Source organism: Narcine bancroftii, chromosome 8, assembly GCF_036971445.1.
Source record: "Narcine bancroftii isolate sNarBan1 chromosome 8, sNarBan1.hap1, whole genome shotgun sequence".
NCBI classification, from domain to species: Eukaryota; Metazoa; Chordata; class Chondrichthyes; order Torpediniformes; family Narcinidae; genus Narcine; species Narcine bancroftii.
Genome location: NC_091476.1, coordinates 69,413,465 through 69,557,643, shown reverse-complemented (window position 1 = coordinate 69,557,643; position 144,179 = coordinate 69,413,465). Strand labels below are relative to the sequence as shown.

The 144,179-nt window shown below is 41.0% G+C and overlaps 2 protein-coding genes across 2 annotated transcripts; both read left to right on the top strand.

Moving 5' to 3' along the window:
• The first annotated feature begins 57,490 nt into the window (after window positions 1-57,490).
• On the top strand, window positions 57,491-108,892 carry LOC138741771 (type 2 DNA topoisomerase 6 subunit B-like). Its single transcript, XM_069896059.1, has 9 exons — window positions 57,491-57,599; window positions 76,670-76,817; window positions 76,915-76,968; window positions 77,994-78,103; window positions 80,293-80,376; window positions 94,668-94,723; window positions 100,368-100,436; window positions 101,815-102,005; window positions 108,696-108,892. The coding sequence occupies exons 1-9, from the start codon at window positions 57,579-57,581 to the stop codon at window positions 108,884-108,886; spliced, it is 924 nt and encodes a 307-aa protein (XP_069752160.1). The 5' UTR covers window positions 57,491-57,578; the 3' UTR covers window positions 108,887-108,892.
• Window positions 108,893-111,981: 3,089 nt separating this feature from the next.
• On the top strand, window positions 111,982-138,475 carry LOC138741770 (type 2 DNA topoisomerase 6 subunit B-like). The gene is made up of 7 exons (XM_069896057.1): window positions 111,982-112,172; window positions 114,232-114,353; window positions 122,955-123,065; window positions 129,722-129,820; window positions 132,383-132,500; window positions 135,811-136,169; window positions 137,098-138,475. The coding sequence occupies exons 1-7, from the start codon at window positions 112,007-112,009 to the stop codon at window positions 137,149-137,151; spliced, it is 1,029 nt and encodes a 342-aa protein (XP_069752158.1). The 5' UTR covers window positions 111,982-112,006; the 3' UTR covers window positions 137,152-138,475.
• Window positions 138,476-144,179: the final 5,704 nt, after the last annotated feature.

Below are 144,179 nucleotides of genomic sequence, written 5' to 3'. Positions count from 1 at the left end.
GTTTTAACTTCACTTTACACTATTTAACCAGCTGACTTTCTCCATCGACGTGTTTTAACTTCTCCTTACACTGTTTAACCAGCTGAGTTTCTCCATCGTCGTGTTTTAACTTCACCTTACACTGTTTAACCAGCTGAGTTTCTTCATCGTAGTGTTTTAACTTCACTTTACACTGTTTAACCAGTAGTTTCTCCATTTTTGTGTTTTAACTTCACCTTACACTGTTTAACCAGCTGAGTTTCTCCATCATTGAGTTTTAACTTCACTTTACACTGTTTAAGCATCTGAGTCTCTATCGTGGTGTTTTAACTTCACTTTACACTGTTTAACCAGATGAGTGTCTCCATCGTGGTGTTTTTACTTCTTCTTCCACTGCTTAACCAGCTGAGTTTCTCCATCATAGTGTTTTAAATTCACCTTACACTGTTTAACCAGCTGAGTTTCTCCATCGTTGAGTTTTAACTTCACTTTACACTGTTTAACCAGCAGAGTTTCCCCATCATTGTGTTTTAACTTTACTTTACACTGTTTAACCAGCTTAGTTTCTGCATCGTTGTGTTTTAAGTTCACCTTACGCTGTTTGACCAGCTGAGTTTCTCCATCGTTGCGTTTTAACTTCACTTTACACTGTTAAACTAGATGAGTTTCTCCATCGTTGTGTTTTAACTTCACTTTACACTGTTTACCCAGCTGACTTTCTCCATTGTTGTGCTTCAACTACACCTTACACTGTTTAACCAGCTGAGTTTCTCCATAGTTGTGTTTTAAGTTCACCTTACGCTGTTTAACCAGCTGAGTTCCTCCATCGTTGCTTTTTAACTAAATTTTACACTGTTGAACCAGATGAGTCCTCCATCATTGTGTTTTAACTTCAGCTTACACTCTTTAACCATATGAGTTTCTCCATCGTTGCGTTTTAACTGCACCTTACACTGTGTAACCAGGTGAGTTTCTCCATCGTTGCGTTTTAACTTCACCTTACACTGTTTAACCAGCTGAGTTTCTCCATCGTTGTGTTTTAACTTTATCTTCCAATGTTTAACCAGCTCAGTTTCTCCATCGTTGCGTTTTAACTTCACCTTACACTGTTTACCCAGCTGACTTTCTCCATCGTTGTTTTAACTTCTCCTTACACTGTTTAACCAGCTGAGTTTCTCCATTGTTGTGTTTTAAGTTCTCCTTACACTGCTTAACCAGGTGAGTTTCTCCATCGTCGTGTTTTAACTTCACCTTACACTGTTTAACCAGCTGAGTTTCTCCATAGTTGTGTTTTAAGTTCACCTTACGCTGTTTAACCAGCTGAGTTTCTCCATCCTTGTTTTTAAACTTCTCCTTACACTGTTTAACCAGCTCAGTTTCTCCATCGTTGTGTTTTAACTTCACCTTACACTGTTTACCCAGTTGACTTTCTCCATCATTGTTTTAACTTCTCCTTACACTGTTTAACCAGGTGAGTTTCTCCATTGTTGTGTTTTAAGTTCTCCTTACACTGCTTAACCAGGTGAGTTTCTCCATCGTCGTGTTTTAACTTCACCTTACACTGTTTAACCAGCTGAGTTTCTCCATCGTGGTGTTTTAACTTCACTGTTTGGAAGTGAGCCTGAATAAAGCGGAGGTCCTCCATCAGCCAGCTCCCCACCATGACTACCAGACCCCCACATCTCTATCAGACACACAAAACTCAAAACGGTCAACCAGTTTACCTATCTCGGCTGCACCATTTCATCAGATGCAAGCATCGACAATGACATATACAACAGACTCGCCAAATAGCGCCTTTGGAAGTCTACACAAAAGAGTCTGGAAAAACAACCAACTGACAAACCTCACAAAGATAAGCGTATACAGAGCCGTTGTCATACCCACACTACTGTTCGGCTCCGAATCATGGGTCCTCTACCAGCATCACCTACGGCTCCTAAAACGCTTCCACCAGCGTTGTCTCCGCTCCATCTTCAACATTCATTGGAGCGCCTTCATCCCTAACATCGAAGTACTCGAGATGGCAGAGGCCGACAGCATCGAGTCCACGCTGCTGAAGATCCAGCTGCGCTGGGTGGGTCACGTCTCCAGAATGAAGGACCATCGCCTTCACAAGATCGTGTTATATGGCGAGCTCTCCACTGGCCACCGTGACAGAGGTGCACCAAAGAAGAGGTACAAGGACTGCCTAAAGAAATCTCTTGGTGCCTGCCACATTGACCACCGCCTGTGGGCTGATATCGCCTCAAACCGTGCATCTTGGCGCCTCACTGTTCGGCGGGCAGCAACCTCCTTTGAAGAAGACCGCAGAGCCCACCTCACTGACAAAAGACAAAGGAGGAAAAACCTAACCCCAACCAACCAATTTTCCCCTGCAACCACGTCTGCCTGTCCCGCATCAGACTTGTCAGCCACAATCGAGCCTGCAGCTGACGTGGACATTTACCCCCTCCATAAATCTTCGTCCGCGAAGCCAAGCCAAAGAAAAAAGACACTGCTTAACCAGTACTTTCTCCATTCTTGTGTGTTAACTTCACCTTACACTGTTTAACCAGCTGGTTTCTCCATCGTTGTGTTTTAACTTCATCTTCCACTGTTTCACCAGCTGAGTTTCTCCATCATTGTGTTTTAACTTCACTTTACACTGTTTGACCAGCTGAGTTTCTCCATTGTTGTGTTTTAACATCATCTTACACTGTTTAACCAGCTGAGTTTCTCCATCGACGTGTTTTAACTTCACTTTACACTATTTAACCAGCTGAGTTTCTCCATCGACGTGTTTTAACTTCTCCTTACACTGTTTAACCAGCTGAGTTTCTCCATCGTCGTGTTTTAACTTCACTTTACACTATTTAACCAGCTGAGTTTCTCCATCGACGTGTTTTAACTTCTCCTTACACTGTTTAACCAGCTGAGTTTCTCCATCGTCGTGTTTTAACTTCACCTTACACTGTTTAACCAGCTGAGTTTCTTCATCGTAGTGTTTTAACTTCACTTTACACTGTTTAACCAGTAGTTTCTCCATTTTTGTGTTTTAACTTCACCTTACACTGTTTAACCAGCTGAGTTTCTCCATCATTGAGTTTTAACTTCACTTTACACTGTTTAACCATCTGAGTCTCTATCGTGGTGTTTTAACTTCACTTTACACTGTTTAACCAGATGAGTGTCTCCATCGTGGTGTTTTAACTTCTTCTTCCACTGCTTAACCAGCTGAGTTTCTCCATCACAGTGTTTTAAATTCACCTTACACTGTTTAACCAGCTGAGTTTCTCCATTGTTGAGTTTTAACTTCACTTTACACTGTTTAACCAGCTGAGTTTCTCCATCATGGTGTTTTAACTTCACTTTACACTGTTTAACCAGCTCAGTTTCTCCATCCTTGTGTTTTAACTTCACTTTACACTATTTAACCAGCAGTTTCCCCATCATTGTGTTTTAACTTTACTTTACACTGTTTAACCAGCTTAGTTTCTGCATCGTTGTGTTTTAAGTTCACCTTACGCTGTTTGACCAGCTGAGTTTCTCCATCGTTGCGTTTTAACTTCACTTTACACTGTTAAACTAGATGAGTTTCTCCATCGTTGTGTTTTAACTTCACTTTACACTGTTTGACCAGCTGAGTTTCTCCATTGTTGTGTTTTAACATCATCTTACACTGTTTAACCAGCTGAGTTTCTCCATCGACGTGTTTTAACTTCACTTTACACTATTTAACCAGCTGACTTTCTCCATCGACGTGTTTTAACTTCTCCTTACACTGTTTAACCAGCTGAGTTTCTCCATCGTCGTGTTTTAACTTCACCTTACACTGTTTAACCAGCTGAGTTTCTTCATCGTAGTGTTTTAACTTCACTTTACACTGTTTAACCAGTAGTTTCTCCATTTTTGTGTTTTAACTTCACCTTACACTGTTTAACCAGCTGAGTTTCTCCATCATTGAGTTTTAACTTCACTTTACACTGTTTAAGCATCTGAGTCTCTATCGTGGTGTTTTAACTTCACTTTACACTGTTTAACCAGATGAGTGTCTCCATCGTGGTGTTTTTACTTCTTCTTCCACTGCTTAACCAGCTGAGTTTCTCCATCATAGTGTTTTAAATTCACCTTACACTGTTTAACCAGCTGAGTTTCTCCATCGTTGAGTTTTAACTTTACTTTACACTGTTTAACCAGCAGAGTTTCCCCATCATTGTGTTTTAACTTTACTTTACACTGTTTAACCAGCTTAGTTTCTGCATCGTTGTGTTTTAAGTTCACCTTACGCTGTTTGACCAGCTGAGTTTCTCCATCGTTGCGTTTTAACTTCACTTTACACTGTTAAACTAGATGAGTTTCTCCATCGTTGTGTTTTAACTTCACTTTACACTGTTTACCCAGCTGACTTTCTCCATTGTTGTGCTTCAACTACACCTTACACTGTTTAACCAGCTGAGTTTCTCCATAGTTGTGTTTTAAGTTCACCTTACGCTGTTTAACCAGCTGAGTTCCTCCATCGTTGCTTTTTAACTAAATTTTACACTGTTGAACCAGATGAGTCCTCCATCATTGTGTTTTAACTTCAGCTTACACTCTTTAACCATATGAGTTTCTCCATCGTTGCGTTTTAACTGCACCTTACACTGTGTAACCAGGTGAGTTTCTCCATCGTTGCGTTTTAACTTCACCTTACACTGTTTAACCAGCTGAGTTTCTCCATCGTTGTGTTTTAACTTTATCTTCCAATGTTTAACCAGCTCAGTTTCTCCATCGTTGCGTTTTAACTTCACCTTACACTGTTTACCCAGCTGACTTTCTCCATCGTTGTTTTAACTTCTCCTTACACTGTTTAACCAGCTGAGTTTCTCCATTGTTGTGTTTTAAGTTCTCCTTACACTGCTTAACCAGGTGAGTTTCTCCATCGTCGTGTTTTAACTTCACCTTACACTGTTTAACCAGCTGAGTTTCTCCATAGTTGTGTTTTAAGTTCACCTTACGCTGTTTAACCAGCTGAGTTTCTCCATCCTTGTTTTTAAACTTCTCCTTACACTGTTTAACCAGCTCAGTTTCTCCATCGTTGTGTTTTAACTTCACCTTACACTGTTTACCCAGTTGACTTTCTCCATCATTGTTTTAACTTCTCCTTACACTGTTTAACCAGGTGAGTTTCTCCATTGTTGTGTTTTAAGTTCTCCTTACACTGCTTAACCAGGTGAGTTTCTCCATCGTCGTGTTTTAACTTCACCTTACACTGTTTAACCAGCTGAGTTTCTCCATCGTGGTGTTTTAACTTCACTGTTTGGAAGTGAGCCTGAATACAGCGGAGGTCCTCCATCAGCCAGCTCCCCACCATGACTACCAGACCCCCACATCTCCATCAGACACACAAAACTCAAAACGGTCAACCAGTTTACCTATCTCGGCTGCACCATTTCATCAGATGCAAGCATCGACAGTGACATATACAACAGACTCGCCAAATAGCGCCTTTGGAAGTCTACACAAAAGAGTCTGGAAAAACAACCAACTGACAAACCTCACAAAGATAAGCGTATACAGAGCCGTTGTCATACCCACACTACTGTTCGGCTCCGAATCATGGGTCCTCTACCAGCATCACCTACGGCTCCTAAAACGCTTCCACCAGCGTTGTCTCCGCTCCATCTTCAACATTCATTGGAGCGCCTTCATCCCTAACATCGAAGTACTCGAGATGGCAGAGGCCGACAGCATCGAGTCCACGCTGCTGAAGATCCAGCTGCGCTGGGTGGGTCACGTCTCCAGAATGAAGGACCATCGCCTTCACAAGATCGTGTTATATGGCGAGCTCTCCACTGGCCACCGTGACAGAGGTGCACCAAAGAAGAGGTACAAGGACTGCCTAAAGAAATCTCTTGGTGCCTGCCACATTGACCACCGCCTGTGGGCTGATATCGCCTCAAACCGTGCATCTTGGCGCCTCACTGTTCGGCGGGCAGCAACCTCCTTTGAAGAAGACCGCAGAGCCCACCTCACTGACAAAAGACAAAGGAGGAAAAACCTAACCCCAACCAACCAATTTTCCCCTGCAACCACGTCTGCCTGTCCCGCATCAGACTTGTCAGCCACAATCGAGCCTGCAGATGACGTGGACATTTACCCCCTCCATAAATCTTCGTCCGCGAAGCCAAGCCAAAGAAAAAAGACACTGCTTAACCAGTACTTTCTCCATTCTTGTGTGTTAACTTCACCTTACACTGTTTAACCAGCTGGTTTCTCCATCGTTGTGTTTTAACTTCATCTTCCACTGTTTCACCAGCTGAGTTTCTCCATCATTGTGTTTTAACTTCACTTTACACTGTTTGACCAGCTGAGTTTCTCCATTGTTGTGTTTTAACATCATCTTACACTGTTTAACCAGCTGAGTTTCTCCATCGACGTGTTTTAACTTCACTTTACACTATTTAACCAGCTGAGTTTCTCCATCGACGTGTTTTAACTTCTCCTTACACTGTTTAACCAGCTGAGTTTCTCCATCGTCGTGTTTTAACTTCACTTTACACTATTTAACCAGCTGACTTTCTCCATCGACGTGTTTTAACTTCTCCTTACACTGTTTAACCAGCTGAGTTTCTCCATCGTCGTGTTTTAACTTCACCTTACACTGTTTAACCAGCTGAGTTTCTTCATCGTAGTGTTTTAACTTCACTTTACACTGTTTAACCAGTAGTTTCTCCATTTTTGTGTTTTAACTTCACCTTACACTGTTTAACCAGCTGAGTTTCTCCATCATTGAGTTTTAACTTCACTTTACACTGTTTAACCATCTGAGTCTCTATCGTGGTGTTTTAACTTCACTTTACACTGTTTAACCAGATGAGTGTCTCCATCGTGGTGTTTTAACTTCTTCTTCCACTGCTTAACCAGCTGAGTTTCTCCATCACAGTGTTTTAAATTCACCTTACACTGTTTAACCAGCTGAGTTTCTCCATTGTTGAGTTTTGACTTCACTTTACACTGTTTAACCAGCTGAGTTTCTCCATCATGGTGTTTTAACTTCACTTTACACTGTTTAACCAGCTGAGTTTCTCCATCCTTGTGTTTTAACTTCACTTTACACTATTTAACCAGCAGTTTCCCCATCATTGTGTTTTAACTTTACTTTACACTGTTTAACCAGCTTAGTTTCTGCATCGTTGTGTTTTAAGTTCACCTTACGCTGTTTGACCAGCTGAGTTTCTCCATCGTTGCGTTTTAACTTCACTTTACACTGTTAAACTAGATGAGTTTCTCCATCGTTGTGTTTTAACTTCACTTTACACTGTTTAACCAGCTAAGTTTCTCCATCGTGGTGTTTTAACATCACCTTACACTGTTTAACCAGCAGTATCTCCATCGTAGCGTTTTAACTTCACTTTACAGTGTTTAACCAAATGAGTTCCTCCATCGTGGTGTTTTAACTTCACCTTACACTGTTTAACCAGCAGTATCTCCATCGTAGCGTTTTAACTTCACTTTACAGTGTTTAACCAGCTGAGTTTCACCATCGTGGTGATTTAACTTCACCTTACACTGTTCATCAAGTTAAGTTTCTTCATCATTGTGTTTTAACTTCACCTTACACTGTTTACCCAGCTGACTTTCTCCATCGTTGTTTTAACTTCTCCTTACACTGTTTAACCAGCTGAGTTTCTCCATTGTTGTGTTTTAAGTTCTCCTTACACTGCTTAACCAGGTGAGTTTCTCCATCGTCGTGTTTTAACTTCACTTTACACTGTTTAACCAGCTAAGTTTCTCCATCGTGGTGTTTTAACATCACCTTACACTGTTTAACCAGCAGTATCTCCATCGTAGCGTTTTAACTTCACTTTACAGTGTTTAACCAAATGAGTTCCTCCATCGTGGTGTTTTAACTTCACCTTACACTGTTTAACCAGCAGTATCTCCATCGTAGCGTTTTAACTTCACTTTACAGTGTTTAACCAGCTGAGTTTCACCATCGTGGTGATTTAACTTCACCTTACACTGTTCATCAAGTTAAGTTTCTTCATCATGGTGTTTCAACTTCACCTTACACTGTTTACCCAGCTGACTTTCTCCATCGTTGTTTTAACTTCTCCTTACACTGTTTAACCAGCTGAGTTTATCCATTGTTGTGTTTTAAGTTCTCCTTACACTGCTTAACCAGGTGAGTTTCTCCATTGTCGTGTTTTAACTTCACCTTACACTGTTTAATCAGCTGAGTTTCTCCATAGTTGTGTTTTAAGTTCACCTTACGCTGTTTAACCAGCTGAGTTTCTCCATCCTTGTTTTTTAACTTCTCCTTACACTGTTTAACCAGCTCAGTTTCTCCATCGTTGTGTTTTAACTTCACCTTACACTGTTTACCCAGCTGACTTTCTCCATCGTTGTTTTAACTTCTCCTTACACTGTTTAACCAGCTGAGTTTCTCCATTGTTGTGTTTTAAGTTCTCCTTACACTGCTTAACCAGGTGAGTTTCTCCATCGTCGTGTTTTAACTTCACCTTACACTGTTTAACCAGCTGAGTTTCTCCATCGTGGTGTTTTAACTTCACTGTTTGGAAGTGAGCCTGAATAAAGCGGAGGTCCTCCATCAGCCAGCTCCCCACCATGACTACCAGACCCCCACATCTCCATCAGACACAAAAAACTCAAAACGGTCAACCAGTTTACCTATCTCGGCTGCACCATTTCATCAGATGCAAGCATCGACAATGACATATACAACAGACTCGCCAAATAGCGCCTTTGGAAGTCTACACAAAAGAGTCTGGAAAAACAACCAACTGACAAACCTCACAAAGATAAGCGTATACAGAGCCGTTGTCATACCCACACTACTGTTCGGCTCCGAATCATGGGTCCTCTACCAGCATCACCTACGGCTCCTAAAACGCTTCCACCAGCGTTGTCTCCGCTCCATCTTCAACATTCATTGGAGCGCCTTCATCCCTAACATCGAAGTACTCGAGATGGCAGAGGCCGACAGCATCGAGTCCACGCTGCTGAAGATCCAGCTGCGCTGGGTGGGTCACGTCTCCAGAATGAAGGACCATCGCCTTCACAAGATCGTGTTATATGGCGAGCTCTCCACTGGCCACCGTGACAGAGGTGCACCAAAGAAGAGGTACAAGGACTGCCGAAAGAAATCTCTTGGTGCCTGCCACATTGACCACCGCCTGTGGGCTGATATCGCCTCAAACCGTGCATCTTGGCGCCTCACTGTTCGGCGGGCAGCAACCTCCTTTGAAGAAGACCGCAGAGCCCACCTCACTGACAAAAGACAAAGGAGGAAAAACCTAACCCCAACCAACCAATTTTCCCCTGCAACCACGTCTGCCTGTCCCGCATCGGACTTGTCAGCCACAATCGAGCCTGCAGCTGACGTGGACATTTACCCCCTCCATAAATCTTCGTCCGCGAAGCCAAGCCAAAGAAAAAAGACACTGTTTAACCAGTACTTTCTCCATTCTTGTGTGTTAACTTCACCTTACACTGTTTAACCAGCTGGTTTCTCCATCGTTGTGTTTTAACTTCATCTTCCACTGTTTAACCAGCTGAGTTTCTCCATCATTGTGTTTTAACTTCACTTTACACTGTTTGACCAGCTGAGTTTCTCCATTGTTGTGTTTTAACATCATCTTACACTGTTTAACCAGCTGAGTTTCTCCATCGACGTGTTTTAACTTCACTTTACACTATTTAACCAGCTGAGTTTCTCCATCGACGTGTTTTAACTTCTCCTTACACTGTTTAACCAGCTGAGTTTCTCCATCGTCGTGTTTTAACTTCACTTTACACTATTTAACCAGCTGAGTTTCTCCATCGACGTGTTTTAACTTCTCCTTACACTGTTTAACCAGCTGAGTTTCTCCATCGTCGTGTTTTAACTTCACCTTACACAGTTTAACCAGCTGAGTTTCTTCATCGTAGTGTTTTAACTTCACTTTACACTGTTTAACCAGTAGTTCCTCCATTTTTGTGTTTTAACTTCACCTTACACTGTTTAACCAGCTGAGTTTCTCCATCATTGAGTTTTAACTTCACTTTACACTGTTTAACCATCTGAGTCTCTATCGTGGTGTTTTAACTTCACTTTACACTGTTTAACCAGATGAGTGTCTCCATCGTGGTGTTTTAACTTCTACTTCCACTGCTTAACCAGCTGAGTTTCTCCATCACAGTGTTTTAAATTCACCTTACACTGTTTAACCAGCTGAGTTTCTCCATCGTTGAGTTTTAACTTCACTTTACACTGTTTACCCAGCTGAGTTTCTCCATCGTTGTTTTAACTTCTCCTTACACTGTTTAACCAGCTGAGTTTCTCCATTGTTGTGTTTTAAGTTCTCCTTACACTGCTTAACCAGGTGAGTTTCTCCATCGTCGTGTTTTAACTTCACCTTACACTGTTTAATCAGCTGAGTTTCTCCATAGTTGTGTTTTAAGTTCACGGTACGCTGTTTAACCAGCTGAGTTTCTCCATCCTTGTTTTTTAACTTCTCCTTACACTGTTTAACCAGCTCAGTTTCTCCATCGTTGTGTTTTAACTTCATCTTACACTGTTTACCCAGCTGACTTTCTCCATCGTTGTTTTAACTTCTCCTTACACTGTTTAACCAGCTGAGTTTCTCCATTGTTGTGTTTTAAGTTCTCCTTACACTGCTTAACCAGGTGAGTTTCTCCATCGTCGTGTTTTAACTTCACCTTACACTGTTTAACCATCTGAGTATCTCCATCGTGGTGTTTTAACTTCACTGTTTGGAAGTCAGCCTGAATAAAGCGGAGGTCCTACATCAGCCAGCTCCCCACCATGACTACCAGACCCCCACATCTCCATCAGACACACAAAACTCAAAACGGTCAACCAGTTTACCAATCTCGGCTGCACCATTTCATCAGATGCAAGCATCGACAATGACATATACAACAGATTCGCCAAATAGCGCCTTTGGAAGTCTACACAAAAGAGTCTGGAAAAACAACCAACTGACAAACCTCACAAAGATAAGCGTATACAGAGCCGTTGTCATACCCATACTCCTGTTCGGCTCCAAATCATGGGTCCTCTACCAGCATCACCTACGGCTCCTAAAACGCTTCCACCAGCGTTATCTCCGCTCCATCTTCAACATTCATTGGAGCACCTTCATCCCTAACATCGAAGTACTCGAGATGGCAGAGGCCGACAGCATCGAGTCCACGCTGCTGAAGATCCAGCTGCGCTGGGTGGGTCACGTCTCCAGAATGAAGGTCCATCGCCTTCACAAGATCGTGTTATATGGCGAGCTCTCCACTGGCCACCGTGACAGAGGTGCACCAAAGAAGAGGTACAAGGACTGCCCAAAGAAATCTCTTGGTGCCTGCCACATTGACCACCGCCTGTGGGCTGATATCGCCTCAAATCGTGCATCTTGGCGCCTCACTGTTCGGCGGGCAGCAACCTCCTTTGAAGAAGACCGCAGAGCCCACCTCACTGACAAAAGACAAAGGAGGAAAAACCTAACCCCAACCAACCAATTTTCCCCTGCAACCACGTCTGCCTGTCCCGCATCAGACTTGTCAGCCACAATCGAGCCTGCAGCTGACGTTGACATTTACCCCCTCCATAAATCTTCGTCCGCGAAGCCAAGCCAAAGAAAAAAGACACTGTTTAACCAGTACTTTCTCCATTCTTGTGTGTTAACTTCACCTTACACTGTTTAACCAGCTGGTTTCTCCATCGTTGTGTTTTAACTTCATCTTCCACTGTTCAACCAGCAAAGTTTCTCCATTGTTGTGTTTTAACATCATCTTACACTGTTTCACCAGCATAGTTTCTCCATCATTGTGTTTTAACTTCACTTTACACTGTTTGACCAGCTGAGTTTCTCCACTGTTGTGTTTTAACATCATCTTACACTGTTTAACCAGCTGAGTTTCTCCATCGACGTGTTTTAACTTCACTTTACACTATTTAACCAGCTAAGTTTCTCCATCGACGTGTTTTAACTTCTCCTTACACTGTTTAACCAGCTGAGTTTCTCCATCGTCGTGTTTTAACTTCACCTTACACTGTTTAACCAGCTGAGTTTCTTCATCGTAGTGTTTTAACTTCACTTTACACTGTTTAACCAGTAGTTTCTCCATTTTTGTGTTTTAACTTCACCTTACACTGTTTAACCAGCTGAGTTTCTCCATCATTGAGCTTTAACTTCACTTTACACTGTTTAACCATCTGAGTCTCTATCGTGGTGTTTTAACTTCACTTTACACTGTTTAACCAGATGAGTGTCTCCATCGTGGTGTTTTAACTTCTTCTTCCACTGCTTAACCAGCTGAGTTTCTCCATCATAGTGTTTTAAATTCACCTTACACTGTTTAACCAGCTGAGTTTCTCCATCGTTGAGTTTTAACTTCACTTTACACTGTTTAAGCAGCTGAGTTTCTACATCATGATGTTTTAACTTCACTTTACACTGTTTCACCAGCTAAGTTTCCCCATTCTTGTGTTTTAACTTCACTTTACACTATTTAACCAGCAGAGTTTCCCCATCATTGTGTTTTAACTTTACTTTACACTGTTTAACCAGCTTAGTTTCTGCATCGTTGTGTTTTAAGTTCACCTTACGCTGTTTCACCAGCTGAGTTTCTCCATCGTTGCGTTTTAACTTCACTTTACACTGTTAAACTAGATGAGTTTCTCCATCGTTGTGTTTTAACTTCACTTTACACTGTTTAACCAGCTGAGTTTCTCCATCGTGGTGTTTTAACTTCACCTTACACTGTTTAACCAGCAGTATCTCCATCGTAGCGTTTTAACTTCACTTTACAGTGTTTAAACAACTGAGTTTCTCTATCGTGGTGTTTTAACTTCACCTTACACTGTTTAACCAGCAGTATCTACATCGTAGCATTTTAACTTCACTTTACAGTGTTTAACCAGCTGAGTTTCTCCATCGTGGTGATTTAACTTCACCTTACACTGTTCATCAAGTTAAGTTTCTTCATCATTGTGTTTTAACTTCACCTTACACTGTTTAACCAGCTGAGTTTCTCCATCGTTGCATTTTAACTTCACTTTACACTGTTTATCCAGCAGAGTTTCTCCATCGTTGTGTTTTAACTTCACTTTACACTGTTTAACCAGCAGAGTTTCTCCATCGTAGTGGTTTAACTTTACCTTACACTGTTTCACCAGCTGAGTTTCTCCATCATTGTGTTTTAACTTCACTTTACGGTGTTTAACCAGCCTAATTTCTCCATCGTGGTGGTTTAATTTCACCTTACACTGTTTAACCAGCCTAATTTCTCCATCGTGGTGGTTTAATTTCACCTTACACTGTTTAACCAGCAGTATCTCCATCGTAGCATTTTAACTTCACTTTACACTGTTTAACCAGCTGAGTTTCTCCATTGTTGGTCTTTAACTTCACTTTCCACTGTTTAACCAGCTGAGTTTCTCCATCGTGGTGTTTTAACTTCACCTTACACTGTTTAACCAGCTGAGTTTCTCCATAGTTGTGTTTTAAGTTCACCTTACGCTGTTCAACCAGCTGAGTTTCTCCATCCTTGTTTTTTAAATTCTCCTTACACTGTTTAACCAGCTGAGTTTCTCCATCGTTGCGTTTTAACTTCACTTTACACAGTTTAACCAGCTGAGTTTCCCCATCATGGTGTTTTAACTTCACTTTACACTGTTTAAACAGCTGAGTTTCTCCATCCTTGTGTTTTAACTTTACTTTACACTGTTTAACCAGCTTAGATTCTGCATCGTTGTGTTTTAAGTTCACCTTACGCTGTTTGACCAGCTGAGTTTCTCCATCGTTTTGGTTTTAACTTCACTTTACACTGTTAAACTAGATGAGTTTCTCCATCGTTGTGTTTTAACTTCACTTTACACTGTTTAACCAGCTGAGTTTCTCCATCGTGGTGTTTTAACATCACCTTACACTGTTTAACCAGCAGTATCTTCCATCGTAGCGTTTTAACTTCACTTTACAGTGTTTAACCAACTGAGTTCCTCCATCGTGGTGTTTTAACTTCACCTTACACTGTTTAACCAGCAGTATCTCCATCGTAGCGTTTAAACTTCACTTTACAGTGTTTAACCAGCTGAGTTTCTCCATCGTGGTGATTTAACTTCACCTTCCACTGTTCATCAAGTTAAGCTTCTCCATCGTTGTGTTTTAACTTCACCTTACAATGTTTAACCAGCAGAGTTTCTCCACGTTGTGTTTTAACTTCACTTTACACTGTTTAACCTGCTGAGTTTCTCCATCGTAGTGGTTTAACTTTTCCTTACACTGTTTCACCAGCTGAGTTTCTCCATCATTGTGTTTTAACTTCACTTTACACTGTTTAACCAGATGAGTTTGTCCATCGTTGTGTTTTAACTTCAACTTACACTGTTTAACCAGCTGTTTATCCATCGTTGGGTTTTAAATCCCTTACACTGTTTACCCAGCTGACTTTCTCCATTGTTGTGCTTCAACTACACCTTACACTGTTTAACCAGCTGAGTTTCTCCATAGTTGTGTTTTAAGTTCACCTTACGCTGTTTAACCAGCTGAGTTCCTCCATCGTTGCTTTTTAACTAAACTTTACACTGTTGAACCAGATGAGTCCTCCATCATTGTGTTTTAACTTCAGCTTACACTCTTTAACCAAATGAGTTTCTCCATCGTTGCGTTTTAACTGCACCTTACACTGTGTAACCAGCTGAGTTTCTCCATCGTTGCGTTTTAACTTCACCTTACACTGTTTAACCAGCTGAGTTTCTCAATCGTTGTGTTTTAACTTCATCTTCCAATGTTTAACCAGCTCAGTTTCTCCATCGTTGTGTTTTAACTTCACCTTACACTGTTTACCCAGCTCACTTTCTCCATCGTTGTTTTAACTTCTCCTTACACTGTTTAACCAGCTGAGTTTCTCCATTGTTGTGTTTTAAGTTCTCCTTACACTGCTTAACCAGGTGAGTTTCTCCATCATTGTGTTTTAACTTCACTTTACAGTGTTTAACCAGCCTAATTTCTCCATCGTGGTGGTTTAATTTCACCTTACACTGTTTAACCAGCAGTATCTCCATCGTAGCATTTTAACTTCACTTTACACTGTTTAACCAGCTTAGTTTCTCCATCGTTGGGCTTTAACTTCACTTTCCACTGTTTAACCAGCTGAGTTTCTCCATCGTGGTGTTTTAACTTCACCTTACACTGTTTAACCAGCTGAGTTTCTCCATAGTTGTGTTTTAAGTTCACCTTACGCTGTTCAACCAGCTGAGTTTCTCCATCCTTGTTTTTTAAATTCTCCTTACACTGGTTAACCAGCTGAGTTTCTCCATCGTTGAGTTTTAACTTCACTTTACACTGTTTAACCAGCTGAGTTTCTCCATCATGGTGTTTTAACTTCACTTTACACTGTTTAACCAGCTGAGTTTCTCCATCCTTGTGTTTTAACTTCACTTTACACTATTTAACCAGCAGAGTTTCCCCATCATTGTGTTTTAACTTTACTTTACACTGTTTAACCAGCTTAGTTTCTGCATCGTTGTGTTTTAAGTTCACCTTACGCTGTTTGACCAGCTGAGTTTCTCCATCGTTGCGTTTTAACTTCACTTTACACTGTTAAACTAGATGAGTTTCTCCATCGTTGTGTTTTAACTTCACTTTACACTGTTTAACCAGCTTAGTTTCTCCATCGTGGTGTTTTAACATCACCTTACACTGTTTAACCAGCAGTATCTCCATCGTAGCGTTTTAACTTCACTTTACAGTGTTTAACCAACTGAGTTCCTCCATCGTGGTGTTTTAACTTCACCTTACACTGTTTAACCAGCAGTATCTCCATCGTAGCGTTTTAACTTCACTTTACAGTGTTTAACCAGGTGAGTTTCTCCATCGTGGTGATTTAACTTCACCTTACACTGTTCATCAAGTTAAGTTTCTTCATCATTGTGTTTTAACTTCACCTTACACTGTTTAACCAGCTGAGTTTCTCCATCGTTGCATTTTAACTTCACTTTACACTGTTCAACCAGCAGAGTTTCTCCATCGTTGTGTTTTAACTTCACCATACACTGTTTAACCAGCAGAGTTTCTCCATCGTTGTGTTTTAACTTCACTTTACACTGTTTAACCTGCTGAGTTTCTCCATCGTAGTGGTTTAACTTTTCCTTACACTGTTTCACCAGCTGAGTTTCTCCATCATTGTGTTTTAACTTCACTTTACACTGTTTAACCAGATGAGTTTCTCCATCGTTGTGTTTTAACTTCACCTTACACTGTTTAACCAGCTGTTTATCCATCGTTGTGTTTTAAATCCCTTACACTGTTTACCCAGCTGACTTTCTCCATTGTTGTGCTTCAACTACACCTTACACTGTTTAACCAGCTGAGTTTCTCCATAGTTGTGTTTTAAGTTCACCTTACGCTGTTTAACCAGCTGAGTTCCTCCATCGTTGCTTTTTAACTAAACTTTACACTGTTGAACCAGATGAGTCCTCCATCATTGTGTTTTAACTTCAGCTTACACTCTTTAACCAGATGAGTTTCTCCATCGTTGCGTTTTAACTGCACCTTACACTGTGTAACCAGCTGAGTTTCTCCATCGTTGCGTTTTAACTTCACCTTACACTGTTTAACCAGCTGAGTTTCTCAATCGTTGTGTTTTAACTTCATCTTCCAATGTTTAACCAGCTCAGTTTCTCCATCGTTGTGTTTTAACTTCACCTTACACTGTTTACCCAGCTGACTTTCTCCATCGTTGTTTTAACTTCTCCTTACACTGTTTAACTAGCTGAGTTTCTCCATTGTTGTGTTTTAAGTTCTCCTTACACTGCTTAACCAGGTGAGTTTCTCCATCATTGTGTTTTAACTTCACTTTACAGTGTTTAACCAGCCTAATTTCTCCATCGTGGTGGTTTAATTTCACCTTACACTGTTTAACCAGCAGTATCTCCATCGTAGCATTTTAACTTCACTTTACACTGTTTAACCAGCTGAGTTTCTCCATCGTTGGGCTTTAACTTCACTTTCCACTGTTTAACCAGCTGAGTTTCTCCATCGTGGTGTTTTAACTTCACCTTACACTGTTTAACCAGCTGAGTTTCTCCATCGTTTTGGTTTTAACTTCACTTTACACTGTTAAACTAGATGAGTTTCTCCATCGTTGTGTTTTAACTTCACTTTACACTGTTTAACCAGCTGAGTTTCTCCATCGTGGTGTTTTAACATCACCTTACACTGTTTAACCAGCAGTATCTTCCATCGTAGCGTTTTAACTTCACTTTACAGTGTTTAACCAACTGAGTTCCTCCATCGTGGTGTTTTAACTTCACCTTACACTGTTTAACCAGCAGTATCTCCATCGTAGCGTTTAAACTTCACTTTACAGTGTTTAACCAGCTGAGTTTCTCCATCGTGGTGATTTAACTTCACCTTCCACTGTTCATCAAGTTAAGCTTCTCCATCGTTGTGTTTTAACTTCACCTTACAATGTTTAACCAGCAGAGTTTCTCCATCGTTGTGTTTTAACTTCACTTTACACTGTTTAACCTGCTGAGTTTCTCCATCGTAGTGGTTTAACTTTTCCTTACACTGTTTCACCAGCTGAGTTTCTCCATCATTGTGTTTTAACTTCACTTTACACTGTTTAACCAGATGAGTTTCTCCATCGTTGTGTTTTAACTTCAACTTACACTGTTTAACCAGCTGTTTATCCATCGTTGGGTTTTAAATCCCTTACACTGTTTACCCAGCTGACTTTCTCCATTGTTGTGCTTCAACTACACCTTACACTGTTTAACCAGCTGAGTTTCTCCATAGTTGTGTTTTAAGTTCACCTTACGCTGTTTAACCAGCTGAGTTCCTCCATCGTTGCTTTTTAACTAAACTTTACACTGTTGAACCAGATGAGTCCTCCATCATTGTGTTTTAACTTCAGCTTACACTCTTTAACCAGATGAGTTTCTCCATCGTTGCGTTTTAACTGCACCTTACACTGTGTAACCAGCTGAGTTTCTCCATCGTTGCGTTTTAACTTCACCTTACACTGTTTATCCAGCTGAGTTTCTCAATCGTTGTGTTTTAACTTCATCTTCCAATGTTTAACCAGCTCAGTTTCTCCATCGTTGTGTTTTAACTTCACCTTACACTGTTTACCCAGCTCACTTTCTCCATCGTTGTTTTAACTTCTCCTTACACTGTTTAACCAGCTGAGTTTCTCCATTGTTGTGTTTTAAGTTCTCCTTACACTGCTTAACCAGGTGAGTTTCTCCATCATTGTGTTTTAACTTCACTTTACAGTGTTTAACCAGCCTAATTTCTCCATCGTGGTGGTTTAATTTCACCTTACACTGTTTAACCAGCAGTATCTCCATCGTAGCATTTTAACTTCACTTTACACTGTTTAACCAGCTTAGTTTCTCCATCGTTGGGCTTTAACTTCACTTTCCACTGTTTAACCAGCTGAGTTTCTCCATCGTGGTGTTTTAACTTCACCTTACACTGTTTAACCAGCTGAGTTTCTCCATAGTTGTGTTTTAAGTTCACCTTACGCTGTTCAACCAGCTGAGTTTCTCCATCCTTGTTTTTTAAATTCTCCTTACACTGGTTAACCAGCTGAGTTTCTCCATCGTTGAGTTTTAACTTCACTTTACACTGTTTAACCAGCTGAGTTTCTCCATCATGGTGTTTTAACTTCACTTTACACTGTTTAACCAGCTGAGTTTCTCCATCCTTGTGTTTTAACTTCACTTTACACTATTTAACCAGCAGAGTTTCCCCATCATTGTGTTTTAACTTTACTTTACACTGTTTAACCAGCTTAGTTTCTGCATCGTTGTGTTTTAAGTTCACCTTACGCTGTTTGACCAGCTGAGTTTCTCCATCGTTGCGTTTTAACTTCACTTTACACTGTTAAACTAGATGAGTTTCTCCATCGTTGTGTTTTAACTTCACTTTACACTGTTTAACCAGCTTAGTTTCTCCATCGTGGTGTTTTAACATCACCTTACACTGTTTAACCAGCAGTATCTCCATCGTAGCGTTTTAACTTCACTTTACAGTGTTTAACCAACTGAGTTCCTCCATCGTGGTGTTTTAACTTCACCTTACACTGTTTAACCAGCAGTATCTCCATCGTAGCGTTTTAACTTCACTTTACAGTGTTTAACCAGCTGAGTTTCTCCATCGTGGTGATTTAACTTCACCTTACACTGTTCATCAAGTTAAGTTTCTTCATCATTGTGTTTTAACTTCACCTTACACTGTTTAACCAGCTGAGTTTCTCCATCGTTGCATTTTAACTTCACTTTACACTGTTCAACCAGCAGAGTTTCTCCATCGTTGTGTTTTAACTTCACCATACACTGTTTAACCAGCAGAGTTTCTCCATCGTTGTGTTTTAACTTCACTTTACACTGTTTAACCTGCTGAGTTTCTCCATCGTAGTGGTTTAACTTTTCCTTACACTGTTTCACCAGCTGAGTTTCTCCATCATTGTGTTTTAACTTCACTTTACACTGTTTAACCAGATGAGTTTCTCCATCGTTGTGTTTTAACTTCACCTTACACTGTTTAACCAGCTGTTTATCCATCGTTGTGTTTTAAATCCCTTACACTGTTTACCCAGCTGACTTTCTCCATTGTTGTGCTTCAACTACACCTTACACTGTTTAACCAGCTGAGTTTCACCATAGTTGTGTTTTAAGTTCACCTTACGCTGTTTAACCAGCTGAGTTCCTCCATCGTTGCTTTTTAACTAAACTTTACACTGTTGAACCAGATGAGTCCTCCATCATTGTGTTTTAACTTCAGCTTACACTCTTTAACCAGATGAGTTTCTCCATCGTTGCGTTTTAACTGCACCTTACACTGTGTAACCAGCTGAGTTTCTCCATCGTTGCGTTTTAACTTCACCTTACACTGTTTAACCAGCTGAGTTTCTCAATCGTTGTGTTTTAACTTCATCTTCCAATGTTTAACCAGCTCAGTTTCTCCATCGTTGTGTTTTAACTTCACCTTACACTGTTTACCCAGCTGACTTTCTCCATCGTTGTTTTAACTTCTCCTTACACTGTTTAACTAGCTGAGTTTCTCCATTGTTGTGTTTTAAGTTCTCCTTACACTGCTTAACCAGGTGAGTTTCTCCATCATTGTGTTTTAACTTCACTTTACAGTGTTTAACCAGCCTAATTTCTCCATCGTGGTGGTTTAATTTCACCTTACACTGTTTAACCAGCAGTATCTCCATCGTAGCATTTTAACTTCACTTTACACTGTTTAACCAGCTGAGTTTCTCCATCGTTGGGCTTTAACTTCACTTTCCACTGTTTAACCAGCTGAGTTTCTCCATCGTGGTGTTTTAACTTCACCTTACACTGTTTAACCAGCTGAGTTTCTCCATAGTTGTGTTTTAAGTTCACCTTACGCTGTTCAACCAGCTGAGTTTCTCCATCCTTGTTTTTTAAATTCTCCTTACACTGGTTAACCAGCTGAGTTTCTCCATCGTTGAGTTTTAACTTCACTTTACACTGTTTAACCAGCTGAGTTTCTCCATCATGGTGTTTTAACTTCACTTTACACTGTTTAACCAGCTGAGTTTCTCCATCCTTGTGTTTTAACTTCACTTTACACTATTTAACCAGCAGAGTTTCCCCATCATTGTGTTTTAACTTTACTTTACACTGTTTAACCAGCTTAGTTTCTGCATCGTTGTGTTTTAAGTTCACCTTACGCTGTTTGACCAGCTGAGTTTCTCCATCATTGCGTTTTAACTTCACTTTACACTGTTAAACTAGATGAGTTTCTCCATCGTTGTGTTTTAACTTCACTTTACACTGTTTAACCAGCTGAGTTTCTCCATCGTGGTGTTTTAACATCACCTTACACTGTTTAACCAGCAGTATCTCCATCGTAGCGTTTTAACTTCACTTTACAGTGTTTAACCAACTGAGTTCCTCCATCGTGGTGTTTTAACTTCACCTTACACTGTTTAACCAGCAGTATCTCCATCGTAGCGTTTTAACTTCACTTTACAGTGTTTAACCAGCTGAGTTTCTCCATCGTGGTGATTTAACTTCACCTTACACTGTTCATCAAGTTAAGTTTCTTCATCATTGTGTTTTAACTTCACCTTACACTGTTTAACCAGCTGAGTTTCTCCATCGTTGCATTTTAACTTCACTTTACACTGTTCAACCAGCAGAGTTTCTCCATCGTTGTGTTTTAACTTCACCTTACACTGTTTAACCAGCAGAGTTTCTCCATCGTTGTGTTTTAACTTCACTTTACACTGTTTAACCTGCTGAGTTTCTCCATCGTAGTGGTTTAACTTTTCCTTACACTGTTTCACCAGCTGAATTTCTCCATCATTGTGTTTTACATCACTTTACACTGTTTAACCAGATGAGTTTCTACATCGTTGTGTTTTAACTTCACTTTCACTGTTTAACCAACTGTTTATCCATCGTGGTGATTTATCTTCACCTTACACTGTTCATCAAGTTAAGTTTCTTCATCATTGTGTTTTAACTTCACCTTACACGGTTTAACCAGCTGAGTTTCTCCATCGTTGCATTTTAACTTCACTTTACACTGTTTATCCAGCAGAGTTTCTCCATCGTTGTGTTTTAACTTCACTTTACACTGTTTAACCAGCAGAGTTTCTCCATCGTAGTGGTTTAACTTTACCTTGCACTGTTTCACCAGCTGAGTTTCTCCATCATTGTGCTTTAACTTCACTTTACAGTGTTTAACCAGCCTAATTTCTCCATCGTGGTGGTTTAATTTCACCTTACACTGTTTAACCAGCAGTATCTCCATCGTAGCATTTTAACTTCACTTTACACTGTTTAACCAGCTGAGTTTCTCCATCGTTGGTCTTTAACTTCACTTTCCACTGTTTAACCAGCTGAGTTTCTCCATCGTGGTGTTTTAACTTCACCTTACACTGTTTAACCAGCTGAGTTTCTCCATAGTTGTGTTTTAAGTTCACCTTACGCTGTTCAACCAGCTGAGTTTCTCCATCCTTGTTTTTTAAATTCTCCTTACACTGTTTAACCAGCTGAGTTTCTCCATCGTTGAGTTTTAACTTCACTTTACACTGTTTAACCAGCTGAGTTTCTCCATCATGGTGTTTTATCTTCACTTTACACTGTTTAACCAGCTGAGTTTCTCCATCCTTGTGTTTTAACTTTACTTTACACTGTTTAACCAGCTTAGTTTCTGCATCGTTGTGTTTTAAGTTCACCTTACGCTGTTTGACCAGCTGAGTTTCTCCATCGTTGCGTTTTAACTTCACTTTACACTGTTAAACTAGATGAGTTTCTCCATCGTTGTGTTTTAACTTCACTTTACACTGTTTAACCAGCTGAGTTTCTCCATCGTGGTGTTTTAACATCACCTTACACTGTTTAACCAGCAGTATCTCCATCGTAGCGTTTTAACTTCACTTTACAGTGTTTAACCAACTGAGTTCCTCCATCGTGGTGTTTTAACTTCACCTTACACTGTTTAACCAGCAGTATCTCCATCGTAGCGTTTTAACTTCACTTTACAGTGTTTAACCAGCTGAGTTTCTCCATCGTGGTGATTTAACTTCACCTTACACTGTTCATCAAGTTAAGTTTCTTCATCATTGTGTTTTAACTTCACCTTACACTGTTTAACCAGCTGAGTTTCTCCATCGTTGCATTTTAACTTCACTTTACACTGTTCAACCAGCAGAGTTTCTCCATCGTTGTGTTTTAACTTCACCTTACACTGTTTAACCAGCAGAGTTTCTCCATCGTTGTGTTTTAACTTCACTTTACACTGTTTAACCTGCTGAGTTTCTCCATCGTAGTGGTTTAACTTTTCCTTACACTGTTTCACCAGCTGAGTTTCTCCATCATTGTATTTTAACTTCACTTTACACTGTTTAACCAGATGAGTTTCTCCATCGTTGTGTTTTAACTTCACCTTACACTGTTTAACCAGCTGTTTATCCATCGTTGTGTTTTAAATCCCTTACACTGTTTACCCAGCTGACTTTCTCCATTGTTGTGCTTCAACTACACCTTACACTGTTTAACCAGCTGAGTTTCTCCATAGTTGTGTTTTAAGTTCACCTTACGCTGTTTAACCAGCTGGGTTCCTCCATCGTTGCTTTTTAACTAAACTTTACACTGTTGAACCAGATGAGTCCTCCATCATTGTGTTTTAACTTCAGCTTACACTCTTTAACCAGATGAGTTTCTCCATCGTTGCGTTTTAACTGCACCTTACACTGTGTAACCAGCTGAGTTTCTCCATCGTTGCGTTTTAACTTCACCTTACACTGTTTAACCAGCTGAGTTTCTCAATCGTTGTGTTTTAACTTCATCTTCCAATGTTTAACCAGCTCAGTTTCTCCATCGTTGTGTTTTAACTTCACCTTACACTGTTTACCCAGCTGACTTTCTCCATCGTTGTTTTAACTTCTCCTTACACTGTTTAACCAGCTGAGTTTCTCCATTGTTGTGTTTTAAGTTCTCCTTACACTGCTTAACCAGGTGAGTTTCTCCATCATTGTGTTTTAACTTCACTTTACATTGTTTAACCAGCCTAATTTCTCCATCGTGGTAGTTTAATTTCACCTTACACTGTTTAACCAGCAGTATCTCCATCGTAGCATTTTAACTTCACTTTACACTGTTTAACCAGCTTAGTTTCTCCATCGTTGGCCTTTAACTTCACTTTCCACTGTTTAACCAGCTGAGTTTCTCCATCGTGGTGTTTTAACTTCACCTTACACTGTTTAACCAGCTGAGTTTCTCCATAGTTGTGTTTTAAGTTCACCTTACGCTGTTCAACCAGCTGAGTTTCTCCATCCTTGTTTTTTAAATTCTCCTTACACTGGTTAACCAGCTGAGTTTCTCCATCGTTGAGTTTTAACTTCACTTTACACTGTTTAACCAGCTGAGTTTCTCCATCATGGTGTTTTAACTTCACTTTACACTGTTTAACCAGCTGAGTTTCTCCATCCTTGTGTTTTAACTTCACTTTACACTATTTAACCAGCAGAGTTTCCCCATCATTGTGTTTTAACTTTACTTTACACTGTTTAACCAGCTTAGTTTCTGCATCGTTGTGTTTTAAGTTCACCTTACGCTGTTTGACCAGCTGAGTTTCTCCATCGTTGCGTTTTAACTTCACTTTACACTGTTAAACTAGATGAGTTTCTCCATCGTTGTGTTTTAACTTCACTTTACACTGTTTAACCAGCTTAGTTTCTCCATCGTGGTGTTTTAACATCACCTTACACTGTTTAACCAGCAGTATCTCCATCGTAGCGTTTTAACTTCACTTTACAGTGTTTAACCAACTGAGTTCCTCCATCGTGGTGTTTTAACTTCACCTTACACTGTTTAACCAGCAGTATCTCCATCGTAGCGTTTTAACTTCACTTTACAGTGTTTAACCAGCTGAGTTTCTCCATCGTGGTGATTTAACTTCACCTTACACTGTTCATCAAGTTAAGTTTCTTCATCATTGTGTTTTAACTTCACCTTACACTGTTTAACCAGCTGAGTTTCTCCATCGTTGCATTTTAACTTCACTTTACACTGTTCAACCAGCAGAGTTTCTCCATCGTTGTGTTTTAACTTCACCATACACTGTTTAACCAGCAGAGTTTCTCCATCGTTGTGTTTTAACTTCACTTTACACTGTTTAACCTGCTGAGTTTCTCCATCGTAGTGGTTTAACTTTTCCTTACACTGTTTCACCAGCTGAGTTTCTCCATCATTGTGTTTTAACTTCACTTTACACTGTTTAACCAGATGAGTTTCTCCATCGTTGTGTTTTAACTTCACCTTACACTGTTTAACCAGCTGTTTATCCATCGTTGTGTTTTAAATCCCTTACACTGTTTACCCAGCTGACTTTCTCCATTGTTGTGCTTCAACTACACCTTACACTGTTTAACCAGCTGAGTTTCTCCATAGTTGTGTTTTAAGTTCACCTTACGCTGTTTAACCAGCTGAGTTCCTCCATCGTTGCTTTTTAACTAAACTTTACACTGTTGAACCAGATGAGTCCTCCATCATTGTGTTTTAACTTCAGCTTACACTCTTTAACCAGATGAGTTTCTCCATCGTTGCGTTTTAACTGCACCTTACACTGTGTAACCAGCTGAGTTTCTCCATCGTTGCGTTTTAACTTCACCTTACACTGTTTAACCAGCTGAGTTTCTCAATCGTTGTGTTTTAACTTCACCTTACACTGTTTACCCAGCTGACTTTCTCCATCGTTGTTTTAACTTCTCCTTACACTGTTTAACTAGCTGAGTTTCTCCATTGTTGTGTTTTAAGTTCTCCTTACACTGCTTAACCAGGTGAGTTTCTCCATCATTGTGTTTTAACTTCACTTTACAGTGTTTAACCAGCCTAATTTCTCCATCGTGGTGGTTTAATTTCACCTTACACTGTTTAACCAGCAGTATCTCCATCGTAGCATTTTAACTTCACTTTACACTGTTTAACCAGCTGAGTTTCTCCATCGTTGGGCTTTAACTTCACTTTCCACTGTTTAACCAGCTGAGTTTCTCCATCGTGGTGTTTTAACTTCACCTTACACTCTTTAACCAGCTGAGTTTCTCCATAGTTGTGTTTTAAGTTCACCTTACGCTGTTCAACCAGCTGAGTTTCTCCATCCTTGTTTTTTAAATTCAGCTTACACTGGTTAACCAGCTGAGTTTCTCCATCGTTGAGTTTTAACTTCACTTTACACTGTTTAACCAGCTGAGTTTCTCCATCATGGTGTTTTAACTTCACTTTACACTGTTTAACCAGCTGAGTTTCTCCATCCTTGTGTTTTAACTTCACTTTACACTATTTAACCAGCAGAGTTTCCCCATCATTGTGTTTTAACTTTACTTTACACTTTTTAACCAGCTTAGTTTCTGCATCGTTGTGTTTTAAGTTCACCTTACGCTGTTTGACCAGCTGAGTTTCTCCATCGTTGCGTTTTAACTTCACTTTACACTGTTAAACTAGATGAGTTTCTCCATCATTGTGTTTTAACTTCACTTTACACTGTTTAACCAGCAGAGTTTCTCCATCGTGGTGTTTTAGCATCACCTTACACTGTTTAACCAGCAGTATCTCCATCGTAGCGTTTTAACTTCACTTTACAGTGTTTAACCAACTGAGTTCCTCCATCGTGGTGTTTTAACTTCACCTTACACTGTTTAACCAGCAGTATCTCCATCGTAGCGTTTTAACTTCACTTTACAGTGTTTAACCAGCTGAGTTTCTCCATCGTGGTGATTTAACTTCACCTTACACTGTTCATCAAGTTAAGTTTCTTCATCATTGTGTTTTAACTTCACCTTACACTGTTTAACCAGCTGAGTTTCTCCATCGTTGCATTTTAACTTCACTTTACACTGTTCAACCAGCAGAGTTTCTCCATCGTTGTGTTTTAACTTCACCTTACACTGTTTAACCAGCAGAGTTTCTCCATCGTTGTGTTTTAACTTCACTTTACACTGTTTAACCTGCTGAGTTTCTCCATCGTAGTGGTTTAACTTTTCCTTACACTGTTTCACCAGCTGAGTTTCTCCATCATTGTGTTTTAACTTCACTTTACACTGTTTAACCAGATGAGTTTCTCCATCGTTGTGTTTTAACTTCACCTTACACTGTTTAACCAGCTGTTTATCCATCGTGGTGATTTAACTTCACCTTACACTGTTCATCAAGTTAAGTTTCTTCATCATTGTGTTTTAACTTCACCTTACACTGTTTAACCAGCTGAGTTTCTCCATCGTTGCATTTTAACTTCACTTTACACTGTTTATCCAGCAGAGTTTCTCCATCGTTGTGTTTTAACTTCACTTTACACTGTTTAACCAGCAGAGTTTCTCCATCGTAGTGGTTTAACTTTACCTTACACTGTTTCACCAGCTGAGTTTCTCCATCATTGTGTTTTAACTTCACTTTACAGTGTTTAACCAGCCTAATTTCTCCATCGTGGTGGTTTAATTTCACCTTACACTGTTTAACCAGCAGTATCTCCATCGTAGCATTTTAACTTCACTTTACACTGTTTAACCAGGTGAGTTTCTCCATCGTTGGTCTTTAACTTCACTTTCCACTGTTTAACCAGCTGAGTTTCTCCATCGTGGTGTTTTAACTTCACCTTACACTGTTTAACCAGCTGAGTTTCTCCATAGTTGTGTTTTAAGTTCACCTTACGCTGTTCAACCAGCTGAGTTTCTCCATCCTTGTTTTTTAAATTCTCCTTACACTGTTTAACCAGCTGAGTTTCTCCATCGTTGAGTTTTAACTTCACTTTACACTGTTTAACCAGCTGAGTTTCTCCATCATGGTGTTTTAACTTCACTTTACACTGTTTAACCAGCAGAGTTTCTCCATCCTTGTGTTTTAACTTTACTTTACACTGTTTAACCAGCTTAGTTTCTGCATCGTTGTGTTTTAAGTTCACCTTACGCTGTTTGACCAGCTGAGTTTCTCCATCGTTGCGTTTTAACTTCACTTTACACTGTTAAACTAGATGAGTTTCTCCATCGTTGTGTTTTAACTTCACTTTACACTGTTTAACCAGCTGAGTTTCTCCATCGTGGTGTTTTAACATCACCTTACACTGTTTAACCAGCAGTATCTCCATCGTAGCGTTTTAACTTCACTTTACAGTGTTTAACCAACTGAGTTCCTCCATCGTGGTGTTTTAACTTCACCTTACACTGTTTAACCAGCAGTATCTCCATCGTAGCGTTTTAACTTCACTTTACAGTGTTTAACCAGCTGAGTTTCTCCATCGTGGTGATTTAACTTCACCTTACACTGTTCATCAAGTTAAGTTTCTTCATCATTGTGTTTTAACTTCACCTTACACTGTTTAACCAGCTGAGTTTCTCCATCGTTGCATTTTAACTTCACTTTACACTGTTCAACCAGCAGAGTTTCTCCATCGTTGTGTTTTAACTTCACCTTACACTGTTTAACCAGCAGAGTTTCTCCATCGTTGTGTTTTAACTTCACTTTACACTGTTTAACCTGCTGAGTTTCTCCATCGTAGTGGTTTAACTTTTCCTTACACTGTTTCACCAGCTGAGTTTCTCCATCATTGTGTTTTAACTTCACTTTACACTGTTTAACCAGATGAGTTTCTCCATCGTTGTGTTTAACTTCACCTTACACTGTTTAACCAGCTGTTTATCCATCGTTGTGTTTTAAATCCCTTACACTGTTTACCCAGCTGACTTTCTCCATTGTTGTGCTTCAACTACACCTTACACTGTTTAACCAGCTGAGTTTCTCCATAGTTGTGTTTTAAGTTCACCTTACGCTGTCTAACCAGCTGAGTTCCTCCATCGTTGCTTTTTAACTAAACTTTACACTGTTGAACCAGATGAGTCCTCCATCATTGCGTTTTAACTTCAGCTTACACTCTTTAACCAGATGAGTTTCTCCATCGTTGCGTTTTAACTGCACCTTACACTGTGTAACCAGCTGAGTTTCTCCATCGTTGCGTTTTAACTTCACCTTACACTGTTTAACCAGCTGAGTTTCTCAATCGTTGTGTTTTAACTTCATCTTCCAATGTTTAACCAGCTCAGTTTCTCCATCGTTGTGTTTTAACTTCACCTTACACTGTTTACCCAGCTGACTTTCTCCATCGTTGTTTTAACTTCTCCTTACACTGTTTAACCAGCTGAGTTTCTCCATTGTTGTGTTTTAAGTTCTCCTTACACTGCTTAACCAGGTGAGTTTCTCCATCATTGTGTTTTAACTTCACTTTACAGTGTTTAACCAGCCTAATTTCTCCATCGTGGTGGTTTAATCTCACCTTACACTGTTTAACCAGCAGTATCTCCATCGTAGCATTTTAACTTCACTTTACACTGTTTAACCAGCTTAGTTTCTCCATCGTTGGGCTTTAACTTCACTTTCCACTGTTTAACCAGCTGAGTTTCTCCATAGTTGTGTTTTAAGTTCACCTTACGCTGTTCAACCAGCTGAGTATCTCCATCCTTGTTTTTTAAATTCACCTTACACTGTTTAACCAGCTGAGTTTCTCAATCGTTGTGTTTTAACTTCATCTTCCAATGTTTAACCAGCTCAGTTTCTCCATCGTTGTGTTTTAACTTCACCTTACACTGTTTACCCAGCTGACTTTCTCCATCGTTGTTTTAACTTCTCCTTACACTGTTTAACTAGCTGAGTTTCTCCATTGTTGTGTTTTAAGTTCTCCTTACACTGCTTAACCAGGTGAGTTTCTCCATCATTGTGTTTTAACTTCACTTTACAGTGTTTAACCAGCCTAATTTCTCCATCGTGGTGGTTTAATTTCACCTTACACTGTTTAACCAGCAGTATCTCCATCGTAGCATTTTAACTTCACTTTACACTCTTTAACCAGATGAGTTTCTCCATCGTTGCGTTTTAACTGCACCTTACACTGTGTAACCAGCTGAGTTTCTCCATCGTTGCGTTTTAACTTCACCTTACACTGTTTAACCAGCTGAGTTCCTCCATCGTTGCTTTTTAACTAAACTTTACACTGTTGAACCAGATGAGTCCTCCATCATTGTGTTTTAACTTCAGCTTACACTCTTTAACCAGATGAGTTTCTCCATCGTTGCGTTTTAACTGCACCTTACACTGTGTAACCAGCTGAGTTTCTCCATCGTTGCGTTTTAACTTCACCTTACACTGTTTAACCAGCTGAGTTTCTCAATCGTTGTGTTTTAACTTCATCTTCCAATGTTTAACCAGCTCAGTTTCTCCATCGTTGTGTTTTAACTTCACCTTACACTGTTTACCCAGCTGACTTTCTCCATCGTTGTTTTAACTTCTCCTTACACTGTTTAACCAGCTGAGTTTCTCCATTGTTGTGTTTTAAGTTCTCCTTACACTGCTTAACCAGGTGAGTTTCTCCATCATTGTGTTTTAACTTCACTTTACATTGTTTAACCAGCCTAATTTCTCCATCGTGGTAGTTTAATTTCACCTTACACTGTTTAACCAGCAGTATCTCCATCGTAGCATTTTAACTTCACTTTACACTGTTTAACCAGCTTAGTTTCTCCATCGTTGGCCTTTAACTTCACTTTCCACTGTTTAACCAGCTGAGTTTCTCCATCGTGGTGTTTTAACTTCACCTTACACTGTTTAACCAGCTGAGTTTCTCCATAGTTGTGTTTTAAGTTCACCTTACGCTGTTCAACCAGCTGAGTTTCTCCATCCTTGTTTTTTAAATTCTCCTTACACTGGTTAACCAGCTGAGTTTCTCCATCGTTGAGTTTTAACTTCACTTTACACTGTTTAACCAGCTGAGTTTCTCCATCATGGTGTTTTAACTTCACTTTACACTGTTTAACCAGCTGAGTTTCTCCATCCTTGTGTTTTAACTTCACTTTACACTATTTAACCAGCAGAGTTTCCCCATCATTGTGTTTTAACTTTACTTTACACTGTTTAACCAGCTTAGTTTCTGCATCGTTGTGTTTTAAGTTCACCTTACGCTGTTTGACCAGCTGAGTTTCTCCATCGTTGCGTTTTAACTTCACTTTACACTGTTAAACTAGATGAGTTTCTCCATCGTTGTGTTTTAACTTCACTTTACACTGTTTAACCAGCTTAGTTTCTCCATCGTGGTGTTTTAACATCACCTTACACTGTTTAACCAGCAGTATCTCCATCGTAGCGTTTTAACTTCACTTTACAGTGTTTAACCAACTGAGTTCCTCCATCGTGGTGTTTTAACTTCACCTTACACTGTTTAACCAGCAGTATCTCCATCGTAGCGTTTTAACTTCACTTTACAGTGTTTAACCAGCTGAGTTTCTCCATCGTGGTGATTTAACTTCACCTTACACTGTTCATCAAGTTAAGTTTCTTCATCATTGTGTTTTAACTTCACCTTACACTGTTTAACCAGCTGAGTTTCTCCATCGTTGCATTTTAACTTCACTTTACACTGTTCAACCAGCAGAGTTTCTCCATCGTTGTGTTTTAACTTCACCATACACTGTTTAACCAGCAGAGTTTCTCCATCGTTGTGTTTTAACTTCACTTTACACTGTTTAACCTGCTGAGTTTCTCCATCGTAGTGGTTTAACTTTTCCTTACACTGTTTCACCAGCTGAGTTTCTCCATCATTGTGTTTTAACTTCACTTTACACTGTTTAACCAGATGAGTTTCTCCATCGTTGTGTTTTAACTTCACCTTACACTGTTTAACCAGCTGTTTATCCATCGTTGTGTTTTAAATCCCTTACACTGTTTACCCAGCTGACTTTCTCCATTGTTGTGCTTCAACTACACCTTACACTGTTTAACCAGCTGAGTTTCTCCATAGTTGTGTTTTAAGTTCACCTTACGCTGTTTAACCAGCTGAGTTCCTCCATCGTTGCTTTTTAACTAAACTTTACACTGTTGAACCAGATGAGTCCTCCATCATTGTGTTTTAACTTCAGCTTACACTCTTTAACCAGATGAGTTTCTCCATCGTTGCGTTTTAACTGCACCTTACACTGTGTAACCAGCTGAGTTTCTCCATCGTTGCGTTTTAACTTCACCTTACACTGTTTAACCAGCTGAGTTTCTCAATCGTTGTGTTTTAACTTCACCTTACACTGTTTACCCAGCTGACTTTCTCCATCGTTGTTTTAACTTCTCCTTACACTGTTTAACTAGCTGAGTTTCTCCATTGTTGTGTTTTAAGTTCTCCTTACACTGCTTAACCAGGTGAGTTTCTCCATCATTGTGTTTTAACTTCACTTTACAGTGTTTAACCAGCCTAATTTCTCCATCGTGGTGGTTTAATTTCACCTTACACTGTTTAACCAGCAGTATCTCCATCGTAGCATTTTAACTTCACTTTACACTGTTTAACCAGCTGAGTTTCTCCATCGTTGGGCTTTAACTTCACTTTCCACTGTTTAACCAGCTGAGTTTCTCCATCGTGGTGTTTTAACTTCACCTTACACTCTTTAACCAGCTGAGTTTCTCCATAGTTGTGTTTTAAGTTCACCTTACGCTGTTCAACCAGCTGAGTTTCTCCATCCTTGTTTTTTAAATTCAGCTTACACTGGTTAACCAGCTGAGTTTCTCCATCGTTGAGTTTTAACTTCACTTTACACTGTTTCACCAGCTGAGTTTCTCCATCATGGTGTTTTAACTTCACTTTACACTGTTTAACCAGCTGAGTTTCTCCATCCTTGTGTTTTAACTTCACTTTACACTATTTAACCAGCAGAGTTTCCCCATCATTGTGTTTTAACTTTACTTTACACTTTTTAACCAGCTTAGTTTCTGCATCGTTGTGTTTTAAGTTCACCTTACGCTGTTTGACCAGCTGAGTTTCTCCATCGTTGCGTTTTAACTTCACTTTACACTGTTAAACTAGATGAGTTTCTCCATCATTGTGTTTTAACTTCACTTTACACTGTTTAACCAGCAGAGTTTCTCCATCGTGGTGTTTTAGCATCACCTTACACTGTTTAACCAGCAGTATCTCCATCGTAGCGTTTTAACTTCACTTTACAGTGTTTAACCAACTGAGTTCCTCCATCGTGGTGTTTTAACTTCACCTTACACTGTTTAACCAGCAGTATCTCCATCGTAGCGTTTTAACTTCACTTTACAGTGTTTAACCAGCTGAGTTTCTCCATCGTGGTGATTTAACTTCACCTTACACTGTTCATCAAGTTAAGTTTCTTCATCATTGTGTTTTAACTTCACCTTACACTGTTTAACCAGCTGAGTTTCTCCATCGTTGCATTTTAACTTCACTTTACACTGTTCAACCAGCAGAGTTTCTCCATCGTTGTGTTTTAACTTCACCTTACACTGTTTAACCAGCAGAGTTTCTCCATCGTTGTGTTTTAACTTCACTTTACACTGTTTAACCTGCTGAGTTTCTCCATCGTAGTGGTTTAACTTTTCCTTACACTGTTTCACCAGCTGAGTTTCTCCATCATTGTGTTTTAACTTCACTTTACACTGTTTAACCAGATGAGTTTCTCCATCGTTGTGTTTTAACTTCACCTTACACTGTTTAACCAGCTGTTTATCCATCGTGGTGATTTAACTTCACCTTACACTGTTCATCAAGTTAAGTTTCTTCATCATTGTGTTTTAACTTCACCTTACACTGTTTAACCAGCTGAGTTTCTCCATCGTTGCATTTTAACTTCACTTTACACTGTTTATCCAGCAGAGTTTCTCCATCGTTGTGTTTTAACTTCACTTTACACTGTTTAACCAGCAGAGTTTCTCCATCGTAGTGGTTTAACTTTACCTTACACTGTTTCACCAGCTGAGTTTCTCCATCATTGTGTTTTAACTTCACTTTACAGTGTTTAACCAGCCTAATTTCTCCATCGTGGTGGTTTAATTTCACCTTACACTGTTTAACCAGCAGTATCTCCATCGTAGCATTTTAACTTCACTTTACACTGTTTAACCAGGTGAGTTTCTCCATCGTTGGTCTTTAACTTCACTTTCCACTGTTTAACCAGCTGAGTTTCTCCATCGTGGTGTTTTAACTTCACCTTACACTGTTTAACCAGCTGAGTTTCTCCATAGTTGTGTTTTAAGTTCACCTTACGCTGTTCAACCAGCTGAGTTTCTCCATCCTTGTTTTTTAAATTCTCCTTACACTGTTTAACCAGCTGAGTTTCTCCATCGTTGAGTTTTAACTTCACTTTACACTGTTTAACCAGCTGAGTTTCTCCATCATGGTGTTTTAACTTCACTTTACACTGTTTAACCAGCAGAGTTTCTCCATCCTTGTGTTTTAACTTTACTTTACACTGTTTAACCAGCTTAGTTTCTGCATCGTTGTGTTTTAAGTTCACCTTACGCTGTTTGACCAGCTGAGTTTCTCCATCGTTGCGTTTTAACTTCACTTTACACTGTTAAACTAGATGAGTTTCTCCATCGTTGTGTTTTAACTTCACTTTACACTGTTTAACCAGCTGAGTTTCTCCATCGTGGTGTTTTAACATCACCTTACACTGTTTAACCAGCAGTATCTCCATCGTAGCGTTTTAACTTCACTTTACAGTGTTTAACCAACTGAGTTCCTCCATCGTGGTGTTTTAACTTCACCTTACACTGTTTAACCAGCAGTATCTCCATCGTAGCGTTTTAACTTCACTTTACAGTGTTTAACCAGCTGAGTTTCTCCATCGTGGTGATTTAACTTCACCTTACACTGTTCATCAAGTTAAGTTTCTTCATCATTGTGTTTTAACTTCACCTTACACTGTTTAACCAGCTGAGTTTCTCCATCGTTGCATTTTAACTTCACTTTACACTGTTCAACCAGCAGAGTTTCTCCATCGTTGTGTTTTAACTTCACCTTACACTGTTTAACCAGCAGAGTTTCTCCATCGTTGTGTTTTAACTTCACTTTACACTGTTTAACCTGCTGAGTTTCTCCATCGTAGTGGTTTAACTTTTCCTTACACTGTTTCACCAGCTGAGTTTCTCCATCATTGTGTTTTAACTTCACTTTACACTGTTTAACCAGATGAGTTTCTCCATCGTTGTGTTTAACTTCACCTTACACTGTTTAACCAGCTGTTTATCCATCGTTGTGTTTTAAATCCCTTACACTGTTTACCCAGCTGACTTTCTCCATTGTTGTGCTTCAACTACACCTTACACTGTTTAACCAGCTGAGTTTCTCCATAGTTGTGTTTTAAGTTCACCTTACGCTGTCTAACCAGCTGAGTTCCTCCATCGTTGCTTTTTAACTAAACTTTACACTGTTGAACCAGATGAGTCCTCCATCATTGCGTTTTAACTTCAGCTTACACTCTTTAACCAGATGAGTTTCTCCATCGTTGCGTTTTAACTGCACCTTACACTGTGTAACCAGCTGAGTTTCTCCATCGTTGCGTTTTAACTTCACCTTACACTGTTTAACCAGCTGAGTTTCTCAATCGTTGTGTTTTAACTTCATCTTCCAATGTTTAACCAGCTCAGTTTCTCCATCGTTGTGTTTTAACTTCACCTTACACTGTTTACCCAGCTGACTTTCTCCATCGTTGTTTTAACTTCTCCTTACACTGTTTAACCAGCTGAGTTTCTCCATTGTTGTGTTTTAAGTTCTCCTTACACTGCTTAACCAGGTGAGTTTCTCCATCATTGTGTTTTAACTTCACTTTACAGTGTTTAACCAGCCTAATTTCTCCATCGTGGTGGTTTAATCTCACCTTACACTGTTTAACCAGCAGTATCTCCATCGTAGCATTTTAACTTCACTTTACACTGTTTAACCAGCTTAGTTTCTCCATCGTTGGGCTTTAACTTCACTTTCCACTGTTTAACCAGCTGAGTTTCTCCATAGTTGTGTTTTAAGTTCACCTTACGCTGTTCAACCAGCTGAGTATCTCCATCCTTGTTTTTTAAATTCACCTTACACTGTTTAACCAGCTGAGTTTCTCAATCGTTGTGTTTTAACTTCATCTTCCAATGTTTAACCAGCTCAGTTTCTCCATCGTTGTGTTTTAACTTCACCTTACACTGTTTACCCAGCTGACTTTCTCCATCGTTGTTTTAACTTCTCCTTACACTGTTTAACTAGCTGAGTTTCTCCATTGTTGTGTTTTAAGTTCTCCTTACACTGCTTAACCAGGTGAGTTTCTCCATCATTGTGTTTTAACTTCACTTTACAGTGTTTAACCAGCCTAATTTCTCCATCGTGGTGGTTTAATTTCACCTTACACTGTTTAACCAGCAGTATCTCCATCGTAGCATTTTAACTTCACTTTACACTGTTTAACCAGCTGAGTTTCTCCATCGTTGGGCTTTAACTTCACTTTCCACTGTTTAACCAGCTGAGTTTCTCCATCGTGGTGTTTTAACTTCACATTACACTGTTTAACCAGCTGAGTTTCTCCATAGTTGTGTTTTAAGTTCACCTTACGCTGTTCAACCAGCTGAGTTTCTCCATCCTTCTTTTTTAAATTCTCCTTACACTGGTTAACCAGCTGAGTTTCTCCATCGTTGAGTTTTAACTTCACTTTACACTGTTTAACCAGCTGAGTTTCTCCATCATGGTGTTTTAACTTCACTTTACACTGTTTAACCAGCTGAGTTTCTCCATCCTTGTGTTTTAACTTCACTTTACACGATTTAACCAGCAGAGTTTCCCCATCATTGTGTTTTAACTTTACTTTACACTGTTTAACCAGCTTAGTTTCTGCATCGTTGTGTTTTAAGTTCACCTTACGCTGTTTGACCAGCTGAGTTTCTCCATCGTTGCGTTTTAACTTCACTTTACACTGTTAAACTAGATGAGTTTCTCCATCGTTGTGTTTTAACTTCACTTTACACTGTTTAACCAGCTGAGTTTCTCCATCGTGGTGTTTTAACATCACCTTACACTGTTTAACCAGCAGTATCTCCATCGTAGCGTTTTAACTTCACTTTACAGTGTTTAACCAACTGAGTTCCTCCATCGTGGTGTTTTAACTTCACCTTACACTGTTTAACCAGCAGTATCTCCATCGTAGCGTTTTAACTTCACTTTACAGTGTTTAACCAGCTGAGTTTCTCCATCGTGGTGATTTAACTTCACCTTACACTGTTCATCAAGTTAAGTTTCTTCATCATTGTGTTTTAACTTCACCTTACACTGTTTAACCAGCTGAGTTTCTCCATCGTTGCATTTTAACTTCACTTTACACTGTTCAACCAGCAGAGTTTCTCCATCGTTGTGTTTTAACTTCACCTTACACTGTTTAACCAGCAGAGTTTCTCCATCGTTGTGTTTTAACTTCACTTTACACTGTTTAACCTGCTGAGTTTCTCCATCGTAGTGGTTTAACTTTTCCTTACACTGTTTCACCAGCTGAGTTTCTCCATCATTGTGTTTTAACTTCACTTTACACTGTTTAACCAGATGAGTTTCTCCATCGTTGTGTTTTAACTTCACCTTACACTGTTTAACCAGCTGTTTATCCATCGTTGTGTTTTAAATCCCTTACACTGTTTACCCAGCTGACTTTCTCCATTGTTGTGCTTCAACTACACCTTACACTGTTTAACCAGCTGAGTTTCTCCATAGTTGTGTTTTAAGTTCACCTTACGCTGTTTAACCAGCTGAGTTCCTCCATCATTGCTTTTTAACTAAACTTTACACTGTTGAACCAGATGAGTCCTCCATCATTGTGTTTTAACTTCAGCTTACACTCTTTAACCAGATGAGTTTCTCCATCGTTGCGTTTTAACTGCACCTTACACTGTGTAACCAGCTGAGTTTCTCCATCGTTGCGTTTTAACTTCACCTTACACTGTTTAACCAGCTGAGTTTCTCAATCGTTGTGTTTTAACTTCATCTTCCAATGTTTAACCAGCTCAGTTTCTCCATCGTTGTGTTTTAACTTCACCTTACACTGTTTACCCAGCTGACTTTCTCCATCGTTGTTTTAACTTCTCCTTACACTGTTTAACCAGCTGAGTTTCTCCATTGTTGTGTTTTAAGTTCTCCTTACACTGCTTAACCAGGTGAGTTTCTCCATCGTCGTGTTTTAACTTCACCTTACACTGTTTAACCAGCTGAGTTTCTCCATCGTGGTGTTTTAACTTCACTGTTTGGAAGTCAGCCTGAATAAAGCGGAGGTCCTCCATCAGCCAGCTCCCCACCATGACTACCAGAGCCCCACATCTCCATCAGACACACAAAACTCAAAACGGTCAAACAGTTTACCTATCTCGGCTGCACCATTTCATCAGATGCAAGCATCGACAATGACATATACAACAGACTCGCCAAATAGCGCCTTTGGAAGACTACTCAAAAGAGTCTGGAAAAACAACCAACTGACAAACCTCACAAAGATAAGCGTATACAGAGCCGTTGTCATACCCACACTCCTGTTCGGCTCTGAATCATGGGTCCTCTACCAGCATCACTTACGGCTCCTAAAACGCTTCCACCAGCGTTGTCTCCGCTCCATCTTCAACATTCATTGGAGCGCCTTCATCCCTAACATCGAAGTACTCGAGATGGCAGAGGCCGACAGCATCGAGTCCACGCTGCTGAAGATCCAGCTGCGCTGGGTGGGTCACGTCTCCAGAATGAAGGACCATCGCCTTCACAAGATCGTGTTGTATGGCGAGCTCTCCACTGGCCACCGTGACAGAGGTGCACCAAAGAAGAGGTACAAGGACTGCCTAAAGAAATCTCTTGGTGCCTGCCACATTGACCACCGCCTGTGGGCTGATATTGCCTCAAACCGTGCATCTTGGCGCCTCACAGTTCGGCGGGCAGCAACCTCCTTTGAAGAAGACCGCAGAGCCCACCTCACTGACAAAAGACAAAGGAGGTAAAACCTAACCCCAAGCAACCAATTTTCCCCTGCAACCACGTCTGCCTGTCCCGCATCAGACTTGTCAGCCACAATCGAGCCTGCAGCTGACGTGGACATTTACCCCCTCCATAAATCTTCGTCCGCGAAGCCAAGCCAAAGAAAAAAGACACTGTTTAACCAGTACTTTCTCCATTCTTTTGTGTTAACTTCACCTTACACTGTTTAACCAGCTGGTTTCTCCATCGTTGTGTTTTAACTTCATCTTCCACTGTTCAACCAGCAAAATTTCTCCATTGTTGTGTTTTAACATCATCTTACACTGTTTCACCAGCTGAGTTTCTCCATCATTGTGTTTTAACTTCACTTTACACTGTTTGACCACCTGAGTTTCTCAATCGTTGTGTTTTAACTTCATCTTCCAATGTTTAACCAGCTCAGTTTCTCCATCGTTGTGTTTTAACTTCACCTTACACTGTTTACCCAGCTGACTTTCTCCATCGTTGTTTTAACTTCTCCTTACACTGTTTAACCAGCTGAGTTTCTCCATTGTTGTGTTTTAAGTTCTCCTTACACTGCTTAACCAGGTGAGTTTCTCCATCGTCGTGTTTTAACTTCACCTTACACTGTTTAACCAGCTGAGTTTCTCCATCGTGGTGTTTTAACTTCACTGTTTGGAAGTCAGCCTGAATAAAGCGGAGGTCCTCCATCAGCCAGCTCCCCACCATGACTACCAGAGCCCCACATCTCCATCAGACACACAAAACTCAAAACGGTCAACCAGTTTACCTATCTCGGCTGCACCATTTCATCAGATGCAAGCATCGACAATGACATATACAACAGACTCGCCAAATAGCGCCTTTGGAAGACTACACAAAAGAGTCTGGAAAAACAACCAACTGACAAACCTCACAAAGATAAGCGTATACAGAGTCGTTGTCATACCCACACTCCTGTTCGGCTCCGAATCATGGGTCCTCTACCAGCATCACTTACGGCTCCTAAAACGCTTCCACCAGCGTTGTCTCCGCTCCATCTTCAACATTCATTGGAGCGCCTTCATCCCTAACATCGAAGTACTCGAGATGGCAGAGGCCGACAGCATCGAGTCCACGCTGCTGAAGATCCAGCTGCGCTGGGTGGGTCACGTCTCCAGAATGAAGGACCATCGCCTTCACAAGATCGTGTTGTATGGCGAGCTCTCCACTGGCCACCGTGACAGAGGTGCACCAAAGAAGAGGTACAAGGACTGCCTAAAGAAATCTCTTGGTGCCTGCCACATTGACCACCGCCTGTGGGCTGATATTGCCTCAAACCGTGCATCTTGGCGCCTCACAGTTCGGCGGGCAGCAACCTCCTTTGAAGAAGACCGCAGAGCCCACCTCACTGACAAAAGACAAAGGAGGTAAAACCTAACCCCAAGCAACCAATTTTCCCCTGCAACCACGTCTGCCTGTCCCGCATCAGACTTGTCAGCCACAATCGAGCCTGCAGCTGACGTGGACATTTACCCCCTCCATAAATCTTCGTCCGCGAAGCCAAGCCAAAGAAAAAAGACACTGTTTAACCAGTACTTTCTCCATTCTTGTGTGTTAACTTCACCTTACACTGTTTAACCAGCTGGTTTCTCCATCGTTGTGTTTTAACTTCATCTTCCACTGTTCAACCAGCAAAATTTCTCCATTGTTGTGTTTTAACATCATCTTACACTGTTTCACCAGCTGAGTTTCTCCATCATTGTGTTTTAACTTCACTTTACACTGTTTGACCACCTGAGTTTCTCAATCGTTGTGTTTTAACTTCATCTTCCAATGTTTAACCAGCTCAGTTTCTCCATCGTTGTGTTTTAACTTCACCTTACACTGTTTACCCAGCTGACTTTCTCCATCGTTGTTTTAACTTCTCCTTACACTGTTTAACCAGCTGAGTTTCTCCATTGTTGTGTTTTAAGTTCTCCTTACACTGCTTAACCAGGTGAGTTTCTCCATCGTCGTGTTTTAACTTCACCTTACACTGTTTAACCAGCTGAGTTTCTCCATCGTGGTGTTTTAACTTCACTGTTTGGAAGTCAGCCTGAATAAAGCGGAGGTCCTCCATCAGCCAGCTCCCCACCATGACTACCAGAGCCCCACATCTCCATCAGACACACAAAACTCAAAACGGTCAACCAGTTTACCTATCTCGGCTGCACCATTTCATCAGATGCAAGCATCGACAATGACATATACAACAGACTCGCCAAATAGCGCCTTTGGAAGACTACACAAAAGAGTCTGGAAAAACAACCAACTGACAAACCTCACAAAGATAAGCGTATACAGAGCCGTTGTCATACCCACACTCCTGTTCGGCTCCGAATCATGGGTCCTCTACCAGCATCACTTACGGCTCCTAAAACGCTTCCACCAGCGTTGTCTCCGCTCCATCTTCAACATTCATTGGAGCGCCTTCATCCCTAACATCGAAGTACTCGAGATGGCAGAGGCCGACAGCATCGAGTCCACGCTGCTGAAGATCCAGCTGCGCTGGGTGGGTCACGTCTCCAGAATGAAGGACCATCGCCTTCACAAGATCGTGTTGTATGGCGAGCTCTCCACTGGCCACCGTGACAGAGGTGCACCAAAGAAGAGGTACAAGGACTGCCTAAAGAAATCTCTTGGTGCCTGCCACATTGACCACCGCCTGTGGGCTGATATTGCCTCAAACCGTGCATCTTGGCGCCTCACAGTTCGGCGGGCAGCAACCTCCTTTGAAGAAGACCGCAGAGCCCACCTCACTGACAAAAGACAAAGGAGGTAAAACCTAACCCCAAGCAACCAATTTTCCCCTGCAACCACGTCTGCCTGTCCCGCATCAGACTTGTCAGCCACAATCGAGCCTGCAGCTGACGTGGACATTTACCCCCTCCATAAATCTTCGTCCGCGAAGCCAAGCCAAAGAAAAAAGACACTGTTTAACCAGTACTTTCTCCATTCTTGTGTGTTAACTTCACCTTACACTGTTTAACCAGCTGGTTTCTCCATCGTTGTGTTTTAACTTCATCTTCCACTGTTCAACCAGCAAAATTTCTCCATTGTTGTGTTTTAACATCATCTTACACTGTTTCACCAGCTGAGTTTCTCCATCATTGTGTTTTAACTTCACTTTACACTGTTTGACCACCTGAGTTTCTCCATTGTTGTGTTTTAACATCATCTTACACTGTTTAACCAGCTGAGTTTCTCCATCGACGTGTTTTAACTTCACTTTACACTATTTAACCAGCTGAGTTTCTCCATCGACGTGTTTTAACTTCTCCTTACACTGTTTAACCAGCTGAGTTTCTCCATCGTAGTGTTTTAACTTCACTTTACACTGTTTAACCAGTAGTTTCTCCATTTTTGTGTTTTAACTTCACCTTACACTGTTTAACCAGCTGAGTTTCTCCATCATTGAGTTTTAACTTCACTTTACACTGTTTAACCATCTGAGTCTCTATCGTGGTATTTTAACTTCACTTTACACTGTTTAACCAGATGAGTGTCTCCATCGTGGTGTTTTAACTTCTTCTTCCACTGCTAAACCAGCTGAGTTACTCCATCATAGTGTTTTAAATTCACCTTACACTGTTTAACCAGCTGAGTTTCTCCATCGTTGAGTTTTAACCTCACTTTACACTGTTTAACCAGCTGAGTTTCTGCATCATGGTGTTTTAACTTCACTTTACACTGTTTAACCAACTGAGTTTCTCCATCCTTGTGTTTTAACTTCACTTTACACTATTTAACCAGCAGAGTTTCCCCATCATTGTGTTTTAACTTTACTTTACACTGTTTATCCAGCTTAGTTTCTCCATCGTTGCGTTTTAACTTCACTTTACACTGTTAAACTAGATGAGTTTCTCCATCGTTGTGTTTTAACTTCACTTTACACTGTTTAACCAGCTGAGTTTCTCCATCGTGGTGTTTTAACATCACCTTACACTGTTTAACCAGCAGTATCTCCATCGTAGCGTTTTAACTTCACTTTACAGTGTTTAACCAACTGAGTTCCTCCATCGTGGTGTTTTAACTTCACCTTACACTGTTTAACCAGCAGTATCTCCATCGTAGCGTTTTAACTTCACTTTACAGTGTTTAACCAGCTGAGTTTCTCCATCGTGGTGATTTAACTTCACCTTACACTGTTCATCAAGTTAAGTTTCTTCATCATTGTGTTTTAACTTCACCTTACACTGTTTAACCAGCTGAGTTTCTCCATCGTTGCATTTTAACTTCACTTTACACTGTTCAACCAGCAGAGTTTCTCCATCGTTGTGTTTTAACTTCACCATACACTGTTTAACCAGCAGAGTTTCTCCATCGTTGTGTTTTAACTTCACTTTACACTGTTTAACCTGCTGAGTTTCTCCATCGTAGTGGTTTAACTTTTCCTTACACTGTTTCACCAGCTGAGTTTCTCCATCATTGTGTTTTAACTTCACTTTACACTGTTTAACCAGATGAGTTTCTCCATCGTTGTGTTTTAACTTCACCTTACACTGTTTAACCAGCTGTTTATCCATCGTTGTGTTTTAAATCCCTTACACTGTTTACCCAGCTGACTTTCTCCATTGTTGTGCTTCAACTACACCTTACACTGTTTAACCAGCTGAGTTTCTCCATAGTTGTGTTTTAAGTTCACCATACGCTGTTTAACCAGCTGAGTTCCTCCATCGTTGCTTTTTAACTAAACTTTACACTGTTGAACCAGATGAGTCCTCCATCATTGTGTTTTAACTTCAGCTTACACTCTTTAACCAGATGAGTTTCTCCATCGTTGCGTTTTAACTGCACCTTACACTGTGTAACCTGCTGAGTTTCTCCATCGTTGCGTTTTAACTTCACCTTACACTGTTTAACCAGCTGAGTTTCTCAATCGTTGTGTTTTAACTTCACCTTACACTGTTTACCCAGCTGACTTTCTCCATCGTTGTTTTAACTTCTCCTTACACTGTTTAACTAGCTGAGTTTCTCCATTGTTGTGTTTTAAGTTCTCCTTACACTGCTTAACCAGGTGAGTTTCTCCATCATTGTGTTTTAACTTCACTTTACAGTGTTTAACCAGCCTAATTTCTCCATCGTGGTGGTTTAATTTCACCTTACACTGTTTAACCAGCAGTATCTCCATCGTAGCATTTTAACTTCACTTTACACTGTTTAACCAGCTGAGTTTCTCCATCGTTGGGCTTTAACTTCACTTTCCACTGTTTAACCAGCTGAGTTTCTCCATCGTGGTGTTTTAACTTCACCTTACACTGTTTAACCAGCTGAGTTTCTCCATAGTTGTGTTTTAAGTTCACCTTACGCTGTTCAACCAGCTGAGTTTCTCCATCCTTGTTTTTTAAATTCAGCTTACACTGGTTAACCAGCTGAGTTTCTCCATCGTTGAGTTTTAACTTCACTTTACACTGTTTAACCAGCTGAGTTTCTCCATCATGGTGTTTTAACTTCACTTTACACTGTTTAACCAGCTGAGTTTCTCCATCCTTGTGTTTTAACTTCACTTTACACTATTTAACCAGCAGAGTTTCCCCATCATTGTGTTTTAACTTTACTTTACACTGTTTAACCAGCTTAGTTTCTGCATCGTTGTGTTTTAAGTTCACCTTACGCTGTTTGACCAGCTGAGTTTCTCCATCGTTGCGTTTTAACTTCACTTTACACTGTTAAACTAGATGAGTTTCTCCATCGTTGTGTTTTAACTTCACTTTACACTGTTTAACCAGCTGAGTTTCTCCATCGTGGTGTTTTAACATCACCTTACACTGTTTAACCAGCAGTATCTCCATCGTAGCGTTTTAACTTCACTTTACAGTGTTTAACCAACTGAGTTCCTCCATCGTGGTGTTTTAACTTCACCTTACACTGTTTAACCAGCAGTATCTCCATCGTAGCGTTTTAACTTCACTTTACAGTGTTTAACCAGCTGAGTTTCTCCATCGTGGTGATTTAACTTCACCTTACACTGTTCATCAAGTTAAGTTTCTTCATCATTGTGTTTTAACTTCACCTTACACTGTTTAACCAGCTGAGTTTCTCCATCGTTGCATTTTAACTTCACTTTACACTGTTCAACCAGCAGAGTTTCTCCATCGTTGTGTTTTAACTTCACCTTACACTGTTTAACCAGCAGAGTTTCTCCATCATTGTGTTTTAACTTCACTTTACACTGTTTAACCTGCTGAGTTTCTCCATCGTAGTGGTTTAACTTTTCCTTACACTGTTTCACCAGCTGAGTTTCTCCATCATTGTGTTTTAACTTCACTTTACACTGTTTAACCAGATGAGTTTCTCCATCGTTGTGTTTTAACTTCACCTTACACTGTTTAACCAGCTGTTTATCCATCGTTGTGTTTTAAATCCCTTACACTGTTTACCCAGCTGACTTTCTCCATTGTTGTGCTTCAACTACACCTTACACTGTTTAACCAGCTGAGTTTCTCCATAGTTGTGTTTTAAGTTCACCTTACGCTGTTTAACCAGCTGAGTTCCTCCATCGTTGCTTTTTAACTAAACTTTACACTGTTGAACCAGATGAGTCCTCCATCATTGTGTTTTAACTTCAGCTTACACTCTTTAACCAGATGAGTTTCTCCATCGTTGCGTTTTAACTGCACCTTACACTGTGTAACCAGCTGAGTTTCTCCATCGTTGCGTTTTAACTTCACCTTACACTGTTTAACCAGCTGAGTTTCTCAATCGTTGTGTTTTAACTTCATCTTCCAATGTTTAACCAGCTCAGTTTCTCCATCGTTGTGTTTTAACTTCACCTTACACTGTTTACCCAGCTGACTTTCTCCATCGTTGTTTTAACTTCTCCTTACACTGTTTAACCAGCTGAGTTTCTCCATTGTTGTGTTTTAAGTTCTCCTTACACTGCTTAACCAGGTGAGTTTCTCCATCGTCGTGTTTTAACTTCACCTTACACTGTTTAACCAGCTGAGTTTCTCCATCGTGGTGTTTTAACTTCACTGTTTGGAAGTCAGCCTGAATAAAGCGGAGGTCCTCCATCAGCCAGCTCCCCACCATGACTACCAGAGCCCCACATCTCCATCAGACACACAAAACTCAAAACGGTCAAACAGTTTACCTATCTCGGCTGCACCATTTCATCAGATGCAAGCATCGACAATGACATATACAACAGACTCGCCAAATAGCGCCTTTGGAAGACTACACAAAAGAGTCTGGAAAAACAACCAACTGACAAACCTCACAAAGATAAGCGTATACAGAGCCGTTGTCATACCCACACTCCTGTTCGGCTCCGAATCATGGGTCCTCTACCAGCATCACTTACGGCTCCTAAAACGCTTCCACCAGCGTTGTCTCCGCTCCATCTTCAACATTCATTGGAGCGCCTTCATCCCTAACATCGAAGTACTCGAGATGGCAGAGGCCGACAGCATCGAGTCCACGCTGCTGAAGATCCAGCTGCGCTGGGTGGGTCACGTCTCCAGAATGAAGGACCATCGCCTTCACAAGATCGTGTTGTATGGCGAGCTCTCCACTGGCCACCGTGACAGAGGTGCACCAAAGAAGAGGTACAAGGACTGCCTAAAGAAATCTCTTGGTGCCTGCCACATTGACCACCGCCTGTGGGCTGATATTGCCTCAAACCGTGCATCTTGGCGCCTCACAGTTCGGCGGGCAGCAACCTCCTTTGAAGAAGACCGCAGAGCCCACCTCACTGACAAAAGACAAAGGAGGTAAAACCTAACCCCAAGCAACCAATTTTCCCCTGCAACCACGTCTGCCTGTCCCGCATCAGACTTGTCAGCCACAATCGAGCCTGCAGCTGACGTGGACATTTACCCCCTCCATAAATCTTCGTCCGCGAAGCCAAGCCAAAGAAAAAAGACACTGTTTAACCAGTACTTTCTCCATTCTTGTGTGTTAACTTCACCTTACACTGTTTAACCAGCTGGTTTCTCCATCGTTGTGTTTTAACTTCATCTTCCACTGTTCAACCAGCAAAATTTCTCCATTGTTGTGTTTTAACATCATCTTACACTGTTTAACCAGCTGAGTTTCTCCATCGACATGTTTTAACTTCACTTTACACTATTTAACCAGCTGAGTTTCTCCATCGACGTGTTTTAACTTCTCCTTACACTGTTTAACCAGCTGAGTTTCTCCATCGTAGTGTTTTAACTTCACTTTACACTGTTTAACCAGTAGTTTCTCCATTTTTGTGTTTTAACTTCACCTTACACTGTTTAACCAGCTGAGTTTCTCCATCATTGAGTTTTAACTTCACTTTACACTGTTTAACCATCTGAGTCTCTATCGTGGTATTTTAACTTCACTTTACACTGTTTAACCAGATGAGTGTCTCCATCGTGGTGTTTTAACTTCTTCTTCCACTGCTAAACCAGCTGAGTTACTCCATCATAGTGTTTTAAATTCACCTTACACTGTTTAACCAGCTGAGTTTCTCCATCGTTGAGTTTTAACCTCACTTTACACTGTTTAACCAGCTGAGTTTCTCCATCGTCGTGTTTTAACTTCACCTTACACTGTTTAACCAGCTGAGTTTCTCCATCGTGGTGTTTTAACTTCACTGTTTGGAAGTCAGCCTGAATAAAGCGGAGGTCCTCCATCAGCCAGCTCCCCACCATGACTACCAGAGCCCCACATCTCCATCAGACACACAAAACTCAAAACGGTCAAACAGTTTACCTATCTCGGCTGCACCATTTCATCAGATGCAAGCATCGACAATGACATATACAACAGACTCGCCAAATAGCGCCTTTGGAAGACTACACAAAAGAGTCTGGAAAAACAACCAACTGACAAACCTCACAAAGATAAGCGTATACAGAGCCGTTGTCATACCCACACTCCTGTTCGGCTCCGAATCATGGGTCCTCTACCAGCATCACTTACGGCTCCTAAAACGCTTCCACCAGCGTTGTCTCCGCTCCATCTTCAACATTCATTGGAGCGCCTTCATCCCTAACATCGAAGTACTCGAGATGGCAGAGGCCGACAGCATCGAGTCCACGCTGCTGAAGATCCAGCTGCGCTGGGTGGGTCACGTCTCCAGAATGAAGGACCATCGCCTTCACAAGATCGTGTTGTATGGCGAGCTCTCCACTGGCCACCGTGACAGAGGTGCACCAAAGAAGAGGTACAAGGACTGCCTAAAGAAATCTCTTGGTGCCTGCCACATTGACCACCGCCTGTGGGCTGATATTGCCTCAAACCGTGCATCTTGGCGCCTCACAGTTCGGCGGGCAGCAACCTCCTTTGAAGAAGACCGCAGAGCCCACCTCACTGACAAAAGACAAAGGAGGTAAAACCTAACCCCAAGCAACCAATTTTCCCCTGCAACCACGTCTGCCTGTCCCGCATCAGACTTGTCAGCCACAATCGAGCCTGCAGCTGACGTGGACATTTACCCCCTCCATAAATCTTCGTCCGCGAAGCCAAGCCAAAGAAAAAAGACACTGTTTAACCAGTACTTTCTCCATTCTTGTGTGTTAACTTCACCTTACACTGTTTAACCAGCTGGTTTCTCCATCGTTGTGTTTTAACTTCATCTTCCACTGTTCAACCAGCAAAATTTCTCCATTGTTGTGTTTTAACATCATCTTACACTGTTTAACCAGCTGAGTTTCTCCATCGACATGTTTTAACTTCACTTTACACTATTTAACCAGCTGAGTTTCTCCATCGACGTGTTTTAACTTCTCCTTACACTGTTTAACCAGCTGAGTTTCTCCATCGTAGTGTTTTAACTTCACTTTACACTGTTTAACCAGTAGTTTCTCCATTTTTGTGTTTTAACTTCACCTTACACTGTTTAACCAGCTGAGTTTCTCCATCATTGAGTTTTAACTTCACTTTACACTGTTTAACCATCTGAGTCTCTATCGTGGTATTTTAACTTCACTTTACACTGTTTAACCAGATGAGTGTCTCCATCGTGGTGTTTTAACTTCTTCTTCCACTGCTAAACCAGCTGAGTTACTCCATCATAGTGTTTTAAATTCACCTTACACTGTTTAACCAGCTGAGTTTCTCCATCGTTGAGTTTTAACCTCACTTTACACTGTTTAACCAGCTGAGTTTCTGCATCATGGTGTTTTAACTTCACTTTACACTGTTTAACCAACTGAGTTTCTCCATCCTTGTGTTTTAACTTCACTTTACACTATTTAACCAGCAGAGTTTCCCCATCATTGTGTTTTAACTTTACTTTACACTGTTTATCCAGCTTAGTTTCTCCATCGTTGCGTTTTAACTTCACTTTACACTGTTAAACTAGATGAGTTTCTCCATCGTTGTGTTTTAACTTCACTTTACACTGTTTAACCAGCTGAGTTTCTCCATCGTGGTGTTTTAACATCACCTTACACTGTTTAACCAGCAGTATCTCCATCGTAGCGTTTTAACTTCACTTTACAGTGTTTAACCAACTGAGTTCCTCCATCGTGGTGTTTTAACTTCACCTTACACTGTTTAACCAGCAGTATCTCCATCGTAGCGTTTTAACTTCACTTTACAGTGTTTAACCAGCTGAGTTTCTCCATCGTGGTGATTTAACTTCACCTTACACTGTTCATCAAGTTAAGTTTCTTCATCATTGTGTTTTAACTTCACCTTACACTGTTTAACCAGCTGAGTTTCTCCATCGTTGCATTTTAACTTCACTTTACACTGTTCAACCAGCAGAGTTTCTCCATTGTTGTGTTTTAACTTCACCTTACACTGTTTAACCAGCAGAGTTTCTCCATCGTTGTGTTTTAACTTCACTTTACACTGTTTAACCTGCAGAGTTTCTCCATCGTAGTGGTTTAACTTTTCCTTACACTGTTTCACCAGCTGAGTTTCTCCATCATTGTGTTTTAACTTCACTTTACACTGTTTAACCAGATGAGTTTCTCCATCGTTGTGTTTTAACTTCACCTTACACTGTTTAACCAGCTGTTTATCCATCGTTGTGTTTTAAATCCCTTACACTGTTTACCCAGCTGACTTTCTCCATTGTTGTGCTTCAACTACACCTTACACTGTTTAACCAGCTGAGTTTCTCCATAGTTGTGTTTTAAGTTCACCTTACGCTGTTTAACCAGCTGAGTTCCTCCATCGTTGCTTTTTAACTAAACTTTACACTGTTGAACCAGATGAGTCCTCCATCATTGTGTTTTAACTTCAGCTTACACTCTTTAACCAGATGAGTTTCTCCATCGTTGCGTTTTAACTGCACCTTACACTGTGTAACCAGCTGAGTTTCTCCATTGTTGCGTTTTAACTTCACCTTACACTGTTTAACCAGCTGAGTTTCTCAATCGTTGTGTTTTAACTTCATCTTCCAATGTTTAACCAGCTGAGTTTCTCCATCGTTGTGTTTTAACTTCACCTTACACTGTTTACCCAGCTGACTTTCTCCATCGTTGTTTTAACTTCTCCTTACACTGTTTAACCAGCTGAGTTTCTCCATTGTTGTGTTTTAAGTTCTCCTTACACTGCTTAACCAGGTGAGTTTCTCCATCGTCGTGTTTTAACTTCACCTTACACTGTTTAACCAGCTGAGTTTCTCCATCGTGGTGTTTTAACTTCACTGTTTGGAAGTCAGCCTGAATAAAGCGGAGGTCCTCCATCAGCCAGCTCCCCACCATGACTACCAGAGCCCCACATCTCCATCAGACACACAAAACTCAAAACGGTCAACCAGTTTACCTATCTCGGCTGCACCATTTCATCAGATGCAAGCATCGACAATGACATATACAACAGACTCGCCAAATAGCGCCTTTGGAAGACTACACAAAAGAGTCTGGAAAAACAACCAACTGACAAACCTCACAAAGATAAGCGTATACAGAGTCGTTGTCATACCCACACTCCTGTTCGGCTCCGAATCATGGGTCCTCTACCAGCATCACTTACGGCTCCTAAAACGCTTCCACCAGCGTTGTCTCCGCTCCATCTTCAACATTCATTGGAGCGCCTTCATCCCTAACATCGAAGTACTCGAGATGGCAGAGGCCGACAGCATCGAGTCCACGCTGCTGAAGATCCAGCTGCGCTGGGTGGGTCACGTCTCCAGAATGAAGGACCATCGCCTTCACAAGATCGTGTTGTATGGCGAGCTCTCCACTGGCCACCGTGACAGAGGTGCACCAAAGAAGAGGTACAAGGACTGCCTAAAGAAATCTCTTGGTGCCTGCCACATTGACCACCGCCTGTGGGCTGATATTGCCTCAAACCGTGCATCTTGGCGCCTCACAGTTCGGCGGGCAGCAACCTCCTTTGAAGAAGACCGCAGAGCCCACCTCACTGACAAAAGACAAAGGAGGTAAAACCTAACCCCAAGCAACCAATTTTCCCCTGCAACCACGTCTGCCTGTCCCGCATCAGACTTGTCAGCCACAATCGAGCCTGCAGCTGACGTGGACATTTACCCCCTCCATAAATCTTCGTCCGCGAAGCCAAGCCAAAGAAAAAAGACACTGTTTAACCAGTACTTTCTCCATTCTTGTGTGTTAACTTCACCTTACACTGTTTAACCAGCTGGTTTCTCCATCGTTGTGTTTTAACTTCATCTTCCACTGTTCAACCAGCAAAATTTCTCCATTGTTGTGTTTTAACATCATCTTACACTGTTTCACCAGCTGAGTTTCTCCATCATTGTGTTTTAACTTCACTTTACACTGTTTGACCACCTGAGTTTCTCAATCGTTGTGTTTTAACTTCATCTTCCAATGTTTAACCAGCTCAGTTTCTCCATCGTTGTGTTTTAACTTCACCTTACACTGTTTACCCAGCTGACTTTCTCCATCGTTGTTTTAACTTCTCCTTACACTGTTTAACCAGCTGAGTTTCTCCATTGTTGTGTTTTAAGTTCTCCTTACACTGCTTAACCAGGTGAGTTTCTCCATCGTCGTGTTTTAACTTCACCTTACACTGTTTAACCAGCTGAGTTTCTCCATCGTGGTGTTTTAACTTCACTGTTTGGAAGTCAGCCTGAATAAAGCGGAGGTCCTCCATCAGCCAGCTCCCCACCATGACTACCAGAGCCCCACATCTCCATCAGACACACAAAACTCAAAACGGTCAACCAGTTTACCTATCTCGGCTGCACCATTTCATCAGATGCAAGCATCGACAATGACATATACAACAGACTCGCCAAATAGCGCCTTTGGAAGACTACACAAAAGAGTCTGGAAAAACAACCAACTGACAAACCTCACAAAGATAAGCGTATACAGAGCCGTTGTCATACCCACACTCCTGTTCGGCTCCGAATCATGGGTCCTCTACCAGCATCACTTACGGCTCCTAAAACGCTTCCACCAGCGTTGTCTCCGCTCCATCTTCAACATTCATTGGAGCGCCTTCATCCCTAACATCGAAGTACTCGAGATGGCAGAGGCCGACAGCATCGAGTCCACGCTGCTGAAGATCCAGCTGCGCTGGGTGGGTCACGTCTCCAGAATGAAGGACCATCGCCTTCACAAGATCGTGTTGTATGGCGAGCTCTCCACTGGCCACCGTGACAGAGGTGCACCAAAGAAGAGGTACAAGGACTGCCTAAAGAAATCTCTTGGTGCCTGCCACATTGACCACCGCCTGTGGGCTGATATTGCCTCAAACCGTGCATCTTGGCGCCTCACAGTTCGGCGGGCAGCAACCTCCTTTGAAGAAGACCGCAGAGCCCACCTCACTGACAAAAGACAAAGGAGGTAAAACCTAACCCCAAGCAACCAATTTTCCCCTGCAACCACGTCTGCCTGTCCCGCATCAGACTTGTCAGCCACAATCGAGCCTGCAGCTGACGTGGACATTTACCCCCTCCATAAATCTTCGTCCGCGAAGCCAAGCCAAAGAAAAAAGACACTGTTTAACCAGTACTTTCTCCATTCTTGTGTGTTAACTTCACCTTACACTGTTTAACCAGCTGGTTTCTCCATCGTTGTGTTTTAACTTCATCTTCCACTGTTCAACCAGCAAAATTTCTCCATTGTTGTGTTTTAACATCATCTTACACTGTTTCACCAGCTGAGTTTCTCCATCATTGTGTTTTAACTTCACTTTACACTGTTTGACCACCTGAGTTTCTCCATTGTTGTGTTTTAACATCATCTTACACTGTTTAACCAGCTGAGTTTCTCCATCGACGTGTTTTAACTTCACTTTACACTATTTAACCAGCTGAGTTTCTCCATCGACGTGTTTTAACTTCTCCTTACACTGTTTAACCAGCTGAGTTTCTCCATCGTAGTGTTTTAACTTCACTTTACACTGTTTAACCAGTAGTTTCTCCATTTTTGTGTTTTAACTTCACCTTACACTGTTTAACCAGCTGAGTTTCTCCATCATTGAGTTTTAACTTCACTTTACACTGTTTAACCATCTGAGTCTCTATCGTGGTATTTTAACTTCACTTTACACTGTTTAACCAGATGAGTGTCTCCATCGTGGTGTTTTAACTTCTTCTTCCACTGCTAAACCAGCTGAGTTACTCCATCATAGTGTTTTAAATTCACCTTACACTGTTTAACCAGCTGAGTTTCTCCATCGTTGAGTTTTAACCTCACTTTACACTGTTTAACCAGCTGAGTTTCTGCATCATGGTGTTTTAACTTCACTTTACACTGTTTAACCAACTGAGTTTCTCCATCCTTGTGTTTTAACTTCACTTTACACTATTTAACCAGCAGAGTTTCCCCATCATTGTGTTTTAACTTTACTTTACACTGTTTATCCAGCTTAGTTTCTCCATCGTTGCGTTTTAACTTCACTTTACACTGTTAAACTAGATGAGTTTCTCCATCGTTGTGTTTTAACTTCACTTTACACTGTTTAACCAGCTGAGTTTCTCCATCGTGGTGTTTTAACATCACCTTACACTGTTTAACCAGCAGTATCTCCATCGTAGCGTTTTAACTTCACTTTACAGTGTTTAACCAACTGAGTTCCTCCATCGTGGTGTTTTAACTTCACCTTACACTGTTTAACCAGCAGTATCTCCATCGTAGCGTTTTAACTTCACTTTACAGTGTTTAACCAGCTGAGTTTCTCCATCGTGGTGATTTAACTTCACCTTACACTGTTCATCAAGTTAAGTTTCTTCATCATTGTGTTTTAACTTCACCTTACACTGTTTAACCAGCTGAGTTTCTCCATCGTTGCATTTTAACTTCACTTTACACTGTTCAACCAGCAGAGTTTCTCCATCGTTGTGTTTTAACTTCACCATACACTGTTTAACCAGCAGAGTTTCTCCATCGTTGTGTTTTAACTTCACTTTACACTGTTTAACCTGCTGAGTTTCTCCATCGTAGTGGTTTAACTTTTCCTTACACTGTTTCACCAGCTGAGTTTCTCCATCATTGTGTTTTAACTTCACTTTACACTGTTTAACCAGATGAGTTTCTCCATCGTTGTGTTTTAACTTCACCTTACACTGTTTAACCAGCTGTTTATCCATCGTTGTGTTTTAAATCCCTTACACTGTTTACCCAGCTGACTTTCTCCATTGTTGTGCTTCAACTACACCTTACACTGTTTAACCAGCTGAGTTTCTCCATAGTTGTGTTTTAAGTTCACCTTACGCTGTTTAACCAGCTGAGTTCCTCCATCGTTGCTTTTTAACTAAACTTTACACTGTTGAACCAGATGAGTCCTCCATCATTGTGTTTTAACTTCAGCTTACACTCTTTAACCAGATGAGTTTCTCCATCGTTGCGTTTTAACTGCACCTTACACTGTGTAACCAGCTGAGTTTCTCCATCGTTGCGTTTTAACTTCACCTTACACTGTTTAACCAGCTGAGTTTCTCAATCGTTGTGTTTTAACTTCACCTTACACTGTTTACCCAGCTGACTTTCTCCATCGTTGTTTTAACTTCTCCTTACACTGTTTAACTAGCTGAGTTTCTCCATTGTTGTGTTTTAAGTTCTCCTTACACTGCTTAACCAGGTGAGTTTCTCCATCATTGTGTTTTAACTTCACTTTACAGTGTTTAACCAGCCTAATTTCTCCATCGTGGTGGTTTAATTTCACCTTACACTGTTTAACCAGCAGTATCTCCATCGTAGCATTTTAACTTCACTTTACACTGTTTAACCAGCTGAGTTTCTCCATCGTTGGGCTTTAACTTCACTTTCCACTGTTTAACCAGCTGAGTTTCTCCATCGTGGTGTTTTAACTTCACCTTACACTGTTTAACCAGCTGAGTTTCTCCATAGTTGTGTTTTAAGTTCACCTTACGCTGTTCAACCAGCTGAGTTTCTCCATCCTTGTTTTTTAAATTCAGCTTACACTGGTTAACCAGCTGAGTTTCTCCATCGTTGAGTTTTAACTTCACTTTACACTGTTTAACCAGCTGAGTTTCTCCATCATGGTGTTTTAACTTCACTTTACACTGTTTAACCAGCTGAGTTTCTCCATCCTTGTGTTTTAACTTCACTTTACACTATTTAACCAGCAGAGTTTCCCCATCATTGTGTTTTAACTTTACTTTACACTGTTTAACCAGCTTAGTTTCTGCATCGTTGTGTTTTAAGTTCACCTTACGCTGTTTGACCAGCTGAGTTTCTCCATCGTTGCGTTTTAACTTCACTTTACACTGTTAAACTAGATGAGTTTCTCCATCGTTGTGTTTTAACTTCACTTTACACTGTTTAACCAGCTGAGTTTCTCCATCGTGGTGTTTTAACATCACCTTACACTGTTTAACCAGCAGTATCTCCATCGTAGCGTTTTAACTTCACTTTACAGTGTTTAACCAACTGAGTTCCTCCATCGTGGTGTTTTAACTTCACCTTACACTGTTTAACCAGCAGTATCTCCATCGTAGCGTTTTAACTTCACTTTACAGTGTTTAACCAGCTGAGTTTCTCCATCGTGGTGATTTAACTTCACCTTACACTGTTCATCAAGTTAAGTTTCTTCATCATTGTGTTTTAACTTCACCTTACACTGTTTAACCAGCTGAGTTTCTCCATCGTTGCATTTTAACTTCACTTTACACTGTTCAACCAGCAGAGTTTCTCCATCGTTGTGTTTTAACTTCACCTTACACTGTTTAACCAGCAGAGTTTCTCCATCGTTGTGTTTTAACTTCACCTTACACTGTTTAACCAGCAGAGTTTCTCCATCGTTGTGTTTTAACTTCACTTTACACTGTTTCACCAGCTGAGTTTCTCCATCGTGGTGTTTTAACTTCACTGTTTGGAAGTCAGCCTGAATAAAGCGGAGGTCCTCCATCAGCCAGCTCCCCACCATGACTACCAGACCCCCACATCTCCATCAGACACACAAAACTCAAAACGGTCAAACAGTTTACCTATCTCGGCTGCACCATTTCATCAGATGCAAGCATCGACAATGACATATACAACAGACTCGCCAAATAGCGCCTTTGGAAGACTACACAAAAGAGTCTGGAAAAACAACCAACTGACAAACCTCACAAAGATAAGCGTCTACAGAGCCGTTGTCATACCCACACTCATGTTCGGCTCCGAATCATGGGTCCTCTACCAACATCACTTACGGCTCCTAAAACGCTTCCACCAGCGTTGTCTCCGCTCCATCTTCAACATTCATTGGAGCGCCTTCATCCCTAACATCGAAGTACTCGAGATGGCAGAGGCCGACAGCATCGAGTCCACGCTGCTGAAGATCCAGCTGCGCTGGGTGGGTCACGTCTCCAGAATGAAGGACCATCGCCTTCACAAGATCGTGTTATATGGCGAGCTCTCCACTGGCCACCGTGACAGAGGTGCACCAAAGAAGAGGTACAAGGACTGCCTAAAGAAATCTCTTGGTGCCTGCCACATTGACCACCGCCTGTGGGCTGATATTGCCTCAAACCGTGCATCTTGGCGCCTCACAGTTCGGTGGGCAGCAACCTCCTTTGAAGAAGACCGCAGAGCCCACCTCACTGACAAAAGACAAAGGAGGAAAAACCTAACCCCAACCAACCAAGTTTCCCCTGCAACCACGTCTGCCTGTCCCGCATCTGACTTGTCAGCCACAATCGAGCCTGCAGCTGACGTGGACATTTACCCCCTCCATAAATCTTCGTCCGCGAAACCAAGCCAAAGAAAAAAGACACTGTTTAACCAGTATTTTCTCCATTCTTGTGTGTTAACTTCACCTTACACTGTTTAACCAGCTGGTTTCTCCATCGTTGTGTTTTAACTTCATCTTCCACTGTTCAACCAGCAAAGTTTCTCCATTGTTGTGTTTTAACATCATCTTACACTGTTTCACCAGCTGAGTTTCTCCATCATTGTGTTTTAACTTCACTTTACACTGTTTGACCAGCTGAGTTTCTCCATTGTTGTGTTTTAACATCATCTTACACTGTTTAACCAGCTGAGTTTCTCCATCGTTGTGTTTTAACTTCACTTTACACTGTTTAACCAGCTGAATTTCTCCATCGTTGTGTTGTAACTTCACTTTACACTGTTTCACCAGCTGAATTTCTCCATCGTTGTGTTTTAACTTCACTTTACACTGTTTAACCAGCTGAGTTTCTCCATCGTTGTGTTTTAACTTCTCTTTACACTGTTTCACCAGCTGAATTTCTTCATCGTTGTGTTTTAACTTCACTTTACACTGTTTAACCAGCTGAGGTTCTCCATCGTTGTGTTTTAACTTCACTTTACACTGTTTCACCAACTGAATTTCTCCATCCTTGTGTTTTAACTTCACTTTACACTGTTTCACCAGCTGAGTTTCTCCCTCTTTGTGTTTTAACTTCATATTATACTGTTTGACCTGCTGAGTTTTTCCAGTATTGTTTTTACCTCAGGCTTTCGTATGTTATATCAATTGTGTTAATTGTACTATTGCTGTCAGACAGAATAATATTAGGGAGAGTTTGGGTTTGCTGAGGCGCAACAGTGTTTGCAGAGCCCTCTGGATAACAGGTTGATGAGGGGAGCTGAAAGGAGAGAAAGAGAAAGACAAAGGCCTTGAAATGCAGCCAAATTGCGAATCTTAACGCTTTGAGAGAGATTGGGGGAATCTTGTGGAAATTACGGACGGATTCCCTGAGAGCGCCGATGCCACCGGGACCCTGCCCTTTGTTGCTCGCCGCGCCTGCGCACGAGCTGGTGAATCCCGCGCACTGTCGAATTCCGACGCGAATCGAAGTGGGAAAAGCAGGCTCGCGCGGGGGAGGCAGCTCGCCGGCGCCGCGGGAACGATTGGGCATGCGCACTTGCGGGAGTGTTGGGCGTGCCTTTCATTTTTGGCGGCCAATTGCCTGAGGGTGGGTCCCTCTGCACAAATTCCACCTCAGGCAAAGTCTTGAACCACAAGGAGTTAATGGAGGCGGCAGTCCGGCAGGTAATGGGATCAGCCTGCACTCTGCAGTTGAATCATGCAGTGATTTCCTTTGATTGTTGTGCAATGTTTCAGAAAATGTCATATTATTGTCATGTAAATAAAACAGTGCAATATTACAGTAATTCCCGTTCGCCTACTGTAATGGCGGCAGACAGTTTCACCAACTGCAGAAATTATGTGAAGCGCCTCACATTCAGAGAAAGAGAAGCCAAAGAGAGTCCCTCTTGAGTCATTGAGTGTCCGTGGATTTGCCTCCAGCGTTACCGCAGCTGCACTGACTCTGGTCCGAACCATCGGTAGACTGAGCGCCAGATCCGAAGCTCTGACAGAATCAGAAAACTTTCAGTGCCCTAGTCGACACCCTCTTGCATTCTGGTTCCGTGCCTAGCACCCCTTCAGCCGGTTTCCAGCAGTCCACAGCCCGGAATGAATTCCTCCGTCCGCAGTTGCCAATGGCCTGCCACCTCGATGTTTTTCAGCCGCAGAATGCCTCACTGGTCCCCCACTATGGTCACTGACCTCAAGGATCATCTTCTCAAACAGGACAGAGTTCTCTTCATTTTCTGTTGCTCTATGCCACTTCTCTGCTTCCCTGGAGTCTGCAACCCCTTGTGGCTGCTGCCGATCGTAGGCGCCACCGTCTTCATTTGTTCAAAAGATAATAAATTATTTCCCAAAAAACAATTTTCTATTCTTTTGATCCCTTTTCTCTCCCATTCTCTAAAGGAAAGGTTATCTATTGTGAAAGGGATTCGTTGAATTTACATCAATAATAATTTTGTTAGTTGGTCATTTGTTTTTTTTCCCTTTCTACATGAATCTTCTTCCAAATGTTGAACAGATGGTGCAGTACTGGTGAACTTCTATGTTGCACCAGTTTTTCATCCCACTTATCAAGTTCTGGTACCTGCTTCCCTATTTTATCTAGCTCTAACCTGGTCCAATCTAGTTTTTCCCTTGTTGGATAAAAATCTGATCGATATCTTAATTGTGCAGCTTTATTATAATTCTTAAAGTTTGCTAGCTGTAAGCCCCCTTGTTTGTACCATTCTGTTAATTTATCTAGCGCTATCCTCAGTTTCCCCCCTTTCCATAAGAATTTCCTTATTATTTTCTTTAGCTCATTGAAGAATTTTTCTGTTAAGGGAATTGGTAACGATTGAAATAGGTATTGTATCCTTGGGAAGATATTCATTTTAATGCAATTTACCCTTCCTATCAGTGTTAGTGGTAGATCTTTCCAATGTTCTCAGTCACCTTGTAATTTCTTTATTAATGGCTGATAATTTAATTTGTATAGATGGCCTAGATTATTATCTAGTCTAATACCAAGGTATCAGATTGCTTGTGTTTGCCATTTAAATGGTAATTCTTTCTTAAATTTTGTTAAATCCGCATTATTCATTGGCATCACTTCACTTTTATTTGCGTTGATCTTGTACCCCGATATTTCTCCATATTCCTTCAATTTCTTATGTAATTCTTTTATTGATAATTCTGGTTCTGTTAAGTATACTATGACGTCATCTGCAAATCGACTGATTTTGTATTCCTTCTCTTTTATTTTTAACCCTTTTATTTTATTTTCTGTTCTTATCAGTTCTGCCAAGGGTTCTATTGCTAAAGCGAACAAGTGAGGGAGATAGTGGACATCCCTGCCTAGTTGACCTGCTTAATTTAAATTAGTTCGATACATATCGGAGGAGTCACGTGATGGAGTAGTGGCCGGACGGTGAACTCCAGCCCTCTCCAGAAAAGTCGGAAAAAACAAAGGAAAACACAAAGGCACAAAAATAAAAATTAAAGTAAAGTGAGTATAAAGGTGGAAAGAAGATGGCGACGAAAAAAGAAAAATCGAAACCAACGGTAAGAAGAGAGGAAGAGAAGACAACGGAAGATGAAGGAGAAGGCCTTACCTGTTCGAAGAGGCCCGCGGTGGAGAGAGAAACCCGCTCCCTCAGGTCGGTAGAAAGTGGACTACAAAAATGTCTCGCTGAGCCGAGTAAAAGTGTGCAACCACGCATGCGCATGCAAAAAAACACACCGAAGGGAGGGGTGACCAGCTGGGGAGTCGATCTCCACAGCCGGCAATGACAGCAGCAGAACACCTGCAGCAAGAGGAGAACATAGAAGACAACGAAAACAAGAAAGAAGAGAAGAAAAGGACAACAAAGAAACAACAGATGGCCAACCCAGAGGAAGAAGAAGAGGAAGAGTACAGTGAAATAGAAGAAGAAGGGAAAAGCAAGACAAAGGATATACTTTCTCTTATTAAAGAATACATGGAGTCATTTAAAGAATGGCAAGCGCAAGAATTTAATGATTTAAGAAGAAGAATAAACAATACAGAAGAGAAAATGAATAAAATAGATATGACCTTATCAGAAATGGGAAAAAGAATGGACAAGGTGCAAGAACGAGAAGCAGCAGTAGAAATGGAGGTAGAGGACTTAAAAAAGAAATTAGAGGAATCTAATAAAAAAGTTAAAGAGACTGTTAGCTCAGAAAATAGATATAATGGAAAATTATAACAGAAGAAATAACATAAAGATAGTGGGCCTTAAAGAAGATGAAGAAGGCAAGAATATGAGAGAGTTTATAAAAGATTGGATCCCTAGGATCCTAGGATGTCCAGAGCTACAGCAAGAAATGGAAATAGAAAGGGCACATAGAGCATTGGCCTTTAAACCACAATCACAACAAAAGCCAAGATCTGTTTTAGTAAAATTCCTAAGATATACTACAAGAGAAAAGGTACTGGAGAAAACAATGGAGAAAGTAAGAGAGGGCAACAAGCCACTGGAGTACAAAGGGCAAAAAATCTTCATTTATCCAGATATAAGTTTTGAACTCCTGAAGAAGAGAAAGGAGTTCAATACAGCAAAGGCGATTTTATGGAAGAAAGGGTATAAATTTATACTAAAGCATCCAGCGGTATTGAAAATATTTATTCCAGGACAGCAAAACAGACTATTCTCAGATCCAGAGGAAGCACGAAAATTTGCAGAACAATTACAAAATAGACTGAGAGATGAAGACGTGTAACGAGAGTACAAAAGACTGCGAACTAAAAAGACATAAGTTTTGAACTCCTGAAGAAGAGGAAGGAGTTCAAAACATCGAAAACGATCTTATGGAAAAAAACTATTCTCGGATCCAGAGGAAGCAAGGAAATTTGCAGAACAACTACAAAACAAACAGAGAGATGAAGACATGTAATAAGAGTAAAAATGACCACGATTTATATGTATGTGGGTAAAGAGGTATATGTGTGTATATGTATAATGTGCATTCATGAAGGTATCCGTATTTAGAGGAAAATATAGATAGTATAGACAAGAATTAATAAGGGAAGGAAATGGAATAGAGGGAATAAGGAGGGAACTAAAAGAGTGACCTTTGTTACATATGAAAAGTGAAATCTTTTCTGGGGGGGCTGGGTGGGGGGGAGTTACGGTCACTGCAAAATCAGCTGACGCTTGCGAGTGAATTCGCAAATCCAAATGGAGAGGGGAGATGTGGTTGTTCGACAAGGGATAAAGGACAACTCAGGAGGGGAAGGGGGGATTGGGGCTAAAGAAGTTTTAAATAGGAGAATAAGGAAAATGTTTGATGTTTTAGGAATGTTGTCTTATAAAGGATTCAAAAGAAGAAAACAGAAATGGATAAGAAGGAAAGGTAATGATGGAGAAACAGAAAGGGAAGATAAACAAAGTATAAAATGGCTACGTTGAACTATATGACTTTAAATATTAATGGAATACATAACCAAATTAAAAGGAAGAAACTGCTAAATTTACTGAAAAAAGAAAAAATTGATATAGCATTTGTGCAAGAAACACATTTAACTAAATTGGAGCACAAGAAATTAAAGAGAGATTGGGTAGGACACGTAACAGCAGCATCGTATAATTCAAAAGCAAGAGGAGTAGCTATATTAATTAGTAAAAATGTGCCATTTAAAATAGAAGAGGAAATAATAGATCCAGCAGGGAGATATGTAATGATAAAATGTCAGATATATTCGGAGTTTTGGAATCTACTCAATGTATATTCACCTAACGAAGAAGATCAAAAGTTTATGCAAGATATCTTTTTGAAGATAGCAGATACGCAAGGGAACATATTAATAGGAGGGGATTTCAACCTGAATTTGGATTCAAATATGGACAAAACTGGGAAAAAAATTAACAGAAAGAACAAAGTAACCAAATTTATAATTAAATCGATGGAAGAAATGCAACTTTTGGATATATGGAGGAAACAACACCCAAAGGAAAAGGAATATTCATATTACTCGGCTAGACATAAAACATACTCAAGAATAGACCTATTTTGGTTATCAGCTCGTATGCAAGATAGAGTTAAAAAAACAGAGTATAAAGCTAGAATACTATCGGACCATTCACCCTTAATATTGACAGTAAAGTTAGAGGATATCCCTCCAAGAATGTATAGATGGAGATTAAACCCCATGTTACTTAAAAGGCAGGATTTTAGAGAATTTATTGAAAAACAAATTAAAATGTATTTTGAAATAAATACAAAATCAGTGAAATATAAGTTTATACTATGGGATGCAATGAAAGCATTCATTAGAGGGCAAATAATAAGTTATGTAACCAAGATGAAGAAGGACTATAATCAGGAAACAGAGCAGTTGGAAAGGGAAATAGTAAATATAGAAAAAGAATTAGTAATGAAGGATTATAACTAAAAGAAGAGAATTGGCGGATAAAAAAAATAGAATATGAAACACTACAAACATATAAGGTGGAGAAGAATATAATGAAGACAAAACAGAAATATTATGAACTAGGTGAAAAAACGCACAAAATCCTAGCATGGGAGCTTAAGACAGAACAAGCTAAGAAAATGGTATTGGCATCAAGGAAAAAAGACAAACAAATTACATATAATCCAAAAGAAATTAAGGAAAACTTTAGAGAATTCTATGAACAATTATACCGAACTGAAAACGAAGGAAAAGAAGGGAAAATAGATGAATTTCTAACTAAAATTGAACTACCAAAACTACAAATAGAGGAACAAAATAAATTAACAGAGCCATTTGGAATAGTAGAAATACAAGAGATAATAAAAAAATTACCAAATAATAAGACACCAGGAGAGGATGGATTCCCAATAGAATTCTATAAAACATTTAAAGACTTATTAATTCCGCCCCTCCTGGAAGTAATCAACCAGATTGATAAAACACAAAGCTTACCAGATGCATGTAAAACAGCAATAATTACAGTAATACTAAAGCAAGGGAAAGATCCACTCACACCAGCGTCATATAGACCAATATCTTTACTTAACACAGATTATAAGATAATAGCTAAACTATTAGCAAACAGATTAGCGGAGTATGTACCGAAAATGGTAAATCTAGACCAAACTGGATTTATCAAAAAAAGACGCACAACAGACAATATTTGTAAATTTATTAACTTAATTCATGCAGTAGAAGGGAATAAAGCACCAACAGTAGCAGTTGCTTTAGACGCAGAGAAGGCCTTTGACAGAGTAGAATGGAATTATTTGTTCAAAGTATTGCAAAAATTCAGTTTACCGGAGAAGTATATTAATTGGATTAAAGCATTATATAAGGGACCATTAGCGAAAGTGACAGTAAATGGACATGTATCAAAGCAATTTAACTTAAGCAGGTCAACACGACAGGGATGCCCACTATCACCTTTATTGTTTGCGTTAGCTATAGAACCACTAGCAGAATTGATAAGAACAGAAAATAATATAAAAGGGATAAAAATAAAAGACAAGGAATATAAAATCAGTTTATTTGCGGATGATGTTATAGTATACTTAACAGAACCAGAACTATCAATAAAAGAATTATATAAGAAATTGAAGGAATATGGAGAAGTGTCGGGTTACAAGATCAACGTAAATAAAAGTGAAGCAATGCTTATGAATAATGCGGATTTCTCAAAATTTAAGAAGGAATCACCATTTAGATGGCAACAAAAATCTCGGCCAACTATATAAACTCAATTATTACCCACTAATGAAAAAATTACAGGACGATTTAGAGCATTGGAAAGATTTACCATTAACACTAATAGGAAGGATAAACTGTATTAAAATGAACATTTTTCCAAGGATATTATACCTATTTCAGGCATTGCCAATACAACTGACAGAGAAATTCTTCAAGGAGTTAAAGAAAATAATAAGTTCGATACATATCCATTTACTGTCACCTTCACCAATGGCCCCTTATATAATGCTTTAATCCAATTAAAGCATTATATATTTCTCTTCTTGGTTGAACCTCTGTAGTACTTTGAATAAATAATTCCATTCTACCCTGTCAAAGGCTTTCTCTGCGTCTAAAACAACCACCACTGTTGGCGTCTTATATCCTTGTACTGCATGGATTAAGTTAATGAACTTTCAGATATTGTCCGTTGTTCATCTTTTCTTAATAAATCCAGTTTGATCTAGTTTTACTATTTTTGGTACACAGTCGGCCAATCTGTTTGCTAATAGTTTTACTATTATCTTATAATCTGAGTTAAGTGGAGATATTTGTCTATACGATGCTGGTGTTAGTGGATCTTTCCCCGTCTTTGGTATTACTGTAATTATTGCTGTTTTACATGAATCTGGCATGTTTTGTGTTTCTTCAATCTGGTTCATCACTTCCAGGAAAGGAGAAATTAATAAGTATTTAAATGTTTTATACAATTCTATTGGGAGTCTGTCCTCTCCAGGCATTTAATTGTTCGGTAGCTTTTTTAATATATCCTATATTTCCTCTATTTCAAATGCTTTTATCAATTTGTTTTGCTCCTCTTCTTGCAATTTCAGTAGTTCAATTTTAGCTAGAAACTCATCTATTTTGTCTTCTTTCCCTTCGCTCTCAGTTCGGTATAATTGCTCATAGAATTCCTTGAAGTTTTCATTGAAGTTTGGGATACATGTAATTTCTTTGTGCTTTTTCTTTGATGCCAATACCATTCTTTTAGCTTGTTCTGTTTTAAGCTGCCAAGCTAGCATTTTGTGCATTTTTTCTCCTAGCTCATAAAACTTCTGCTTTATCTTCATTATGTTCTTCTCCACCTTATACGTTTGTAGTGTTTCGTATTTTATTTTTTTTGTCCGCCAATTCTCTTCTTTTTGTTGTATCTTCCCTTGTTGCTAGTTATTTTTCTGTACTTACTATTTCCCTTTCCAGCTGATCTATTTCCCGATTGTAGTCCTTCTTCATCTTAGTTGCATAACTTGTTAATGAAGGCTTTTATTGCATCCCATAATATAAATTTATCTTTCACTGATTCTGTATTTATTTCAAAGTACATTTTAATTTGGTGCTCAATTAATTCTCTAAAATCCTGTCTTTTAAGTAGCATGGAGTTTAATCTCCATCTATACGTTCTTAGTGGGATGTCCTCCAGCTCTATTGCTAATAACAGAGGTGAGTGATCCAATAACAATCTAGCTTTATATTCCGTTTTCCTAACTCTCCCTTGGATATGGACTGACAACAGGAATAGGTCAATCCTTGAGTATGTTTTATGACTACTCGAATAAAATGAGTATTCCTTCTCCTTTGGGTGTTGTCTCCTCCATATATCCAAAAGTTGCATTTCTTGCATTGATTTAACTATAAATTTGGCTACTTTGTTCTTTCTGCTAGTCTTTTGTCCAGTTTTATCCATCTTTGAATCCAAATTAAGTTTAAAGTCCCCTCCTATCAATATATTCCCTTGTGTATCTATAATCTTCAAAAAGATATCTTGCATAAACTTTTGATCCTCTTCATTAGGTGCATATATATTGAGCAAATTCTGAATATATCTGACACTTTATCATTACATACCTCCCTGCTGGATCTATTATTTCCTCCTCTATTTTGATTGGTACATTTTTATTGATTAATATAGCTACACCTCTGGCTTTTGAGTTATATGATGCTGCTGTTACGTGCGCTACCCAGTCTCTCCTTAATTTCTTGTGTTCCACTTCAGTTAGATACGTTTCCTGCACAAATGTTATATCAATTTTTTTCTTTTTTCAGTAAATTGAATAGCCTCTTCCTTTTGATTTGGTATGTATTCCATTAATATTTATAGTCATGCAGTTCAACATGGCCATTTAATACTTTGTTTACATCTCATTTCCGCTTCCTCACCACCACCTTTCCCCTTTTCCCCATTTCCATTTCTCAGTTTTCTTAATCATTTCAACCATTCCCACATCTAAAATTCCCTTAACCCCAAGTGTCTCCCCCCCCCCCCGAGTCGCCCCTTGTCCCTTGCCAGGCAACCACAACTCCCCTCTCCATTCGGACTGCAAACCCATTCGCAAGTGTAAACTGATTTGGCAGTGACTGTTATTCTCTCCCACCCAACCCCCTCCAGAAAATACTTTTATCTTCACATTACAACAAAGCTCCCCCTCGTTTCTACTCTTTTTCTTTTTATGTTTTATTTATTTATTAATTTTTTTCTCCTCCTCCCCCCACCTCTTTTCCCCCCTTCTCCCTTACTTCCCTTTTCTTCCCTCCTTTAGTTCTTACTTATACCTAATTTTTAGAAGTATTTTTACTTCTTTATATGTAGTTTGTCGTCATTCTTTGTTCTTGTTACATCTTTTCATCTCTCTTTCTGTCTTGCAGGCATTCTGCAAATTCTCGTGCTTTCTCCAGATCCGAGGACAGTCTGTTTTGCTGCCCAAGGATAACTATTTTAAGCACCGCTGGATATCTTAACATAAATTTATAGCCTTTCTTCCATAGGATCGATTTTGCTGTATTAAACTCCTTCCTCTTCTTTAGGAGCTCAAAACTTATGTCTGGGTAGAAAAAAATTTTTTGACCTTTGTATTCCAGTGGTTTTTTTTATCTTCTCTCATTTTATTCATTGCCTTCTCCAAAATATTTTCTCTTGTCGTGTATCTCAGGAATTTTACTAAAACGGATCTTGGTTTTTGTTGTGACTGTGGTTTCGGGGTTAATATTCTGTGTGCTCTTTCTATTTCCATTCCTTCCTGCATTTCTGGCATTCCCAGGACTTTTGGGATCAATTCTTTTATAAATTCTTTCATATCTTTGCCTTCTTCATCTTCCTTAAGGCCCACTGTTATATATAGAGAATTTAGGTTAAAATGGCTTAAGTTAAAATGTGATGATTAATCATAAAAAGGGAAGCCAGAACGGACAGGGAGCTTACTAGCAGCCAAGGACAAAAGGTTCAGCTGGATATGTTTTTTTAAAACATATCTTTTCATGGTCATAGTGAGAGACATGCAGGAGACAAAAGATTGATAAGAAGGGTGAGAAACAGAATTTAGTGTATGTAGAGTTCGCAGCGTACGTAACGAACGTGATAATTAAAAATGCAGTTATACTTAGAATGCTTTTGCAATACTAACCAATTAAAACAGTATTAATAAGAAGGGGAAGGGCAAACAATAAGGGTATAAAAATCAATGCACTGTATGTATCGGGGCTTAACTGGTGAGAAGCCAGTTGAGTCCAACTCTGCAGACTTGTAAATAAAGCTTGTCGTGTCATCAGTTTTAAAGAGACTCATGTGTGAGAAGTTTTATTTCTGACAAATGGGGGCTCGTCCGGGATCTACACTCCAGCCGTGAGGGGAGGCGAGAAGAGGGACATCGGAGGCAGTGCACCCCGCTGAGTTCAGCGGCTCCTAGTCCCTTGCTCGTCGCTTCGGGCGGCTTGAGCGAGTGGTATCCGGACGAGGTGACACGACAAGACAGAGAGGAGAAGGGTGATGGTTCAATCCCCGGGAAGACACCGGTAAGTGACGACTTACGATTGTGGTGTGGGGATTGGGTAACAGGTGTAACGGGATACACCTGTTTGGATAAAAAAACCTAACGTAATAGATCAGGTATAGAGCTTTTGTCGTGGCGTGAGGACCCTGTCGTGGGACTCTAGGATAGACCCCAGGGAAACCTCGGCGGTAACCGAAGGAGGGACAGCACCTCCGACGAAGTGCCGAGAAGAGAGGGGTCAACCCCAGGGAAACCTCAGCGGTAACCGAAGGAGGGACAGTACCTCTGACGAGGCATCTGAGAAGAAGGGAGTAGGGTCCAGAACGAGAGGGTCCTCAGCAACGATAAACAGATCTAGGTGGGAAAATGGGAGGATCAAAATCTAAGGGCTCGTCTGAAAATTCAGGACAATTCCTGGGAGTTCCCCTTGACAGCCCTTTGGGGAGAATGTTTGAAAATTGGGATAGTAAAAGATATCGAGACAAAAACAAGAAAAAGATGGTCCAATATTGTCTCCTTTGGTCGAAACAACCTATTAAAGGTTCTTCGGTCTGGTGGCCGAAATTTGGATCTGATGAGGATTGGGTTAGACAAGCATTAAACATGTATGTAAATTCGAGACCAAAGGTGAATCAAGAAGAGTCAACATATGCATTTTGTTGGGTTCCCTGGCCAGGATCCTTAACAAAATGTTTTAAATTGAGGGTAGCGGGAGAAAAGAAGTGGGAACCTCTGGACAACCTTCCCCCTCCTTATATTCCCCCGGTGCCTACTGCGCCCGAGGAAAGCTCATTTCCGGAGGGGTAAGGTGATGAATCTGATTGCCCCGAAACGGGCCGGGAAAAAAAGGATGAATTAAGGGAGTCGGACCCTAAACTTCCACCGGTAAACCGACCCTGGACAAGATCCCAGACTGGTCCAGGACCATCAAAGTTTTCAATAAGCCTAAATCCCCTGAGGGAAGTTCCTATGGGAGGACCGGGAGGGGGAACGGGATATGTGAATGTTCCCCTAACTAGTACAGAGGTGCGGGGATTTAAGAAAGAAATGAAAAAGTTATTGGAAGATCCTATAGGACTGGCTGAACAGCTCGACCAATTCCTGGGACCAAACACATATACGTGGGAAGAGATGCAGGCAATAATGGGAACATTATTCTCACCCCAGGAGAGGCAGATGATTCGACGGGCTGCCCTCCTCATGTGGGAATATGAACAACCTGGGGACCCCAGACCCCATGAACAAAAATATCCCTTAAAAGAACCCAGGTGGGACAAACGAACACCCGAGGGATTGGAAAGTATGAGACAATATAGAGAGTGGACAATTAAAGGGATACGGGAGGCTGTGCCAAAGGGTCACAATTTTACCAAGGCATTTGGGAACCACCAGGGGAAAGACGAGTCCCCTACTGATTTTTTGGAGAGGGTGAGAAAGAATGTCCAACAGTATGCGGGCGTGGACCCTAGTACACCAATGGGTGAACAGCTTATTCGAATTGAATTTGTTTCCAAATCATGGCAGGACATTAGAAAGAAACTAGAAAAGGAGGAGGACTGGAGCGAAAAACCCCTAAGCGACCTGTTAAAAAAGGCGCAAAAAGTATATGTGCAGAGAGAAGAAGAAGATCAAAAGAGGGCGACAAAGGTTATGGTACAGACTATCCGACAGATGAATGCCGAATCCAGAGGGGAAAGAAAACAAAACCTTCCTCTAAACAATCCAAGATATCCAAGAGAGGGAAGACCCCGGAGGTTCGTTAAGTGCTATTACTGCAATGAGGAAGGACACTTTAAGAGGGAATGCCCCCGATACAAGAGGGAATTGCGTGCCCTCGAACTTATGGAAGAAGATTAGGGGGGTCAGGGGTTCCAAATGTTAGGGACCAAGTATAAGAGGGAACCCCTGGTAAAACTAAAAATTGGTCCCAAGGGAGAAGAGGTGGTGTTTATGGTGGACACAGGAGCGGAACGAAGTAGTGTAATAACTGTGCCAATCGGAACTGAGCCTGTAAAAAGTAATTTGACAATTTCTGGGATAGAAGGAGCTCCCAGAATGGTATCAATAATTCCCCAAGTAACAGTGAAACTGGAAGAAAGAGAAGGGGTACAAGACCTCTTGTTGTTACCGTCGGCTGGATTTAACCTCCTAGGAAGGGACTTACAGGCTCTCCTAGGTTTGGGTGCTCTCCCTGTGGACGGAGAAGTGCGAGTCCACCTCTGTGCTTTAAAGGAAGAGGATGAACGGCAGATTGACGAGAGAGTCTGGTATAAGGAGGGAAATCGAGGAGGTCTGGACATCCCACCTTTACATGTCACATTAATACCAGGTCATCAGCCGGTAAGGAAACGTCAGTATCTTATTTCTTTGGAAGGGAGAAAAGGGCTACAGCCGGTAATTGAGACTCTAATACGAGACGGACTATTAGAAGAATGCATGTCACCTTATAACACCCCTATACTCCCAGTGAAAAAGTCAGATGGATCCTATTGCCTAGTTCAGGATCTAAGAAGTTTGAATGCTATTGTTCAGACCCGCCACCCAGTGGTGCCTAATCCCTATACTATTATGAGTCGGATTCCCCCAGACCATGAGTGGTTTAGTGTTATCGACTTGAAGGATGCCTTCTGGACGTGTCCATTAGAAGAGGAAAGTAGAGATATGTTTGCGTTTGAATGGGAAAATCCATGGACAGGTAGACGGAGACAGCTTCGGTGGACTGTATTGCCCCAAGGGTTCACTGAATCTCCGAACCTGTTTGGACAAATGCTAGAACAAATCCTGGCGGACTATCCACAAACTGATGATTCCCAACTAATGCAGTATGTGGACGATTTACTATTATCAGGACCCAAGGAACAAGAAATGAGGGGAGATACAATTAGACTCTTGAATTATCTGGGGAAAAAGGGTCTACGGGTGTCCAGGAACAAGTTACAGTTCGTTGAGAGAACTGTGGTATATCTGGGACACCAGATAAGTAAAGGACAGAAACGGATTACCCCTGAACGGATTGCGGGAATCACTAGAATGCCGTTACCCCGTAATAAGAAGGAAATAAGACAATTCCTGGGACTCTTAGGTTACTGTAGGTTATGGATAGAGGACTACTCAGCTTTGGTGAAGTTTATGTATAAAAAGCTGACAAATGAAAATGAATATCCATTGAAATGGACCCAGGAGGAGGAGGGATGGTTTGAGGACTTGAAGCATCGCCTGACACGAGCCCCAGTACTCACTCTGCCCTCTTTAAAACAGCCCTTCCAGCTATTTGTCACTCATAACCAAGGAACAGCTGTGGGAGTTTTAACACAGGAAAAAGGCGGTCAGCGACACCCAGTGGCTTTCCTTTTCAAAATGATGGACCCAGTGTCTCGCGGATGGCCGACGTGTATCCAGGGAGTAGCGGCTGCTGCTCTGTTGGTAGAGGAAGCACGTAAACTTACTTTTGGAGGAAAGATGACTGTGTACACCTCCCATTCTGTGAGTGTTTTATTAACACAAACTGCCCATCGATGGCTGACTGATTCTCGCATATTAAAGTATGAAACCATTTTAATGGTCGGAGAAGATCTACAGTTTGCAAAGATTAATAGCTGCAACCCAGCTCAGTTTTTATACGGCAGTGAAACAGAGAGAGAGGTGGAGCACGATTGTGTCGAGTTGACAGATCTTCAGACCAAGACCCGAGAAGACCTTTGCGATACTCCGCTGGGAGAAGGATATGAATTCTACATTGACGGCTCCGCCAGATGTGTTGACGGAATGAGAAGAAGTGGGTATGCTATAATAGAAGGAAATACTTGGAAAGTAGTAGAATCCACGAGACTACCCGGAAGCTGGTCAGCACAGTCCTGTGAACTATATGCCTTGCAGAGAGCCCTCAGAATACTGGCAAAGAAAATTGGAACGATTTACACTGATTCCAAATACGCATACGGGGTAGTGCATACCTTTGGTAAGATCTGGAAGGAGCGTGGTCTAATTACATCAAGAGGAAAGGAATTGGCACACGAACAGATGATTACTCTGACTTTAGAAGCCTTGACATTACCCCAGGAAATAGCAGTGGTCTACATACCAAGCCATCAGAGGGGAGATAACCCGACAGCAATTGGAAACAGACTGGCTGATGAAGAAGCCAAAAGGGCAGCCATGCAACAAGAAGTCCGTTTGCTGACCTTAATCCCAATAAGACAAGGCATAAAGAAGGCTCCCATTTTCACTGCTAAGGAAGAAAAGGACATGGCTCAGCTGGGCGCAAGCCAGCTGCCTGATGGAACATGGAAGACACCAGATGGAAGAATGGTTCTAAATAAAGAAATAACTCGCAATATTTTAAAACACCTGCATCATCAGAGCCACTGGGGCACCCAAGCCTTATGTGACACAGTGCTTCGAGAATATGTGTGTAAGGGAATCTACACCTTGGCCAAACAGGAGGTGCAGAATTGTCACCTATGCACAAAAATTAATAAGAAGGTAATGAGGACAGGGACCATGGGAGGTCAACCATTAGCCATACGCCCTTTTCAACGTATCCAGATCGACTTCACAGAGTTACCTCAAGTCCAAAGATGGAAGTATCTGTTGGTGATAATAGATCACTTTACCCGATGGGTGGAAGCCTTCCCAACAGTAAATGCTACAGCCTCTACAGTAGCTCGCCTCCTCCTAGAGCAGATAATCCCCAGATATGGTATAATGGATTCTATAGACTCAGACAGGGGTCCACATTTTTCTTCAAAAATCCAGCAATTGATTTGTAATGCATTACAGGTCTCTTGGAAATTGCATACCCCTTGGCATCCACAAAGCTCAGGGAGGGTTGAACGTATGAATGGAACCCTAAAAATGCAATTGACAAAATTAATGGTGGAAACTAAAATGCCTTGGATAAAGTGTCTACCCCTGGCTTTATTGAGAATTCGTACTGCCCCACGAAAAGATGTAGGATTGTCCCCTTATGAAATGATGTTTGGGCTTCCCTTCTGGAGTACAGTTGAGGGGTGTCCCACCTTGGGGGAAGGGGATATATTTGTTAGGAACTATTTACAGGCACTGTCACGCTCTCTTACAGATTTACGAAAGAGAGGACTATTGGCACAAACACCGCCTCTAGACTTTTCTTTACACAAAGTGGAACCAGGAGATTGGATTCTCATCAAGACCTGGAAAACTGAAAAACTCCAGCCCCAGTGGGAAGGTCCATACCAAGTTCTCTTAACTACAGAGGCTGCAGCACGAACAAGAGAGAAGGGGTGGACGCACGCATCCAGATTTAAGGGACCTGTAGAGGCGCCTCAGGACCCTGATACGAACTCAGATTGGACTTGTGTTCCTGGAGAAAAACCTCTTACCTTGCGATTTCGCAGAAAGACTTGATTCACAATGTTATTGTTATGTTCTTTGATTTTTCTTAGTTTGCCTATGTCTTTATCAGGTGTAAAATGTAAGAAATGCAGAGACACAGTGGTCCTGTTTCAGGACCACATTTGGGGAAGAAAGGAGGGTAATTTTATTTCCCATACCTCAGTTCCTGAGAAATGCTGGGCAGAAAATACCACCTAACATCCATATACCCCTTGTGTGGAAAAAGAAGGAAATAATATGGGTCATTATATACAGATTCCTAATACCACTCCTTTCCCTCTTAACGGTTGGAAGGGTGACTCAGGCCCACCATGCCCTGATGGACTCTGGTTTTGCATACACCAGCGTACTGTTCCAATGAAAAGTTCCACTCTACACTCGAAAGTGCCTGCCCCTTTAAGACAGCCGGACTTAGTTCGAGTCCATCCAAATAACCATGAAAGTTTCGGTCATGCAGTTGGGGGAGATGACCTTTTTGTGGATCTTGCAACTAAAATTGCAGGAACTTTTAATGTAACCAATTGTTGGGTCTGCGGGGGTCCACGGATGTCAGAGCAGTGGCCTTGGTGGGGGGAGTCCCTCAATTCATTGACCATGATTTCCCGAATATGGACAACTAACCGAACGAGATCAAGAAAAACTTGGTCTCTCTCTAACGTCCCCTCTGGTTTTTATTGTCTCTCACGAACCGGCAAATACCCAGTAGGAAAAAGTCCCTGCAAGGCTGTATGGATTCGCATTTCGCCTGGTATTTTCACTTGGTTTCCTAAACCCCTGACTTGGTTCTTATCCACTGTTTTTAAAACTAATTGCCTACCCCTGTCTAATAGCAGTATTCAGTTTTGGAATTGTACCAGTTCCACCATCGCAGGACCATACCAGTCAAACCCTGTTCTTAAAAGAGTTTGGGAAAGGGGGTATGGAGTATCCCCAAATGGATTATTCTGGGTATGTGGTAATAAAGCTTATACTCGTCTCCCCTTACAGTGGAGTGGAACTTGTTTCCTAGGAATAATCCGCCCAGAATTTTTCCTCCTACCCCACGATCACGGTCATAAATTAGGAGTGAAGGTTTTTGATACATTACACCGTCAGCCCCGCTCTAGCACGGTACATTTGGGACAATGGGGAGATGATTGGCCTCCAGAACGCATAATTCAATATTATGGTCCCGCTACATGGGCTCAAGATGGATCCTGGGGTTATCGTACTCCTATTTATATGTTAAATCGCATTATTCGCTTGCAAGCAGTCCTTGAAATTGTTACAAATCAAACAGCTCTAGCCCTGCAATTACTTGCATCCCAGCAAGGTCAAATGCGCTCTGCTATATATCAGAACCGTCTGGCCCTAGACTATCTCCTAGCCACGGAAGGAGGTGTATGTGGAAAGCTTAATTTGACTAACTGCTGCTTACAGATTGATGATAATGGCCAAGCCATTCGAAAAATCGCTAATAATATTCATACTTTGTCCCATGTACCTGTTCAAACCAGGCATCCTTTTGCAAAATTAAATTGGATGGACAAATGGTTTGGAGCAACCTGGTGGCGTACCTTATTGTGGGTCATCGGAGGTATTTTATTCCTGCTACTTATTTTGCCCTGTATTATTCCCTGTCTACGCAACCTGGTGATTTCTATGGTCCAACAGGCTATGCAACCAGGGGGCTGGGAGACCCCGTTAGAATTTTACTTCAGCACGAGATTAATTTATCATGAAACATTTCTCTTCCCCGAGTTAAAATCCCCATTCATATATATATAATACACACATTTTAAAGAGAGAAAGGGGTGGATTGTTATATATAGAGAATTTAGGTTAAAATGGCTTAAGTTAAAATGTGATGATTAATCATAAAAAGGGAAGCCAGAACGGACAGGGAGCTTACTAGCAGCCAAGGACAAAAGGTTCAGCTGGATATGTTTTTTTAAAACATATCTTTTCATGGTCATAGTGAGAGACATGCAGGAGACAAAAGATTGATAAGAAGGGTGAGAAACAGAATTTAGTGTATGTAGAGTTCGCAGCGTACGTAATGAACGTGATAATTAAAAATGCAGTTATACTTAGAATGCTTTTGCAATACTAACCAATTAAAACAGTATTAATAAGAAGGGGAAGGGCAAACAATAAGGGTATAAAAATCAATGCACTGTATGTATCGGGGCTTAACTGGTGAAAAGCCAGTTGAGTCCAACTCTGCAGACTTGTAAATAAAGCTTGTCGTGTCATCAGTTTTAAAGAGACTCATGTGTGAGAAGTTTTATTTCTGACACCCACTATCTTTATATTGTTTCGCCTACTATAGTTTTCCATTAATCCATCTTCTGAGCTAACAACTTCTGTGTTTCTTTAACTTTTTTGTCACTTTCTTCCAATTTTCTTTTTAAGTCGTTCACTTCCATTTCTACCGCCATTACACGTTCTTCCACATTTTCTAATTTTTTCCCGACATCTGCTATGACCAGCTCTATTCTACTCACTTTTTCTTCTGTACTTTTCATTTTTCTTTTAATTTCACTAAATTCTAGTGTCAGCAATTCTTTTAATGCTTTCATTTGTTCATGAAATTTTTTTAATCTATGTACTGTCCATTCATTTTACCTCCTATTCCTCTGTGCAGAGCTTGGTGTTCTCCTCCTTTTTCTTCTGTGCCTGCTCTTGGGTTTGTGTCTTCTATTTCTCTTCCTTGTATCTGTGTCTCTTCTGACTTTCTTGTTGAGCTGCTTGTCTCAGTTTGTTGGATATTTTTTTTCCATGGTGTCTTGATGTTGATCCTCTTCTTCTGGATTGGTTATCTGTTGTGCCTCTAGTTTCCTTTTTTCATTCTCACCCCTCCCGTTTCCATTGTTTTCTTTATCTTCCACCTGGGAGCCCTACTGTCGGGTCTCTCTCAGCTGATCATGCTGGAGGTGTTTCACTCCACAGCTGGTTCCCCCTCCCGTTGGTGTTGTCTTTGTCATGCGCAGCTGTGCACCTCTGTTTGGCTCCGTGAGCCATTTTTGCAGTCCTGCGGTTAGTGGGTCACGACCCTGTGGGGTCTCCACTAACCTCGGGGAGTGGGCTCCTTTTTCCATGGCGGGTCCCTGCTTTTTCATGCAGGTAAGGTCTTCACCTTTTCTTGCCATTGTTTTTGGCTTTTCTTTCTTAGGTGCCATTTTCTCCACACCTTTATTTTTTATTTGTTGTGATTTGTGTGTCCGGGGATTTGCTTTTTCTTCACTTTTTTCCTTTTCTGGAGAGAGCTGGTATTCCCCTACCAGCCACTACTCCATCACATGACTCCTCTCCCACCCTCTCCATCTGATGTGAAGGTCAACAATGAATGGTTGAGCCCCCAAATTTTTGGAGGAACTCCGCAAGTTGAGCAGCATCAATGGGAGAGAAAGAATGGTGCTTTTCTTGGCACCTACAGAGCACCAAACTACATTTAGCTGATTGACAACATACTTCAAGCATACAAAACCGTGAAGTGCAACACCCCATTGAAATTCATTTTCTGCCTTTGCACTTGGATTTCTTCCCTGCTGATCTTTTTTTTTAAATTTTTTATTTTCCCTGCTGATCTTGGTGCAGTCAGTGACAAACACAGTGAAAGGTTTCACCAGGACATTGAGACCTTGGAAAAGTGGTATTAGGAAACTGGAATCCATCAGTGCTGGCCGACTATGGTTGGACACTGACATGAGAGGCATTTTGAACTCGCGCAATGTGTCAGCATCATTATGCGATTAAACATGCTCAATTCAATAAAAGTTAATGTTTCTCCAACTTCCAACGTGATACAGCAAATCTGAAATTATCTTTGTGTTCAGTTTATAGTTGTCTATCAAAAGCCCCTTTTTTTTTCAAGAAGCAAAACCTTTTGAAAAATGATGTTGTCCAGTGTAATTAATTCTGGTAATTTTTCAATTTACCTGCAGATTATAGAAAACCTCGTTATTAAGTTAAAATATGACAACAGAAGATTTCAAAGGCCTGCTGAACTTGAAGGAGATCTGTTTGTATGGGTTAATGCAGTAAATTCCAGCTTGCATTTCCACGGAGAAAGACTTATTTGTATTGTGACGGGTAAGTACATCAAATTGAAACACAATTAATTCTACAAATTTGACAGGTTGATTTTGTTTTATTTCCCAATGCTAATTTTGAATGACTCCAATTCCAGTGGCAGCTACTGGACAATGGGTTGCTAACAATCAAACAGATAATTTCGACAAAGGTAAGGCTCATAATCATATTTCCATATTCTTTGCTCTCTATTAATATGATATAAATTATTTTTAAATTGAGATTGTAGAATGCAGAATCATCTTATAATTATCCTATAGAATTGTATCACATAATAAATTAGCATTTATGAGGCTTTGAGATAATGGAATTTTTCATGTAATAAAACAAATGTGATATTACACAAAATTTCCTTCAGACAGACAAAGATTTGCTATCAGCAGAGATTGTCCAACACAGAGAAAGAGAAGCCTGCCATTGTTTGTTGTTGCTGTTTAACGGGTATATTCTGCCGATGCTACTGTGGTGCTTCGTTCCATTGTTCCAAAATCAAAAACAATTCTGGTCCCCAGCATTTCGGATAAGTTACCTGATCTGTGCCAGTGACCCAGGATTGAATCTGGCATTGGCTATAAGAAGTTTCTGTGTTCTCCCCATGTCTTTATGGGTTTCTTCTGGGCGCTCTGGTATCCTCCCACCCTTCAAAACGTATAAGGGTTGTCGTTTAATTGGGGGATTTGGGCGGCATGGGCTCATGAGCCAGAGGGCCTGATATTGTGCTAAATGTCTAAATAAAAATTAAATATCCCACTCCTCTATGTGCAATTTTTGCAGTTTTATATTTCGAGGACATAGGTTTGAGTTAATTAGTAAAGCAGTTAATAGGAAATTGAAGAAATGTTTTGTTTTCTTCCAAAGAATTTGAAGTTTCCAGATGTCAGTGCTCAGTAAGATGATAAAGGCAGAACCTCCAAATTAAACAATTTGAAAGTGTATGGATGAGTAGTGGAAATGAGTAGAATTAACTTAAATAATTTCCCTTTTCTAGGCCATTTGGATTTCTTTCATGCTTGATATTTCTCTCATACGACATTGGACTTCTGGCACATTATTTCCTATTCTCACAGGTCTTGATTCAAAGTGAAATCTCTCTCCAAATCATATTATTCAACACAAAATCAAGTTTTTTTGGACATGTATGTACTGTATTTGTTCCATTAATTTTATTTTTTCCAGTTATAGAAAGTCTGTTATTCCAGCTGTCCTTGACTGCAGTGGCACCAGACACAGAAAATGCAAATTTAAATGAGAGGCTCATCTCTTCATCTTTCAGGCTGACATTTGAGGTATGAGCAATTTATCAGACTCAGTTATTGTTTTTACCCAGTATGTTTTTGAGGGAGGTAGAAGGACAAATTTGAATTAATTTAGATGTTGTTGGCAAGACCAGGAATGATTAGCCCTTTATACACAAAGATCACACAATACTACTGAAAAGAAGATCTGGCATTAAGCCGGCTTTGCTTTTTTACATTGAACCAAACAATCCGATATAATGCGATTCGGCACTGTGACTATCTCCCTTCCGGCTTAAAGGTGGGACTACAATGACCTTTTATTCAGAACGGCGTGGCGCCATAAAGGAGCAATATTCCCACTTTAAAGAGGCTGTGTAAGAGCCTGATTGTTTAGGCCTGATTGTTTCCCCTCCTGTGGTTCAGTTCCCCAAAAGGGAGCTAGTTTTCCTGGATAGTGAGCAGCACAGTATCACAGTTAATAGAACCACTGTCTCACAGTGCCAGAAACCTGGGTTCAATCAAGTCAAGGCAACTTTATTTGTCATCTGATTGCATGAGTACACCCCAAAAAAACAGTGTTCTCTGGTTCTCATGAGTAGTGGGAATGAGTAGAATTCTCCACTGGCCACCGAGACAGAGGTGCACCAAAGAAGAGGTACAAGGACTGCTTAAAGAAATCTCTTGGTGCCTGCCCCATTGACCACCGCCAGTGGGCTGATCTCACCTCCAACCGTGCATCTTGGCACCTCACAGTTCAGTGGGCAGCAACCTCCTTTGAAGAAGTCCGCAGAGCCCACCTCACTGACAAAAGGCAAAGGAGGAAAAACCCAACACCCAACCCCCACCCACCAATTTTCCCTTGCAACCACTGCAACCGTGTCTGCCTGTCCCGTGTTGGACTTGTCAGTCACCAACGAGCCTCCAACAGACGTGGACATACCCCTCCATAAATCTTCGTCCACGAAACCAAGCCAAAGAAAGAAAGAAGAAGAAACTTAATTAACTGTGCAAAACGCAGACACACAACATACAGAAAACAATACATATGCAGAAGAAGCATTTCATTATATAAATAAATATTGTTTCATGAATATGAGAGTCTTGTATGGTTGGTGGGAGCAGTTTCTTTGGTTGTTCAGCATTCTCAATCCCCATTGGAAGAAGCTGTTCCTCAGCCTCATGATGCTGGCTCTGATACTCCTGCATCCCTTTCCCAATGGGAACAGCTAAAAGATGCTGTGTGCTGGATGGAAGGGATCCTCAATGATTTTCCGCACTCTCTTCAGACAACAATTCTGGTAGATCACTTCATTTGGGGGTGGGGAGTGGGAGGTGGAGGGAGACTCCTGTGATCCTCTCTGCCACTCTTATGGTCTTTTGGATTGACCTCTGATCCGATTTGCTACAGCTATTGTTCCACACTATGATGCAGCTAGTCAGGATGCACCCTTTAGAAGGGTGACATGATGGTGGTTGGCAGCTTTGCCCGCTTCAGTCTTCTCAGGAAGTGCAGTCGCTATTGCGCCTTCCTGACAAGTGAGGAGATGTTGAGTGTCTACGATAGGTCACTAGTTAAGTGAACTCCAAGGAACTTGGTGCTCTCCACTCTCTCCACTACAATGTCTGATCTCAGGTAACTTCCTGAAAAATTTGCCAAGCAACTGGTGAAAGTCAATAAACCCATCCCAACTCAAAATGTTGAGTTACTATTATTACCCCTGAACACTGCCAGACTGACAAGTTCCTCCAGCTTTTCATTGTTCAAGCTTCCAACAATTGTAGTTTTTGCCTTTCTATTATTCCCGTTCATTTTCTCTGAAATCTGATGTAGTCACAGAATATTAACTGAAATTTCCTTTTCATGTGTTAACTAAGTATTTTTGACACTTTTTGCAATCAGTGCTTCTTCATGATTTTGCAAAGCAAAACTGATGTTTTTTAATAGCAGCGATGGACGTTTGAAATCTGAAAAAGAACACAGTTTATGCTGGAAATGCTTAACAAGGCAAGGAGTGAAGATAGAAACTGTTAACATTTCATCTTGATTAATTTTCTGGTGGTCTGTTTCCAATCTTCTGTTTATATTTCAGATTTATTTTTCCTTGGTGTATTTTTCTTGAGATGCAGAAAAGTTCATTTTATTTAAAACAAAACTATTTTGCACAATGCATGTGAAACGTGAATTGTTAGTTAATTCCTCTCTGTCTAGCTTTTCTTACATTCTCTCTTTTAATTAGATTTCCGAGAGAAGAGACACTGCTATGACAGACTGTTTGACAATCAAGCATTTCTTGCACAGGATCAGTATTGTCCATCCACAGGTATTGCAATGACGTACAGCAACTGGGTGATGTTGCATAAAATAAAACATTAAAACATTGTAGCACACCTGCAACTTTCAAATATCTTGAGCTGGAGAGTAATTGAGCAGAATTACCAGATTCAAGATTTTTTAATTGTAATTTAATAGTTACATTTTGATATACATTTTCTGCCCGGACCGGGGCCTCCGCCTGCTTCGCTCTACCGAGGCCGGGGCCGCCGCCTCCCCCTCGCTTTTGCCTGGATCGGGGCCGTCGCCGCCTTCCCTGTGCCCGGACCAGGGCTGCCGCCTCCTTCTTTCTGCCTGGATCTCAGCCTCCGCCTGCCTCACTCTACCGAGGCCGGGGCCGCCGCCTCCCCCTCGCTTTTGCCCGGATCGGGGCTGCCGCCGCCTACCTTCTGCTCGGACTGGGGCCGGGGCCGCCGCCGCCTTCCCTGTGCCCGGACCGGGGCCCCCGCCTCCTTTCTGCCCGGACTGGGGCCACCGCCTGTTTCACTCTGCTGAGGCCGGAGCCACCGCCTCCTCCTCGTTTCTGCCCGGACCGGGGCCTCCGCCTGCCTCACTCTACCGAGGCCGGGGCCGCCGCCTCCCCCTCGCTTTTTACATTTTACTCCCCAGTTACACAGCAGTAAGAAAGTGTGTGACTCGGTCAACCCTGTTAGAACCCAACCGGGTCCCTGACCTACCTCAGAGGTAGTTAGAGAACCCAATTAAACTTACCTAGGCCATGTCCACAGGTAATTTGCGACAAACCATGGGTGTAAAGGGTGGGGCCAGTACTACGCACACTGCACTCCACCTAAAAGCTCCTTTGGTGTGAAGGGTGGGGCCAGTACTACGCACACTGCACTCCACCTAAAAGCTCCTTTGCGCAGGCCCGAGGACATGTCCATGTCATCCCCTTCCACGTCCTCCCCCTCAAAAGATGCTCACAAATTCAAGCTAGCATGCTGGAACATCAGAACCATGCTGGACAAGGCGGACAGCCACCGACCTGAACGTCAGTCTGCCCCCATCGCACATGAACTCTCAGACTTGACATCGACATAGCCGCTCTCAGTGAAGTCCGCCTTGCAGATGTAGGCAGCCTCCAAAAATGCGGCGCGGGCTACACACTCTACTGGTCTGGCAAGCCTATGGATGAACGACGCCTATCTGGTGTAGGCTTTTTTTTTTTTTATTTTTTTTTTTATTTTTTATTTTTCACACCATAAATCACAATAGCCATGATATACACTTTTTCTTTTCCACACATTTACAGTGACTTTTTCTCCCTCCCCCCTCCCTCCTCCCAAGCCACCCTCCCGTCCCCCCCCCCTCTCATCCATTTTAGTTATACAATCTAGGTTGCATTAATTCAGTTAGACAATGTTGTCATTCAACAAAAATACACCAGAAATTCTATTGAGTCCATTCTTTTCTTCTCTTCTCCTTCCATCAACTTAGGTAATGTTTGTTCCCGGTAGGTTTTCGCTATTGTATTTAATGTAAGGCTCCCATACTTGTTCGAATATTTCAATATTATTTCTTAAACTATATGTTATTTTTTCTAATGGAATACATTTATTCATTTCTATATACCATTGTTGTATTTTCAAATTATCTTCCAATTTCCAGGTTGACATAATACATTTTTTTGCTACAGCTAGGGCTATCTTAACAAATCTTTTTTGTGCATCCTCCAAGTCAATTCCAAATTCTTTATTTTTTATGTTACTTAGGAGAAAGATCTCTGGATTCTTTGGTATATTGTTTTCTGTTATTTTATTTAATATCTGATTGAGATCATCCCAAAATTTTTCTACTCTCTCACATGTCCAGATTGCATGAATTGTTGTTCCCCTTTCTTTTTTACATCGAAAACATCTATCAGATACTGTTGGGTCCCATTTATTTAACTTTTGCGGTGTAATGTATAGTCTGTGTAACCAATTATATTGTATCATACGCAGCCTCGTATTTATTGTATTTCTCATCGTTCCAGAGCATAACTTCTCCCATGTTTCCTTTTTTATCTTTATATTTAAATCTTGTTCCCATTTTTGTTTAGTTTTACCATTTGTTTCCTCATTTTCCTTTTCTTGCAGTTTAATATACATATTTTTTATAAATCTTTTGATTAACATTGTATCTGTAATCACATATTCAAGGTTACTTCCCTCTGGTAAACTCAAGTTGCTTCCTAATTTATCTTTCAAGTAGGATCTCAGTTGGTAATATGCCAGCGCTGTATCTCCCGTTATATTGTACTTATCTCTCATTTGTTCAAAGGATAAGAATCTACTTCCTGAAAAACAATTTTCTATTCTTTTAATCCCTTTTTTTTCCCATTTTCTAAAGGCAAGGTTGTCTATTGTAAAAGGGAGTAGCTTATTTTGCGTCAATATTAGTTTTGGTATTTGGTAATTTATTTTATTTCTTTCTACATGAATCTTCTTCCATATATTGAGGAGATGGTGTAATACTGGAGAAGTTCTATGTTGTACCAATTTTTCGTCCCATTTATATAATATGTGTTCAGGTATCTTTTCCCCTATTTTATCTAATTCTAGTCTCGTCCAGTCTGGTTTTTCCCTTGTTTGATAAAAATCTGATAGGTACCTTAATTGTGCGGCTCTATAATAATTTTTGAAGTTTGGCAATTGTAAGCCTCCTTGTTTATACCATTCTGTTAATTTGTCTAGTGCTATCCTCGGTTTCCCCCCTCTCCATAAAAATCTCCTTATTATTTTCTTTAACTCTTTGAAGAATTTTTCTGTCAGTTGTATTGGCAATGCCTGAAATAAGTATAGTATCCTTGGAAAAATGTTCATTTTAATACAGTTTATCCTTCCTATCAGTGTTAGTGGTAGCTCTTTCCAATGCTCTAAATCGTCCTGTAATTTTTTCATTAGTGGATTGTAATTGAGTTTATATAATTGGCCTAGATTTTTGTTTATTTGCACACCTAGGTATCTTATTGCCTGCGTTTGCCATCTGAATGGGGATTCCTCCTTAAATTTTGAGAAATCCGCGTTATTCATAGGCATTGCTTCACTTTTATTTACGTTTATCTTGTATCCCGACACTTCTCCATATTCCTTCAATTTCTTATATAGTTCTTTTATTGATAGTTCTGGTTCTGTTAAGTACACTATCACATCATCCGCAAACAGACTGATTTTATATTCCCTGTCTTTTATTTTTATTCCTTTTATATTATTATCTCTTCTTATCGATTCTGCTAGTGGTTCTATAGCTAGCGCAAACAATAATGGTGATAGTGGGCATCCCTGCCGCGTTGACCTGCTTAAGTTAAATTGCTTTGATACATGTCCATTTACTGTCACTTTCGCTAACGGTCCCTTATATAATGCTTTAATCCAATTAATATACTTCTCCGGTAAACTGAATTTTTGCAATACTTTGAACAAGTAATTCCATTCTACTCTGTCGAAGGCCTTCTCTGCGTCTAAAGCAACTGCTACTGCCGGTGCTTTATTTCCTTCTACTGCATGAATTAAGTTAATAAATTTACAAATATTGTCTGTTGTGCGTCTTTTTTTGATAAATCCAGTTTGGTCTAAATTTACCATTTTCGGTACCTGTTCTGCTAATCTGTTCGCTAATAGTTTAGCTATTATCTTATAATCTGTGTTTAGCAAAGATATTGGTCTATATGACGCTGGTGAGAGTGGATCTTTCCCTTGTTTTAGTATCACTGTAATTATTGCTGTTTTACATGAATCTGGTAAGTTTTGTGTCTCATCAATCTGGTTGATTACATCCAGGAGGGGCAGTATTATTAGGTCTTTAAATGTTTTGTAGAATTCTATTGGGAGTCCATCCTCTCCTGGTGTCTTATTATTTGGTAAATTTTTTATTATCTCTTGTATTTCTACTGTTCCAAATGGTTCTGTTAATTTATTTTGTTCCTCTATTTGTAGTTTTGGTAGTTCAATTTTAGTCAAAAATTCATCTATTTTCCCTTCTTTCCCTTCGTTTTCGGTTCGGTATAATTGTTCATAGAATTCTCTGAAGTTTTCCTTAATTTCTTTTGGATTATATGTAATTTGTTTGTCTTTTTTCCTTGTTGCCAATACCATTTTCTTAGTTTGCTCTGTCTTAAGCTGCCATGCTAGGATTTTGTGTGTTTTTTCCCCTAGTTCATAATATTTCTGTTTTGTCTTCATTATATTCTTCTCCACCTTATATGTTTGTAATGTTTCATATTTTATTTTTTTATCCGCCAATTCTCTTCTTTTGGTTGTATCTTCCTTTATTGCTAATTTTTTTTCTATGTTTATTATTTCCCTTTCCAACTGCTCTGTTTCCTGATTATAGTCCTTCTTCATCTTGGTTGCATAACTTATTATTTGCCCTCTAATGAATGCTTTCATTGCGTCCCATAGTATAAACTTATCTTCCACTGATTCCGTATTTACTTCAAAGTACATTTTTAATTGTTTTTCAATAAATTCTCTAAAATCCTGTCTTTTAAGTAGCATGGGGTTTAATCTCCATCTATACATTCTTGGAGGGATGTCTTCTAGCTCTATTGCCAATAACAGGGGTGAGTGGTCCGATAATAGTCTAGCTTTATATTCCGTTTTCCTAACTCTCCCTTGTATGTGGGCTGATAACAGGAATAGGTCTATCCTTGAGTATGTTTTATGTCTAGTCGAGTAGTATGAGTATTCCTTTTCTTTTGGGTTTTGTTTCCTCCATATGTCCACAAGTTTCATTTCTTGCATTGATTTAATTATAAATTTGGTTACTTTGTTCTTCCTGTTAATTTTTTTCCCCGTTTTATCCATATTTGGATCCAAATTCAGATTGAAATCCCCTCCTATTAGTATGTTCCCTTGCGTATTAGCTACCTTCAAAAAGATATCTTGCATAAACTTTTGATCTTCTTCGTTAGGTGAATATATATTAAGTAGATTCCAAAGCTCTGAATATATCTGACATTTTATCATAACATATCTCCCTGCTGGATCTATTATTTCCTCTTCTATTTTAAATGGCACATTTTTGCTAATTAATATAGCCACTCCTCTTGCTTTTGAATTATACGATGCTGCTGTTACATGTCCTACCCAATCTCTCTTTAATTTCTTGTGCTCCAATTCAGTTAAATGTGTTTCTTGGACAAATGCTATATCTATTTTTTCCTTTTTCAGTAAATTTAGTAGTTTCTTCCTTTTAATTTGGTTATGTATTCCATTAATATTTAGAGTCATATAGTTCAGCGTAGCCATTTTATATTTTGTTTATCTTCTCTTTCCGTTTTTCCATCATTACCTTTCCTCCTTTTCCATTTCTGTTTTCTTATTTTCAACTCTTTACCAGACAACATTCCTACAACATCCAACATTTTCCTTATTCTCCTATTTCTATCTTCTTTATCCCCAATCTCCCCTTCCCCTCCTGAGTTGCCCTTTATCCCTTGTCGGACAACCACATCTCCCCTCTCCATTTGGATTTGCGAATCCACTCGCAAGCGTCAACTGATTTTGCAGTGACCGCTCTTTTCCCCCCACCCAGCCCCCCCCAGAAAAGATTTCGTTTTTTATATGTCACAAAGGTCACTCTTTTAGTTCCCTCCTTATTCTCTCTATTCCATTACCTTCCCTTATTAATTCTTGTCTATACTTTCTATGTTTTCCTCTAATTACAGATACTTTCACATATGCCCATTGTCTCTATTCACTCTTATACCTCTTTACCCGCATACATATCAATCGTGGTCATTTTTACCCTCCTTACCCGTCTTCATCCCTCAGTCTATTTTTGTCTTTACCCACATACATATCAATCGTGATAATTTTTGCTCTCATTACCCGTCTTCATCCCTCAGTCTATTTTTGTAATTGTTCTGCAAATTTTCGTGCTTCTTCTGGATCCGAGAATAGTCTGTTTTGTTGTCCTGGAATAAATATTTTCAATACCGCAGGATGCTTCAGTGTAAATTTATATCCTTTCTTCCATAAAATCGCTTTTGCTGCATTGAACTCTTTTCTCTTCTTTAGGAGTTCAAAGCTTATATCTGGATAAATGAAGATTTTTTGCCCTTTATACTCCAGTGGTTTGTTGCCCTCTCTTACTTTTTCCATTGTCTTCTCCAGTACCTTTTCTCTTGTAGTATATCTTAGGAATTTTACTACAATAGATCTTGGTTTTTGTTGTGGTTGTGGTTTAGGGGCCAATGCTCTATGTGCCCTTTCTATTTCCATTTCTTGCTGTAGTTCTGGACATCCTAGGGCCTTAGGGATCCATTCTTTTATAAACTCCCTCATATTCTTGCCTTCTACATCTTCCTTAAGGCCCACTATCTTTATATTATTTCTTCTGTTATAATTTTCCATTATATCTATTTTTTGGGCTAGTAATTCTTGTGTCTCTTTAGTTTTTTTATTAGATTCCTCCAATTTCTTTTTTAAGTCTTCTACCTCCATTTCTGCTGCTATTGCCCGTTCTTCCATCTTGTCCATTTTTTTCCCCATTTCTGTTAAGGTCATATCCATTTTATTTATTTTCTTTTCTGTGTTGTTTATTCTTCTTCTTAAATCATTGAATTCCTGTGTTTGCCATTCTTTAAATGACTCCATGTATCCTCTAACAAGAGCAAGTACCTCCTTTACCTTGCCTATCTTTTCTTCTTCTATTTCCCTGTACTCTTCCTCTTCCTCTTCTTCTTCCTCTGGGTTGACCATCTGTTGTTTCTTTGCTGCCCTTTCCTCCTCTTCTTTCTTGTTTCTATTGTCTTCTGTGGTCTCTTCTTGCTGCAGGTGTTCTGCAGCTGTCGTTGCCGGCTGTGGAGATTGACTCCCCAGCTGGTCCCCCCTCCCGTCGGTGTGTTTTTTTGTATGCGCATCGCGCATGCGCGAGGAGTCGCGCATGCGCGGTTGCGCACTTTTACTCGGCTCTGTGAGCCATTGTTGTAGTTCTCTTTCTACCGACCTGAGGTAGTGGGGTCTTCTCTCCACAGCGGGCCTCTTCGGACAGGTAAGGCCTTCACCTTTTTCCTCCGTTGTCTTCTCTTCCTCTCTTCTTTCCGTTGATTTTGATTTTTCTCCTTTTGTCTCCATCTTCTTTCCACCTTTATACTCACTTTTCTTTAACTTGTATTTCTGTGCCTTTGTATTTTCTCTTGTTTTTCCCGACTTTTCTGGAGCGGGCTGGAGTTCACCGTCCGGCCACTACTCCATCACGTGACTCCTCCTATCTGGTGTAGGCTTCATGGTCAAGAACTCCATTGCCTCCAAACTCAAAAACCTCCCGACAGGCCACTCGGACCGGATCATGTCCATGCGACTCCCCCTTCAAAACAAGCATTGCATCACCCTCATCAGTGTCTATGCTCCAACCCTCCAGGCGGAACCAGCAGAAAAGGACAAGTTCTACACTGATCTGCGCAACCTCATTCAACGCACCCCTACAGCCGACAAGGTTGTTATCCTTGGCGACTTCAACACTCGCGTCGGCAAAGACTCAGAAACCTGGCCGGGAATCCTGGACAAGCATGGTGTCGGCAAGTGCAACGACAACGGGCGCCTCCTGTTGGAGCTCTGCGCAGAACAGCAGCTTGTCATTACAAACACCCTTTTTCAGCAGAGGGACAGCCTGAAGACTACCTGGATGCATCCCCGTTCCAAACACTGGCACCTCCTGGACTACGTCCTGGTGCGAGAAAGAGACAAAGGAGATGTGCTCCACACCAGGGTCATGCCCAGCGCGGAATGCCACACTGACCACCAGCTGGTTCGCTGCAAGCTCAACCTTCACTTCAAGCCAAAGCCCAGGAACAGTAAAGCCCCCAGAAAGAGGTTCAATGTTGGAAACTTCAAGTCAGACGAAGTGAGAGGAAACTTCCAGGCAAACCTCAAAGCAAAGCTCGAGGATGCAATCCGCCTCACGGACTCGTCCCATGAAACCCCCTGGGATCAGCTGAAGACTGCCATACTGCAATCCACTGAAGAGGTACTGGGCTTCTCCTCCAGGAAAAACAAGGACTGGTTCAACGAAAACAACCAGGAAATCCAGGAGCTGCTGGCAAAGAAGCGAGCTGCCCTCTAGGCTCACTTTGCAAAGCCGTCCTGGCCAGAGAAGAAATGAGCCTTCCGTTGCGCATGCAGCCATCTTCTGCGCAAACTCCGGTAGATCCAAAATGAGCCAAACGAACCCAGTTCAGCGCGGACATTGGCGACTTCAGGGGTTTTTACGAGGCTCTAAAGGCTGTGTATGGCCCCTCACCCCGTCCAAAGCCCGCTGCGCAGCTCAGACGGCAAAGTTCTCCTCAGCGACAAGATCTCCATCCTCAACCGATGGTCAGAACACTTCCAATCTCTTTTCAGTGCCAACCGCCCAGTCCAAGAATCCGCCCTGCTCCAGCTCCCTCAACAGCCCTTAAGGCTAGAGCTGGATGAGGTCCTCACCCAGGAAGAGACATATAAGGCAATTGAACAACTGAAAAGTGGCAAAGCAGCAGGTATGGATGGAGTCCCCCAGAGGTCTGGAAGGCTGGCGGCAAAACTCTGCATGCCAAACTGCATGAGTTTTTCAAGCTCTGCTGGGACCAAGGAAAGCTGCCTCAGGACCTTCGTGATGCCATCATCATCACCCTGTACAAAAACAAAGGCGAGAAATCAGACTGCTCAAACTACAGGGGAATCACGCTGCTCTCCATTGCAAGCAAAATTTTTGCTAGGATTCTCCTAAATAGAATGTGTCACCGAAAATGTTCTCCCAGAATCACAGTGCGGCTTTCGTGCAAACAGAGGAACTACTGACATGGTCTTTGCCCTCAGACAGCTCCAAGAAAAGTGCAGAGAACAAAACAAAGGACTCTACATCACCTTTGTTGACCTCACCAAAGCCTTTGACACCGTGAATAGGAAAGGGCTTTGGCAAATACTAGAGCGCCTCGGATGCCCCCAAAAGTTCCTCAACATGGTAATCCAACTGCATGAAAACCAACAAGGTCGGGTCAGATACAGCAATGAGCTCTCTGAACCCTTCTCCATTAACAATAGCGTGAAGCAAGGCTGCTTTCTCGCACCAACCCTCTTTTCAATCTCCTTCAGCATGATGCTGAAACAAGCCATGAAAGACCTCAACAATGAAGACGCTATTTACATCTGGTACTGCACGGATGGCAGTCTCTTCAATCTGAGGCGCCTGCAAGCTCACACCAAGACACAAGAGCAACTTATCCGTGAACTACTCTTTGCAGACGATGCCCCTTTAGTTGCCCATTCAGAGCCAGCTCTTCAACGCTTGACGTCCTGTTTTGCGGAAACTGCCAAAATGTTTGGCCTGGAAGTCAGCCTGAAGAAAACTGAGGTCCTCCATCAGCCAGCTCCCCACAATGACTACCAGCCCCCCCCACATCTCCATCGGGCACACAAAACTCAAAACGGTCAACCAGTTTACCTATCTCAGCTGCACCATTTCATCGGATGCAAGGATCGACAACGAGATAGACAACAGACTCGCCAAGGCAAATAGTGCCTTTGGAAGACTACACAAAAGAGTCTGGAAAAACAACCAACTGAAAAACCTCACAAAGATAAGTGTATACAGAGCCGTTGTCATACCCACACTCCTGTTCGGCTCTGAATCATGGGTCCTTTACCGGCATCACCTACGGCTCCTAGAACACTTCCACCAGCATTGTCTCCGCTCCATCCTCAACATACATTGGAGTGACTTCATCTCCAACATCAAAGTACTCGAGATGGCAGAGGCCGACAACATCGAATCCACGCTGCTGAAGATCCAACTGCACTGGGTAGGTTCACGTCTCCAGAATGGAGGACCATCGCCTTCCCAAGATCGTGTTAAATGGCGAGCTCTCCACTGGCCACCGAGACAGGTGCACCAAAGAAGAGGTACAAGGACTGCCTAAAGAAAGCTCTTGGTGCCTGCCACATTGACCACCGCCAGTGGGCTGGTATCACCTCAAACCGTGCATCTTGGCACCTCACAGTTCGGCGGGCAGCAACCTCCTTTGAAGAAGACCGCAGAACCCACCTCACTGTCAAAAGACAAAGGAGGAAAAACCCAACACCCAACCCCAACCAACCAATTTTCCCTTGCAACCACTGCAACTGTGTCTGCCTGTCCCGCATCGGACTTGTCAGCCACAAACGAGCCTGCAGCTGACGTGGACATTACCCCACCATAAATCTTCGTCCGCGAAGCCAAGCCACAGAAAATAGTTACATGACAATAATTACATGAAATTGCTTTCTGCATGCCATTTTTTTAGTAATTCTTTATTTATCGCACTATGAACCATATCAACCAATATATTTACAGATGCATCTCTTTTAATATTCACAGAGACATTTTCTCTTTTTTCCTCCCATCCCTTCCCACCCCCCTCCAAAAACAGTAAATATTGGACATATAAAATACAATAAAACAATATCTTTATACAAAAGGAATACAAACAAAAAAGACATATCATCTACTTATTCACATTAAATCTGATCATGTTTATCTTCTTATCATTCTAGGTGGTGGTGGTCCTAGTCCTGCTCTTTCTGTTGTGTTCCATCTTTGGTTCCCAGGTTTTTTTAATCATTGTAACTTTGTCTTTTAAATTATATGTGATTTTTTTTCCAATGGGATACACTTAAACTTGGTTATATATTCCATTAATATTTATAGTCATATGGTCCAACATGGCCATCTTATATCTTTATTTTCACTTCTTTTCCACCTCTTCACCACCTCCATCCCTTTTCTCCATTACTGTTCTATTAAGTTTTCCTTTTTAATCTCAATATATGACAATGCATTTAAGACATGAAATACCCCAACAATCCCCACAAGCAATAACCCTTTAACCCCAAATGAACCTCCCCTCATTGGATTGCCTCCTGTCCCTTGACAGCAACCACAACTCCCCTTTCCATTTGGTTTGCAAACTTACTTCTCCCACCCCCAGCCGCCCCACCCCCCCCCCCGAGAACACTATTTTCCTATACTTATAACAAAGCTCTCTCTTTTTTTTCCTTCTTCCCTTTCTCTTATCCATCTTTAAATCTTTATATGTACATTATCTTTACTTTATATTTTTACATATTTTTGTATATTTTCTTGCCGGTCATCCTTCTTGTCACTCCTCCTCCTCTCTTCTCCTGTCCTGCAAATGTTCAGCAGATTCTTGGGCTTTCTTTGGGTCCAAGAACAGTCTATTCTGTTCCCCAGGAATGAATACTTTGAGTACTGCTGAATGTCTTGATATAAAGTTATACCCTTTCTTCCATAAGATTGTTTTCGCCATGTTGAATTCCTTCATTTTCTTTAAAAGTACAAAGCTTATGTCTGGGTAAAAAAAATATTTTTTGTCCCTTATATTCCAATATTTATTGTCTTCTCAACCATCTTTCTTGCCTGCTCTAGTATGTTTTCTCTTGTCGTATATCTTAGAAGTTTTACCAATATGGATCTCGGTTTTTGATGTGGTGGCAGTTTCAGTATTAGTGCTCTATGCGCCCTTTCAATTTCTGTTTCTTCATGTGAACCTGTCGATCCCAGCACCTTCGGGATCCATCCTTATATAAATTCCTTCATATCTGACCCTTCTTTTCTTTCTTTCAGGCCCACTATTTTTATGTTGTTTCACCTACTGTAGTTTTCCAATACGACAATTTTTTGTGACAATAAATCTTGTGTCTTTTAATGACCTCATTTGTTATTTGAAAAAGGCTTTATCTAAACTTTGTCCTTCTATTTTACTTTCTTCTTTCCTTTGAAATTCTTGGTGGTCTTCCTCCTCTTCTTCTGTGTCTGTATCTATGTCTGTGTCATCTTCTTCTCTGTATCTGTGTATCTTCATCCTTCTCTGGTGAGCTGCTTCTGTATCCTTGCTGGGCCTCCAGCTGCTGTGTCCCCTGCTGCAGGTCGACCTGCTGCTGGGCCCCCTGCTGCAGGTCGACCCGCTGCTGGGCCCCCTGCTGCAGGTCGTCCTCCCTGTCAGTCGCCCTATTGCCGCTCATCCTCTTCCAACTCTTCATTCTCTTTCTCACCTTTTCTTCTTTCTTGTTTACTTCCCCCAGCCGAACGCCCTGATACTGGGCGTCTCTTAGCTGGCCGCTACTCAGCTGAGTCCCCCTCCCGTCAGCGTTAACCTTTTCTTTTTCTTGCGCATTGTGCATGCGTAATTCTTCGCAGATGTGCAGTTGCGCACCTCTTCTTGGCTCTGAGAGCCATTTTTGGAGTCTGCCGGTTGGGAGGACACCGCTCCTCTGGGGACTCACCAACACTGGAGATTGGCCGCTCCTCTCCACGGTGGCTCTCTGCTCCGACGTGCAGGTAAGGCCTTCTTTCTTCTACAGTGATTTTCCTTCTTCCCTTTTCTCTGTTATTCTTACTTTTTCTCTTTTGGGTCCCATCTTCTGTCTCTTCTGTAACTTTATCTTTCTCTTCCTGTATTTTATGTTTATTGAGCTCTGCTTTTTCCTTTTCTCTGGAGAGGGCTGTTTCCACCTGACCAGCCACTACTCCATCACGTGAGTCCCCCCCCTTCTACATGCCTTAAGACAGACAGAGTTGCTATTAGTGTTTCCCGGTGCCCCTTGCAATAAGTGAGAAAGAGAAGCAGAGGAGATTCCCCTCAGAGTTTTTCAGTGTCTGGATTCAACTCAGCGTTCCCGCAGCCTCTTCAGCCGCACTGATGCCTGTTTGATTCATTGGCAACCCAAGCTCCAGATCAGAACATCCAACACTATCAGAAAGTGTTCAGCGCACGAGGTCCTTCTTGCCCTCAGCACCCTCTCAAATCCCAGCTCAGAATCTCGGTTCACGACTTCAGCAGCTCGCAGCCCTTGCAGGTCCCCCAACCTCAAGTTGCCTGCAGTCTGTGTGGATCCTTCATCCCTCGTTGGCCACTGTTGTAGTCACCATCCTGTTGGAATCATCTCCTCTGCTGCTCTTCAATAGGGTATGTTTTCCCAGTTTCTGGTCCCCTGTTGCTGTCCACTGCTCCCTGGAGCCTGCAATCCCTTGCAGTTGCTGACGAGCACAGACGCCACCATTTTTAGCACAGACCTTCGTGGATGAAGGATTTTACTTACAAATACCATCGCCTCCTTTTACACCCCATTTAAAGCTCAGACGGAGCCATGGGCATTAGATCTGGTTGGTTGAACCCTTCGGAGCCGTGCTCTGTCTCCGCTCCCTGTTCTCCTGGGGTCCACACATGTGACAGCACTGCCACAGCCTTGAGCCATCAGAGATGGCTTATAAGGGGTAAAATCCATGTGAAGTCCTACAGTTCACAAGACAAAATAACTGAGCCCCACAACTGCATTGAGGAAAGGCTGGAAAAGAGACATATTGATGAATTTAAATTTGCTTTTGGAAGGTTTCTGTTTTCCTCCACTGACTTTTCTGGTCTTCACAATAAGCTGCCAATATTTCAAAGAGCAATGTACCCTGGCCAGCTTTTATCTCTCACTCAGTTTTACTTCCAAGGAGAACAATTACACTGGACAACAAAGATTTTGCTTCATTAACACTTCTGGGTCTATTTTATGGATTTTGGGGGCTGATCATGAAACCCTTTTAAAAGTTTCCTATCACATATACCCCTTTTTTTAGAAATAACTTTTTTTTAGATATAACCTATTTTTGTCATATTTTAAGTCTACTTCAAGAATACAGGACCATAAAGTGCAACGTCATTGAAAATTTATTTTCTGCATTCACACTTGGACTTCCTCCCTGCTAATCTTGGTGTAGTCAGTGATGAACATGGTGAAAGGTTTTACCAGGACATTGCATCCATGAAAAGCGGTATCAGGGAAACTGGAATCCATCAATGCTGGCCATAGATTGTTGGACACTGACATGAAAGGCATTAAAAGCTTAGTACAAACAAAAATCAACAGTTAAACATTTTTAGGTCAGTTGAACTTTGCTTCATTGTGTGATTAAACATGCTAAATTCAATAAAGGTTAATTTAGTGTTGATCCAACTTCCTCTGTGATACATTATTATTATCTTTGTGTTCAGCTTGAAGTTGTCTATCATCATCTCCAATTTTTTTTCTGGAAGCAAACCTTTTGAAAAAAATTATTGTCCATTGTTATCCAGTCATCATTCACATCACCTGATCAAAAATTTAGTGAATGCAAATTGGCAGCTGTCCCATTTCCTCCAACAGTGACTAGTTTAAAAGTAAAGTGCTTTGGGGTGTTCTGGAAGGGATGTGAAAAGTGCTGTACAAATGCAAGTTGTGGACTTGAGCATAAACCACCAGAGCTTTAAGAAGAATAATTTTTTTTCCCTTTTAGCTAAAAATTCAGTTTTATATCAAAGTAAATGGAGCTGTATCAAATCAAATTTTTGGGTAAGAATATTAATTTACTATCACATTGCTGGAATATTGTTGTGCAATAACCCTTTTGAAAATAATTATTAGGCAACTATTCACATTCTTCAGAAAGTTGTAGTCTCAGCCTTTAGAAGCCACTGCCGATCCCACTTTCAACATGTTTTATCATATATAAACCAGAAGTACATCCCAGGATGTTAAGGGAAGCAAGAAGATTGTTGATGGAGAGTTTTGCATCTTTATTGGCTACAGGTGAGGTACCAGAAGATAGGTTCACTAAAGGTATCTCCTTGTTCAAAAAAGGCAGTAGGAGTAAGATTGCAGACAAGTGAGCCTTCCATCAGTGGTTGGAAAGGTGCTGGAGAAGAATGAAGGACAGAACTTGTATTCACTTTGAAAGGCAGAGACTGAATGGGGGGAGTCTGCACAATTTTGTCATGGGGAGATTATACTTCACAAATCTAATTGTTTATTCAGGAGGTATCATCAAGGACTCTCACCAACCAGGCTATGCCCCTTTTGCACTGCTAATATCAGGATGGAGGTACAGGAGCCTGAAGACGAGCACCCAAAGTTACAAAAACAGATTCTTCCCCTCCATCGTCAGATTTCTGAATGGACAGTGAACCTACAGACACTGCCTCACTTTTTTCTCTTGGTGCACTAATTTTTTTTTAAATCTTGTATTTACGGAACTGTCATTTATAACAATTTTGCAGCTGTAATGCACAATTCTCTGCCGCAAAACAAATTTCACGACACATGTTCATGACAATAAACCTGACTCTGATTCTGACCAAAGAGATTGATGAAGGCAGGGTGATAGGATTGTGGGCGGCACGGTTAGCGTAGTGGTTAGTGCAACGCTGTTGCGGCGCCAGCAATTGGGTCCAGGGGTTGAATCCACGTGTCTGTAAGATGTGTCTGGATGATCTCCCTGTGTCTGGATGGGTGATGTGTTTCCTCCCATCCTTCTAAACACACTGGGGGTTTTAGGTCAATTGGGTGTAAATGGACAGCATGGGCTCATGGGCCAAAAGGGCCTGTTACAATGCTGTAATTCTAAATTTAAATTTAGATGTTGCCAATGTGAAAAGCTTTTGATAAATTTCCACATGGTAGCTTTATTCAGAATGGATCCAAGGGGTGTTGATGAACTGGATCCAAAATTGATGGGATGAAATTTAAAGGAGATCTGAGGGCTAAGTTTTTGAATATTTATAATGACCTGCCAGAGGAGGGCATTGGAGGCAGATACTATTGCAACCAATTGAATGGGTACTTGAATAGGAAAGGAATAGAGGAATTCAAGCCCAGCTTAATGGTCTGTAATTTCTCTGATTCTCCATCTCCCATTTTCTGTCAAACATACAGAAGCTGAGTGAATGGCCCTGCATACTGGAATGGATGGAGGGTAGGGCTTGTATACCTCTTGAATCAAAGGGTTGTTAGTGAGTAAATTATAGCCAACTATTGACAGAAGTTTCTTTCAACAACTGTGGTCAGTGCAGAAAAGAATGCTATGAATATTTGTATTCTTCATGAGCTGAGGCGTAAGGAGTTGACAGACATGGCAAGAGCAGTTGAGGCCTTTACATGGAATATGGATAATGGATCTGTAGAATAGCAATTGCATAGAACATTTCAGCACAGTACAGGCCCTTCAGCCCATTATGTTGTGCTGACCTATACTAACCTACTCAACAATCTAAACCTTCTTACCTCACACCCATAACCCTCTATTATCCTTGCATTCTGTGCATATCTAAGTCTCTTTTAAATACTCCTATTGTGCCAGCCTCTACTACCACCCCCGGCAATTCATTCCAGGCACCCACTATTCTCTCTCTGGGGAAAAAAACTTACCCCTGATGTCTCCACTAAACTTTCCTCCAGATGTCCTTTGGTATTTGCCACTGTCGACCCGAGGAAAAAATGCTAGCAGTCTGCCCTATTGATGCCAATTGATGTGGGGAAGGTTACGAATAGTCCATTTTCTAGAGATGATAAGCAAGATTTCAAACCACATCTTTGATCTTTCAACAAGTTTACCACAGATTAGTTTTTCAAATTCATGGATGAAAATTGCTTGGCCATGGAGTTTTTCCACTCTGCTCCCACCCCACACCATGATTACATTCTGTTTAACAATACCAAATACAGAAATGTTCACTCCATGTAGACATGAAGGAAGTTAATCTATATTGTGTGAAATTAAAGAAAATAATTGACTGTTCTCATAGAGGATCTTAAAGATACTAGGTATTTAAAAGACCCTGTCTTTTTGAGGATTTAGATAGATTTAAAAGATCAAATGAACGCCAGTGGTAAAATAAATGTTGAACTTGCTGCACTGCATTATTTGAACACAAGTACTAACTGTTAGTTTAAATATTGGCAGCTCTACATTAGGTTTGACTAGATAGACTCACATTGACTCAGTGAAACATTATACAATTTACTTAATAAACAAAGACCACATGAAGAGCATTGGAAAAATAAACGTGATCAACTTACCTCCAAAGATACAAAGCAATTTATGCTTGATTGACAAATGGGATGCCCAATCATTTCCACTCTTGTTTGGCTTTTGCATTGTCATTTAAATCAGTTAATACAGTGGTTCTCAACCTTTTTCTTTCCATTCACATGCCACTTTAAGTAATCCCCATACCATCGGTGCTCTGTAAGGGATTACTTAAGGTGGTATGTGAGTGGGAAGGGAAGGTTGAGAACCACTGCTCTAGACCCAATTGTTATTGAGATATTTTGCTTGAGAAAAATATGTCATTGGCCCATTTCCTTTGGAGTTCTGAAACCATGCACATAATGAATCAATTAGGTACAATTAAAACAGTAGTTTTCAAACTTTTCAACCCACGTCCCACCTTAAGCAATCCCTGACTAATCACAGAGCACCTATGGCATAGGGATTACTTAAAGTGGTATATGAGTGAAAGAAAAAGGTTGAGAACCACGAGTTAATATCTGTAAAGACAGGAAAATTATAAAAGTACATTAAGTAAAATATCAATAAAATAGAAAGAGTGCAGATAAAATTTACTCAGATGTTGCCCAGACTTTAGGTTAAACAGATTAGGATTTTATTCCCTGGAGCACAGAGAATGAGGGGTGATTTGAAAGAGGTATTTAAAATTATGAGTGGAATAGACAGAGTAAATGTAAGTAGGTTTTTTCCATTGATGGTGGGTGAGATACAAACCAGAAGACATGGTTTAAGGGTGAAAGGGCAAAAGTTTAGGGGGAACTTCTTCACACAGAGAGTGGTGGGAGTGTGGAATGAGCTGCCAGCTGAAATGAATTTTAACATTTCAGAAGAATTTGCACAGGTACATGGATGGGAGGGGTATGCAGGTCAATGGGAGTAGGCAGAAAATGGTTCGGCACAGACTAGAAGGGCTGAAGGGGCCTGTTTCTGTGCTCCAATGTAAGTAAACTTTGGTAATCCAATATCCAACCTATATTCTCACCTAGAATAGGAAAGACTCAAGGGCATTTGAAAGTTTAAGGTCAAAATGAAGTATAAATGTGAAACATAATCAAAATGCAATTCAAACAACTATATAAAGTTAAATGTGTACGTTAAACACCCTTTACTTGGAAAACACTACTATTCATTATATACATTAAACCTGCCATTCTCACCCTTTTTTATGGCTATGTCCCCTTAGAGCTCTGCCCTAAATAATGCACCCCCTTCCCTGTGAAGCAGTCAAGTTTCATTGGTGTCTTCCATACTTCTCTCCTACCAATGACATAAAAAACTTTATGATTTTAGTCTGTGGCCCCCTTAAATGTGCTGAAGTCACCCAGGGTGGTGGTTGGTGGGGGGGTATATGGGTCCTGTTGAGAATGGCGGCATTAGATATTACTGCTTTTGTATATTCTGATGTAGAGCCGCTACTATAATTAGGATGGCACAGTTAATATAGCATTTAGCATAACACCTTTACAGTGTCAGTGATTGGGACCTGGGTTCAAATCCTGCGCTCTCTGTAAGGAGTTTGTATGTTCTCCTGTGTCTGCTTGGGGTTTCATCCAGGGCTCTGATTTCCTCCCACTGTTTACAAATGTTCGAGGGTGTAGGTCAATTGTGTGTAATTGGGTGGCATGGGCTCATGGGCCGAAAGGGCTTGTTACTGTGCTGTATATCTAAATTTAAAATTTAAATATTTACATTCCGATGCCTGATCCTAAGTTTCATCAGGAGGAGCAGAATGATACTTCTTTCTTATTTATGGATGGGATTATTTTGCATTCTGGGTGAGCACGTCAGACACATTTTAATCTTTTCCCATTATTGCCTCAGGTTTCTACATTTTCCAGAGTCAATTTAAACTGGCATGTGAATATCATGGTCATGTACTTATGGAATGTTGAAAGTTCAATTTCAAGTTTACGTTTATTATTACGTGTCTAGAGTCTAGAGAAAAGCTTTGTTTTGCATGCTATTCAGCAAGTCTGAATAAAACTGTGCAGAGAGTAACAGTGGGAGATCAGTTTGAATGGAGGAAGGACAGCATTATTTTGCTTGTGTGTAGTTTGTTCAAAAGTTCGTCTTTGAATCGAGTGATACATGATTTCACAATCTTCTTCCTGACAGAATAAGAAGCAGAATTTATTGGCATGAACCGGTCATGAAATCCATTGTTTTGTGGTAGCATACAGTGCAAATATTGCTATAAATCACATTTCAAAAATAAATAAATAGTGCAAGAAAATAGGAGAAAATGAGGTGATGTCTGTGGTTCATTGTCCATTCAGAAACCTGATGATGCAGGGGAAGACGCTGTCTTTGTGCCACTGGATGCCCGTCTTCAGGCTTCTGATGGTAGCAGTGTGAAGGGGGCATTACCTGGCTGGTGGGGGTCCTTGAGGATAGACACCACCTTTTGTCGATATCCTCGATGGAGTGCAGATTGATGTTAACAACTTTCTTGAGATTTGTCCTGTTCATTGTCAACTTCATACCAGACGGTGACACAACCAGACAGAGGAGGGAGGAGAGAGGGCATCCAGGGTGGGATAAGTCATTTAGTAAACTAACTGCTTTTCTGAAGTATCGGGAGATGTAACTGGAGTTGATGGTGGGAAGGGGTGATGGTTTAAGCTGTTCATCCTTTTAGGAACACAATGGATTTTACTTGTGTGCTATATCAGATATATTGCAGAAGACAATTGTTTAAGAGTACTTGTAGACTGTGTTCAATTTTCAAATTTCTTTCCAATTAATGTTGAAGTTTGCAGAATTTCAAGTAATCTTGGAGTAGGATTATTAAAACAACTGCTAATTTTTTTTAATTTAAATTTCGACATACAGCACAGTAACAGGCCATTTTGGCCCTTGAGTCCAAGCTGCCCAATTTACACCAAATTAACCTACACCATCAATATGTTTCGAAAAGTGGGAGGAAACTGGAGTCCCCAGGGAAAACCCATGCAGACGTAGTGAGAATGTACAAACTCCTTACAGACAGCATGGGATTTGAACCCCGGTCCCGATCGCTGGCGCTGCGTTAACCACTACACAAACCGAGCACTGCAGTTAATTTATGCAGCAATAATGTTGTATGTTCTTCATAATTGACCTGAAGATACATGGCCTTGATTCAACAGTAACCCCACTGTTTTTCTTTAGGAACGAGAAACAAAACAAATTTTGTATTCATGGACAATCTGTACTTTGTGCCAGCACTCACTTCATTGTGTAAGTGTTAAATAATAGCAGACCTGGTTCTTATTTTTAGTTCTTAAAATGGCCAAACCTCTGCAAGGTGGTGGGACTGAAGAAATATCTTTAAAAGTTTGCTAGCTTTTTGCCGTTTTATGACTTAACTGTTTTGAGTGGGACTGAAACCAGGTCATACATGTTAGGCTGGGGTGGTGGCCTCTCCCTTTAAAAACCAGTGACGTAGAACTCATTTATGGTAACCTGGGATTTTTTTCCAGGATAGTTTTTCATAAATATTTTACCCCATAAATGACTTCATTTATTGAATACAACTGCAGTCTTCAATAAAACTTTTTGCTCAGTCCTGAATCATTGAGACAAAAGAGCACAGGCCTGATATGCAGTCAGAAAGATTGGTGTAATTAATCTGGAGGCTTGGAGGATTGAAAAATGTTGAGGACTATAAAGTTGCGGATTCAACATTTGCTTCACTTTTGTGAATAAATAATCTGTTTGCCAAGAATACTAAATTACAATATTTATCTTCATCATTTTTTCAAACCCTTCCCTCTTTAAAACAAACATTTACTTATCTTTTGAATACAGTGGAACATTAACTTCCCTTGCACTCCTATCACCACTGTTCCCTCTAAGCTGTGCACGTGTACAACCAATGCCCAAGGGAAATTGTGCACAAAAGGATGGAAGTTCTATTAGTCTAGATAGAGTTTACAAAGAATGGGTAAGGACCAAAGACAGAAGAGAGAAAAAAATAACTGAGTGGCGTATATATGCATGTTATTCTGTGCAGTTTTATATCAAATATTTTCTAAACCTACATAAACTGTGTTCTGTATGAAGATTTTCACATTAAGCATCTGGATAGTTTGTCAACGAGCTTTGTAATTGAACAAGTTTTGATTTAACCATTTCCAGCAACATTAATAATGATCATCTGTGAATTCGCGGGTGTTATTGTTATTAATTTATTTGGACATTGCATCACGTAAAAATAAGAAATACTCATTGATGTTTTATTTAATGGAATAACAAACTGAACGAAGTCGTTCAAAGTATAGAATAAAAATCTTAACTAAATATGTTACTTTGTAGAATGTAATCATACTTGTATTATATTAAAACATGTCAATACAGTTTTATTAGCCATGAGAGATAGACTGTGCCAGAATTATCTTGAAACCATTTCAAGTTTACATTTTCACAAGCATTTGGAGCTCACAGACTTTTGCCACAGGAAAAACATTTGGACAACATAAGATTTTTGTGTACACCTATGACTAAAAATTAGAGGGAACATTGCCTATTACCACAGTTTTGTTTTCATAAATGAAATTATTTCTGTAAATGCACGATTACGCAATCGAAATACTTGTGTTAACTTTTTTTTGAGAAGGGATGAAGAGTGCGCAGCTCATCCACATTGTTGCAGAATCCACCCTGTAGCTGGACAGTTTTTCCCTTTGTCTGTTCCGAACCAGCTTGCAGAAGATGGGGTGTGTGGACTGCTTGAGATGTTACCGATAGCAGCAATCTGCCCTTGCCTAAAGAACTACCCCAACAAGCCTGCAAGACTATCCAAGGTATCTGTATCCTTTTAGCTAAAGGGCATGCAACTTTGTGTGGATGGAAATGGGAGTTGTTTTATTTCTGTTAATGTTTGGTTTCTGTGATACTATTTTATTGGTGTGCTGTGTCCTGCAAATACCAGGTAGTCCCCAGTTACAAACGTCTGAGTTACGAACAATTTGTACTTACGAACAAGCTGTTCCCAAATTCGCACATGAGCATAAATGCACATAATGCTACTTCACGATCGCTAAATAAGAATTGTAAGTACCTATTCCACCTTACGTACAAATTTAACTTATGAACAGATTCAGGTAATAGAACTCGCTCGTAACCTGGGGACTGCCTGTATTACAATATCTTAGGATGACATCATTCCTTTGGCACTGGGGAGAGGCAAATCTATGGATTTGAATGTAAATGAATGTAAGGCAGAATTTGGGTTTTCTCAAACAGGTTTGTTAATCTCACATTTGGTCTGTGGTCCATTTCCTTCACAATTTCCGATAGAACAATAGCCAAAGCTTCTGCCATGTGACTCAGTTCTTACACTTGGCATCCATCTTTTCACAACAACCACTTCTATTTGTTCCAGTCCTTAGGGTGGCACACCGCTGCACCTACTAGAGCTTCTGCCTCACCACTAGTATTAAAGGTCCTCTTTTCCATGCCCCTTCTTCCCTCCTTCCTCTGCCTTTTTTAAGGCAGATGCCTCCTTTTACCTCATATCTTGAGGAAGGGCTCAGGACTGAAACATTGATTATATATCTTTGACTCCTATGGACGCTGCAGGGTCTGCTGAGTTTTTCCTTGTTCACTTTTGTATATTTGCTACAATCACTGCATTTGCAGACAATCTTGTTTCACTCCATTCCTAATCTCCATTTCTGTCTGTGTGGAATGCTCTAATTTAGTAAAGTGGGGTATACCTGTGTACTGACAGTAACCACACCAGCAGTGCGAGTATAAGACAGCTTTAATAAACTAATACATACACTAAGAGGTCTTGTCTCTCTGCAAGACAAACCTGGAAGGCTAGACTGTAGCTCTGGACTGCTTTATAATACAAGGTCACCGGGATGACCCGTGGTGACCAAGTGGTGTAATTACATATCACCACAACCTGTATCTAAAAAATGGTATGTGATAGGAAAATTTTAAAGCAATTTTCATGATCAGGAACCCAAAATCCATAAAATATACACATAAATGTTCAGGAAGTAAAATCTTCATTGTCTAGTGTAATCGACACATGAAAAAGCCACAAATGGTTTCAATTTCTGGGCATGATTGTTTGTCTTTCATATCAAGGCTTTTCAAAAGCTTTTAGATAAAAAAATTGTTTTTTTATATATCTGTTAAGTTTTAGCAGGAGCTACAGCAAAGAAACACAGCCACCACCTTGGATGCTCTCAACGACTGTTTTATTCAAATCTCGCGCGCACCTCTTTAAAGGCAGCGTGAGCTCGGCCACTGCATGAGCGGTGATGTCATAACAGCTGCCTGAGGCGCGCACTGGGCTGGAACCACGAGGTAAGGAGGACCTCCTATGGCACCCTCTTCTCATGGCTACCCCACCATGCGGCGGTACAAATGGGGCTGATTTGCCACAAGAGAGTGCGCCGCCACACAACCCACCCCTCCCCAAAGAACTGGCTTAAGTGTCCTGCCACTTGGGTGGATGGCCTCAGTGCTTGGGCTTAGCTGATTAAACCGGTCGCAAGAGGTCCAAGTGTGCTGCCTTTAGGCAGTCTACTGTGAACAGTTCATTTTTGCCCCCATTGTCTAATGTAAAAGTCTTGCCAGACTGCTGGAGGACTTTGAATGGGCCCTAGTAAGGACGCTGCAAAGGTGCAGCGTGTGGTCTGTGCTGAACAAAAACTAATTCCGCTGAGTCCAGCTCTTTGGGAAGATGGGCTGGTCGGGCACCATGATACGTAGGAGGCGAGGGGGGGGTGGGGGGCCTAGCGAAGCGAACTTGCTGTGTAAGTCCGCCAATAGTTTCGGGTACTCGGTCAAAGAGTCAGATTCTGGGCCGAAGAACTCACCAGGCAATGAGAGTGGCACGCCGGACACCAGCACTGTAGATGACGCCTGTAGATCCTCCTTGGGTGCTGTTCTGATGCCAAGGAGGACCCAGGGTAGTTCGCATGCCCAGCTGGGACATGTGAGGCAAGCCATGAGGGCTGACTTCAGGTGGTGGTGAAATCTCTCCACCAGGCCATTTGCTTGCAGGTGATAAGCCGTGGTATGGTGGAGTTTAACCTCCAGTAGGTTCGCCAATTGAGTCCAGAGGGCAGAGGTGAACTGGGCATTCCTGTTGCTGGTGATGTGCGCTGGAACTCTGAACCTGGCAATCCTGTGGACGACCAAGAACCTGGTGCACGTCTCGGTGGAAGCCTCCTTGATGGGAATGGCTTCCGGCCATCTCGTGGTCCAGTTGACCACCGTAAGCAGGTAGCACGCCTCCCTGGACACCAGCAGGGAGCCCACGATGTCAGCATGTATGTGTTGGAACCTTTTGACTGCCGGGTCGAACTGCTGAATCGGGGCTTGCTTATGCCGGTGGACCTTGGAGGCCAGACACTGAGTGCAGCTCCTCACCATCTCAGCTACCCCCTTCTTGAGCTCGTGCCACACAAACCGCTCCACCACCATTTGCACCGGTGCCTTCACCGAGGGGTGTGCTAGATCGTGGACCATGTTGAAGGCCTGCAATATCTACTGCAGCAGGACTACTGGGCCCAGTAAACCAGTAGCGTACCCAGGCTGTTTGGCAACCGAATGTCCTGGAGGCGGAGCCCCGAAATGGCAGTACGGAAGGCTTGGTTCTCCGCATCTTCCCTCTACACCCTTGCCAGCTGAGTGTAGTTTGGGCTGGGGGCAAGGGTGTTGATTGACAGTCAGGAAAGCGCGTCCGCCATGACGTCTCCACCTGCCCTGTGCTGGATGTTGGTGGTGAACTCCCGACACATAGGAGAGATAGTGTTGCTGGTGGGCTGACCACAGGTCCTTGGTCATCGCGAGGGCCTGCGTGAAAGGCTTGTGGTCAGTGAACGCAATGAATGGCCTGCCCTCCAGGAAGTACCAGAAGCTAGGTATAGCGCCAGGAGCTCCCGGTCGAAGGCGCTGTACTTGAGCTCCAGTGGTCGTAGGTGCCTGCTAAAGAAGGCCAGCAGGCGCCACTTCTGTTGAGCCACTGCTCGAGTACACCACAAATGGCCGTGGCTGAGGTGTCTACTAAGAGTGTGGTGTGTGCCTCTGAGTGCAGTGAACTAATAAGGTGGCGCTGGCCAGTGCGTCCTTTGTGGACATGAAAGCGTCCTCTGCCTCTTCAGACTAAACCAGGACTTTGTCTTTAGAAGCGATCAATGAGAACAGTGGCTGCATGATGTGGGTGGCGCTGTGGATGAAACGATGATAAAAGTTCACCATACCTATGAATTCTTGCAGGCCCTCGAGGGTGGTGGGTTTGGGGAACTGCCGTACGGCTGCAACTTTTTATGGTGCCAGGGCAGCTCCTGCTGCTGAGATGGTGTGTCCCAGGAATTGCAGCATCTGCTTGCCAAACTGGCACTTGGCCACGTTGACTGTGAGGTCGAATCCCACCAGGCAGGTAAATAGGGTGCGGAGATGGGCCTTGTACTCCTCATGGTCGTGACTAGCGATCAGGATGTCATCAAGGTATATAAACACAAAATCCAGGTCCCTGCCTACTGCATCCATGAGGCTGCGTTTTTAAGTCCAAAGGGCATGTGCAAGAATTCGAACATGCCAAACCGGGTGATGATCGCCGTCTTACTGATGTCCTTGAAAGTGGACTGGGATTTGATGATAGCCCCGAACCAGGTCGACATTCGAGAAGACCTGGGCACTGTGGAGGTTGGCTATAAAGTCCTGGATATGAGGGATTGGGTACCTGTCCAGCATAGTTACATCGTTCAGGCACCGATAATCCCCACAGAGTCACCAGCCTCCAGAAGATTTGGGGACCATGTGAAGAGGGGATGCCCAGGGGCTGTCAGAGCAGCATACAATACCCAATGCCTACAGGCAAGAGAACTCCTCCTTGGCTAACTGCAGCTTCTCAGGAGGAAGTTATCGAGCCTTGCTTGGCGTGCAGCGGGGGGATATGGTGCTCGACCCCATGCTGGGGTAAGGCAGCGATGAACCATGGCTGCAGGATGGAGGAGAACTCGTCAGGTATGCTGGAATACTTGTCCCTGGGGGCGGTGATGGCGGCTTGCAGGCATCCATGGCATCGAGGTTGACCGAGTGGAATGTGCGGGTGTTAACTAGTCTTTTGCCCTTCAGGTCCACCAGCAGACCATGTACCCTGAGGAAGTCAGGAAGAATACAGTACCCACTGAGGCCAGCACGAACTTCCAGCGGAATTTATCTCTCCTGATCTGGATCTGCGCCCTGCGGGTGCCATAAATTTTGATGGCGGAACCGTTGGCTGCCCGCAGGGTGGGACCACGAGGTCGGGTCCAGATCTTGAAGGTGGTCATGGGCAAGACGCTCAGTTCCGCTCCAGTCTCCACAAGGAAACGCCGGCCAGTGGACTTATCGGTCAAGTTCAGGAGGTTGTTCGCGTGGCCAGCCACCGCTGCCATCAACGGCAGCTGGCCGAGTCATTTCTCTGGCAAGTACAGGGTTGCCTGCACTTGCGAGTTTGTGCCCCCCAGCATTGATGATAGAAGCACCAAATGGGGTGGTGTTCCTCTGGCTTGTGCTGGGGGGGATGGGGGGCTGTGACTGGCTGGCTTCTGGACAGGTGACCTGGCTGAGAATGGCTTAGTTCTCTCTCTTGGTGCGCCAGAGGATGTCCACTCGGGCCACGACTCACTGTGGGTCACTGAAGTCTTTGTCTGCCAGCAGGAGATGAATGTCCTCAGGCATCTACTCCAGGGAGATCTGGCGGAACAAGAAACAGGGCTTGTCATCTTCCGCCAGCGCTAGCATCTCATCCATGAGGGCCGATGGCGTTCGGACTCCCAGCCCATCCAGATGCAGGAGTCTGGAGGCACTCAATTATGGGGAGAGACCGAAGGTACCCAGAAGGAAATTTTTGAGGGCAGGGTATTTACCCTCAACTGGTGGGTTGTGGATGAGATCGTCCACCCTGACTGCCGTCTCCTCGTCTAGCATGCTCACGACGTGGTAAAACATCTGTGGAGATATTCCTGAGGTGAAACTGCACCTATGCCTGCCCGGACCACGTATGCGGGCGATGGGCCCAGAAGGGGGGCAGTTTCACAGCAACGATGTTGATCTCGGCTGGATCCATGTTGGGAGACCAGAAGAGCGTCTGGGCTCATCAGGGTCACTAATGTAGAGGAAGCTACAGCAAAGAAACTCACAGCCACCACCTTGGATGCTCTCAACGACTGTTTTATTCAAATCCTGCGCACGCCCCTTTAAGGGCAGCGTGAGCACGGCCACCGCGTGAGCGGTGACATCATAACGGCTGCCTGAGATGTGTGCTGGGCTGGAACCATGGGGTAAAGAACCCCCGACGGCGCCCTCTTCTCATGGCTGCCCCTCCACGTGGTGGTACAAACTGAGCCGGTTCGCCACAAGAGAGTGCACCGCCATACAGTCACTTAATTTAAAAAAAGTAAATTGCTTTATTCTTACCTTTACCCCTCAGATTTTCTCCATTCAAATGAATGGATGAAGTGATCCTGAGCCTGGCCCCCCAACCTGGCAGATGTCCTGGTGGGAAATTACTGGGAATCTCTGGAAATTTGCACTCCACCATCCATTGTACTAATAGAGCTTCAAAATGCAGTGATCCTGTTGACAGAAGTTACTGATGTTCCATGCAGAACTAGCAGCTTTTTAGGGAAAGATTTGGCTTTTTTTTAGTAGTTTGCACTGAATTACCAAGGCACATAATTGTATGGGTGCTGATACACTTAAAGGATCAAAATAATGTGAGGCACACCATCTGATTGAATGACTGAGCAAGGTTGAAGGAATGCATGGAATACTCCATTTTTTCTTAGCTTTCACCGTGCTGTACGACTAAATTAAAATTTGATATCCCACATCTCTGTGGGAAATGTTTGCAGAGTTTAATATTTAGGGGACATAGGTTTAATTTAATTAGTAAAGCAATTAATAGGAAGTTGAAGGAATGTTTTGTTTCCTTCTGAAGAATTTGGGGGTTCCAGATCTCTGTACTCAAGTCAAGTTTATTGTCATCTGATTGCACAAATACAACCTGACAAAATAGTGTTTTCCAGTCCTCAGTGCAAAAAAACACAGACACACAACCAGGCAATACATATGCAGGACAAATATACAAACCAACAAGCAAATAAATAAATAGACATTGTTTCTTGACCGTGAAAGCCTTGGATGGTTAGTGGGAGCAGTTCCTTTGGTCGTTGAGTGTTCTCACTGGCCGCGGGAAGAAGCTGTTCCTCAGCCTGGTGGTGCTGGCTCTGATCCTCCAATATCTCTTCCCGAGGGGATCAGCTGAAAGATGTGTGCGGGGTGGAAGGGGTCCTCAATGATTTTGCATGCTCTCTTATTGTTTTTAAGATCATTATTTTTACAATCTGTGCTATTTGGAATGGAACATAGTGAATGGAAAATGGATATATTATTCCCACGCTGTGAACGTACTGCATGTCATGTGAAAAAGTAAGATGAGTGATATTATTTGCTTAAGAAGAATAGCTCTCCTTGACTTGACACATGTATTTATATACGGACCAGCTGACCTGCCTGTGCTATTCAAGGATTATACAAGTACTGTGTCATTCTTCATGGATCCATCCTGCCTGGCAGACTGGGAGAAATATAAACAATATCCCACTCAAAGCACAGACCAAAAGATGGTGGAAGGAAAGTGGACCTTGTTTGCTTATTTGTTCATCAAAACATGACATATTATAGTGGGTAATGTGCTTATGAGCTGTATAGGTTCCATGAAAATCACACTTTTGAATTGTGATTTGCTGTTGCAAAACACACAAAGTGGTCAGTGCAGAATTTCCCTTCCCCCCCCCCCCCCCGAGTTAGTGAAAGCTGCTCAATGAGGCCTTTATTAGCACAAGATCATACTGTGAGTTGTAAGCAATCATCAGAAAAATGGCAATCTCATGCACTCCCAGACTGCTACCGCCTAGGAACTGGAGGGACAGCATCACATATTCCGTCTGGGCACCCTCCAAACGGATGGCATAAACATCGACTTGTCCCATATCCATTAGCACCTCCACCCTCCTTCAACCTGTAGCCCTTTTCACACCGCCGATTACATCTGATTATAATATCGCGGGTCAAATCGCACGCATCGTGCGGTGTGAAATGACATAACCAGGCAGGACGAGTCAATTTCAACCAGCTCTGATACAAAAGAAAACAAATAATTATTTATTTGTTAATTTCCGCAACTTCTGAGCCTCTGCAATGCTTACGCGCGCGCACAAAAGCTCGCTAACTGTTTTAAATTGGAGAGTTTTCAAGAAGTCCAGATTCTTGGGTGGTCTGGATTTCTGGCATCCAGGTTTTTGGACTTCTACTGTATCAGGCTGACAGTTTCTCTGGTGTCTAATTTTGAATGAAATTGAATGACTCCATCTGCTGAATTTTTTTTCTAATATTCAGCAGTGGCGTAAAGAAAAGCAGCAGCAGATGCTGCAGGCATTTAACTGTAATGTTCATCACACTCAGGTTATTTTTGTTTCCTTTTCAACAGTGATAAAACTGCCCAGCTAATCATCTTGAGTATAATTTGCATTTGTGGTTATTTTTATTTTAGAGAAATGTTCCAAGAATACCAGCTTTATCTTTGGAGATATTAGAGAAGTTGAAGTGGAATATACCCCTTCCTTAATTGTAATAACTATTGGTAACAATAAGGCTTCTGCCCTGTGGGCAGATAGATACCCTCAAGAGAGCATTCTTTTAGATGTACCATATGGTAACAGCCCCTTCCACGAGTCCATACTGCCCAAATACATATACACCCAACCTCCGTACATTTTTTAAATGGTGGGAAAAAAGTGGGAACTCCTGGAGGACACCCATGCAGACACAGGGAGAATGTACAAACTCCTTGCAGAAAGTGCTGGATTCGAACCCCCAGTCACTGGCGTTTTAATAGCGTTGCATTAACTGCTACACTAACCATGCTGGCCATTTAAGGAATCTAGTTAGAAGTTGAAAACAATTTTAACATTTTTAATTCAATAAACAATACATGAAGCAAAAGTACAATACACAGACTGCAGAGGAGACTTTTTTTTACAATGTATGTTCAGTGAAATGATTAATTATGGAAAGAATAGTCAACAGACAAAAGAAATTGCTTTCTTGCATAATTGCCTAATATTGAAGCAGTTTAAGGCAGAGATTGACAGGTGTCTGAATAGCCAGGGGAGAAGGCAGGGGAGTGGGGCTGAGTGGGAGAATGGATCAGCTCACGATGGGCTGAATGGCTTGCTCCTATATATTAGGCTTTTAATTCATCTTTACCCTCAGTGTATGATGGGGTTATGTTCTGGGACTCCCTTAGTAAGTCGAAAAAAATCGTGTCAAAAAGGGCAGTGGAATCAGTGTTGGGACCAATACAGCACTGTCGGGAAAGATCGGGGCAGTGCTGTCAGGAGAGATTAAACATCATAGCCTAGCCAAAATTCGAAGTACTACAGATTCAAACCATTGTAACTTGGAAGAATCGTAAATTAGACCATTGTAAATCGGGGACTATCTGTACTTTAAACATTTGGAGATCATGTCCAAATCAGACTTCCAATTAGCCTTCTCTACAAGAGAAATGTGAAGCAATGAATGTAATGTTGAGATAATAATTCAGATAAATTAATAGATGAGGGAATGATATGAATATCTTAATATGATTTTCAACCCAAATTATTATTTCAATATTTTTGATAAAACAATCCCTCCAACAGATTTCAGATGATTGTGAAGATATTTGTTTAAAATTTAGAGAAAGAAATGTCAAAACCAAGAGAAATTTTTGCTAAAACAGAAGTCCAAATTGCAAATGAAAGAAAGCTAGGTGTATGAAGCTGCAATAAGTATGAAACTCAAACTCCAGTCCTTTTTGTGGTATGGAGGACTATGGAGTGGATGTAGTACAATGGAACTAGGCAGAACAATGGTTCGGCATGGACTTCATGGGCTGAAGGGCCTGTTTCTGAGCAGTAATGTTCTATGGCTCTGTCCATTAATTGTATACACCTCTATTTTGTATGTCGAAGACAGCTCATCAGGTAAATTTGCCACCTTTGATGCTAACTCATTGGCTAATTAAAACGCAGCCTGAAAATATCCAATCTAAACTCAGAAACTGTAACTACTGTCAGTGGTCTGAGGGGAAAAGAAATGGATAATACAGGTATACCCTGCTTTATGAAACTAGAGCGTTCCTACAGAACCTTTCATAATCTGAAATGGTGTAAAGTGAAGAAACAATTACCATTGATTTTGAAGGGGAAAATTTTTGAGCACTCCCAGACCCAAAAAAAACCACCAAATCATACCAAATAACACATAAAACTTAAAATAACACTAACATTTATTAAAAGCAGGAATTATATGATAAATACTCAGCCTATAAAGTAGAAATAATGTATGTACAGGGTAGTTAGGCTGAGTCTTTGGAGGTTAGGTTGGTGGGTGGTACAGGAGACCGGGATGTAGGAGAGAGAGAGGAAGAGGGTTATCTATTGACATCTCATCGTAGTTCCCGGGGAAGGAGCTGCTCGGGGTGCGCCCGCAGCCTTGATAATGGCTCGCTGCTTTTGCCTCATTTTTTTGTAAAGGCGAACACCAGTTTCTTCGTAAAAGCAAATTTGCATAAAGCGTGTATAGTGATGGTGAAAAAAATTCTGCTGTTGAACCCTGGATCATACACCAGATACGGCCATTTCATTTAAGTGCTTGTGGACCCTTTGAAGGGTATCTTAAAAGTTCATAACTGCATTATAAGATTAAAGAAATTGGTAAGCATTTTATGTCATTTGTTTTTAATACTTATGCTTTGTATTATAGGATTAGCTTGTCCAGATATCAGTTACAATGTTCAACCAATTATGAACGATACCTGGTCTGAATGCAGTGAAACTCAGGAGCAGGTGGTCCTCCTTTTCCTCTTCATTAAATACTGGGACAACTTTCATTTGGAGCTGTTGGATATAATTGGTATTATTACAGATTATTCTTTGAACATCTTTTGGCTTTGACATTTTTTTGCCATATTTGTCAGAATCCTTTTGTTTTTTCCATTTGCATTTCAATGGGTCTCACAATGCAAATGAACAATATTGTAGCTCTCTCTCTCATTGTCTAAGATGGGTTGGTTGGAAGGTTAACTTGGTGACTGTAAATTGCTTGCAGTGCAGGTGAGTGAAAGGAAATCGAGAGATGATGGACAATTCAGACCGAGAGGTTAAGGGGAAATATCTGGGGGCATGACAGCAAGCATAGTCTTTATAGACTGAATGGCCTAAGTTTTACAAAATATATACTGTATGTACTCATGTAAAAGTCGAATTTTGGAGACCATTTTTAAAAATGTTAAATTTATCAGGTCGACTATTACAGAGGGATGAAATTCACAGAAGAAATCTAAAGTATCAATAGCAGAATGATCTCTAAACGAATAAATAACAAAAACAGTGAATTAAAGTAAACACAACAAAACACATGTCCTACCACGGGGGAGTTTAGAACTGTGGTAAGTAGCTGCATTGACTGAAGCATTGAGAGTTTGATCGGCGGGCAGCCAGGGCCAAGGTGAGAATCCACGTTCGAGACGTCGGGAGCTCCGATGGGCTAGTGGCCGGGGCCAAGGGGTTAGTTTGCAATTGAGGCCAAGGTGAGAGATTAGGGTCGACTTTTACATGAGTTAAGTGGAAAATTCCAGATTTTTTGGTCAAAAATAGGGGGTTGACTTTTACATGAGATCGACTTTTGCACGTATATATAAGGTATATGAAGTTCTAAGGGGGGGAATACTTGTGGGATGGGGTTTAGACCATCTCTGTGACTAGTTCTCAAGCAGTCATTGCCTTTAAAGTTTAATTGTGGCTGTTAAATAAGCTGATATTTTCTTGTTGCAGCTCCGTCTCACTCCTTCCCCTATCCCCATTTCTTCTCTTCCCCTATCCCCGTCTTTCCTCTTATCCCCATCTTTCCCCTATCCCCCCACTCCCCTTCCCCTATCCCCATCTCTCCCTTTCCCCTATCCCCATCTCTCTCCTTCCCCTTTCCCATCTCTCCCCTTCCCCTATCCCCATCTCCCTTTCCCCTATCCCTTTCTCTCCCCTTCCCCATCCCTGTCCCTTCCTTTCCCCTATTCCTCTCTTCTCTTCCCTTTCCCTAACCCCCTCTCCCCTTTCCCTGTCCCCATCTCTCACCTCCCCTATCCCCATCTTTCCTCATCCCCCAACTCTCCCCTTCCCCATCACTCCCCTTCCCCTATCCCCATCTCTTCCCTTTGCTGTCTCTCCCCTTCCCCTATTCCCCTGTCTCATCCTTTCACCTATCCTCATCTCACTTATGCACGTCCCTAATGCACGACCCTAATGCGTGTCGAAAGAACCAAAGACTTGTTGATCCAAACCAAGGCTTTGATTAACTAAAAGAATGGAGCATATCACAAGTAGGTCAACCAGTCCAGAATGACCTGGTCTGGCTAGGAGCAATCCTTTAAGACCTGCTACACTCTCAGCCAATCACAGTCATCCTACACTACCATCTGTACATATACACATTGGTGATAGAATCTGTACTATCACACTTCTGTCCCCCTTCCCCTATTCCCCTCTCTCCTCTTCCCCTATCCCATCTCTCCCCTTTCCCATCCCCTGTCCCTCTCTTCCCATCCTCTGTCTTCCCCATCCTCCTGTCTCTCCCCTTCCCCTATTCCTCCATTTCTCCCCATTCCATCACTCCCTTTCCCTATCACCTGTCTCTTCCCCTTCCCTATCCCCATCTCTCACCTTACCTCTCCCCTCCCTTATCTCTGTCTTTCCCCTTATCCTCTGTCTCCCCCCCTTCCCCTTTCCCCACGCTTGTTTATTTCCCTATCCCTTGCTAAATATGAATGTAAATATGAAATGAAGGACAAGATACTGACAGTGAAACCCTGCTTGGAGTTTACCTGTTGTAATGCAATTGGACGTCTACATGTTTGCCTTTGGCATGCCAATCTTGGCTTTAAATAACTGTTCAACAGTTACTCTAATTCTCTCAAAAGGAGGACAACAATTTGTTGTGGAACATTTGGGCCAGATTCTGAACTGTAATAAAGATGTTCTGAGTGAGTGCATTCGGCCTGTACTTCATAGAATTTTGGATGAATACATACAGCTGAGAAAGGTAACTTTAAACTATCAGATGTCATACAAAAAAAGTGACTTAGAGTTGTGGAATATGATTGCTATCCCAATAGTGACTTGACCAGATATTTATAATTTTTTTAAAATTTGGACATTTACACAATTACGCCCAATTAACCTTGCAGTACATTTAGAACAATGGGAGGAAACCAGGGGCCCCTGGGAAAATCCACACATACACAGGGAGAATGAACAAACTCCTTACAGACAGCGCAGGATTGGAACCCTGGTCCCGATCACTGGTACTGTAAAGGCATTGCACTAACCTTTATGCCAATGTCTTGCCCTACAAGCAAAATAGATAAATATAAATTTCTTATAGCAAATTATTTTGTAATATTACATTGTGGTTCTACAAATGTAGTTAGACTATTAAATGAAACTATTAATATTTTACATGGAGAAGTTCAAAAACATTAAAAAAAGCTTCACACTTGGGGTCTGCACCTCCCTCTGCAACTGGATCCTTTAGTTTCTCATCGGAAGATCACAGTCAGTACGAATTGAAAATAACATCACCTCCTCACTGACAATCAACACAGGCACACCTCAAGGATGCGTGCTTAGCCCAATGCTCTACTGGCTATGGACACCCATGACTGTGTGGCAAGGAACAATTCCAATGCTATCTACAAATTTGCACAGTCGTCGGCAGAATTACAGATGGCCATGAGGAAGTGTACAGGAGTGAGATAGATCAGCTGGTTGAGTGGTGTCACAGCAACAACCTTGCACTCAATGTTACCAGAACTAAGGAACAGACTTCAGGAAGGGGAAACTGGGGAGGAGTCACGTGATGGAGTAGTGGCTGGTAGGGGAATACCAGCCCTCTCCAGAAAAGAAATAAAGTGAAGAAAATACAAAGTTCAAGAAATACAAAATATAACAAATAAAAGATAAAGTTGTAGAGAAAAGAAAGAAAATGGCACCCAAGAAGGAAAAAGTAAAACAACGGGAAAAAAAGAAAAGACGTTGGAAGAGAAAGGAGAAGGCCTTACCTGCATGAAGAAACAGGAAGCCGTTGTGGAGAAAAGAACCCATACTCCGAGATTGGTGATGATCCTGCAGAGTCACAACCGCTGGACTGCAAAAATGGCTTTCTGAGCCGAACAAAAGTGCGCTTACTAAGGAGAAGGAGAACACCACCGGGAAGGGGGCTCAGCAGAGGAGCGGGCAAACACAACGCAACCAGCTGAGGGATGCCCGACACCAGGACTCTCAGCTGGAAGAGGAAAGGGAGTGAAAGGAAAGAAGAGCAGCAGCAGGAGGCTCAACAGATGAGTAGCCCAGAAGAAGAGGACTAACAGCAAGAAGAAGCCCAGCAAAGTGAGACAAGCAACTCATCAGTAAAGTCAGAAGAGACACAGATACAAGGAAGAGAAGAAGACACAAACACAGGTACAGACACAAAAGAAGAACAAGATCTGCACAGAGAAATAGAAGGTAAAAGAGATGGACAGAATATAGATAAAGTTTTTTTTCAAGAACAAATGAGAGCATTAAAAGAATGGTTGACATTAGAATTTAATGAAATTAAAAGAAAAATGAAAAGTACAGAAGATAAAATGAATAGATTAGAGCTGGTCATGACAGAAAAAGGGAAAAGATTAGAAAATGTGGAAGAATGAGAAACGGCGGTAGAAATGGAAGAGAATGACTTAAGAAAATTGGAAGAAAGTGACAAAAAATTATAGTAGGCGAAATAACATAAAAATAGTGGGCCTAAAGGAAGATGAAGAAGGCACAGATATGAAGGAATTTATAAAAGAATGGATCCCAAAGGTCCTGGGAATGACAGAAATACGGGAAGGAATGGAAATAGAAAGAGCACACAGAACACTAGCTCCGAAACCACAGACACAGCAAAAACCAAATCCATCTTAGTAAAATTTTTGAGATATACGACAAGAGAAAATATACCGTAGCGGGCAAGGAATAAAATTAGAGAAGACAATAAACCATTGGAATATAAGAGTCAAACAATATTTTTTTACCCAGACATAAGGTTTGAACTCTTAAAGAAGAGGAAGGAGTTTAATACAGCAAAATCGATCCTATGGAAAAAAGGTATAAATTTATGTTAAGACATTCAGCTGTGCTTAAAATATTTATCCCTGGGGAGCAAAACAGACTGTTCTCGGATCCGGAGGAAGCACGAGAATTTGCAGAACGCCTGCAGGACAGAAGGAGAGATGAAGAGTTGTAACAAGAATGAAGAATGGCGATAAAATATATATAAGGATGTAAAAATAATGTATATGTAAGAACTAAAGAAGGGAAAGAGAAGGAAAGAAAGGAAGTAAAGGGAAAAAAAGAGGGTGAACTTTGTTATATATGTTTAAAAAAAAGTTTTCAGGCAGGGTTGGGTGGGAGAGAATAACCGTCACTGTGAAATCAGTTGACGGTTCCAAGTGGGTTCACAATTCAAATGGAGAGGGGAGTTGTTGTTGCTCAGCAAGGGATAAAGGGCAACTCGGGGGGGGGGGGTGGACATTTGGGGCTAAGGGAATATTGGATGTGGGAATTGTTGAAGTATTTTATGTTTTAAACGTGTTGATATACATTGAGTTTAAAAAGGGAAAACAGATGAAACTGGGGAAAAGGGGGAATGATGGTGGTGAGTAAGTGGAAATGAGGTGTAAACAGGATATGAGATGGCCATGTTGAATTATATGACTATAAATATTAATGGAATACATAACCAAATTAAACAGAAGAGGCTATTAAATTTCCTGAAAAAAGAAAAAATAATCATAGCATTTGTGCAGGAAACGCATCTAACTGAAGTGGAATTAAATTAAAGAAATTAAATATTTAAATTAAATATTTAAATTAAAAACAGACTGGGTAGGGCATGTAGCGGCAGCATCATATAATTCAAAAGCCAGAGGTGTAGCTATATTAATTAATAAAAATGTACCAATCAAAATGGAGGAGGAAATAATCAATCTAGCAGGGAGGTATATAATGATTAAATGTCAGATATATTTAGAATTTTGGAATTTGCTCAATATATATGCACCTAATGAAGAGGATCAAAAGTTTATGCAGGATATTTTTTTGAAGATTGTAGATACGCAAGGGAATATATTGTTAGGAGGGGATTTTAACCTTAATTTGGATCCAATGTTAGATAAAACTGGACAAAAGACTAGCAAAAAGAATAAAGTGGGCAAATTTATTGTTAAATCAATGCAGGAAATGAAACTTATGGATATATGGAAGAGGCAGCACCCGAAAGAGAAGGAATACTCATATTATTCGAGTAGGCATAAAACATACTCAAGGATTGATATGTTTTTGTTGTCGGCCCATATTCAAGGGAGAGTTAGAAAAACTGAATATAAAGCTAGGTTGCTATCTGATCATTCACCCCTGTTATTAGCAATAGAACTGGAGGACATCCCACCAAGAACATATAGATGAAGGTTAAACTCCATGCTACTTAAAAGACAGGAATTTAGAGAGTTTATTGAACGCCAAATTAAAACGTACTTTGAAATAAATACAGAACCAGTGAAAGACAAATTTATATTATGGGATGCAAGTAAAGCTTTCATTAGAGGGCAGATAATAAGTTATGTAACTAAGATGAAAAAGGACTACAATCAGAAAATAGAACAGTTGGTAAGTACAGAAAAGGAACTAGCAAAAAGGGATGATATAACAAAAAGAAGAGAATTGGCAGACAAAAAAATAAAATATGAAACATTACAAACGTATAAGGTGGAGAAAAACATAATGAAAATAAAGCAAAAGTATTATGAACTAGGAGAAAAAACACACAAAATATTAGCCTGGCAACTTAAAACAGAACAAGCTAAAAGAACTGTATTGGCGTCAAGGAAAAAGGACAAACAAATTACATATAATCCAATGGAGATTAATGAGAACTTTAAGGAATTTTATGAACAATTATACCAAACTGAGAACGAGGGGAAAGATGATAAAATAGAAGAGTTTTTAGCTAAAATTGAACTGCCGAAACTGCAATAAGAGGAACAAAACAAACAGATAAAACCATTTGAAATAGAGGAAGTACAGGATATTTTAAAAAAGCTGCTGAACAATAAAACGCCTGGAGAGGATGGACTCCCAATAGAATTCTATAAAACATTTAAAGAGTTATTAATTTCTCCTCTCCTGGAAGTAATGAACCAGATAGAAGAAACACAAAACTTGCCAGATTCATGTAAGACAGCAATAATTAGTAATACCAAAGACGGGGAAGGATCCACTAACACCAGCATCATATAGACCAATATCTCTACTTAATTCAGATTATAAGATAGTAGCAAAATTATTGGCAAACAGATTGGCCGATTGTGTACCTAAAATAGTAAAACAAGATCAAACTAGATTTATAAAGAAAAGATGAACAGCGGATAATGTCTGTAAATGTATTAATTTAATTCATGCAGTTCAAGGAAATAAGATGCCAACAGTGGCTGTTGCTTTAGACCCAGAAAAAGCCTTTGACAGGATAGAATGGAATTATTGTATTACAGAGGTTCAATCTACCAGAAAAATATATTAATTGGATTAAAGCATTATATAATGGACCATTGGCGAAGGTAACAGTAAATGGATATGTATCGAACCAATTTAAATCAAGTAGGTCAACTAGACAGGGATGTCCATTATCCCCCTCATTGTTCGCTTTAGCAATAGAACCATTGGCAGAACTGATAAGAACAGAAAATAAAATAAAAGGGATAAAAATAAAGGAGAAGGAGTATAAAATCAATTTATTTGCAGATGACATCATAGTATATTTAACAGAACCAGAAATATCAATAAAAGAACTACATAAGAAATTGAAGGAGTATGAAGAAATATCGGGGTACAAGATCAACACAAATAAAAGTGAAGTGATGCCAATGAGTGATGCGGATTATACAGAATTTTAAAAAATTTTAAAATTTAAATGGCAAATTCGAGCAATCCGATACCTAGGTATTAGGTTAGATAATAATTTAAGCCACTTGTACAAATTAAATTATCAGCCATTAATAAAGAAATTGCAGGAAGACTTAGAATATAGGAAAGAATTACCACTAACGTTGATAGGGAGGGTAAATTGCATTAAAATTAATGTCTTCGCAAGGATACAATACCTATTCCAATTGTTACCAATTCCCTTAACAGAGAAATTCTTTAATGAACTGAAGAGAATAATAAGGAAATTTTTGTGAAAAGGGGGAAACTGAGGATAGCTTTAGATAAATTAACAGAAAGGTACAACCAAGATGGTTTGCAGTTACCAAACTTTAAAAATTATTATAGAGCAGCACAATTTAGGAATTTATCAGATTTTTTTGTTAGACAAGGGAAAAACCAGATTGGACTAAGATAGAGCTAGATAAAATAGGGGAGAAGGTACTGGAGCATATACTTTATAAGTGGGATGAAAAGGTGGTACAATATAAAAGTTCACCAGTATTGCATCATTTACTCAATATATGGAAAAAAAAACCAAATACCAAAATTATTATTGACGCTAAATCACCTAATCCCTTTTACAATAGATAACCTTTCCTTTAGAGAATGGGAGAGAAAAGGGATCAAAAGAATAGAAAATTGTTTTTTTTTAATATTTGAACAATTGAAGTACAAATATGTAATAACTCATGGTTCAATGTTTGCATATCACCAACTGAAAGCTTACTTAAAGGATAAATTGGGAAACAGACTGAGATTACCAGAAGGAAGCAGTTTTGAATATGTGATTACAGACACAATGATAATTAAAAGATTTATAATGAACATGTACATCAAGCTGCAAGATAAGGAAAATTATGAAATAAGCTATAAATCCAAACAAAAGTGGGAAAAGGATTTAAACATAAAGATAAAAAATGAAACATGGGAAAAGTTATGTTCTGGAACTATGAAGAATATAATAAACACAAGGTTACACATGATACAGTATAATTGGTTACACAGGTTATATATCACACCCCAAAGTTAAAAAAAAAAATGGGATCCAATGCTATCAGATAGATGTTTTTGCTGTAAGAAGGAAATGGGAACAACAGTATATGCAATTAGGGAATGTGAGAAAGTGAAAATGTTTTGGGAAGATCTAAATCAGATATTAAATAAAATCACAAAAAACAACATACCAAAAAATCCAGAGATCTTTCTTCTAAGTAATATAAGAAGTAAAGAATTAAGCCTCAAACTGGATGAAGCGCAAAAAAGATTTATTATGATACCCTTAGCAGTAGCAGAAAAATGTATAATGTCAACTTGGAAATCAGAAGAGAGCCTGAGAATAAAGCAATGGTACATGGAAATGAATAAATGTATTCCATTGGAAAAAATAACATATAATTAAAATAATAAAGTCACATTATTCAAACAAATTTGGGAACCGTACATGGAACACAACAGAGAGGGCTTGCCTCAGATCACCAGCCCCCTAAAATGATAAGAAGACAAAATGACTTTATCCAGTGTGTAAAAGTAAATGACACATTTTTCTTGTTTATTTTTCATTGTGTGATGACATTGTTTAATAGTTTTATTGTATATGTTGAATGTTTATTGGTTTTGGAGGGGGGGTGGAAAGGTAGGGGAGAATAAAGGGGAGAAAACGCCACTGTATATTTAAGAGGGAAATGTTTGTATGTATTTTGGTTGATATGGTTCACAGTATGAAAAATTTTTAAAATTATTTAAAAAAAGGAAGGGGAAACTGGGAGAACATAGTTTTTATCAAGGGGCCTGCAGTGGATAATGTCAAGAACTTCAAATTCCTGAGTGCCAACATCTCTGAAAATCTATCTTGGAGCCTCCACATTGATGCAATCACGAAAAAAAGCTCACCAGCAGCTATACTTCATGAGGAGTTTGAGGAGGTTTGGTATGTCACCAAAAACTTGCATCATTGTTTGGTATGGAGGTTCATGGTGGCATGGTTAGTGTAGCGGTTAGAACAATGCCTTTACAGCACCAGCTATCAGGACGTAGGTTCTAATCCCGCGCTGTCTGTAAGGAATTTGTACATTCTCCTTGTGTCTGCGTGGATTTTCTTTGGGAGCTCCAGTTTCCTTCCACCTTTCAAAAAGTACCGAGGGTGTAGGTTAATTGAATGTAAATTGGGAAGCATGGACCCGTATGCCGAAATGGCCTGTTACCGTGTTGTATATCTCAATTTAAATACACAGGACAGGAAAAGCTACAGAGGCTTGTGAACTCACCCAATGCTAACATGGGCATCAGTCTTCACTCCATGAAGGACATCTACAAGAGGCGGTGTCTCATGAAAGCAGCCTCTTTCCTCAAGGACCCTCACCACCCAGCCAGAGTCACAGGAAGTTGTTTCAGCAGACATTCAGCATCTCTCTGCCCATCGGAAGAAGTTGTTCCTCAGCTTGATGCTTCTGATGTCTAATGACTGTCAAACCTTCTTAAGGGCTGTTAGCTAAACCTTGAACATATCGAAGGGTATCATAAGCTCCATTTTAATGCAGTAGTGCTCCAGTAATTGTATTGGTGTCACATTGAACTGACATTTGGCTCTGAGAAAGCCAAAATCTTCCATCACAATCTTAATAGGAAAAAAAATCTAATACCTAATGCTTCCACCAAAATTGTGGCACATTGGGACTTTGCTAGTGAATATTATTCTTATTAACACTCCAAAACAGTTTTTTTTGTAATATTTATAATTTTAAATATATTTAACAATCATACCAAGAAAGCCCCTCCCCCCACCCCCTCCTCTTAAACAGAAGAACAAAGTAAAAGAAACACAAATAAAGAGCATCCCATTTTACAGTAAAACACATGGAGACACGATAATACCACACTGTTAAAATCTTTACAGAGGTCTACAGGCTAGCCAGTAGTGATTGTAACCCTATATTACTGCCAGTGAGGTATCTTTATGCTCTAAATAAGGTTTTTAGGAAGGTGTTATATCACTTCCTGACATTGCATGTGACCTTTCCAAGTGGGGCGCAGCTATTCATCACCGAAACAGTTTTAATGAAAATGTTTTTTAATATTTTTAAATTTAATTTTTAAATAAAATTCAAACATACAACACAGTAACAAGCACTTCTGGCTGCTGAGTTCCACCCAATTGACGTACACCCCTGTACATTTTGACTGTTGGCAGAAAACCGAAGCACCCAGAGGAAACCCATGCAGACAGGGGGAGAATGTATAAACTCCTTAAAGAGAGTGCCAGATTCGAATTGGAGTCGCTGGCACTGTAATAATGTTACACTAACCACTCCACTGTAAAAATTACAGTCTACAATAAATATTTCAGTAAACCCAGTCAGTTTATAGGGAGCATGGAACCCGGGCTAGGGCAGTGGTTCTCAACCTTTTTTTTCCATCTCATACCACTTTAAGTTATCCCTTACTAACCACAGAACACTACAGCAAGGGTGAAAGGAAATGAGGCAAACTCACCTGCTGTACCTGTTGCCAAGTCATCAGTTTTTCTGAATATAGTCACTGGATAGTAGATTATTGGAGTTTCATTGTGTTTAGTATTATTCTGACTGAGAAAGGGTGTCCTACCATTGCTGTTCTCCCAGTCATTGAATTTTTCTCTCCTCAGAATCGGAGAAGAGTGCAAACTGCTACCCATATTATCTGTGATGCCATTCAGAGTGTCATATCATGCAGTACAAATCATGATTTTAGAACCAAGTCCCTTGAACTCTTGAAGGTATGTACTGGAATCCTTCAGTGGGGTTGGCACACCTAATTAGCAAATGTGATCAGAAGGTGGTACAAGTAGGAGATATAGACAGGAAAAGTGGCAGATGGAATTCAATCCGTATGTGTGAGGTGATGCATATTGGAAGGAAAAATCAGAAGGCTGAGTACAGGATTAATGATCAGTTACTTAAGAGTGTGGATGAACAGGAGGACCTTGGGGTTTAAATCCAAACATCCCTCAAGGTCACTGCACAGGTTGATAGGATAGTTAAATAGGGGGATTGAATTCAGGTGTAGAGAGGTCATGTTGCAGCTCTACAAATCTTTGGTAAGACCACATTTATTGTGTTCAGTCTGGTCACCTCATTATAGGAAGGATATGGAAGCTGTGGAGAGGGTGCAGAGGATATTTACCAGGATGTTACCTGGATTGGAAAACAAGTCTTATGAGGCGAGGTTAGCATTGCTGGGACTTTTCTCTTTGAAGCATAGAAGGATGAGAGAAGACTTGACAGAGATTATGAGAGACATAGATAGGGTGGACGGCCAGCTCCTGTTCCCCAGGGCAAAATCAGCAAACACCAGAGGACATCTGTACAAAGTGAAAGGAGGGAAGTTTAGTGGAGACATCAATGGTAAGTTTTTTTACGCAGGAAGTTGTGGATGCCTGGAATGCCTTGCTCAGGGTGGTGGTGGAGGCTGAAACATTGGGGGCATTTAAGAGAGAGGCACATGGATGGAGAAAAAGTGGAGGGTTATGGGGTATGGAGGGATTAGTACCTTTTTTTAATGAATATATGGGTTGGCACATCATCGAAGGCCAAAGGGGTTGTACTGTGCTGTAGTGTTCTATGTTCTATTATCTACACCATAGAAGCCATAGAGATGGGGACTAGAGAACAGTCTGCTTTCTGATTTAGGAGTGGGCTTCAGCTTAAGCCCACTTTGGCTCTCTGCGAAAGGCAGCTCCAGGCTTGACCCTGTTTCTTCACAATTAGTGGTGGAGTGCAAGCTCTACCAGCTGTCAGTGAAAATGCTGAATTGTTTGAGACTTTATTGCTGTATTGAATTACTGTACCATCTGAGAGTTATAGAGAGAGATAGTCTGGAAACAGGGCCTCATGTTGACCAAAGTCAAAGTTCAAATTTATTGTCAGAGTACATGCATGACATAGCATACAATCCTGGGATTCTTTTACCTGTGGGCTAGGGATAATTCTACTTATTAGTAAATGCAAACTGTATGCAAGAAAAATAGACTCGAGGCGAGGAATCCATGGAGGATGTGAGCTGCTGGAGACTGTTGTTGGGAGACTCGCACTGGCTTGCGGACTTCTGGAAACTGGATCAAAACTGGCTGAAGGGGTACCAGGTAACAGAACTGGGATGCAACAGGGTGACGAAGGTGCTGAAGGGTTCCTGACCATGTTGAAACTCGGGTCACCAATGGTTTGGACTGTGCGTGACTGCAGGAGCTGCGGAAGCAGTGGAGGTGAATCTACAGACACTTGGTGACTCTGGGGGGAATTCTCTTTTGCTTCTCTTTCTCTGACTGTAAGAGGCACTTCAGTCAATTCCTGCCAATGGTGAATCCATCTGCCTTACAGAAGACATAAGCAATTTCATGTAATATGACACTTCCCAAGATCGTGTTATATGGCGAGCTCTCCACTGGCCACCGAGGCAGAGGTACAAGGACTGCCAAAAGAAATCTCTTGGTGCCTGCCACATTGACCACCGCCAGTGGGCTGATATCGCCTCAAGCCGTGCATCTTGGTACCTCACAGTTCGGCGGGCAGCAACCTCCTTTGAAGAAGACCGCAGAGCCCACCTCACTGACAAAAGACAAAGGAGGAAAAACCCAACACCCAACCCCAACCAACCAATTTTCCCTTGCAACCGCTGCAACCATGTCTGCCTGTCCCGCATCGGACTTGTCAGCCACAAACGAGCCTGCAGCTGACGTGGACATTACCCCTCCATAAATCTTCATCCGCGAAGCCAAGCCAAAGAAGATTATAATGACAATAAATTAAATCTTGAATCTTGAAAGTAAAAAAATATGTTTTTTGTTATTCCTCCTCATGCTCATCAAGTCTACCAATTACCTATAGACTCAGGGCAATTTACAATGGTCAATGTACACATCAACTCACACATTTGGGTTGTGGGTTGAATCTGGAGTACCTGAAGGAAACCCGTGAGGTTACTGGAAGAATGTAAACACTCCATAAAAACAGCTTAGAGAGTCAGCAATGAATCCAGCTTTCTGGACCTACCATCCACAACGCCATGCCTCCCTAATCTTCTCTAAAATGCTACCCTCGTGACTTCTGGCTTCAGTTCTTGGCAAGGTCTTAATGATATCTAATATTCTCCTGTAAATCCATGATCAATAGCCTTTGTAATGTTAGATGCTCTCAGTCAAAGCGATAATGGGGTCAAAGAATTGCTAGAGGAACTCAGCAGTCAGACAGCATCCATGGGTAATCAAGTCAAGTTTATTGTCATCTGATTACACAATTACAACCTGACAAAACAGTGTTCTCTGGTCCTCAGTGCAAAACATGAAGGCACATAACCAGACATAACACAAATACAGACAACCAATACATAAGCAGGATAAGTATTCATATAAATAAATAAGTGAATATTGTTCAGTCAATATGAGATTCTTGGATGGTTAATGTGAGGAGTTCCATTGTTCTCACTACCTGGAGGAAGAATCTGTTCCTCAACCTGATCCTCTAACCTGATCCTCCTGTATCTCTTTCCCAGCAGGAGCAGCTGAAAGATACTGTGTGCGGGGTGGAAGGGATCCTCAAGTACTTTTGCATGCCTTCTTCAGACCAACGATCCCAGTAGATCATGTCAATGGGGAAGAGCGAGACTCCAGTCATCTTCTCTGTCACTCAGGGTCCTGTGGATTGACCTCCGATCTACAGGACAGTCAACGTTTCCAGTCTAGTCCCTTACCTATGATTCCAACGCGTACTCTCCATTGGAAAGTGCAGTTGAGTTTCTATGATGCAGTAGGAATCTGCCCTGTGGCCACTTGGTTGAAGCACTGAAATACTGCTCATGATTCTGAAGAGGATGGAGAATGTTACACAGCACGGTCAGGAGAGGGCAGGGCAGTGGGATCAGTGTTTGGTACGATAAAGGGCTGTGGGGAGAGGGCAGGGCAGTGGGATCAGTGTTTGGTATGATAAAGGGCTGACAGGAGAGGGCAGGGCAGTGGGATCAGTGTTTGGTACGATAAAGAGCTGTGGGGAGAGGACAGGACAGTGGGATCAGTGTTTGGTATGATAAAGGGCTGTGGGGAGAGGACAGGGCAGTGGGATCAGTGTTTGGTACGATAAAGGGCTGTGGGGAGAGGACAGGGCAGTGGGATCAGTGTTTGGTACGATAAAGGGCAGTGGGGAGAGGACAGGGCAGTGGGATCAGTGTTTGGTACGATAAAGGGCTGTGGGGAGAAGGCAGGGCAGTGGGATCAGTGTTTGGTATGATAAAGGGCTGACAGGAGAGGGCAGGGCAGTGGGATCAGTGTTTGGTATGATAAAGGGTTGTGGGGAGAGGACAGGGCAGTGGGATCAGTGTTTGGTACGATAAAGGGCTGTGGGGAGAGGACAGGGCAGTGGGATCAGTGTTTGGTACGATAAAGGGCTGTGGGGAGAGGGCAGGGCAGTGGGATCAGTGTTTGGTATGATAAAGGGCTGACAGGAGAGGGCAGGGCAGTGGGATCAGTGTTTGGTACGATAAAGAGCTGTGGGGAGAGGACAGGGCAGTGGGATCAGTGTTTGGTACGATAAAGGGCTGTGGGGAGAGGACAGGGCAGTGAGATCAGTGTTTGGTACGATAAAGGGCTGTGGGGGGAGGACAGGGCAGTGGGATCAGTGTTTGGTATGATAAAGTGCTGTGGGGAGAGGGCAGGGCAGTGGGATCAGTGTTTGGTACGATAAAGGGCTGTGGGGAGAGGACAGGGCAGTGGGATCAGTGTTTGGTATGATAAAGGGCTGTGGGGAGAGGGCAGGGCAGTGGGATCAGTGTTTGGTATGATAAAGGGCTGACAGGAGAGGGCAGGGCAGTGGGATCAGTCTTTGGTATTATAAAGGGCTGTGGGGAGAGGACAGGGCAGTGGGATCAGTGTTTGGTACGATAAAGGGCTGTGGGGAGAGGACAGGGCAGTGGGATCAGTGTTTTGTATGATGAATGGCTGTGGGGAGAGAGCGGGGCAGTCGGATCAGTGTTTTGTATGATGAATGGCTGTGGGGAGAGGACAGGGCAGTGGGATCAGTGTTTGGTATGATAAAGGTCTGACAGGAGAGGGCAGTGCAGTGGGATTAGTGTTTGGTACGATAAAGGGCTGTGGGGAGAGGACAGGGCAGTGGGATCAGTGTTTGGTACGATAAAGGGCTGTGGGGAGTGGACAGGGCAGTGGGATCAGTGTTTGGTATGATAAAGGGCTGTGGGGAGAGAGCAGGGGAGTGGGATCAGTGTTCGGTATGATAAAGGGCTGTGGGGAGAGAGCATGGCAGTGGGATCAGTGTTTGGTATGATAAAGTGCTGTGGGGAGAGGGCAAGGCAGTGGGATCAGTGTTTGGTATGATAAAGGGCTGACAGGAGAGGGCAGGGCAGTTGGATCAGTCTTTGGTATTATAAAGGGCTGTGGGGAGAGGACAGGGCAGTGGGATCAGTGTTTGGTACGATAAAGGGCTGTGGGGAGAGGACAGGGCAGTGGGATCAGTGTTTTGTATGATGAATGGCTGTGGGGAGAGAGCGGGGCAGTCGGATCAGTGTTTTGTATGATGAATGGCTGTGGGGAGAGGACAGGGCAGTGGGATCAGTGTTTGGTATGAATAACGGGCTGAAAGGAGAGGGCAGGACAGTGGGATCAGTGTTTGTATGATAAAGGGCTGTGGGGAGAGGACAGGGCAGTGGGATCAGTGTTTGGTATGATAAAGGTCTGACAGGAGAGGGCAGGGCAGTGGGATCAGTGTTTGGTACGATAAAGGGCTGTGGGGAGAGGACAGGGCAGTGGGATCAGTGTTTGGTACGATAAAGGGCTGTGGGGAGTGGACAGGGCAGTGAGATCAGTGTTTGGTATGATAAAGGGCTGTGGGGAGAGAGCAGGGCAGTGGGATCAGTGTTCGGTATGATAAAGGGCTGTGGGGAGAGAGCATGGCAGTGGGATCAGTGTTTGGTATGATAAAGTGCTGTGGGGAGAGGGCAGGGCAGTGGGATCACTGTTTGGTATGATAAAGTGCTGTGGGGAGAGAGCAGGGCAGTGGGATCAGTGTTTGGTATGATAAAGGGCGGTTGGGAGAGAGCTGGGCAGTGTGATCAGTATTTGGTATACAGGGCTGTGGGGAGAGAGCGGGGCAATGGTACCAGTGTGTGAACTGATACAGTGCAGTCTGGAGAGAGCAGGGCAATGGGCTGTCAGGATTATACAGTAAACCAGTATTCTTTTTTTGACTTATGATGGGTTTGTTGGAACGTAACCCCAACGTAAGTTGAGGAGCACCCGTATTCAAGGCAGAAATTCATAGGTATTTGATTTGTCAATACATCAAATGTTACGGAGAAAAAGCCATGGAGTGAGGCTGAGTGGGAGGATGGATCATGATTAGAATGGCAGACAAGACTCAATGGGCCATTGGGCCTACTTCTGCTCCTAAATCTAATGATTAATTGGGTGCAATTGGCCAGAATCAGTTTCTACTGTGTTGTAAATAAAATTTAAAAACTTAGATAGGTGCCCTGCCAATCTTTTATGAGCTGATCCAATTTTCCCACTCAGTCACTCTGCCTGGCTTTCTTCCCATAACTTTGATGCTCTGGCTAATCAAGAGCCCATCAATCTCTGTTTTAAATACACCCAATAAACTGACAGCAAATTCCACAGATTTACCACCATCTGGCTAAAAGAATACCTCCACATCTCTGTTCTAAGTGGACGCCCTTCAATCCTGAAGTTGTGCCGTCTTATCCTAGTCTCTCCCACCATGGGAAATAACCTTTCTACATCTACTCTGTCCATGCCTTTCAAGATTTGAAATGTTTCATTGAGATCCCGCCCCCCCCCTCCACTCTCATTCTCCAAAAATGCAACGAGTACAGGCCAAGTGCTGTCAAACACTCCTAATATGATAACCCTTTCATTCCCGGATTCATCCTTATGAACCCCTTCTGATCCATTCCCAACTCATCCTTTCTTACCTGAGGAGCCCAAAGCTGCTCACAAGGTTAGCATCGCACTAACCGTTAAGGTCTGAATTGAGAAATTTCTTCACTCTGGGGTAGTGAATATGGATTTTCAACCAATGAGTACGTTCAAGGTAAGATTGATCACAGTTGCAAACTACATGTTGGATAAGTGGAGTTAAGGAAGAGAATCTGCGGTCATTCTTTTGAACAGTGAAGCCTCAAATGCTGTGTACCCTATTAATTTCCACTTCTGACTTTCCACTGCCATTAGTTTTCCCACAATGCTGCATTTGAAATTAAGTATTTTATCAATGCAACTAGATATTGGAACTCTATAAGTATGTCATTATACTATGTTTCAACTATATTTGTTACAAACATTTGCTTGGAAATTTTGAAGCTTAAATGATTATAGATGTAATTTAATTTACAAGATACTTGTTTTTTGTCTAGGTCTCACACACACAAGAATTGAAGATTTCACTTCAGCGTTCACTAGAAAATGTTATCCTGAATCGATTTCTCCCAAGCAGAGTCTGCAATATTAAGCAAGTATGTTAAATCCAAATGCAAAATACTGCAGATGCTGGAAATCTGAAATAAAAACAAAATCACCAGAAGCACTTAGCATGTTAGGCGATATCCTTGGAGAGAGAAAAGAGTTACCATGTATATGTGTAAAAGTTGAATTTTGTGGACTAAGTTTTGGGGGTTGACTATTACACGCAAACTACTCTTGACCACAATAAGTGCCTATGTCATTTGAAATGTTGGGAGTTCCCATAGGCAGGCAGCTGGGGCCAGGTGGAAAGTCTACCTTCAGGGCATCAGGTGCTCAGATGGGCGGGCAGGCAGCTGGGACTGGATGATAAGTCTGTTTTTGAGGTGTCAGGACCTCGGATGTTGGCGGCCAGGGACTAGGCAAGAGTCTGCAGTTGGAGCATTGGGAGCTCAGATGGGAGGGCGTCTAGGACCAAAAAATAGGGGGGGAGTGTTGACATTTAAACATGATATATGGAAAATACCAGATATTGGGGGCAAATAGTAAGGAGTTGACTTTACATGGTATCAACTTTTGCAAGCGTATATACAGTAACAATTCTGGTGGATGGCCTTTTATTAGTTCTGTTGAAGAGTCATGTTTGTCATCGACCAAAATGTACGAAGTTGTAGGTTAATTTGGGTGTAATTTAAATTTAGACATACATTCAGCATGGTAACAGGTCCTTTCGGCCCACAAGCCCTTGCCACTCAATTACACCCAATTAACCTACAACCCTGGTACATTTTGAAGATTGAGAGGAAACTGGAGCCTCTGGAGGAAACTCGCACAGGCACAGAGAGATCATACAAGCTCCTTACAGGCAATGTCGGAATTGAACCTGGATCGCTGGTGCTGTAACTGCATTGTAGGTTTATTAATTAAACTTATATATTTATTTATGTTATTTACACTAACCATGCCGCCATAAATTGACTGGCTGAAGTGGTAACTAAGAGGGTGCTGAGAGCTTCCTGATTGTGTTGGAGGTTTGGATCTGGAGTTCAGATACCCAATGGTGTGGCTGCAGAGGCTGCAGGAGCACTGGCGGTGAATCCATAGACACTCAGTGACTCTGATGGGACTCTCTTTTGCTGTGGAGAAATAGATTGGAGGTCAATCCACAGATCCATAAGAGTGGCAGAGAGAATCACTGGGGTCACTCTCCTCCCCCATTGACGTGATCTATCAGGATTGTTGTCTGAAGAGGGCTTGCAAAGTCATTGAGAATCCCTTTCACCCTGCACACAGAATTTTTCAACTATTTGCCTTGGGGAAGAGATCCAGGAGGATCAGAGCCAGCACCACCAGGCTGAGGAACAGCTTCTTCCCACGGGCAGTGAAATTCTGAATGACCAAAGGAACTGCTCACACTAATCATCCGAGACTCTCATATTTACGGAACAATACTTATCTATTTATTTGTATATTTGTATACGTCTTGCATAGGTATTGTTTGTATGTGAGTTTTGTCTGGTTGCGTATCTGCATGTTTTGCACTGAGACTGGAGAATGCTGTTTCGTTGTGTTGTACTTGTGCAATCAGATGACAGAAAACTCAACTCTTTCACTGACTGTAAGGGGCACTGGATAATTCCTGTTGATGGCAAATCTGTCTGCCTTACAGTCGACTAAAGGAAATTTTGTGTAATATCACATTTTCTGTTTTATTATATGATAATAAAAAGAATCTTGAATTGGGCAGAACTGGTTTAAATGACTGAATCGGCTTCTACTGTGCTGTAAATATTTTTTTATTTAAAAAATTTAAAACATTTAACTTATTTGTATCTCCACAGATACTAGGTGACTTGTTGACTATTTCCTGCACTTTCTGTTTTAATGGACTTCAATAACTTGAGTTTGTTTTGCTGGTTTGGTTCTTGAATGTGGTGATTTTTCCACAGTTCATGATCTGGCTATACAGTCCAATATAATGTGACATTGCATCTCCCAATGGCCAACCATTTCAATTGGCCCCATGGCCCAATGCACAACCGAACCAAGGCCACCTGTAAATTGGAAGAGCAACACCTAATATTCCGTTGGAGCACTCTCCAATCAGGTGGCATCAACATCGACTTCTCTGGTTTCTGTTGCGTCATTACCCTCCTCCCTATCCCTCCATCTCTACGCCCTTTCCTCTCTATTCAGAGGCAATTCCTCCCTCTCCCCCATCATCTCACCTTTCTTTTCCTCTGGTGCCCTCCCTCCTGTATTCCTGCCCCACACCCCCCTCCCCATTTTATTCAAGCACCAGCCTGCATTTTGCTCATACCTTGATGAAGGGTTCAGGGCCGAAAGATTGGTTATGTAACATAAAGAACACTGCATGACCTGCTGAGCTTGTCTAGCATTTTTGTGTAAATTGGCATTGCATCTGTGATAAGAGCAGACAAAGGGATATATTCTTGTGAAATACCTACTTCCTATAGGATTCAATACATTTAATTCCTCATAATTTAAATTTGTATCTCCAATTATTCCAACAATTTGGATTGGCAATGAGGTTTGATTTTGATTTTTGCTCAGCATGTCAGCTGCACTAAAATAACATTGTTATTTAATTTCAGGTTAGTTCAGGAGGTGGTGGCTATACAGAACGGAGCAATGACCCAGTTACTCCAGAAACTGGTCAGGAGAATCCGTGTGAGATAGACAACCTTCAGAGGATTTATTCCGAGCTCGAAGGTACTGCCTCAGCTATAGGGATAATCTGCTTGATCTGATCTCTGCCTAACCTAATCCTACCTCATCAGCATCTCCGCAAAATGTGTTCATCTTCCAGATGGATTATGTTAATCAGAACTCTCACCTACATAAATCTGAGAAAGCCCAAAAAACACCATTGATATGGAGACTTTAGACCAGCCATTCTCAACCTTTTTATGGCTATATACCCTTAGGACTCTGCCGTAAATTATGGGCCCCCTTCCCTGTGAAGCAGTTAAGTTTAGTTGGTTTCTTCCAAACTTCTCCTACTGATGACATAAATATATTTTACGATTTCAGTCTGTGGTTGCCCTTCCCTGATATGGTAGACAAACTGGAATTTTGTGTAATATTACATCTGTTTTAATACATGACAATAAAAGAATCTTGAATCCTGAGCAGTCAAGTTTTGGATTCTTCCGCACCTCACTCCTCCGAGTCCTGCTGAGTTCTTCCAGCATTTCTGTGCTTTTATTTCCACCCCTGCCTCATTTGATGTTGAAATTCTCATCCATTGTTTTGCTTTCTTCCCATCCAATTGCCCCAGTGATGTTGCCAGCCATCTAGCCGCCTTAAATTGAACCTGATCCGAAACTTTCCTTCCTCTACTCAATTAGTGCTAAATGTGGAAGGAGTGTTAGTGTAACTGGAGACCCGTGGCCAATTTTGAGCTGAGGCGTCATTGTTAACGTGAAGGGGGATCCTTGAAATTTGACCATTGTGCAAGGAATTTCACAGAGCTGGATCACTCCTTGCTGCAGGACTTGAGATGTGAGAGTGGACTAATGTTCTTCTTATTTGTTTTAGATTAACTTGTCTTGAGAAATTGCAAATATTCATTGATGTATTTGCATGGTGATATATTTGAACTACCTTATGTACCCTGGACCATTTTTAAAAGGGTGTGAGAGTAACAACCTGAGTCTCCATATCGACAAGATGAAGGAGATGATCGTGGACTTCAGGAGAACCAAAAACGACCACCCTCCACTGCACATTCTGTAGTGTAGAGAGCATCAAGTTCCTTGGAGTCCACCTAACTAATGACCTATCATGGACACACAATAATTCCTCACTTGTCAGGTGCAACTGTGACTGCCCTTCCTGAAAAGACTTAAGCGGGCAAGGCTACTGGTCACCATCATGTCAGCCTTCTACAGGAGCTCTATTGAGAACATCCTGACCAGCTTCATCACAGTGTGGGCATGGTTGCTGCAGAGAAGTGGATTGCAGGTCACTCCACAGGACCATAAGAGCAGCAGAGAGGATCACTGGAGTCTCCCTACTGACATGATCTACTGGGATCATTGTCTGAAGAGGGCACAAAAATTATTGAGGACCCCTTTCACCCTGTGCACAGCATCTTTTAGCTGCTCCCATTGGGAATGAGATAATAGGAATATCTGAGCCAGCACCACCAGGCTGAGGAACAGCTTCTTCCCACGGGCAGTGAGAACGCTAAACGATCAAAGGAATTGCTCACACTGACTATCAGAGACTCTTATATTCACAAAGCAATACTTATCTATTTATTTGCATAGATGAATATTTGTCCTGCAAATGTATTATTTGTCTGTATGTGTGTTCTGTCTGGATATGTGCTTGCATGTTTTGCACCGAGGTCCGGAGAACACTGTTTCTTGTTCAATCAGATAACAATAAATTTGACTTAACTAATGATAAATTTATGGGGTTACCTATGACACAAATACTACTTTTGAGGGCTGAAATTCACACTAAAATCCAAAATACTGCATCAGTAGCAGAAGTCCAAATGACCTCAAAAAGAATAAAGACAAAAACACAATGAATTAATGTGATAACAAAGAGTCTGTGCATCAAAACACAAATCCTGCCATGTAACAAAAACCATAAGAGTAAAAGACAAAATTCTGCAGACACCATGATTGAAATAAAAACACAAAGGGTTGCTGAGGTGGGAAGAAAGGAGCTCAAAGGAGGAGATGTGAATAGAGTAGGGAGAGGTGTGAGGCAGTGGTGTCACTAGGGTTGGGTTCACCCAGTGCGGTAACTCGAACCCACCCCCCCCCCCCACCATGGACTCCTTCTATACTAGACCATACGGAACACTTAGAAATGCTTTTTGTTGTAATGTTACTCGCAAAACATAATCACTGGCAATATTAGTGAGATAAAGACTGGCAAAATTAAAATTACACCTTTAAAATACAATATCATACAACTTCATTCTCAAAAAGGTAATTGATACAGGTTCACAAATACTAATTACCACAATATTGGAGCTAAAATACCCGAACATTTGGCAAAAACAGCAACTATAAAAACACCAGCAGCAACAAAAACAACAGCGCTTGCTGTGGCGCATACAGACAAAACCACGTGGTTTGAAACGTCGTTGGGTAATAATGACAAATCTGACCAGAGCACATTAGAAGGTTCAAAAAGTAAGATAGTTTTAGCCTTGTTGGTACATTGATACATGTGAACTTGGCTTATGAAAAATGTTTTTGTTATTCTAACTAATGACAGGGATATTTTTATAAAAAATAATAAATTTTTGCTGAAACACTGCACAAAACTTTTGTAGACAGTCATTTTGGTGCCACCCCACCCCCCCCCCTCCCCCAGTGATGCCCATGGTGTGAGGGGATAGGGAAAGGTAAGGAGTGGTGGTGGTGGTGGGATGAGCCTGTGGGATCCGAGATGTCCACCTTGTGCAGAGTGAGGTTGGTGTGGGAACTGGCGAGAGAGTCAGCCTGGATGCTGGAAGAGGGATGTTGGGACCAAGGGAGATAACTGCGTTGTCTGAGGTGTTGATAGCTCTGGCCTGAGGGTGGCCAGGGGCAAGGTGAGACACTAGAGTCATATTTACACAAGATGTATGGAAATTTCCAGATTATTTGGTCAAAAATGGTGGTGGGGGGGGGGTGTTATGTGATTTACTGTTATATAAGTATATATGGTACTTTGCAATATTTCTGTCTGCATGGTTGGTGTAGTGGTTAGCGCAACACCTTTATAGCACCAGTGATCGGGACTGGTCTGGGGTTCAAATCCCATGTTGTCTGTAAGGATTTTTTAACAGTCTTCCAGTCTCTGCATGCGTTTTCTCCAGGAGCTTCGGTTTCTTCCCAACGTTCTAAATGTACTGGGTGTGTAGGTTAATGAGGTGTAAATTGGACAGCATGGACTCGTGGGCCGAAATGACCTGTTACTTGGATGTCTAAATTTTTTTTTAATTTTTGGCTGTCTGACTATAATATTTGGATGAAAAGATTTTGAATCCATTCCTACTTATGTTGTGCAGATTCATCGCCTGTTTCTGTGGATGGGGACATTCCTTGTCACAGTGATCAATCCCTGACTCCAGAACTCACATCCACTTTTGAACAAAGAACCGGTAGCAGGAAAAGACAACTGGAAATGAACAAAACAAATCCTCTGACAATGAAGAATTGTGTGGATCAGTGCGGTAGACCTTCCAAACAAACAATGAGTGGAGCTGGTCACCAGCCAAGGACAGACTATGTTAGCACACATCATATCTCATTGGAGAAAGCAACCACACAGATCTTAGTGCCAGGTCCTCCAAGATCAACATCAGATGGGAAAGGCAGTGAATTAAACAGTCAGGAGCAGAACCTTAAAAATATAACAGGAGATCAGGTTTGTAATCAAGGTTCAAAGTTTTTAACAGTGACTCCCAGATGGTGCTAACATAAACCTCTCTGGTTCACTATGTCTCCTTTTCTTTCCCTCTCTTTCCTTTGTCTCTACTACAGAGCTCCAAACAACCCTTCCTCCTCACCTCTCCTGTGTCGCATCCACTAACACCTTTTGTCTGTTGGTCTGTATTTGTCCCATTGCCCATTCTCTCCCCCTCCCCACCTAAATTTTTAATTCAGATGCCTGCCTGCTTTTACAAATACCTTAAAGAAGGGCTCAGGCCCAAAATGTTGGTTATATGTCTTTGCCTCCATTTGGCACTGTGAGACCTGCTGAGTTCCTCCAGCTACAATCACAGCATCTACAGACTTCCATGTTTCACTTATCTAAAGAGGAATCTACTATTACAGTGCCAGCGATCCTGGTTTGAATCTGGTGCTGTCTGTAAGGAGCTTGTATGTTCTTCCTGTGTCTGCGTATGTTTTTTACAAGTGCCCCAGATTCCTCCCACCCTTCAAAACATACAGGGTTATAGGTTATTTGGGGTATTTGGGGGTGTGGGCTCATAGGGCCTGTTACGTTGCTGTATGTCTAAATTTAAAAATTAAAATTAAATTAATCTTAATTATGAAAAAGTTATCTGAGGCCTTTCAGTGAAATCCAATGACCCTTTTCTGGTTTCATGGATGGAACTGGGATGACACTTAGAGACCTTGTTGGTAATAAAATGTCGATCAAATGTATCGGATGGATACATTGAGTTAATATCTGTTTCAATGTTGAGAACGATTATGGAGAAATGAAAAAAAAACTAATGCCTCAAGTTAGATTCATTTAAGTTCAAGCATTCAATTAAAAGGTAATTTGGAGATTGTAAATGAGATCCTTTGATAATAACATTCATATTTTGATGTTCTCTTGTGCTTAGGAGGATTACTTGTGGCTTCAGGAAGTCCACAACTTATCTGAATGGACTCAATGATGTTTAACCAATGGGTTGTAGATAATGAATCGTGAAGGCTGTCACATTGGCACTAATAGCAGCAGGATTCAAAGCATCCATGAAGAAATTCATCCAAATTTTACCAGATAAGAAAATTTGTAGAATTATTTGTTTGTCTGAGTAACTGGAAATGTTTTTAAAGATCTTTTCTTATCAATCTATCGAAAATGCCAAATGCCTAGATCTTTTTTTTCCCCTCTCACTAATCTGTGCATTCCCTTGAAGTCATGTGGAGACATTTTCTGCCCAGTCTGATTCAGTAAGAAGCATCGAACAGCTATGCGCAATATGGCTGAAGTTCAGTACAAAGATCACAGGTGCAGTAGACGTGGTACAGTATTATCTACAATGATCTACAATGACCATTGAAACAGTGGCCACTCTTCTTGCACAATTTCACCTAAACAAAGAATAATGTCGTCCTAATGAAAGGAAAAATCAGGCTCTTTTCTACCTGAGGCTCCTTTTGCTATGTTGCCCGTAAAATACACTCCATAGCTCTTCCACTCTGGTTATTTTATAAAACAGATGTCAGAATAAAATCAGAACTAATTGTCCATCCTTCTTTGCCCTTGAAAAGGCAACTGTGAGCAACTTTCTTGGATGACTGCACTCTGGTGGTGAAGATGTTCCCACAGTGCTCTTTGGCATGGAGTTTCGGTTTAGAACCTCTGACAATGAAGGATTGTTGAGATATTTCATTGTCCCGAGGAAGTGCCTCATGGAGAGGAACATAAATGTGCCCTTTCCCTAATTGTTCTCATTCTTCCAGATGGTATAAATTATGGGTTTAGAGGGGAGAAGGAAGGGTTGGTGATGTTGAAGTCCGTAATTGGGAAACAGCTTTGCAATTTGCAGATGATTCCCATGAACAGTTATAGTGCATAGAGGAGGGAATAAATATATTAGGTGGGGGGATGATAAATCCATTACATTCTCAACTTGAGCCTGGCAGCTGCTAGGAAGACTTTGGGGAGTCGGAAAGTGAATTTCTTCTTGCTCTGACCTATTGTTGTGGCTGCTCAGTGGTGTGTTCAATCCCAGGCTGTTAATAACATGGGACTCCAAAATGGGAATGCGATTGAATGATTTAAAGCAGATGATTAATCCCATTGGAGGTGCTTATGTTGACCTTCCATATAGATTTCATTTCAAAAGTAACCTGGGGTGAGCAATTTCTTTATCAGAACAAAATAATTTCTCAAACACTATTTTCATTTCCCTTTAGAGATGTTTCAGCTGCCAAAACTAGAAATCCACAGCTGAGATTTATTTAATAGGTACTCTTGTAATTTTTAATGTATTTTTGGTCTTTTCTTTGTATAAGTTGTACTAATAAAGATTATTGAAAGAATATGTCAAGGGAAGCAAATCTATTTGGTGGTCAGGTACCATTCTGATGTTGAATACAGATCATGCGGCCTTAACCATATCTTGTTTCCAGGAGAAACAAGATATGTTTAGTTTGAGAAAACTCAAACTAAACTCACCAAGGTTCCAGGAAATTAAAATTATACAGCACAATTTACAGCCAGAGCAAATTACCCAATGAAGTCAAACACGAAAGTTTGCAGACACCGTGAATGAAGTAAAATCACAATGGTTGAGAAACTCAGCAGGTCAAACAGTGTCCTTTGTGATAAACCACTATATGTATATGTTTATCTGTCTGGGCACACCCATTGGCTGACTGTACCTGTGGCTCCTCCCACAGAATCCTGAATAAAGGTGACTGTTCTCCAGTCCCCTCCTCAGTTCGGGACAGTCGACCAGCATTCTATTACGAATAAAAGCCTATTAGTTTTGCTCAACTTTTGGAGTCATTGATGGTGCATCACCTTTTATATATCAAAGATAAAAATACGTAACTGATGTTTCAGACTTGAGCCCTTCATCAAGATATGTAAAAATGTCGGCAGGCATCCGAATAAAGGTTAGGGGAGGAGAGTGGTAGTAAAGGCAGGAGGTAATAGGTGGAGAAGGGAGGGATGGTACAGCAGCGAGGTGAATAGATAGGGAAGGGGATGGAGAGCTGAGGGAAAGAAGACAAGGGGAAGGTTTTTTTTAAAACTTTATTTAAAATTTTATGACATGAATAAAATAAAAATTACATTTAAAGAAATAATAAAAAATAAGATAATAAAAATTAGAATACTACATCATTAAACTACACAAATTAACCCCCCCAATAATTATAACACAACATTAATCATCTAATTTAAAATTAATCCAACCCTCCCCCCAAAATAAAGAGTGAAGAATTAATTAACAATGTTGTAAATAAAATAGAAAAAACCCCACTTACAAAAAAAGGATAAAACTTAACAACAAAAATTACTAACAACAAAAAAAATATCAATACTAAAATAATACCCTTAAACATATATTTAAATCAAACATAATTCATGTATTTAACAAATGAAATCCACTTTAAAACTAAATTCAAATATTAAAATCATATATCAACCACATATCTGTTATACAAAAAATCATAATTAATAATACATAAATACAGAATTTCCATTAATACCAAGTTTCCTTTATAATTCATCGAGAGAACAAAAACATCCCTTAGAAAAACAATCAGATAAACTTTTTATTCCCTTCCCCTCCCCTTATATAAAAAAAGAAAAAAAAGTTCAAACTCTTATAAAATTCTCCATATTCTTCATTTATAACATCTTCCTCTATCAAAATTAACTTAATTTTATTAAACTCTTCTCCCTCAATGTATTTGTACTTAATTTTCTTCTTCTTCTTATCACCTTTCCCCTCATCTTCCTCTTCATCTAATTCAACATCCTCAATTTTTGACTTATTATCTTCTGTGACATCATCCTCTTAAAAAAGAAAAAAGAGAAAAAAAAATCCAAAAAAAAGAGAAAAAAAAGGAGAGAAAAAAAACCTCCTAATTCCCTCTCAATTACAATCAAAACAAAAAGAGTTTAAAAAAAATAATTATTTATTTAAAAAAATTAATTTAAAAAAACCTTCACTTCTTAACCCAAAAATTAAAAAGAAAAAAAACAGGTCGGAGGTCACAACTACCTCCTCCTGTTTAAACCGCCCAAAGCGGTAACTCCCCCAAAATATTGGGTGTGAGATAACTCACAGGTAGCTGATGACTTCTGGAAACTAGTGCCCACCCAGTTCCCTCTCCCAACTCCCATTTCATTAAACTATCATCATTATTTAAACTCTTTTCAAAAAAAAGATAAAAGGTTTATTTTTTTAAATCAATGTTACCACTTCGATCACCATTGCTTCCATTTCTTTTAAAAATCTGGATACCACCTTACATCTCTACTCTCTTTGGAGACCTTGAAGGACTACATCGTTCCTGAAACTGCATGATTGGTAGAGACTAAGCAAAGTCCATAACCTCCTTAGGATTGTCAAAGAATTTTGGCTAATTTCCATCCTAAAAAATCTTCAGTACCGCAGAATACCTGAATGTTGCCCTATGTCTTTTTTTCCACAACCGTTATTTCACAGAATTAAATTCGCGTCGTAATAGCATAGTATTAAATCTCCATCTTGAAGCTTTCTGAACATCTTATGAACTCAAATATTCTAATAATAATAATGAATGATCCAAAACCAATCTAGCCTTATACTCCACAGATGTAACCCTATCCTGCAAATGTGCTGATATTAAAAAATAATCAATTCTAGAAAAAGAATTATGTCGCGAGGAATAAAAAGAAAAATCTTTCTCTGTAGGATTAACTCTTCGCCAAATATCAATTAAATTCAAATCTGCCATCATATTAATCACTTGGATTGCCATCTTAGACTTCTTAATTATTCTTGAGTACTTATCCAATAAAGGCTCCAACACCACATTCAAATCTCCCCCAACATCACATTAGAGTTCGATTGTCCAAGTAATAAAGACATATCCACAACAAAAGCTGTATCCTCAACATTAAGAGCATAAACATCAAGCAAAGTCCATGCTTCATTAAAGATTGTACAATTTAATTTTAATAATCTTCCACCATTTTTCTCTTCACTCTGTAACTAAAATGGTAGATTCTTATGTCCCAAAATTGCACACCTTTTGCCTTAGAATTAAACAAAGAATAAAAAACATGCCCAACCCATTCACGTTTGAGTTTCAAATGTTCCTTATCTATTAAATGAGTTTCCTTTGGCATTACGACCACCGTTTCTTCCATTTCTTCCAGAAATCAAATTCCCTTCTTGCAGTTCTGCCCTCTTTGGAGACCGTGGAGGACTACGTCGTTCCTGGAATTGCGTAATTGGTAAAGACTGAGCAAAATCCATAGCTTCTTTAGGATTATCAAAGAACTTTGGTTGATATCCATCCTGAAAAATCTTCAGTACCGCAGGGTATCTAAATGTTGCCTTATATCCTTTTTTCCACAATAATTCTTTCACAGAATTAAATTCACGTCGTTGAAACATAATTTCCTGACTCAAATCCGGATAGAAGAAAACACGATTACTCTGAACTATCAAAGGAGATTTGTTTTGCTGTGCATTTCTAATAGCCATACGTAAAATAGTCTCTCTATCACAGTCATTTAAACAGCGAACCAGAACAGGTCTTAGATTCTGTCCTGAAAAAGGTCTCCTTCTCAAAGCTTTATGAGCCCGTTCCAATATTAAACCTTCAGAAAACTTATCTTGTCCCAACACTTGTGAAATCCATTCAGTGAAAAATTTTCTTGGATCTGGCCCTTCTATGCCTTCTGGCAAGCCGACAATTTTCACATTATTCCGTCTGGATTGGTTCTCCAAATAATCAACCTTTTTTGCTAAATTTTTATTCTGAATCTGTAACGTTTCAATTGTTTTATTCACATCTTGCAATTGATCTTGTACATCAGATAATCCTTGATCACACATCTCAAGTCTTTCAACTTTAAAAGCTCCATAATCAGCCATCTGTTGAGTATTGACATCCACCAATGCATTAATCTTAGAAGTAAGATTATTCATAGAATCACCTAAATGCATCATTGAAGAAAATATCTTATGTTCAAGACTCTTGAAAAGTATATCAAAATCAGTAGATCCAGACATGGTGGGATTCTGCTGTTCTTGTGGAATCAGAGGACCTTCTATCCCTTCTTTTAATTTAGTAGCTTTTCTTGCAGTTTGACTCCGTGTAAGAGCCCCTGCCACAGACCCCCCAGAAGTATCAGGAGGCTGATGATCAGGGTTATCTTTGATCCAAACCTCCTTTAAAAGCTTCGTTACTTCAGTATCTGGAAGAGCTGATATAACTGGTGATATAGCAGTCAAATAACAACTCTTTAACTCTCCAGCTGGTGGCGCCCCAGCTAATTCAGCAGTCAAAGTCTCAGTAGACATTGTTTGAAATACTGGCATCCGGCCAGCCCTTTGTTCTAAAGGCAGCTGAATACGACCTTCAGAAAGACTTACGGAATCAGAACGGAGCTCCAAGGCCGAATTCTTCGCTTGTTTTCCTGGATCCATTTCACGCTGAGTCGTGGCTTTTTGTAAACAAGCAGGCTCAGATAATTTCGGAAAATATAATTTTTTAACAATCTGTTGATGTTTCCTTTTACTTTTTTTTTAACAAATGTACCATTAGGTATTAATTCAACATCTCATACTATTTATAAACGTTTTAAAAAAGTTTTAACGGGCACTTAAAGACAAAACAATAACTTAGAGTCAGGAGAGGACTGGAAGGCACGTCTGTTCCTTATGCCATCTTGCCACGCCCCCCGACAAGGGGAAGGTTGATCCCAGCCCTATTGACCATGCAAAGTCCTCATGATCTTTTGGGGAATGGTGCCAGAAGAAGCCATGTTAGCTGATGTTCAATTTGTAACCTGTACAAATGAAGAAATCCATACCTAGATCATATATAGGCATTTTGTACAAAAATGCTGGAGAAACTCAGCAAGTTGAGCAGTGTTTTTTATGTAGCAAAGATAAAGATACATAACCAATGTTTCCAGGCTAAGTCCTTCATCAAGTGATAAGTATCATTCACAGATATGTAATATGTCCAAATGAAGCAATCCTTCCCTATTTATTTAAACATACAGTGCAGTAACAGACCCTTTCAGTCCATGACTCCAGCCCACCCAATTAACCTATAACCCCCTGTACATTTTTGAAGGGTGGGAGGAAACCGGAGATCCCAGGGAAAACCCACACAGACACGAGGAGACAGCAAGGGATTCGAAACCCAGTCTCGATTGCTGGCGCTGTAACAGCATTGCGCTAACTGCTAAGCTAAACCGTGATGCCCTTGATCATATGTTGGCATTGGTGAATATGTGACAAGTTTCAGATGTCAGGCAACAAACAGACTACAAAATGAAAGTCTAATTTGGCAATAAATGGCAATACTTTTCCCATGATCAACATTCTGTCATGGTTACCACTTATTAAAAATAAATATAATCGGAGACCAGCCACAATGACAAAGCATAACTGTGTATCCTGTTGCACATGTCTTAAAACCTGTTCACCCCTGAACTTTACAAGTGAAAGTCAGGAAAGTGATGGAATCATTGTTACTTACTTGAACGAATAAAGAGGCCAAGAATGGCTGAACAGTTTCTGTGCTCCCTCCAAATTAAAATTAATATGTGATTTTACCTAATAAACTTTTGCTTATTAGAGCCATTCTCACCCCCCACCTCTGTTTGCTGTTGGACCCTCCTGCCTGTGGGACTGTGCTCCTCCCCCGTCTCTTCCACACCCCCCCCCCCACCATTTTATTTAGAAACCTACTTCCATTTTGTCCATACTTTGATGAAAGGCTCAAGCCCAAAATATTGGTTATGTATCTTTGCTCTATAAAGGACACTGTTTGACCTGCTGAGTTTCTCCAGCATTGTGTCTTTACTTCAACCACGGTACCTGAAAACTTTTGTGTTTTATCTGAAATATTCTGACAGCCACTGAGTTCCATATTGCCATGACAGTTGCTCATTTGTCAGGTGGAAATTGGTTCAGCAGTGAAAACTATAATTAAGCACATTTCTCAAATCACT

Coding starts and splice junctions, on each gene's coding strand:
- LOC138741771 (XM_069896059.1), top strand. CDS start 57,579: ATGGAGGCGGCAGTCCGGCAG. Junction 76,818..76,914: donor ACTTATTTGTATTGTGACGG/GTAAGTACATCA, acceptor CTCCAATTCCAG/TGGCAGCTACTGGACAATGG. Junction 102,006..108,695: donor TGCAAGACTATCCAAGGTAT/CTGTATCCTTTT, acceptor TTGACTTGACAC/ATGTATTTATATACGGACCA.
- LOC138741770 (XM_069896057.1), top strand. CDS start 112,007: ATGCTTTGTATTATAGGATTAGCTTGTCCAGATATCAGTTACAATGTT. Junction 114,354..122,954: donor AATACATACAGCTGAGAAAG/GTAACTTTAAAC, acceptor TTCTCTCCTCAG/AATCGGAGAAGAGTGCAAAC. Junction 129,821..132,382: donor GAGTCTGCAATATTAAGCAA/GTATGTTAAATC, acceptor ATTTAATTTCAG/GTTAGTTCAGGAGGTGGTGG.